The following is a 144,179-nucleotide window of genomic DNA, read 5'->3' on the forward strand; positions in this document are numbered from 1 at the left end:
CTAATTAAACTAAAGAGCTTCTGCACAGCAAAGGAAACTACCATCAGAGTGAACAGGCAACCTACAAAATGGGAGAAAATTTTCGCAACCTACTCATCTGACAAAGGGCTAATATCCAGAATCTACAATGAACTCCAACAAATTTACAAGAAAAAAACAAACAACCCCATCAAAAAGTGGGCAAAGGACATGAACAGACACTTCTCAAAAGAAGACATTTATGCAGCCAAAAAACACATGAAAAAATGCTCACCATCACTGGCCATCAGAGAAATGCAAATCAAAACCACAATGAGATACCATCTCACACCAGTTAGAATGGCAATCATTAAAAAGTCAGGAAACAACAGGTGCTGGAGAGGATGTGGAGAAATAGGAACACTTTTACACTGTTGGTGGGACTGTAAACTAGTTCAACCCTTGTGGAAGTCAGTGTGGCGATTCCTCAGGGATCTAGAACTAGAAATTCCATTTGACCCAGCCATCCCATTACTGGGTATATACCCAAAGGACTATAAATCATGCTGCTATAAAGACACATGCACACGTATGTTTATTGCGGCATTATTCACAATAGCAAAGACTTGGAACCAACCCAAATGTCCAACAATGATAGACTGGATTAAGAAAATGTGGCACATATACACCATGGAATACTATGCAGCCATAAAAAATGATGAGTTCACGTCCTTCGTAGGGACATGGATGAAATTGGAAATCATCATTCTCAGTAAACTATCGCAAGAACAAAAAACCAAACACCGCATATTCTCACTCATAGGTGAGAATTGAACAATGAGAACACATGGACACAGGAAGGGGAACATCACACTTCGGGGACTGTTGTGGGGTGGGGGGAGGGGGGAGGGATAGCATTGGGAGATATACCTAATGCTAGATGACGAGTTGGTGGGTGCAGCGCACCAGCATGGCACATGTATACATATGTAACTTACCTGCACGTTGCGCACATGTACCATAGAGCCTAAAGTATAATAATAATAATAATAATAATAATAAAAAAAAAAGAAAAAAAAAAAAAAAAAAAAAAAAAAGACTGTCACTAGGGTAAAAATGGAAGATATCTGCCAAATGGAATATGTTGAATGAATGGCCAGTGTCACCCAAGTGAAACCACAGCCAGAGTATGACGTGACAGAGCCAACCAGATTTTTAAAAGAGCTGGGTAGCACTGCGTATGACAAGACCCCCTCATCCCACATTCCTGTGGTGGAGAGCATGGAGGTGACTGAGCTGTTGGTGGCAAACTCATGCCTTCTGCAACTCAATCAGACCATCACCAAGGACATTATTATTCTCTAGCTTATGAATAACTATTTTTATGTCTTCACTATTTTTTATTAACTTATTGTTTGTGGAAATAAATTCCCTGGTCATAATGAAATATAGGAAAAAAGAAAAGAATACGACAGACTTTTTTTCAACCAGCGGAGCATATTTTCATTTTTTTTTCTTATGACACCATTTTTAAATTATTTTTTTAAATTACTCATCTCTTATTCATAACCATCCTGTTGATCAAGTGAGGGATAAGAGTAACCTGCCCAAGGTCCCCAGGTATTAGCTGATTAGGGCCTCTGGGCAGTTGTATCACTTTGGTTCCATCACAAGCTTTTCTTTCTACCCCTTCCCACATCCCATCTCCAGACACTCACCAGGTATGCCATCTCCAAGTGTTCTGGAGCTCCAAAATGACCCTGCCCTTTTCTTCAATAGTTAGTCCCTGTGATGGGTTCAGTCTCATGCAAAAATGACAAGTTTAAATGCATCTTTGTTGCATCACCCTATCTGCACCCTTCTGGTATCCTTCTCCTGTGACAGTCCATGAAGGGAGTTGTGGGCAGAGTCAGGTTGTACTGGGGTTGCAGAAACAGAGGAATCTTTATAGGATCATCTCTATGTTTAGGCATCAATCCACCCACCTCTTCAGATTCTACCAAGAACTTTCAATTGGCAGAAGTCAGATAGCTCCATGGAGCCAGAGAGTGGTCCATTACGTTAATGTTGCATTATTCAATTTGTGCTTGAAAATGAATTTATTGGTCTGCCGTTTTACCAGGTTGTGATTTGTCAATTAATATTTAATAATTTTTTTGAGACAAGGTCACACTTATCGCCCAGGCTGGAGTGCGGTGGCACAATCAGGGCTCACTGCAGCCTCAACCTCCTGGGCTCAAGTGATCCTCCCACCTCATCCTTCTGAGTACCTGGGACTACAGGTGTGTGCCACCACACTTGGCTAATTTTTTTGTGTTTTTTTTGTAGAGATAGGGTCTCGCCATGTTGCTCAGGCTGGTTTACTATGACTTTTAATTCCATTAGAGTATTTTGCATTTAATTGTACTTTAAAACAAAAATGTTTTATGATATCTTGTTCGCTGTTACCCACTCCCCAGTTTACCACACACTTAATCCTTCTAGTTTGGTAGGGTAACACCAAATGCTAGCCTAGATAACTATTAAAATGTCAGCGGTTTAGCACAATCTGTTGGTCAGCTTTTGCTAGGTTATTCTCCTGTGACAAGCAATCCCCATATCAACCGCAAAGGTTTATGTTTTGCTATGGAATATGTTGGCTACGTGTCAGTCGCCCCTCTGCTCCACTTGTCTTCTTTATCTGGGATCCAGCCTAAATGCCCCTTCTGTATATGGGATCCAGGCTAAATGCTGTTCTAGAACAGGAGAAAGGATCATGGTGGAGTCATGCAATAGCTCTTGAAGCTTCTGCTGGAATGCGGTCTACAGCACGTCTGCTCACATTCCACTAGCCAAAGCACGTCAGATGACCAAGCCCAACATCAGTGGACAGGAAGGATGCTCTTCCTCCAGAGAAGCTCACCACAGAAGACCCATGTAGCTCTACAGGTAGCAGATACAATTTACCTAAAACTAGAATTTTTTTTCTCATTCATGTAATACTTCAATGCAAGTGTGCCTGGTTTGTAGGCAGCTTTCCTCTGTGTGATTATTTTAAAAACCAGGCTATTTCCATCTTGTGGTTCTCCCCATCTGCATCCAGCCAGCAGATGGGGAAGAGAAAATGAAGATGCCCCCACTCGCTTCTTAAAAGTCTGGACCTAGAAAAAGAGACATGCACACCTTCTGTCACATTTTATCGATGACCACCTGGATGCAGGGAGTCAGGAAGGTAGGACATGCTAAAAAATGTAGCCTCCATCTTAGAAGCCACCTCCCAGCAATAACTCCACTATGAAAAGAGGAGGGTAAAGTTTTGATGAATCATTGGCCATCTCTGCCATACAAAACCTCAAACTCGATATCCAGGGTGTGCCTAGGCTTTATTTCTAGACCCATTTATACTGAAATGGAATGGCCAAAAATATTCCAGATCTTGTGATTTGGGTTTTTGTTGTCGTTGTATTTTTTCATTTTTAATGTAGACCCTACTGAGTCAAATAACAAGGCATAAGCGACTTAGAAAATCACCATGTCCTGGCCAGGCACAGTGACTCACGCCTGTAATCGCAGCACTTTGGGAGGCTGGGGCGGGCGGGTCACCTGAGGTCAGGAGTTCGAGACCAGCCTGACCAACATGGAGAAACCCCGTCTCTGCTAAAAATACAAAATTAGCTAGGCATGGTGGTGCATGCCTGTAATCCCAGCTACTTGGGAGGCTGAGGCAGGAGAATCGCTTGAACCCAGGAGGTGGAGGTTGCGGTGAGCTGAGATCACACCATTGCACTCCAGCCTGGGCAACAAAAGCAAAACTCCATCTCAAAAAAAGAGAAGAAAAGAAAATCACCATGTCTTTTGTCTAAGGAAACTTTCTACCCCATCTATCATGTTCCAAAAACCAAATAAATAATTTTATTTCTTGATAGTTCAGAAAGAAAACATTAGTAATGATTTTCACAGTTGTCTCTTAGTTTTTCCATTTCCCAGTTTGGGGTTACGCAACCACTAACACCGTTGTGTTTGCCTCCAAACCCCTGAATTTGCACATGCAAGCCTTTTGTTGCTTAACTGCCCAAGTGAAAAGAACAACTGGTCATTTACAAGCACAAATTTGTGAGTAGGAAGAGGGATTTCACCAAAACTAGGAATGCAAATACATAAACTAAAATTGAAAATTGACCTCAATGATGACAAATGACTACTTAGAAGTAGCTGCTTCTTCAGTCAATGGAAAACCTCTCTATCACCAAATCCCCCAACTACTTCCACCTGCTCCCTAGCATAGGCCCTTCACTTCTGCGTTCTCTAACATCTGATGGTGGCCCAAATGCACAGGATACTGGCTGAGAGCTCATTTGCAGCCATAGCCTCAGGCTTCCAGAGAACTTTGTTTTTAACTTTTTAATAGCACAGTCACATTCTGTCTTGTATCTTAGTAGTTTGTATATAGCTCTCTCTCTCTCTCCTAGATAATAATAAACCCCTTGAAATCAGAATCCATGTCATATTTGTCTTTCTATTTCCTACAACACTTACCTGGCACATAATCAAAGCTTACTATTTTTTTATTTTGAATTAGGTCAAGTTACAGCTTAATCTGGGCTCAAACCCTGCAACTGAGGCCACCTTCAGATGGTGCTTCCACTAAGTAAGCTGTGGGATGCCTATGTTGTATTCATTAGGTCAGGCACGTCAAGGTCGCTAATTCCTCTCTTGTAACCCCTCCACTTCTGTCTGCCTTTTCACCAAAGATGCTGATGTCATTGAATCTTGCTTTTAGAGTTTCACACGCTAGAAGAGGAACTCGAGAAGGAAAGGGAAATCTGTCCTGCCCTCACCCCTAGCTTCCTTTTTTCCTTACTTAGTTTTCATGTTGGTCATGTGGCAGCATAGGAAGATGTTTTGGGGTTCTCACTCTGAGGCTCTTGAAAACATAGGAAAGCTGTCCTAAACCTCTGGTCTCCTTTTTGGTCTCTCCTATCCCCACTCCAATTCATAAGCCAAAAAGGTCATCCTGCTTCTTTTAATTCTTCAGGAAATTGGAGCCTAAACCCAGACAGACCTTTCAGATTTTTCTATTGTAGATTTAACACATCTCAGTAATATCTGTGAAGAAACCATAATCCTGACTTTACCACAAAGGAAGAAGGAAATGGAGGAAGTGTCCTGGTGTGGTAGAAAGAACCATCCAGCAGCCTGGGCAATATAGCAAAATCCCATCTCTACAAAAAATAAAGAAAAAAATTAGCTGAGCATAAGTGGTGTGCGCATGTAGTCCCAGCTACTTGGGAGGCTGAGGTGGGAGGATCACTTGAGCCCAAGAGGGAGAGGTTGCAGAAGGCTGAGATCTCACCACTGCACTCCAGCCTGGACAACAGAGCAAGCAAGACCCTGTGAAAGAGAGAGAGAGAAAGAAAGAGCAAGAGAAAGGGAGAAAGAGAAAGAAAGAAAGAAAAAGAAAAAGAAAGAAAGGAAGGAAGAATCCATCCAGGTAGGAATCAGAAGACCTTAGTTTTGGGCTCTGGCTCTTTTCCGTTTCACCTGGCTGACCCTGGACAAACCATGTTATGCCCCTCTGGATCTCACTCCTCAGTATAGATGAGCAGGCTCGATCAGGATACCTTTAACATCTTTCCCAGGCCTGGAAGTAGGAGTCACTAAGATGGCAGGTTGACGCTATTGTAATAGAGCCACCGTTTCCGATCTGCTAGAGATATGATTTTCAGCCCAAGCATTCGCCATCTGCCTCCTTTGAGTCTTGGCTGGTAATCCATCAACTGTGCTAGATATAAGATCTTATCCAGTGAATTAAGTGATATTTCTTCCATTTTTCCATTTAGAAGAGGCACAAAAGTACATATACCATCCTAATAAAACAGACTTCCATTTTTAAAAAAATGTGACTAGCAGCACAATACTTTCCTAGCATACCACCTGCCATTATCTCTCCAGGTGTTTACTGTGGGCAGGTGGCTAACAAGGCCTAAGCTTCCTCTTCTACTTTAGAGCTCACTAAAGGAAATAATGACCCCAAGTGAAGAAAAAGCCCCAATTTCCAGCTCCAGTTCTAGTTGGGGTAGAGGGTTCTGTTGTTTGGCAAGATGTTCTAATGGGCTTCTCACAGCAGGAGTTAGGGTGTTATCTGGCAACAGGAGAAAGGGAAATGAAAGTGTTCTGCATAAAAAATGTAAAAGTCTATCTCCATTGTGGGCACAGGAATTTGGACAAATACTCCCAGTTGTATTTAGAAAAAAAAAAAAAAAAAGGTTTCTATTCGGTCTCTGAGAATTGTTGCTTTTTCTTTGTGCATGCTTGCATGTGTGTGTTTGTGGTGTCTGTGTGTGGGGAGGGAGGGGTGGGGAGGGAGAGGGAGGTGAAGGAGATGTTCTCATATTCACCCACCCAAAGCTTGCAGGGAGAATGAGAAACTTCTGCACATCTCAGCAGTGAAGAAACCCTGAGGGGACCTTTCCTGAAGGGTTGGAGCTTCCCATTGACTGTCCTGATAAAGTCCCCATGGGGCTATTCTTGACTGAATAACTCAGACCTTGGGCAATGCTGTTGTGGTATCATTAGACTACCTGGTCAGACAAAAGGAGGGAAGCATCTGGTACTGATTTTAATATAATTTCCCCCTTTGGCAGAGTTTCATCCCTGAAGTCAGTTGGTAAGGAACTAAGAAGGAAAACAGAGAGTTGTAGATCTCTTAGGTGGCTTTATTGTTCCTCTATCACTTTCTAGACCTGAGGGTAAAAGAATGGGATGGAGTTTTTCTAAAAACGAGAGCAGCAGAGAATCAGCACTAAGAAAATTGAAGAATAGGCCATTCTCAGACGGAGGAGACAAGAGAAGCCTTGATAACACTGGAGCGAGATTGAGAAGGGCAGTGTGCCTACAGAGGAACCCATGAACAGTTCCCATTGTTTACTGATTTTACCTTGCTTGACTAGAAAATGCATTTGTCAATAGGAATGTTATCATCTGCAAGGGGGCAAATATTGGTTCTCGGTGGATGAACAAAATCTTAGATATTATAATGGCTTGTGGCCCTCCAAATGGCCACAGTAAATAAGCAAATATACAGTGTATCTGTGGAGTTTAAATTTCATGAGTTGAGTAAAGGTTGGGGTGGAGTACAATTAGGAAAACAAAATGTCTAAAGGTCTCCTTTGGGGGAAGGGTGATAAGGAAAAAAAAAAAAAGGTTGAGGAACAGTGTTCCAGAGCAATTATATTTAGTTTCAGTTTCAAATTAGTCACTCCTGCTTGTAATTCCCTTTTGTTCTCTATCCTTTCATTTAAAAACATATATGTTATGTGCTTGAGGGGGTGTGGGGAATTAGGCCTCCTGCACCTTAGCTCCCAGCTGGGAGCTCCCAGAGAGTCCTGGGATCCACGTGGAGACAGGCAGTGAAGGAAGCAAGAGCCCAAGGCAGAGATGAAGGCTGTGGGTGGATCCATGGCTACGGGGGCAATTCAGAAACTGACAGGAGGCCAGTTCCGTCTGTGGGTCTTGAACTGTGGTGCCTGGACCAGCAGCAGCAGCAGCATCACTGGGAACTTGTCAGAAGTGCAAATTCTCAGGTCCCACCCCAGACCCGCTGAATCAGAAACTCTAGGGGTGGGGCCCAGCCTCCAGGTGAGTCTGATCCTCCCTCAAATTTGAGAGTCATTGGTTTAGAAGTGAAACAGGTGACCCAAGGAAATGAGGAGCCACACTTTGGGAGAAAGGAAAAAGAAAGCAGAGGTTCAGTAAACTAAAATTTCCTACTCTCTAGTTTTTTAATCATCTTTTAAATTTTTTTTTTAGACCTTAGCAATATAAATATTGCTTGTTTCCACCAGAGAGGAAAAAAACTCTGCTGTCAAATTTGCTGAGCACAAAATGAAAGGAAGTCTGCAATCCGTTGGCTAATTAAGACCCATGTAAGTAATCAAGGCAGACAAGTCAAGGACAATGAATCTCAGGCTTGTCTTGGCTGATTCTGCCAACTTCACCAATCACCTAAACCAAATAATCAGCAATCACTTTATTTTGTGTTGTGTAAACACAGTAGAAATGTTCACAAAGTATTCTAAATGTGTAACAGAAAGATTATTACTTACTCAGCTTCCTATGTAGGGAAGCTAACTTATCTATTCAGGATCACACTGTTACTGATGGCAAGATCCAAGCTCCCAGGTTCTGATCCTAAACTGTCAAATGATAGAGTTCAACTTCTTTTTCTTTTTAATTCTCTCCTTCCTTATGAACTACGGCAATTTGATTTGTAACTTTAATTTTTTTTTCTATTTATGAAGCATTAGCAATTATTTGCCCTGAAAACATTTTTAATAAGAAGAAAACTAAGGTTGAATGCAAACAATTTAGTAACAACCCACTTCAGTTTGGTCCTTCTGCGCCTTAGGCCACTGCCAGGTGTATGAACTTGCAAAACCCTGGATTAAAACCCAGGTTCTTCACAGCGCTTTTTGCAGAGTTAATTTCTGTCAGAGACATATTAATGATAGACTTTAGAAGAAACACCAAATAACAGTGACTTTCCAGTAACTTCAGTACTAGTCCTACCCCTAGGTTACCCTATGAAGCTAGACTCTAGTGAAAATATGCCAACGATTCTTTTCCTGACCAAAACCATAACTGAGTCTCTAGAAAAATTTGTTTGCTGTGATTTGTATTTTTGATATAATAATTATGCCTCCATGCTATTTCTGGTTTATATCGAAAATGACCTTGTACCAACTGTTTTGACTACTCTGGCAAGGAGATACCTAAGATTAACCCTAAACGGGTTAGCTATCTCATAAGGAAATAAGTCCTCACTCCCTTATGATTTAAATAATCCAAAATACATTTTTTAAACAGTATTGCCCTCCTTCTCTTACTGAACCAGTTAATGTATCACCTTTACAATAACTTTTGTCTGTGTTTCTCAAAAGCCTGTGCTGGCCTTGATCACATGTCAAATTTCAGGTCCTATGAGTTCTTGACCGTGTAGTTATTTGGAAGCTCATAGCATCTTTCTCCTTCTGGTGGGTTCTTAGATCATATCTCTTTGCAGATTTGTACAGAGAGGTCTGTTTCAAACTAACACCCTCCCAACTCCCAGATGCAGGCTGAACTAAGAGCTAATGAGAAAGCATTCCTGCAGAAGAAAGGAACTGCTCTCAAGATATGCACAGCCTCAGTGTTGTTTTTTTTTTCTTTTTGAAACTGAATGTTTTGTAAAGTTCTTTAATTGCCTTTTTATTTTTGAGCAAACCAGAGAGGGAGACCCTAAGTGTCCTATTATATTATCAAGTGAGAACATATGTAAGGAAAGCCTTTTCTTCTATTTTTTTTTTATTTGAAACACTGAATTAGACAAATAATTTACACTTAGTGGCAGGTGTAATCCTTCTTAAAGACATTTCTTAAGGATCTCCAAGCTTTCCCTGAACAAGCATACATTTTATTCAAACTATGAAGTAATACCCACTAGAGCCTCTCTGGGTATTCCAAAACACTCTCTGCATGTTCCAAAAGAGCCTTCTCTTAGTACAAACTGTAGGTAAACTAATGAAACCACATCATAAGAGCAAGCCTGAGCTACATGTACTAAAGGCTAATGTTTATTGAGCACTTACTATTTGCCAGGCACAGACCTGAATGTTTTACATGTATTCATTTGGACTTCACTAAAAATCTGATGACCTAGGTAGACTTATCATCCTCATTTTACAAATGAGGAAATTGAGGCCCAGAAAAGTTAAGTAACATGCCCAAGGTCACCCTGCTGGTGAGTGGTCAGGCCAGTAAACAAGAGCTCTCATATATGGCTTGGAAGATCTTCCCCACCCCCAACCCCCACTCTTTTATCCCACTGCTTTCCTCTCATCCTCCTTCCCACTTGCCTCTTTATGCATTTTATACTGTGGGGTTGGTTAAGCTGGAGCTCTGGTTGCCTTCAAATTCCTTTCTTTCCTTAAACCCTGTCTTAACCTACCCGCAGCCCTGCCCCTGACTGGAGTCACACAGAAAGCCTGAACATCTGACACTCATTGGTCATGCTTCCTCCCACTAGGGACTCATTTCATGCTGTGCTTAGAGATGCATGCAAAAGCATTATCTTCTGCTGCAAGCAGCAGCCCCTAGGATATACATGTGCTCTCTGCTCATGGCTAAATTTGGGGAAACTAAGGCACTCTAACACAGCAGGAGCAACTTAATTTCTCAACTGCTTATATTAAAGATGAGACCAAGGATGAACATAGTTGGACTTTTTCAACCTGATGTTTCATCTATCATGCTGCCCCTCCTCCCAAGACTTTCTCTTCCTGAGGACCTCTTGGTGAGAAGTTGCCCACCCCACACCCAAGCCAAAGTGGAATGGCAGAGCCCTGCCAGAAAACCAAGCAATGTTTCTATTAAAGGCAGGTGGCTACTGCTCCTTCCTCTTTCTCCTTATCTGAGATGATTAGAAGTCCAAGTACAGAGGACCTGACCCATGTGTCCTACCTTGAGGACCCTGCAGTATTAATTAGTTATCATTGTCTGCAGAATGAAAAAGAAAAGAGCCCATCCATGAATAGCAAACAACACCCTGTCCTCCTCCCCACCCCACCAAATACTTGTGTCAAGAGCAACTGGAGGCAGCAATTGTTCTATTCAACATTTGTCTAGTTGAGACCATTTTGGGGTCTGCTTTATCTCTGTCAGAGTTCAAATCCATGGGAAGTTTTAGGAGATGCAATAAGAATATTGGAGCAGGTTTATATTTGCTGCATACAACTTGGATCATATCAAGGTTATCATCCAAAACTTATTTGAAGAATGTTTCATATAACATCCAGGAATTTGAGAGCTTGTTAAGGGAAAGCTTTCAAATGTAAGAATAAACACAAAGTCAGACTCCTGGTATGGCTGAACTGTGGCAGAGATAATTTCTCTCTCATTTCACAGTCAACACAGGTTTATGGTGAAAGCCGGAGACAAAGATTCCTGTCCTCATGAGACTTTCCAATGGCTTATTTTGGGAGATTCTTGGATACCAGCTATTTACTTTCAAAAAGTTCAGTGGGAATTATTTTAATGTAAGAATTACTCATGACAGCCGGTTCGGGGGCAACTTTTCCAAACATGCTGTAGCAAAATTGGCACTTTTAGCTAAATCACACCCTGTTCTTCAGACATTTGACTCAGATTTTTCTTTACTACAGTAAATCTGTACTTGGATCATGGAAGCTTGTAGGGACTAGCCATGCCAGTCCCACCTTAAAGACAGAGTTCCAGGCTGGATTGCATTTTCTAGAACAAATCCTTTAAATATTTTCATTCAAAGAGAACAGTAATGACAGCTTCCAATAATCAACCTGAATATTTTAGTAGAAGCTTTTCTAGACATTTGTATTGGGATAACTAATGGAACTAATAGATTTAGGAAATGCCAGAACTCCTAATTAAGCCCTGGATACTGCCTCAGATTCTGAATGACTGAATATACTGGGCATTTTATGCCTCATCCTTCATGTAATCCAACAAACACCTATTCTATATTTATTCTAAAAAACTTTACTAAAAACTTTACTAATATTAAATTTTCTAAATACTTTCTAAAACTTTACTAATATTAAATTTTTTACTTAAGATCTTCAGAAAATTTTCCAAATTTTATAAATTGTATACATTTTTGATGCTGCTATTGCTATAGATGTCTTCTGGAAGTTGAGTTGTGCCTTTAAAATATTTTCCTACTACATCACTGGAATGAGTGTTACAAAAAAAGTCTCTGTACATGCTACATGCCTTGATTAAAGTATTAATTTTCTACCAGATCACTATTCCTATAAGTGTTTAAAATAAAAATGAATATGGTCTTCAAACATTCATTCTAATACTATTTACTCTCCCACTTTCAAAAGCTCCCAAATACTCAAAGTTGCATATTTCTCAGATTCTGTTATATATGATTGCAACATCAGTGAATGATTGAAAAACATTTTCCCTAGAGTTTTAAGTCCTTTTCTGTGCGAAGTTTCAACAACAAAAAAATTTTTTTTTAATAGAGACAGGGTCTTGCCATGTTGCCCAGGCTGGTCTCAAACTCCTGAGCTCAGGCAATCCACCCGCCTCAGCCTCCCAAGTGCTGGGATTACAGGTGTGAGAGCCACCATGCCGGCCAGTTTCAAAGAAATTATAATGAAAGAAAGTTAGGCAGCACAGTAGGAACAAAGAATTCCACTTCCATGTCATAAAAACTCGGGATCAAGTCTTCTAGTTAGAGCCCTAGCTCTAACTAGCTGTGTGACCTTGAGCAAGTTATTTAATTTTCTAGACCTTAGTTTCCTCATGAGCAAAATGAAAATATTAACACCATCCTCAAAGTTACTGTGAGGACTAATTAAAACAATACTTGTATCCTGCTTAATCCAGTGCCAGCACATAGTAAGCTCTGAATAAGTGGTTGTTAGAATTATTACCAACACATGGGAGGACCAACTTTACATGAGAGTCAGTGCTGGGAGGTCTCACATATGCTACCTCATTTAATCCTTCACAATCCTGAGAAGCAAGGAAAAATTCTTTCCATTTTTATGGATTAGGAAAGTAAGGATCAGAGAGGCTGAGTAACTTATTCAAGGTCATATAGCAAAGTGACAGGGCTGGAATCTGCAGCCAGGTCTGCCTGACTCTAAAGTTCATTTTTACATGGAAGTTCATCCTTTCCAAATTTCTTTTACTATTTCATGCAAAAATAGAGATTTCCATTTTCAAGTTTGTGTCCTTTAATACATAGCTACATGAAACTGCTTCTTTTATCTTATATTATCATAAATAACAAATATATCTTCTGCCATATTTAGTTCTTTCTTCATTCAATTCAAGATAAACATATTTTGTCTAAAGGTTTTATTGGCATTTGGAAGAAACTCAAAGTCTGTACTTAATTAAGATCTGTAAACAGACGCCAGATCAAATCACAGAATAAAGAGATTTCCAGTGCTGGGTATGGATCTATCTTGATCTAAATTTGGATTTCAAACATTGTAACCCATCTTTATACATTCCTTCCTTCATTCAATAAATATTTATTGAATGCTGTATGAGTTAGTCATAGAGCCTGCCTTCAAGGAGCTTAGGGTTCAATAGGAAAGAGAGATATACAAAAAGACCTATAATTCCAGGCAAGAAACAACTGTAGGTGCTAGAAGAAAAATAGGGAGAAAATGCTGGGGAGTCTCAAGGGTGGCCATTACTTCCTACTGGGGAGCAAAGGATCAAAGAAGGCTTTGGGGGAAAAGTGGCCTCCTCTATTAACTGCTCCATCCATGTGTAAACTATTCACAAATTTGTTTTAAAATGCAGCAGGTCCCCGGATAATGTCGTTTCGTTCAACATTGTTTTAACGTTGATGAGAAAAAAAAAATGAACTCTGCGCCAGGGCCCCTGTCTGTGGCGTCTGCATGTTCTCCCCATGTCTGCATGGGTTTTCTCTGGGTACTCCTACTCAACTTTCCTCCCACATCCCAACATGTGCACATCAGGTAAACGGGTGCATCTAAATGGTCCCCATGTGAATGAGTATTGGAGTGTGATGCACTCTGTGATGGGATGGTGTCCTGTCCAGGGCTGGTTTCCATCTCTGTGCTCTGAGGTACTGACATAGGCTCCAGTCACCTGTGACCCTGAACTGGAATATGCAGGTTGGAAAATGAATGAATGAATACAAGTTATTACACAATAAAAATCTGAAAAGTGTTCAATAATCATACAAATGCACAACAATAAATGATGCAGCACAAAAGCACTTAGCAAGGCTACCAGATTTGTCCTTGTTTGATTTTGAACCGTATTGGTGGGAGAAGATGCTCCTTATGATTTGTACTTTGCAAACATTTATTCTTTGATTTAACCCACTACCTCTATGACTAGCATCACTCAGTGACTCACCAAAATTGGGTAATTATCCTGTTTATATTAATCTTCCTTAAATGTAGGTATAACTCACGTTTATTTCAGTGTTTAATATTATAAGTGTTTAGGGTCTTTATTTATAAGTCTGGTGATGTTTCTGTGATCAGAAATATGCCATAGAAACTTAACTCTTTTTAAAAAATGTTATTGTTATACATTTAGGGGGTACACGTGCAGATTTCTTACATGTATATAGTGCATAGTGGTGAAGTCTGGGCTCTTAGTACATTTTCAACCCTCACCCCTCTCCCACCCTCCCACATTTTGGGGTCTCCAGTGTTTGTTATTCCACTCTGTATGTTCATGTGCACCCACTGTTTAGCTTCCACGTGCAAGTGAGAACAAGTGGTATATGACCTTCTGTTTCTGAGTTATTTCACTTAGGATAATGGCCTCCAGTTCCATCCATGTTGCTGCAAAAGACATGATTTCATTTTTCTTTATAACTTTATTCCATGGTGTATCTACACCTCATCTTTATCCAGTCCTCCACTGTTGATTCCCTATGTTTGCTATTGTGAATAGTGCTACAATAAACATGTGAATGCCGGTATCTTTTTGATGTAATGATTTATTCCCTTTGGGAATATACCCAGTAGTGGAATTGCTGACTGGAATGGTAGTTCCATTTTTAGGGATGTAACTCTTGTTTATGTATCAATTACCCTATGACAAAATTGGTTGTCTTACACGTTGTTTCTCAATTTCCAAGAACCTATAGATGAAGTTAAGTGAAGACTTGCTGTGTAATACAGAAAGTGGTGAATAGGTGGGGCTGTGAATGAAATAGGACTGGCCATGAGTTGATCATGTGAAAGCTGAGTGATGGCAGTACATAGAACTTCACTACACCAGTGTGTCTGCTTTAGGATATGTTTGAAATTTTGCATTATAAAAAGTTAAGGCCGGGCGCGGTGACTCACGCCTGTAATCCCAGTACTTCGGGAGGCCAAGGCCGGTGGATCACGAGGTCAGGAGATCGAGACCATCCTGGCTAACACGGTGAAACCCCGTCTCTACTAAAAATACAAAAAATTAGCCAGGCACAGTGGCGGGCACCTGTAGTCCCAGCTACTCGGGAGGCTGAGGCAGGAGAATGGCGTGGACCTGGGAAGCAGAGCTTGCAGTGAACTGAGATGGCACCACTGCACTCCAGCCCGGGCGACAGAGCGAGACTCCATCTCAAAAAAAAAAAAAAAAAGTTAAAATATTCTACCAGCTAACTTACCTGTAGGACTTCCACAAGTCATTTACATGTACACATGTAAGTGGCTACAGAGTGTATGATAATGGTTTGGGCCTGGAGGGACATTAGTGACCACCAGAGTGAAATGAACTGAATCTCCCTGCCTCCCGCTCCATACACACAAGCCTACTCAACAAGATCTCTTTAATGTAAAGCCACAAGTCAGAAAGGGTGAACACAGAGTAATAACCCAGGGACTTGCCTAGAGGCAATGCTTACCTCTGGGCAAGGACTGAGCACATATCCTAATGAAAACAATTCGTGTGTGTTTGAAAGAAAATTGAATTCAGTACAATCGATAATGTTCAGAGGCTTCAGGGGATCTGCAGATGTGGACTCATGGAGCAGCATCCTATCACTCCTATCACTCATGGAGATTTTACACATAGGCCCAGGGAACGACATGGTATCAGTTTGTCTCGTGTGGGTGAGACAAAAGCATTCAATACTGCGTCGACCCAAGAGTTCTCACTGGCTCTATGTAGCACATACCCCCAGAATATTCAGGTGTGTTATGTAGTGGTTTCTATTGAATGCAACATAATTTTGTTATAGTTGTTATGTATGTCACTTAATTCACATACTCTCAGGCAAACCAAGAAGGGAGAAGAAAGGGTAAAGGATAGAGTTCAGCCACCTGGCAGCATTCCATAAAAACTGGGCAGATTCATGAAATATTACAGTGGGGGAGGTGCTCAAAATAGTTTTTGCATGCTTTTGAAGATAAGAGAGTATATCTGTCTTAGATATTCTGCCTGGATATGTTACTAGCATCAGGATGTTTTGAGGAGGCAGGCAAAATTAGAGTGTCACGCGGCCAGGCGCGGTGGCTTATGCCTGTAATCCCAGCACTTTGGGAGGCCAAGGCGGGTGGATCAGGAGGTCAGGAGATCGAGACCATCCTGGCAAACACGGTGAAACCCCGTCTCTACTAAAAAATACAAAAAATTAGCCGGATGTAGTGGCGAGTGCCTCTAGTCCCAGCTACTTGGGAGGCTGAGACAGGAGAATGGTGTGAACCTGGGAGGCAGAGCTTGCAGTGAGCAGAGATTGCACCACTGCACTCCAGCTTGGGCGACAGATAAGACTCCATCTCAAAAAAAAAAAAAATTAGAGTGTCACATGCTACTTTAATTCTGTGTTGTGGTACTTCAGTGGCTTCTCATTCGAAAGTGCATAATTATTTTCAAATTATCATATATCATTTCATGGTTAAATTAGATTATCAGCTAGAACTTCCAGGGGGGTTGGAATTCTACATGCAAACTAGATTTCAATCCCTATTTATGATCATTCTGGACAACTTTGTTTCCTAAACCCTCAGATCAACTATTTCCCGGGATAACCCTAAGGCACTGGGAAATATCTGAATGGAAGAGATCAGCGCTGTGTTTTATGGCATGTTTGCAAGAGACATATTTTGTCTATGTCAGAAACCCAGCTATTCAGTAGGGATATATTTTTCCAAGAACATCTCAAAATATTTCTTTAAGAAAATGTAATTCATCTGACCACTTTCCTCTTAATTAAACCCAGCTGCGTGCGTGTGTGTGTGTGTGTGTGTGTGTGTGTGTGTGCATGTGTGCATGTGTGCGTATATGTGTTTTCTGTACCTTATTTCAATAACAGAGAAGGAAGCTCTTAAGGGCACCTCTGCCTTACACACTATGAGTCAAAATGAGTTGGAAACTCCCTGGCTGTACTGTGATCAGTTGTTCAAATTTCAGTTTTGACAGCTTTAATAATTCTAAGCCACCATGCTCCTGATATTCTTCTTTCTAAAGAGAAACAGTTGTTTTGTTTACATATGTAGTCAGTATGATAATTATCTAAATTTATTCCTACCAACCTTGTTTGATCTCTGTAGTGTCAACTGATAAAATCCATCCATTTTGTAGAGCCCAACATCTTTTAGATCTCAGGTCAGAGGTCATTTCCTGGGGGAAAATCAGAAGACTTTAAAGAGGTTGCAAAGCCTGGACTTCCTCACAGAAATCACCACACAGGATAATCTTACAACCTTCAGTTCTTCTAATTTCTACCAGCTGTGTGATTATTTGATTGGTATCCATCTATTCCATGAGACTATATAAATTCCATGAGAGTAGGGCCTTGGTCAGTTTTGCTCACCATTATGTTCTCAATGCCTGGAACAAAGAAGGCCGTCAATAAATATTTGTAGAATGAATAAATGAATGTAAAAATATATATAAATGTGTCCATGAATAAGTGAGTAAATTACAGAAATTTCACAAAGAGGTTTATCAATAACACTTTAGAACTGCACTGTTCAACACAGTAGCCACTAGCCATATGCGACTATTTAAATTTAACCTTAAATTAATTAAAATTAATAAAACTAAAATCCAGTTCCTCAGTTGCCCTAGCCACATTTCAAATGCTCAATAGTCACACATTGCTGTTCACTACTATATTTGACAGTGCACAATATACAGCATTTCCATCGTTGTAGAAAATTCTACTAGCACAACTCAAGCAATTCTAAAATTCTAGGCCAAAGACAGCATTATTTTTTCCAAAATGAGACAGATCATTATTATTGGTGCCATTGATAATATTAATTGTACAACTTAAACCTCTTTCCCCTAAAACTATTCCCCCTGGATGACTGAGCTTAAACCAAGTATTTCACCTCTTTTTCTTTCAAAATATATAACAAATAATTTGTCTACTTTGATTTGTAAGGGTCTATATATAGTTTTATATACTTTCCTGAGTACTCAAAAGAATCCTTGAAATTGGGAATATATACTTTTCTAAAAGTGCATTTTTTACACAGGCCAGGCCTCTATGCACTATACATTGGATAAAAATGGGAAAGATATAATGTGCTCTAGAAGCCATCATTAGTATATGAGGAATTGGGATTTGTATGAATTTCCCTAATGATGTTAAGTGCGTGATTGCACACATTCTGGAATTGTAATTATGTGTAAATTGATATAGTTTTCCAAATGAATAATATTCAATATGTTTGGTGAGATCCTTTAATTTCAACAATTAAGCTTTTTTTTTAAATCGAAGACTCTAGTTACAGTCATCTTATTCTGTAAACTATAAACAAGTATTTTGTTTGTGAAAGCAAAGATCAGAACGTTGCCAGAGTTAGGAAAACAAAATTATAACATTTATACTTAATTTAAAGCAATAATTTGATTTAAATACCCATACAAGCAAAAGCATCTTTGATTACATAAGTCTGAGAAAAAGCATAAGAGAATGGTGAAGATATAAAGGAATGGGGCAGATGCTCAGATTCAGGTACACATACTAGGAAACTGAGCACACCAGGAGAAATTTGCAAATGTAAATTCCTACAAGCCTTCTCTTATAAAGAGCAAGGTTTTATGTCTCCTTTTAGCAAGTTAGACTCTATAATCCCATTTATCTCCATATCTTCATAAAAAAGGAAGATTCTATTCAATAAATCTATGGATACCTTAACTACACCCAGGTGTTTTAAATTATGCCACAAATTTTTGTCAATCTTTACCATAAAATACCAAATCCAGCTTTTGCTTGTCAACATAGCTAAAACATTATCATTTATCATATTCTAGTACCTTCAAGTTTTCATACCACATGTGTTCCAAACTCTAGGAAATTAAATATTTCCCTAATACCACACTTTAAAACTTCAAGCCCTACAAATTGAGAAGTACACAATTAACCCGTTTTCAAGTGTATTTGCAGAGATTGCACCTGTGCCTACTTATGAACAAATCCTAAGTTTTCTGTTTCACTCTTTCGGTGCTTAGTCAGCCTTTATATCTCAGGATTTTTCATTTACAAAACGCATGTCACATTTGACAAAGGTGAAATTGTATGATTTCAACACTTGGTTTTTTGAACAATTCAGGTCTTGATTCTTAGAAGGTAAACCTAGCAGTTGTCAGAATGCCACACAAGTTTATCCATAAAGAACTTTCAGGAATGAGCTGAGAGGGAAGGGGTCAGATGAGTAGAAAATCAAATTGGGAAGGTTCATGCCCCTTGTCTCTGTTGACTTCCATGTGGAAATTCAGGACCAGCCAATCCCTTTGAAATCTGTCCTAGAAATCATGACTCTGCAGGAGTTGGAAGCTCACATGCCTTCTAGATTGAGGCATGTAGCATCAATAAGTGAAGGAAGGCTGGGAGACAGATAAGGAGAGATGATTAGAAACTGTGATAAGCCCCATCTGAAAACATTTAGATATGCTTTCTTATTCTTTTTTAAGTTTTAAAAGATTGCACAAGCCCACTCCATGCAATCTGTAGAGCTGCCAATTTGGAGTTTCTGCTTTAGGAGACAACTCGAGCTTAGGGCTAGGGTAAGAGAACTACTGGCTGTAATAATTTAAGGAACTTTTTGTTCCAGTAAAAGTCACAGACCATGCTTTAAAAGGGCCTAGGGGTCTATTTAGAGCAAGTTTTTCATGTTTTATGTTGTAAAACTGTATCTAATTATGAGCCAACTTTAACCTTTCTTCAACTTTTCTCCATCTCTCTTCCCAACTACTTCTACGTTTTGTTGGCTTGAGCAAGGCTACTTTGTCAAACACTGCCTCATACCAAGTTCTTTCTGACCACTGGTCTTATTGCAAACCATAGAGGAAAGATTTATAATTTGCCCAGATTTTGTGTGAAACTATAACAACAAAAAAGGAACTCTAAGATCTGCTGTAAGTTTTGAAGGTGCTGTATTTCTGAAGATAATCTTCCTACAGGAGGTATTCCTATTCTTAACAGAAACAGATTATTTGAAATCGTTGGGTTTACATTACTCCAGAGTAAACTGGCACTGTGTTTAATCCTGTGTAATTTGGGGGCAAGTAAATAATCTCTCTACTTCAATTTCCTCATGTTTTAATGTGAATGATGATGGTCACAAGATTGCTATAAGTATCATGTGTGCTAAAGCATTTAAAAGTACATTGTATGTTACCTACTAAGTACTCAATAAATATCTATTTTATTGTTACACATCCCACAATCACTCACTAATTATCATGAACATTGATGATACATACCATGGCAATGACACTGATAAATTTGGTAATAGTGCTTAGGTAGAAGAGTATCATGAGAGGAAATGGATTGAAAGCAAAGCATAAATGACAACATTTATTGGGTGCTTACTATGTGTCAGACTGTGAATAGTGCTTTCTTTGCATATATTAAATCTCATTTATTTTTCACAACATCCCCATGAGCTATGAACTCTGAATAACTACATTTTTAAAAACGATTCACGTGGTGATTTTTACTCCCTCAATTAGTTAAGCTAGACCTTCTCCAGAAGGTTCTCCAGAATCCTCTCCCCAATATGATTCTGAGGTTGATTTTGCCAAAAGTAGAATTTGCAGGAGATTTGGAAGACAGAAGTAAAGCAGCAGCCATTACTCTCTGAAGATCGTCATCTTTCGATACAGCAATGGACAGACATAAAGGTGCCAGTGGGCTCCAGCTGTCTGCTCTCCTCCACTCCACGTCCTGCCATTTTGGGGGGCCTCTGGCATCAATGATTAATTGCAGTGCCACCTTATACTTGAATGTGAACCTTCTGTGGCAACAGCCCCCCATAGATTGCTCCACCAGCTCCCTATTCACAGTCCTATTTCAGCAGCTGGGCGTGTCTGCCTTCTCAGGTGAACTGATGGGTGGCCCCTCTGATCTTCTAGCTCCCCCTTCAGACCCTCTCCTCCCCAGTGCCTCCCATAGTAGCGGCTCTGTTTCTCTGGTTGAACCCTGATTGATACACATGTTTAAGATGAAGTAGCTTACCCCAAGATCACTAAGTCTGAATGGCAGAACCAACATTAGAAGCCTTAAGTAGCTTCCAGAGCCCATGCTCTTCATAACCACAAGGCAGCATTGTCTGAAGGAGAGGGGAGGAAGAAGGAGATAAGGAAGAAAGAAAACAGAGAAAGCATGAAGACTATAGAGAAAGAGGAAGGAAGCAGAAAAAAAAGAAAAGGACGATAGAGAAGGCAGGAGGGAGGACTAGATGATAAGCAATGGGGAGTGGGAGAAAAGTGAAGAGGAATAAAAAATAAAGGGAGGTAGGATAGTACATTGTCAGCTCTACTTGCTCTGCCAATGCTTTAGCACAAAGTGGGTAATTTTAAGCATGGCTAATATATGCCACAGGACTGCAGAGTTCTAGCACTCAGGTGTTGAGGAAGCAAGTGCCCTTTTGGTTTTACTCTTTTATTACGAACTAAATCTAAATTTTCATAAAAGTTTGTTTTGTTTTGTTTTTTTAACAGAAGACCTAATAATTTCTCTAAGTATTCACTCTTTTTTTAGCCATTTTTAATCTGTTTTTTACAACCTTACATAAGCCAGTGATAAATAACGACTTGCAAAGCAGCGATCTTTACTATAGATTTTACCCGAGTTGAAAAATCAAATATTTTTATGCAACAGAACAATGGCTAATAATTTAATTATAGATCATCATGTTCAACTGGGGTAGTTATCAATTTAACTCTGTATTATTCAACAACAGAGATGTGGCAAATTTTGCACATAATTCCAAAATAGAGGTGTGAAATATCATTTTCCCATGTGACTATTTGGTTTAACCTAGATATTTACTATGTATAATATTACAGCTGCCAGGGAGACATAGAAATTAAAAACAAGATAAAATCTTGTTGAGTTTTATTTTCTACTCTGAAGCAGCTAATTTTTAAAATATCCTGCCCAGGGTACAGGAAGTGCTCCTCAGATGTCCTGATGTGCATGGAGGCAAGAGGACATTATGCCCGATTTAAGAACAGATCATCTCACCCACTGTCATCCTGCATGACTGCTCATGCACTGCTCCTGACTTGCATTTTAAGCACTGGTCAGTTTGCTTTTGGCAAGAGCGTGCTAGAGCAGGTTTTATAAGAGGACAGTGATAGAAGATGTGACAATCTTGTCCCAAAATGCCCCTTCTCTCCTTAAGGACTTGTCTCTCCTTGAAGCTCCAAGATGCCACAGTCCCTGATCAAGGGATCAAGCTATAGAGGGAGAAAGGGACACCAAACTTGCTCTTACAATGGGTTACCTTCTTGCTTTCCCAAGATGGGGTTGGGTAGGGCAGGCCTGGCTCAATATATTATTTAAAAGGCAGTTATTTTAAAAGACTGTCATCTAAATTTACTTCACTAAATGGCAGTGAGTTTTGCCCCTTAAGAGGCTATTCCGGGCTCAGAATGGTATCAGAAGGCAAAAATTGGATTTTTAAAATTTTTATTATAAATAATATAGTGACAAATTATGATTATTATATATGCAACACATATAACTAAATATATAGTTATAGATAATATATACTATTATCTGTAACTATAATAGTAATATATACTATTATCTATGACTATATATTTTGTAATATATAAATATATTTTTATAATGATATATGTAACATATATTATATAAATTATAACAAATAATTGTTAATTATTTATTATCACTGTGAATCAGAAGAGGCAATGTTAGTTCCCTGAGACATCTGGGTCTGGGCCTGGAGAATCACCCTCAAGCCCACTCCCTCAGCCATCACCACATGTAACTGTGCCCATGGAGCGCTAATACCCTCAGCCTTTGTCTTACTTCATAAACACCTTCCCACCCTCCTTTTCCTACCGGTTCTCAGTCCTCACAGATTCTGGCCTCCTGGTTTATTTTCTTCTCTGTCGCCTTGGACATGACTCAGGTTACTGCTGCTGGAGCCCAGGCCTTTCACTACCCTACCCTGCCAGAAGTTTCTCTCTGACTAGTGATGGCTGGGGGTGAGTTCTGTTAGGATTCTTATCCTTTATCCCAAAAAGAATGAAGGCTCCTCAAGCTTCAAACCAATTTCAGAACCACTTGGGGCAGAGATGACACATGACAGCCACTTGCTGCTGCTTTAGCACTGACTTCACACCATCCCCTGGCTATGAAAGGGAATCCAGATATGCAAATAACCTGTAATTATTATGTGGGTGGATTACCATAGCAATGGTTCTGGGTATTTTAGCTGCCTTAGATTATCCCCTAAGGAAGCATTTTACCCTTTGTTGCAACCAGCCTTCTCACTCTGGTTCCAGCCTTCTGCCATGAGCTGAAATTTTGGTTTCTGTGAGAAGCTGGGTTGAAGAGTGTGTGTGTCTTCAAGACAAGAAGTGGTTTGTCAAGGCAAGGCCTCAATCACAAATGGATATTATCTACACGTTTTCTTCTGAACCATCAACATATTTACTGAGGTCCTCTCCTTTACCTCCTCCTCAAGTCTCTGACAGCTTTGACCTCAGATTTGCCCCACACTGTGATTCTTCCATTTGCCCTACAGTAGTCAAGATTCTTGTATGCAGACAACTGAAATGGACTTTGTCTTAAGCAGATAAGGAATCTATTGGCAGACTAATAGGTAGCTCCTAGAATTGATGAGAAGCCTGAAGAACCAGCTGCAAGAAATGAGCCAGAACCAAGACAGATTAAGAGATCAGAACAGTCGGATCTACATGTCTGGTCAGGGTACACTGGACTGCTATTACTGACAACTTCTCCCCTACCTCCACAAGACATAGAAATGACCCTGGAAGCCCCATAGACACTGTTGTCACTAGACACTGGATGCTGCTGCCACTGTCACTTCTGCCAAAATGAGTTATTTCTAGACCTTGCTTCTCCAGTCTAGAGTTATTAGTGGTCTAGATCACATGGCATGCCCTTATTGCCACGAATATGGAAATTGAGTCACTGGCTTTGCACTTTAGTGATGGAAAGTGGGTCCTATAGCTACCAATTAAGAAAAGGGTCCGACATTGAACACTAAAGACAAAACTATTATATACCTTTACTCAGACACTCTATTTTGGCCCAATATTTAGCCCCAGAAGACTGCAGACTCTGATTTTGTGTTATGGACCAGGTTTGGGCATTCCACATTCCATGAAGCTCCAACCTGTGCCCATCCTGGTTTTCAGGGTTTACTACTCTAGCTAGACATTTATAGCTTGTAATGACTTTGTCCCAGTAGGCATCCCAAGTTAAGACTATTTTAGTTTCTGCTTAAAATGATCAGGTCAAATTCTGCCCCTAATATACGCTTAATTTATATTGAGGCATTTGAGTATTTTGTACAATTACCTAAGGGTTGAGAAATTATTTTCTTTTGTGTTATAGGGTTTGAATAATAATATTTATTAAAGGCCTATTATGTATAGACATATTATAATTGTTACTATAATCTTGTATTATCACTCGTTTTTACAAATGAGGAAACTGAGGCTCAGTGAGGTTAAGTGATTTGCCCACAAAACTAGTAAAGCCAAAATTTAGATTATATTCTGATTCCTCAGCCTGTATTTTCCCCACTGTACCATGCTGCCTCACCAGAAAAACTAAGAGTTCTATAGATACATTATTCCATATGCAGGTAGAGCTAAAATTATGCCTACAAATTTTGCTTCAGATTTTAGATGTGTGCTTACTGTTTCTTGCCTGACAATTTACTTTCTATACTTGCCTGACAGAGAAAGTAGCAGATGCACTGTGTGAGCAGAATAAAAACAAAATGTGTCCTCATGCCAAAGTCAAAATTAACTCTAACGAGAGGGAAAAGTTGAAGGCAATTTGCTTTGTGATAGGGTTTGCTTTAAATCGTCCATGTTTCTACAACATTTTACAAATCATAGATGCTATAGGGAATCTACCCTTAAAAAATTGTTTATTTAATGAAAACGTTTGCAAATTTTTTCAGAGTAATAATTAACACTTCTTACTTATTTGCTTACACTTTTTCTTTCCCTACTTGACTCTGTGATCCATGGATACCATATATCTTATTCATCTTTTTATCCCTAGTACCTGACAAAACGTAGGAACTGAAAATTTAATGATTTAGTGAAGGGAAGAAGGAATAACAAGCAAACTATTATCAAGGCAATAATAGTATAAAGGAGGTTGGGCAGTCAAGGCTAAGATCTTCTCTCTCCCAACCAGAGTTCTTTATAGTCCTCTGTCAATCTCCTTAATAGGACAGGAGTCTCTTTCCTGAAGTGTAAAAGGATACTTAAAAGGAGGTAGATTCAAATTCAGCTAACACCCACTGAGCACCTGCTGTGTGTCAAGAGCTTTTCATGTATGATATCTTATGCGAAACATCTAATAAGCTCATAGCTATTATTATCTCCACCTTTCGGATGAAAATGCTTGGGCTCAGAGAGGTTAAATGCTTTGCCCAAGGTTACACAGCTAATTAAGGGCAGGGTTGGAAGTCAAACCTGGTCTCAGTGAAAGCTCAGCCCTCATTCTACTCCCGCACTGCTCCGTCCCCACAGTGCATCAACCCATGTACAGTCATACGTTGTTTAGCAACCCGAATACCTTCTGAGAAATGCATCGTCAGGCAATTTTGTCATTGTGTGAACGTCATAGAGTGTGCTTACACAAAACTAGATGGTATAGCTTACTATGCACCTAGGCCATATGGGATAACCTGTTGCTCCTAGGCTACAAACCTGTACAGCATGCTACAGCCTACTGAATACTGTAGGCAATTGTAACACCATGGTAAGTATTTGTGTATCTAAACATAGAAATGATACAGTAAAAATATGATATTGTAATCTTATGGGACCACCATCATACATGCAGCCTGTTGTTGACCAAAATATTGTTATGTGGTGTATAACTGTATCATATTTCAGTAGAATTTTTGGCACGTCTTTTTCACAGCTTAGCAGCCCTGCAATAGAGATGAGTTTTATAAATAATAGTCTCTTAAATTATATGAAATACGGTCATGGTTTCCCAAAACATAGTAAGTCCACCATCCCTATTCTATACCATTACCTCTAACCAAGAGTTAGTGTTGGAGACCACCATTCTGTTTCTACTGTTAAATCAGGAATGACCTGTAATAATTTAAAGACTATTAGGAAGATATCTCTGATTTAAAAAAAAAAACTTTTTTTTTTTTTTCAGATAACTACCAAAACCTGTAGCTTAGTATATAGTCATTTAATTGGCTTATTTCCTGTAAACCCCCTAATGGAGATCACTTCAGAGGCAGCAACGGTTTTGATTGAGAGTTAGATGCAGATCAATTGGGGTACTGAAGCCATTTGAGAGGACAATGGAGTACTTTGGAAAATATAAAAGGTGCCCTAAAAGAAGATTAAACAAGAAAGGATTGGGTTGAGGAGTGGAATTTAAAATGGTAGTAAGCATTTTAAGAAGGTAAATAAATAAATATACACCAAACACAGACTAACTTAAATTTTAAAAAGTATTCATAAAGAGATGATAGCCACTAGGATGGTGACATTAAGAACAAAGGGAAGCTCTAATTTCACATTTATGAGTTAACCAAATGCCCAAGGTAAAGTGAAATAGTCCATAAATTATATTTTAACATCAAAACAATGTTAAGTCACTGATTATTACATTGTCCTAAGAAAAAACTATTGCCTTTTGTGCATATTATCAACCAAAAACATTCTCAAAGTTGACTATTTAGGTCATGACCAAGAAGTATCCAAAAGGCAAGAAATCTGCATTTGACCCTGGGTCATTGGGCCCAGTTCCTGTCTCATCTAGGAAGACTTCTCAGTTCAACAAAAATTTTGTCCCATCCCAGAAGCCACTGGCCAATTTCCAGGTCAATACCAAGATATTTGTATAACCAGTTCTAGGCCCAGCAGTTACAGTGACAGAATAATAGCCTCTCTGTCGCTGACCTGAAAAGTCTGTATCCCAGTTTACCGAACAGGCCAATATGGTGCCTACCATATTGACAGCTCCTGTCTAACAGGACTCCAACCCACAGCTCCTATTAGGAGGAAGAGGCCCCAAGCTTTCCTCAAGGATACATGGCCATGTTTTGTATTTCAGGACCCAACTCCACGGTTGTTGCTAATTGGACCAGGGGAAGGTAACTGAAGGAGCATTTTAGGTTCCCCAGTAGCCTACGAAGTACTCTGGTTCAAGAGAACTTTCTGATTCAGTATCCAAATTGTACTTACTGGGTTTTATCTGTCGGCAAGATATGTAAAATACAGCGATGCAGAAAAAGACAACTGGCAATTGGAAGTGGAAGCAAAAGTAGACACAGAAAGGAGCAGATCTAAAGGGAGAAGCTAAGTTACTTTAGTGGTGGAGCAATAAATCAACAATGATCCTAAATAACCTTCCAGCTCTATTTTCTAAGAGAGCTGGCTGTGTTTCCTGTTTTTCCTGAGATATATTATTTATTCAGATTTTCCTGAGTTCTTCTGAACCCAATGCATTAGTTAGAAGTGCCTAATTTTGTGGTGGTAATAAGTAACATGAATATTTCAGAGTTTAACACAACAAAAGGTTATTTCATTTTTGCAGAAAAATCTGCCCCAGGTCTGGGACAGTGTCTAGGGTTTACATCCTTCAATATCACAGACCGTTTCTAGCTGGGAACTGATCACTGGCTCTTAAATACTTCTTCCTACGTGTGATATATTACTTCTACTCCCAGCCAATTGGCTGGAGCTCATCATGTGGTTCACCCAATTGCAAGGGAACTAAGAAATGTGATTTTCCAAGTACTGAGAAGAAGAAAACTGGATATATGGGTGAATCAGTGGGATAACTTGCTACCATCCTTTTAACCCTTCATTGTGACCTTATGTTAATCATTTTAGCTCCTCCTACACATCAGTGAAACCCATCAGGTAGTATTACATTCATGTGATTTACTCACCTTTGATTCACTCTGAGACACACCTAGACACACACCTCTTGCCACTAGCAAATTTGATGCCTCATGATAAATAAAATTTATAGCAAGCAGGGACTTGCATTGTTGAGTAGATGATTTCGGCTGTGTGTTTTTTTCCTTCTAAAATCAGAATAGTAACAGAGAATGATGAATTTCTGCCATGTGGGGGAAAGAAAACATTATGAGAGCTATTGAGATCATCTCAGTAGGACCAAACTACTATAATTTATTTCTTTGCAAGTTATTATAGATGGGTAAATTCAATCTAAAAAGAAGAAAAAGAGGAAGGAAGCTAAAATTTACTGAGTATCTACTATATGCCATCACTTTACACAGATATTATCTCATTTTTTTACCACCAGGCAGTATCTGTGGGCTAGATAGTGCTGTTTTTCAGTTAATTAAACTGAGACATGAAGAAGTTTTATGATTTGGCCAAAATCACACAACTAATACATGGTGCTCCAAGAATTCAACCCAGGTTGCTAAATCCAGACCTCCAAATCCATGCTTCTCATAATTTCATGAAGCATGAAAAGCAGCAAACCTAAAATACACCCTAGGAGAGATGACCCAGATTTTCTGGGGCTATTCCAAAAAGAAATAATGTTCAGGAAGGGCTGAGCTGATTTTAGGAAAGCCCCCAAAGCTTTTGAAGATGGAAATCTCTCATGCATTCATTTATGCTTTCATTTATTCAAACAGATTTAATGAGTCAGGGCAAAAAGGAAATAAGGATAAAAAGACAAGATTGAAATCCCTGTTCTCTAGTTTCCTCACTATATTTAGGCATAGACCCATAAGTAAACAGACAGACAATTATGATATGGGTCGGCGGGTGTGGGACACGTAAGAGCTGTGATAGGAGTAGGCAAATGGTATTAAGGGTCCTGACCCAGTGCTGCTCTTCAGTTCCCTGGGAAACAGAGTCAGAGGGATATTTGTGTGCAGGAGGCTTGCTTTCAGAATTAGCACCTATAGGGTGAAGTGAAAACAGCTGAATTGGGCAAAAGGCAAAGTGGGATTATGATGTGGTTGCCACAAAGTCCTCAGCCTTTCTATGGGAGAATTATGGAGCTAGGATGGCCTATAGAGTTGTCCCCACTGGAGCAATGGGACCAGGCTTATAAAAGTATAAACTTCTGAATCAACTAATAATTGTAGTCATTCCTGGGCTGGCTCTAGGAAGGAATGCGTGATCTTAAGCTCTCTTCAACCAAGGGCAATCTCTAGAACAAAATGTTGCCAAGATCTATCTGTTACCAACACTCCCAGCAGTTAGTGAAATCTGTGCTTCAGTCCCAAGGACATAGAGAAATGCAAGCAGCACATCATAGCATCCACTACACCCACCTCCAAGGAAGATTTCCTGGAGAAGATGGCCTTGGAGCTGAGTCCTAAAGGACTAGTAGGAGTTGTTCAGGAGAATGCCACATACAAAAACATGGCGGGTCCAGGGAGGTTTATTACACCTGTGGAAGCACATAATGCATAAAGGAAAGTAGCTAGTGCTGAGGTTGAAGAGGTGAGCAGAGGCCAGGTCCTGCAGAACCATGGCATGTTCTGCTAAGAGGTTTGGATTTTTTCCTGATGGCGAAGGGAAGGCATTCAAAAACTATTCAGAAAGAGACATAATTGGATTTGCTTTGTAGAAAGATTATTCTGGCAGCAAGTGGGGATTATGTTCGATGGGGATAAAACTGAAAGAAGAGAAGCAGACTCATTAGGAGGCTGTGACAGTAATCCCAGAAAAAAAGAATAATACTTGAGCTGACAAGTAGCAGTAATGGTGAGAATGGATGGATAGAAAAGGACAGATTCCAGGGATATTAAGTGGGTAAAACCGAGAAAACTTAAGAAATCAACTGCATGTTATGGGTAGGAAAACTTAGACTTAGGAGTGACTCAGGTTGGTTCCAACCATTTATTGATACAAATCTCGAGGGAAAGATGGTAAGTTCAGTTTTGAACGCCTTGTCTGTGGAAACTTCATGTAAAGATCTCCAGCAACCCTTTCCTGAAGCTAAGGAGAGAAATAAGAGTTGGATAAAAAGTCAGAGTCAATACATAAGTGGTAGGTGGAAGCCACGGGAACGGATGAGATCACTGGAGGAACATATACTTTTGAGTGTACAGACACACAGGAGAAAAACAATGTTTAAGGTGGAGAGGAGTCCACAAAAAAGTACTAGAAGTGTACAAAAAAGTGTTAGAAATGTAGGTAGAAAATCAAAAGAGAGGAAAATTAGAAGTGAGAAGAAGAGAGAGTATCAAAAAGTACCAAGTGCAGTTAAATGCCACTAAAAGAAAAAGGAAGACAATTTTCCAGAATACTGAGGAAGTAGAGGGTCATGAGTGACCTTGGCAAGGAATGTTTCAATGACATGGAGAAGACACGTCATAATAAAGAGAATAAAGAAAACATAGACGAACCTTGAAGACATTCTGCTAAGTGAAACAATCCAGTCACTAAAGAACAAACTGCATGATTCCACTTTTAAGAGGCACTGAAACTTCTCAAACTCATAGAGACAGAAAGTAGAATGGTGGTTGCCAGAGGCTGAACAGAGGCAGGATAGAAAGTTATTGTTTAATGAGTAGAGGGTTTCCATTTGGGAAGATGAAAAAGTTCTGGAAATGGATTGTGGTGATGGTTGCAGAACAGTGTGAATGTACTTAATGCCACAGAACTGTACATTTAAAAATGGTTACAATGGAAAGTTTTATGTATATTTTAGTACAATAAAAAAAAGACACTAAACAAATGAAAGAGAGATAAGAAAATGGAAGGACTGAATGTAGCCCCCTCTCAAGAAACTTCAATGGGAAGAGAAGGAGAAACAGACTAATAGCTAGAGAAGGGGATAGGGTCAAGGAGTGCATTTTTGGGAGACAGCCAGTGGAGAGGGAGATATTAAATGTACAGCAAAGAGACATGAGATGCAGTACTGTGGGCTGAGCAAGACAAAATGATGTTGAAACAGGGCCTTGAGAGCTGCCTCTGAATCCCTTTCTAGTGAACACTGAGGGAGGTAGGATGACATAATGGAAGCATGATCATAAACAATGGCAAAAGGTCTTGCTCTGCCTAGCTGAACTTAAATTGGAAATATTTAAGAAACCACTAATGCTCTCTTTAAGTTTAAAAACAATATCCCGTTCATTGTGACTGTTTTAAACCCCGATAAGTCACCTACACAAGTCATTTAAAGATAAAATTGATCAATCACATAATGTAGTGCCTCATGTACAATGAATACAATGAACAATATTATCATTGTTTCCATTGCAATATGTAAGTTTTTATTTTCCAATTACATGTTAGATGATGTTTTATTCAAGAAAAGGAAAAAAATTTATGAATTTTGAAGCTCACTATCAAATTTCAAGAGAAGAGTGCTGTGTAAACGTGGCATTTTTTTTTTTTTTTTAATGGAGTCTCACTCTGTTGCCCAGGCGGGAGTGCAGTGGCACAATCTCGGCTCACTGCAACCTCCGCCTCCCGGGTTCAAGCTATTCTCCTGCCTCAGCTTCCTGAGTAGCTGGGACTACAGGCGCCTGCCACCACACCCGGCTGATTTTTGTATTTTTAGCATAGATGGGGTTTCTCTGTGTTGGCCAGGATGGTGTGGATCTCCTGACCTCATGACCCACCCTCCTTGGCCTCCCAAAGTGCTGGGATTACAGGCGTGAGCCACTGCACTCAGCCAAAACGTGGCATTCTTAATTAAATATTTTTCTAATTAAATTTGAATTTACTGCGTGTTATTTTTATGGTATATTATTTAAAATGCCTACAAGAAAAATATATACAAATCACGGAATCCTTTAAGTCAAAGAAAAAAAATATTTAAATAAAGGAGTAAATTATTTTTTCCAGAGTGAGAAAAGTGGGAAGGAGTTTCTTTAGAAGCACCACATCTAATTCACGTATTTTAGGTCTGTCTAAATGGTCCCTGCAAATTATCATCACACATATGAAAAATAATACTCAAATACTGCACTGTATTTTCTTCTGTCTAGACATAAAAGTTTAGGAATTACAAATATAGGAATCCTTAACATATCTATTCATGAACATGCACATACACTCAAAGTGCCTGTGGAAGATTTGGCTGTTGGTTATGGTTAAATGAATTTGCATAATTTCTTAGTTATATAAAGATACAAGGCCAGGAAATCAGATACAAACAGAAATGCTCTCAATTTCAGAGCCCTTACATGAATTGAGTGTTGGGCTTTCTCCAGCAACCTTTAGAATCCTGTTTCAGATACATGTATGATCTCCTCATTAAAAGAAACCTTCAGAGTCATACTATGAGTCTGAATAATGATACTAATATACACATAATCTGTGCAACTGTATACATTAATCCCAAAAAATAGGTAAATTTAAAAATCCTGATTTTATATATAAGAAGTATGTCACAACCGCCACAAAATATATGTAACCCAAGTATTACACAAAAGCAAGTATGTTTTAGGAGCCACCTATATTGTGCCAAAAGAATAGGCATTAGGATATTAAGGATATGCCACATTAAAAATGAAAGCTGGCATTGTCCTCTGAGGTCTAAAACATATGAACCAATTAAAAGTTGTAAGAAAAAAGGAAAGGAAATTAAAAGATTGGTCTTTTCTAAGAGGATGTCAAACAAGTGAAGATAAGGTCTCCTTTCAGCATTTTCTTTAATAAGCAAGAAACAGGGATGTCCTGTATTTACACCATTACTGCTAAAATGCTTCCTTTTCTTTAAAGGAGTAGAAAACAAAACATTTTGTTCTTTTAATGAGTCTACTATCTGAGCTTCATCAAGGTGTGCAAAGTACTATTCTAGGCCAATTACTTAATTGTTGCTTTGACAAGGCCTGTCATACCGATTCAATATTTAAATAATTATTTTCTTTTTCTTTTTCTTTTTTTTTCTTCTTTTGAGACAGGGCCTCATTCTGTCGCCCAGGCTGGTGTGCAGTGGCACGATCTCAACTCACTCCATCCTTCACCTCCTGGGCTCAAGCAGTCCTCCCACTGTAGCCGCCCAAGTAGCTGGGACTGCAAGCACATGTCACCACACCCAGCTCACTTTTGTTTTATTTATTTATTTACTTGTTGTAGAGACGGGGTTTTGCCAAGTTGCCCAGGCTGGTCTCGAACTCCTAGGTTCAAGCAATCTGCCCTCCTCAGCCTCCCAAAGTGCCGGGGTTACAGGTGTGAGCCACCATGCCTGGCCTAAATAATTTCTTAGAAAATATAATTATAGGCTGGGTGCGGTGACTCACACCTGTAATCTCAGCACTGTGGGAGGCCAAGGTGGGTGAATCACCTGAGGTCAGGAGTTCAAGATCAACCTTGCCAAAATGGTGAAATCCCATCTCTACTAAAAATACAAAAATTAGCTGGACGTGGTGGCGCATGCCTGTAATCCCAGCTACTCAGGAGGCTGAGGCTGGAGAATAGCTTGAACCCAGGAGGCGGAGGTTGCAGTGAGCCGAGATCGCACCACCACACTCCAGAAGAGGTGACAGAGTGAGACTGTCTCAAAAAAGAAAGAAAGAAAGAAAGAGAGAGAGAGAGAGGGAAGGAAGGAAGGAAGGAGGGAAAAAATAATTATAATAAATGTTTTTTAAAAGGAGAAATATATTCTACATTGTTGAAATACTGTCCTAGTAATAGATGATAAACTTTTTCTAACTTACATATTAATCAGTATATATGTGCTATATGAAGCCTTAAGTTGGAAGAAAGAGCTTTCAAAGTAGTTCTGGCACAATGAAGCTTCAAAAATAGGTCTCTCTATGGTTTTATAAACCCAGACCATATCTCATAAAATTTCTGAAGCCAATGAGAAGGCCTATCCAAAGTCAATTACTCTTTGTTACTCAAATATTCTAAATTTTTTGGAACCCACCTTTGGAAACTCTCTGATATTACATTTGGAATCAAAGTAAAAGTAAGATTTTCCTAAAATTGTCAGACTGTTACCCCCCATGGTGTCCAAACATTTTGAAACAAAAATGAAAGTGAATGGTTTAATATGGTTTCAAAACATAATATTAAAATTTGAACTGTCTTGAAAAATCTGGAAAAAGTAGTTGTAGCTATATAGCCTCCATCCATCCACCAGAAAAGTGCCTAGGAAGAAAATAATGTTTTTCTTTCTCTTGTACATTAAACTGCACTCACTTCTTTGATTTTTTTAAAACAACTTCCCACAATTAGCAAATAGGCTTGGTCAAAACTAAGCCTATTGCCTAATTACATTTTTGTAATCAACATAAAGTGCCACTTTCCAGTGCACATATATTCGGATCTAAATTAAGTAATTATCTCCAACACAAAGTTTTCTTGCAATACAATTAAAATGTTAGAACTATTCAGTATCAAATGGTATTTTGCTTGAATGTTGTCTGTCTATGATCATTTACCAATTGAAAAATTCTTACTATTTTTAAATTGTTAAAATTTTTTGGCTGTGCACAGTGGTTCATACCTGTAATCCCAACACTTTGGGATGCTGAGGCAGGCGGATCACCTGAGGTCAGGAAATCGGGACCAGCCTGGCCAATGTGGTGAAACCCCATCTCTACTAAAAATATAAAAATTAGCCAGGCGTGATGGTTCCCGTGATGACCATCCTGGCCAACATGGTGAAACCCCGTCTGTACTAAAAATACAAAAATTAGCTGGGTGTGGTGGCGCATACCTGTATCCCCAGCTACTGGAGAGGCTACTGGAGAGGCTGAGGTGAGAGATTGCTTGAACCACGGAGGCGGAGGTTGCAGTGAGCCGATATCAGGCCAATGCACTCCCGCCTGGGTGACAGAATGAGACCCCGTCTCAAAAAGAAAAAAAAAAAATTTTTTTCATTAAAAATATGTCAAACTCCTAAGCAGGACATAGGACTTTAAAGTCAATGGAAGTCAGTACAAGTAACTGTGCAATCAATGAAAACACGGTTTTCTTATATTTCTAGGAAAATTTTCCAAAAATTTTTTCACAAAAATTTTTAATCCCAGCAGTCTGGGAGGCCAAGGTGGGTGGATCACAAGGTCAGGAGATCGAGACCATCCTGGCTAACATGGTGAAATCCCGTCTCTACTAAAAATACAAAAAATTAGCCAGGCGTGGTGGCATGTGCCTGTAATCCCAGCTACTCGGGAGGCCGGCAGGAGAATCACTTGAACCTGGGAGGCAGAGGTTGCAGTGAGCCAAGATCGCACCACTGCACTCCAGCCTGGGTGACAGAGTGAGACTCCAACTCAAAAAAAAAAAAAAACTAAAGAATTAATAATTAATATTTGAGTTACCTGAAAGCTAGCGGATAAGCAATAATTGACTAATTTTTAAATATGGAAACCAAGGCTGAGCACAGTGGCTCACACTGGTAATCCCAGCACTTTAGGAGGCCGAGGCAGGCAGATTACAAGGTCAGGAGATCGAGACCATCCTGGCCAACATTGTGAAACCCCGTCTCTACTAAAAATACAAAAATTAGCTGGGTGTGATGGCACATACCTGTATGCCAGCTACTCGGGAGGCTGAGGCAGGAGAATCGTTTGAACCAGGGAGTCGGAAGTTGCAGTGAGCCGAGATGGCACCACTGCAATCGAGCCTGGTGACAGAGTGAGACTCCATCTCAAAAAAAAAAAAAAATATATATATATATATATATAGAAATCAAATATATTATTCTTCAATTGCAATGAATGTAGTTTATCTTTTTGTTCTTTTGTAGCTTAGAGGACAGAATGTATATCATGATTATCATTACGGGACCAATCATCAATACAGTAATATAGATGGGGAAAGTGTAGGAAATGGAGTTAAACATGCATTAAAGATGTAAAATACACATTGTTCTTTTAAGTAAATGATTTGCTTACTTGGCTGAATACCTGAATTTTAAGTTTGGAGGTTTTCTGAAGAACATCTCATGTCCTTTCTTTCTCACCAAAGTATACTGCAGGGGAAAATCCAATTATTTCACCTTTCTAATAGTTTGAATCCCTGATAAATTATAATTTCTTATAATTTGTAAAAACATTTAAAAATACTGTATGATTCATCATTAACACATAATCTAAGTTGGTATTAAAGGGCTGGGACTACTGTTGTTTTATTTTTTATTTTTTCTAGGAAAACATGAAACAAGGAGGGACTATTTTTTATTGGGCCCTTATTTATTTTATTAAATAAAGGTTATTTGGCCTTTATTTTTATTGGGCCCTTTATTTATTTTATTAAATAAAGGTTAACACAAAATAGCATAAACCTTTATTTAATACGTCTATTTGTACTGTTTCTCTATATTGAAAACTTTCTCTGGTATCATTAGAAAGTAGATATTCCACATAGAAGAATTTTCTAGGTACTTGAAACTCATCCCTTTAAATCCACAAATTAGTTTTATTTTAACCATATCTATTTTTAGACTTTAAAAATATACCATACATTACCCTGTTTTCTTAAACGGAGACTAACCAACAGAATGCAGTTGTTTCTCAATTATTAGAGTCTTAATTTTACACATTCATTATAGTGCCATTTTTATATTCAACCATTTATGCATTCAACAAAGCCCTCAATGACTAGCGTAGTATGTTCAGTACTGTTTCCTTCTACACAGAGTGGCCCAGACTGAAATGTTTTTTAAGCGCTCTTGTGTTTGTAGTTTTTTGTTACAGTAGTGAAGTATAGTGAGAAAAATTAAGCTTCGGTGTCAGACAGACCTGGATTCAAACTCCAGGTCCACTGTTTACTAATTGTGCAATTTGGGGAAATGTATTTGACTTTTTAAAGCCTTAATTTCTTCATCTAAACAATGATGATGGTAACTTGCAGAATGGTTGTAAAGAGTAAATGAGGTAATAACTGTAAAGAGTCCAGTGCTCCCCAATCTTCAGCTCCCATCCCTGTTGTTCTGCCCTTCATGGTTTTTGCTCCTGCCATTTCACGGCTCTCTCTCTTTTTTTTTTTTTGAGACGGTGTCTCACTCTGTCGCCCAGGCTGGAGTGCAGTGGCACGATTTCAGCTCACTGCCTAACAGGTTCAAGCAATTCTCCTGCCTCAGCCTCCTGAGTAGCTGGGACTACAGGCATCACCATGCTGGCCAGGCTGGTCTCGAACTCCTGACCTCTTGATCCACCTGCCTTGGCCTCCCAAAGTGCTATGATTACAGGTGTGAGCCACTGCGCCCCGCCATGGTTCTCTCACTGTTGCCTGTTGCTTCTCAACCGTGAAAACAGGAACCTCTGCTGCTCTGTTCATTGCTGTGTCCATAGACCCTGCTGTTTGCCAGTAGTACCTGAAAGTGTGGACACCAGTAGAAAACTTGTGTTTGAATCCTGATGCTACTACTTTCTACTGTGTGATCTTGGCCAAATTAATCAACCTCTCTCCACCTCAGTTTTCTCATTTGTAAAATGAGGGGAGTCATAATACTTACCTCAGAGGATAAAATCAGTTGCTTGTGGAATTATCCCTCACACGTAGTTAACACACAATAGATGTTAGAATCTATAATGAATGGAAAATTTTTGTTGTTTCTAATCTTCTATGGCCCGAGGAATGAAATTATCAGGTTTATTTTAATGAGTTTAAAACATAATAAATTTTTCTATTAATCAAGTTTCTGAGCTTCAGTATATAGCTTTTTAAACCTTTTCTTTTTTTTTTTAAAGCAGCTCAGAGGTTTTACTTTGACTTCTGGGTTAGTGAGTCCTATTTTGATTGCTGGATAAAGATCTCAAGGTAATTGGGATTTTTACCACATAGAACTGCGAGACAGCCTTTTTTTCTTTCTTTTCCTTTTTGTTCTGTTTTGTTTTGAGACAGTTTCCCTCTGCTGCCCAAGTGGGAGTGCAGTGGCATGATCAAGGCTCACTGTAGCCTTGACCTCCCTGGCTCCAGCAATCCCCTCACCTCAGCCACCCAACTAGCTGGAACTACGGGCATGTGCCACCACACCCAGTTAATTTTTTTTCTATTTTTTTAGAGGCAGAGTCTCACCACATTGCCCAGGCTGATCTGGAACTCCTAGGCTCAAACAATCCCACCTTGGCCTCCCAAAGTGCTGGGATTACAGGCGTGAGCCACCATGCCTGGCTCTTTTTCTTTTTTTCTTACTATATGATTGGACTCCATTTTTTTCTGTTCCACTTGTAAAGATAGATTTGCAGTTTTATGCTAAGCCAACCAGTTTGCCTGTGTTCCCATGTACAAATGTTTGCCTTTTATTCACGGATAGCCAACCGTATCAATAGCCAAGTCCACAGTTCACCATGTTATCAGTAAAGCTGTGATATTTATAAATCTTAACACCTAACTCATTTCATAATCTACTAAAACATCAAATATTTACATTATATATTCCATTTCCTTGTGTCAATTATCACCTATTTATCTTCAACTACTAGCCCAGTTTAATCCTCTAGCTGAATAATCTGTTGGAATTTGGAAATGGAGAGTAAAAGATGAGGGTAAATAGCTATTGTTGAGTAGTGAATAGCAACAACTTGTTTAGGATAGCAAAATTATCTCATAAACGTTACATATTCATGGTTCTAATTGAACAATGAAATCTAGTAATTGAATAAACAAATGTTTTAACTGAACCTCAAATTACGAAAGGGCTTATTTTCTTATTTTGTATCAGTTTCACTGCTCTATACCTATAGAACAAGGTTTCTATGGTTCCTTTTTATGCTTATTTATCAAGACATAATATGACTATTGATTCCAACATTAGTAGAATTCTAATGGCAATTTTTTCTCTCTGTTGTGTCAAAAGTCATACATAAACATATGTATCTATGCTGTCATTCTCTTCTGTTCCCTGGATATTTTTGGTTACCCAAGCAATCTAAGGCACTGCTTGAATTACACATTTGTTAGGGTTGGTTGGCCAGGATTTAGGTGTAGCACGCTAGAGACTAGAAATTCTGAAACTTTCCCACACAATGGAAGACAGCTTGGGGGTGAGGGAATTCTTGGCAGTATCAGACTTTCCCAGAAGGCATTTGGCATTCACTCAGTGATTGCAACATAGCAGACACTTTTCCAAGGGGAAAGGTGAGATGCAATAATGACTGCCAGCTAAACACCATTCCCAAATCTTGACATTACACACAATCACTAATCTGGCCCTTTGTTACCTCTCAAAGCTGTACAGGGGGACCTGTCTTCAGAGTAATTTGACATGTTCTGATTTTATTATAAAGTATCAACTAACAATGGTCTGCAACCCCTAGCCCAGTCTGATACTCCAGTTGAATAATCTATAGGAATTTGGAAATGGAGAGTAAAAGATGAGGGTAGATAGTTATGGTTGAGAAATAAATAGCAACAAATTGCTCAAGATAGTAAAATAATGTCACAAGTGGTAATATATGATTGTAATAGAAGAATGAAATTTAGAAATTGAATAAACAAAACTTCAAGCTGAACCTGAATTTATGACAGGGCTTAGTTTCTTATTTTATATCAATCCTAGTACTTCTATGAACAAAACAAGTTTTTCACTGAATTCTGTTTTATTCTTATCAATCAGTAAAACTACTTCTGAATGATGGGGCTTTCTTGTATGTCTAGTCTTCTAAGAGAAAAAAAATTACTTCTCACAAACTTCCTAAATATTAAGTCCGGTCAGTGAGACACTAAAATGTAGGTATATATCATAGTGATGACAATCTGATTAGCCAAGTTGCTTTCTTTAAAAATACATACTGGTGGACTTTTCAACACCTTTTCTCCCTCCATATGAAGGGACTTTTTAAACCGTCTTCGTATAGTCTTTGAAGTTCTTATATCCAGATAGAAACTGGTGAGTGCAAGCAAAATATCCAATAAACAAAGAATTGAGACCCAGACTGTGGCTTACGGCATGCTGTTATAGGTTCTCAATGTAAGAGCATCTTAGGAGTGGGGATCGTAGGAGAGCTTTATAGGAATTATGGTTTGAGGTTGGGAAGGAGACTGGAATCTGTCAGCATAGAGATGTAAGTATTGTGGTCAAGGATCCCAAGATAGTGGTAGGATAGCTCTATGACTTGACTCCAAGAAGTATCTTAGGTTGAGTATCTGAGCTAGAGGGAAATTTTAAGGGTGAGAGTGGAACAAAAGTCAGGTGACTTATTTTCTGTTGTCATCGTCAAAGAGAATAGTAGTAGAGGTTAGAGATTGGAAAAGGTAATTGTGATGCTAATATTTGGAGAATATGATCTTCATCTTATGCATTTCTTGTAGTATGCCTGATAATGTTCTTCAGTCCAGCTCTTGCTTAGTAAGTCAAATACAGAGCAAAAATATATGATTACAATTTATAAAGATCTTGGGGGGCATAAAATCTATTTTCAAATGTAAATCACAGATAATTAGTTTTTTTAATACAAATTTGATGTTGATAAATTAATTCTTCAAATTCTTAATAAATTGTTCTCTAAGGTACACAACCAGGTTGAGACAATTTCCTTTACCCATATTCTGGAATCACTTAGTCTGTTCTTACTAGGCCTTCCCATGCATATACCTTCAATTCCAGGTCAGGACTATTTTCCCTTTCATTGGTGAGGCAACGTCATTTCTGTTTGTGCCCCACCTCTACCTCTCAGCTCCCAGGTAAAACTGATTCTTGCAGTCACCTGACATCTGCATTAGGCATGTCTCTCATTTTCCATTCATTGAAATACCTTAGAACTGCATGCTTTATCTTTATTGAGTATACAACTATCAGTCTCCTCTTTTTTTCAAATCAGGTTTTTAGTTAAACACTTTTACATTTCTCTTTCTAGAACACATGTCATTCCTACCTCTATATATTTTTTTCTCACTTTGGCAGGAATCTTTGTTAGTAAAAATGTTAGCATATCTAAAACCCAATTTATTTATATTTTCTCCTCTCACAGTGAGTTATGGTTACCCTTACATCCACACATATTTTGGGGCAGGATACCCCATCAAGCCCAAGTCTTCTGGAATATAGTCCCATCAAGTTTACTGAAGGTAGGAAGCTTATTCTTCCTTTTAGTTTCCAAATTTCAAGGCAATAGAAATAGATGATAACCTTGTTTCATATCTGTACATATGTGCAGATGCTTCTTGACTTACAGTGGGGTTATGTTCTGATAAACCCATTGTAATTTGAAAATGTAAGTCAAAAATGCATTTAATACACCTAACATACTAAATATTATAGCTTAGCCTAGCCTACCTTAATTGTGCCCGGAACACTTACATTAGCCTACAGTGGGGCAAAATCATCTAACACAAAGCCTGTTTTGTAATAAAGTGTTGACTATCTCATGTGATTTATTGAATACTATACTGAAAGTAAAAAACAGAATGGTTGTATGAGTACTCACCATTAACACACATAACTGAAAGAACACTGGGCCTCAAGAATGTTTGAAGTATTGAACTAAAATTAATTGCTGGATGATGAGGATGCTACATCAACAGGGTCATCAATTTCTCTCTCTTCTTTTTTTTATTATTATTATACTTTAAGTTTTAGGGTACATGTGCACAATGTGCAGGTTAGTTACATATGTATACATGTGCCATGCTGGTGTGCTGCACTCATTAACTCGTCATTTAGCATTAGGTATATCTCCTAATGCTATCCCTCCCCCCTCCCCCCACCCCACAACAGTCTCCAGAGTGTGATGTTCCCCTTCCTGTGTTCATGTGTTCTCATTGTTCAATTCCCACCTATGAGTGAGAACATGCGGTGTTTGGTTTTTTGTCCTTGCGATAGTTTACTGAGAATGATGATTTCCAGTTTCATCCACGTCCCTACAAAGGACATGAACTCATCATTTTTTATGGCTGCATAGTATTCCATGGTGTATATGTGCCACATTTTCTTAATCCAGTCTATCATTGTTGGACATTTGGATTGGTTCCAAGTCTTTGCTATTGTGAATAGTGCCACAATAAACATACGTATGCATGTGTCTTTTTAGCAGCATGATTTATAATCCTTTGGGTATATACCCAGTAATGGGATGGCTGGGTCAAATGGTATTTCTAGTTCTAGGTCCCTGAGGAATCGCCACACTGTCTTCCACAATGGTTGAACTAGTTTACAGTCCCACCAACAGTGTAAAAGTGTTCCTATTTCTCCACATCCTCTCCAGCACCTTCTGTTGAGGCTGGAGAATCATTGGTAGAAGGCACTGGGGCAGAGACACTTGTTGATATTAAATTCAAAGTACGGTCTCTACTGAATGTGTATAGCTTTCACACCACCATAACGTTAAAAAATCATGTGTTAAGCCATCATAAGTCAAGAACCATCTGTACATATGCTGATACACATATGTACAGTTGCTACTCATCATTAATGAATTCAGTATTCGTGAATTTGCCTGATCGCTAAAAGGTATTCATAACCTCAAAATCAATACTGTTGTGGTCATTCATGGACACTCACAGAGTGGCCAAAAATTGAGTCACCTGATGCATATGTTCTCAGATGAGGTCGTGCTCTCTACCCACTTGTTTCAGCTCTCATACTGTAAATAAACATCTTTTTTTGCAGTCTATTTAGTACCATGTTTTTTGTTTTTTTTGGTGATTTCACTGTTTAAAATGACTCTCAAGCATAGTGATAAAGTGCTGCCTAGGGTCCCTAATCACAAAAAGGCTGCGATGTGCCTTATAGAGAAAATACATGTGTTAAATAAGCTCAACAAACTAATCCAACAACATGAATAAATCTCACAGATATTATAGTGAGAAGCAGCTGGATGTAAAAGAGTATAAAGTTGTGGAACAGTCACTAATCTAAGGCTAAACAGAATCAAAACACTGGTTGCCTCTGAAAGAGTAAGAGACACGAGACAATCTTCTGGAGAGATGAAAATGTCCTGTGTTCATGATAGCATTGTGGGTTACATTAGTATATCCATTTGTCAAAGTTGTGCAACTAATACACGTTACTTCAAAAAAACTGTTAAAAATAACAATTGAGTTGGGGAGTGGGTGAAGGTATAGACGATGTAAGAGTGATAGACAATTGATCATTGTTGAAGCTAGATATAGAGTACATACATTATTCTGTTTGCTTTGTATATGTTTGAAACTTTCCATAATGCAAAGGTTTTTTTAAAAAAGAGAGAGATAAGAGATACATCAACCAATGTCATGTATATTCTTTATTTGGATGTCAATTTTTAAAAACTGGATATTTGACAGTATTGAGAAAATATTTGGGGTTTTTACTTTTAGGTGTGATAGTGTTATTTTGCTTATGCTTTTAAAAAAAGATATCCCCCCTTTTAGAATCACATATGGATATACAAAATAAATTTTAGGGCATCTGGGATTTGTATCAAAATAAACCAGTGGGTGTGGTGGAGGTAAAGATAAAACAAGATTGACAAAGAATTGAAACTATGGAAGTTGGATGATGGGTACATGGGGTTCATTAGACTATTCTTTCTCCTTCTGTGTGTTTTGAAAGTTTCTATAACAAAAAGATTTTTAAATTGTGCATTAAAAAAAAAAATCTCCCATCAACTGAAAAACTCCAGGCTGGCTAAGTCTAGCCAAATGGATAGAACTGCACTTATGCTAATACTACATGATACTGATTTTATCTGAGAAGAGACAAGACGCAGGGCAGGAGCCTGAGCTGGTAACACTAGAAGGGGGCGTGGGGTGACTCAGGTCGGGAGGCTGGAGCCTGGGTGCTTTTTATGTTGACGCAGTGGGGTGGAGTTGTGAAGAAATATCCCTGAGAGGTAACTGTGGAGGCTGAAGGAGCAGGAGGAGACACAGGATGATTAAGGCAAAGCGTGAAACTGCTTGGGGGGATTATGTGAAAAATATTAAAAGCAGTACCATTCGGGAAAGCTAGTTCTGAGGAATCAGTCTCCAAAAGGCAGAACTCAAATAGGAAAGTTTAATTGGCAAAATCCAGGATTCCTGTACTCAGGTCTACGAAGAGATTTAAAACAAAAACTGAGGCGTTTAGGGCATAACTTGCTACTTTAGTTTCTAGAGTAACTTGGAGAACTAGAGGAAACTAACGAGAAAGGATTGGGTTATGTGGGCACCCGGCTGGAGGGACGAAATAGGGAGAATTAAACTGAGCTTTATGAGTTTATATTCTTTTAATTTACCAAATTTAAATATAGTTGTTACCCAAAGCCCTCTCCCAACCCTGTTCCAGATCTCCAGGATTCTCTAACAATGTAATAAGAGTTTCTACGTTACAAATCTGGAGATGGGGATGCCTAACAAACAGTATGTTTCTTTTCTACTTAAACACGAATAAAGTAGCCTTTTAGAAAGTCAGATGTGTTCTTACAAGTATCCCTGAAATACTTTTAGAAAAAGAGTAATGTAGGTAGTTATGGCAAAGTGTCTGAAATAATTTTCAAAAATGAATGGAAAATAGGTTCCTACATCATGGCAGACTGAGCTAATGGAAGCCACCTTTTCTGATACGAATATGTAGAAACGCTGGGTAAATATAACCACTAAAACAACAATGAAATACATAACTGAGCTTGAGAGAAAGAAAAATTCCTGTTATCAGAAAAAAAAAAAAAAGCTGGGGATGGTAGAGTAGGGGGTAGGGAGAGACTCAAAGCCAGAAGCCTGAATATATGCCCTGGCAGCTGGTAGCCAGGGTTTTAATGCCCACATAGGGACAAGACATGTGCTCTTGCATCTGCAGTGCAGGGGCTACAACTGGGATTTCTGCTAATTCCAGGACATAAAGTCCTATAAAAGCTACACGGTCAGCGAAAAGGAGCCAGAAAAGTTTAGTCTGTCACACTGGACAAGTACCAAGCAGTTTGTTGTCTGCCCTGAGCTCTAGAGAGAGATAAAGTATTCTCCTGGGAGAAATCTAAACCCAAAGTTGCATAGCTGGTAAGTGTAGGGTCTAAATTTCCATTGCCTTTATGGTAAGAGAATCCCAAGTTGAGAAACTTAGATAAAAGCTAGTCCAGGTAGGAGAAAATATTACATATACATATATATATATATACACACGCATACACAGATACATATTTGATGAATGACTGGTAACTAGAATATATAAAGAACACCTGTAAATCAATAAGAAAAAAAAGAAAGACTATATAATTTTTAAATGGGCAAAATTAAACAGCCTCTTTGAAGACAGGATTTCCAAATGGCCAACATTCTTATAAAAAGTTACTCAGTTGCACGCACAATCAAGGAAATGTAAATTAAAACTACAGTGTTGGGGATGCGCACAGTGGCTCATGCCGAGGTGCAAGGATCAGTTGAGCCCAGGAGTTTGAGACCAGGCTGGGCAACATAGAGAGACTCTGTCTCTACAAAAAATCAAAAAATCTTATCTGTATATAGTAGCACAAGCCTGTGGTCCCAGCTACTCAGGAGGCTGAAGTGAGAGGATTGCTTGAGCTTGGGAGGCCACTTCACTCCAGCCCGCGCACAGAGCAGGACCCTGTTTCCAAAAAATAAATAAATACATAAAACTACAATGAGACACTGCATACTTACTAAAATGAAACCAACAGAAAATAAAATGTTGGTAAGACTGTAAACACATGAATATAAATAAGCATTGACTGCAAAAAGCAATAAAAAGTTGCTTTTCCTCTATACTAATGAATAACTATAATATATAATGCCCAGCTACATGACCAGAAACCTCCAAATGATCCTTCCTTTCTCTTTCCTTCACCTCTTACATCCAATCAGCATATTAAGCCCTATTCATTTTATCTCTTGAAACATCACTGGTATCTGCCCCCTTCTTTTGATTCCCCTCACTTACTTGGTTTGTCCATCATCTCTCACCTGCATTACTGCATATTCTCTTAGCTAGTCACTCTGTCAAATACTAGTATGATTTTATAGCACTCCTCTGCTGAAAATCTTTCAACAGTTTCTCATTGCCAAACTCTTTGTCATGACATGGCATATACGACTTCTATGATCTGGTCTCAGAAACTTCCTGACCTGGCCCATGTCACACCCTATGATCTGGCCATACTGAACTGCTTGTAGTTCTTTAAACGGGCTGTTACTTCACTCTTCCCATGTCTTTTTTAACATCACAGGCTCTGCTGAAATGTCTTTGTTCAGCTTGTGAGCACCTACTCATTTTTTAGGATTCAGCTCAATTGCCACCTCCTCTTTGAAATGTTTTTCTGACTTTATTCTCATGTAAAATTGATTATTCCCTTCTCTGCATTTCCCCTTTCCTAAACATTAAAAAGCTTAGGACCAGCTGGGCGCAGTGGCTCACGCCTGTAATCCCAGCACTTTGGGAGGCTGAGGCGGGCAGATCACGAGGTCAGGAGTTCGAGACCAGACTGGCTAACATGGTGAAACCCCATCTCTACTAAAAATACAAAAATTAGCTGGGCGCGGTGGTGGGCACCTGTAATTCCAGCCACTCCGGAGACTGAGGCAGGAGAATTGCTTGAACCCGGGAGGCGGAGGTTGAAGTGAGTGAGATCGTGCCACTGCACTCCAGCCTGGGTGACAGAGCAAGACTCCATCTCCGGAGAAAAATTTAAAAAAAAAGCTTAGGACCAAGACTAATTAATCTTTGTATCCATAGTCTGGCACCATAGTATGTGCTCAGTAAGTATTCCATGAAAGAATACATGAAATTTGAGATACAAAAATTTAAGTAATTAGTCTATCAGCAAATACATCTATTTTAGGGATGAAAACACAATCTAAATGGTCTCTTCATGGGTTTTCCACTTCTCTCAATTCACAGTATTATTTAAAATTCCAAAATAACTGCTTGTGTGTATGTTGACTGCACTAATACTGAGAATTTATAGGCTGCATTCTTTGGTGTACAAGCAGACTCCTTTAAAACATTGAAATTTTAACTGGCTTGTCTTTGACATTTTCTAAATATATCTAAAATGTCAGAGCCAGCATTTGGGGCCTACAAATCTTTTGAGTGAAAGCCCAGGCCTTCAAATTATGTGCCATTCACAGGTTTAAAATAGGAACATGTTCTATGTTGACTATGAGCTATTTGGAGACTTTGAGGACATTAGGAGAGAATAATTTTATTTTTGGGAGAAATATTGGAGGTAAGAATTCTGAGACATAACCTACTTAAAATCTGAATATTAAACACATACACACATGCACACACACACACACAACTTTATCACTCTCAAATCCCAAGAATGTCAGTAAGAGTCCAATAGGCAGTCTAGGGTCAGTATAAACTATGAAAAATTTGGACTAAACATGGGAAGATATATTCATTTGAAGTGGATGAAATATTTGCAGTGAAAGGAGAAAAATAAGTTTGCAGCAGTTTCTTCAAGTTATAAGAAAAGATGTGTATCTAATTTCCTCTTCCTCATTTACTAGCAAATTATATTTATTTCATGTTGTTTTAGAAATGACATCAATATTGTGATTTTTCCTTATGTTCTTATCCCAAACACTGTTTTCATGTTTGTTTGAGGAAAGAGTAGAAACACAGTTTTAGTTGATTTTGATATAGTCAGATTGTACAGGAAACTTGAAGTTTACTGAGCAACATCCACAGATCAAAAACCTTTTAGAATTTAAGAGATCCAAAAAATTTTAGTTCCCCAGGATTCACTTTCTTACTGAAATGACTAGATGGCTGAATATACCAAATTGGAAACTGCAGATAAGCAACAAAAGGATAGCCCCTCTGGTGAAAGAAATGTAGGTATTTAACTAGATATGTAGACTGAGCATGTGGTAATTGGAGGTGCACTCATTTTCCACGACTGAACTGTCCTGAATTCAAAGGACTGTAGATTCTGAAGAACTGTACAGAACTGTATGGTGGAGGTAAAGTCACAATTTCACAAAGGAATCTACAGATTTTGATATATAAGTGAATGTCACCATGATTTTCTACACCTGACTTTGGAGAACAAACCCAAACATATGTCTAACCTGTGGGCCACCTACCTTATTATTGTGGTTTGGTTTCAAAGTACTACATATTGACTGAGCATTTGCTGCATTCCAAGGCTGGGCTAAGCACTTTACATGTATTTTCTCCTTCAAGAAAAACTAATTAAACTAATAGTAAATGATGCCCACACGAAAGATGCTGTATCCCTGGAATTTTAGTGACAAATATAGTAACCTCAGAACTATGTTGAAATGCTGGCAACACGTGGATCTACCTGATTCTGAGAAATATACTCTATTTCATGAAACTTCTATAGGCTTGTGAGTCTGATTAGGTTCAGCTACACGTAACACAGTGCAAAACAGCAATGTCTTTATACAACATAGAAGTTTGTTTCTTGGCTGGGTATGGTGGCTCACACCTGTAATCCCAGCACTTTGGGAGGCTGAGTAGGGAGGATTGCTTGGGCCCAGGAGTTCAAGACCAGCCTGGGCAATATAGCAAGACTCTGTCTCTATTTTTCTAATATAAAAGATTTTTAAAAATAAAAACAAAACAAGTTAGTTTCTCACTTAAAAGAAGTCAGGAGGTAGAGTCCAGAGCTGGTATGTCAGCTCCACAGTCATTAGGGACATAGATTTCTTCCATATTTCTGCTTCTCCATTCAAGCTTTTTATTTTTAAGATTTCATTTTATCTCCACTATTGACTTCTTAGCCATATCTGTTTTTTTCATTTTGACGACTGCTCTAAGGTTTAGCTTATGCATTTTTAACTCATCACAATTTACCTTCAAATAATAGTATAATACTTCGTGTGTAATATAAGACCTTTCTATATAATTCCACTTCTTCCTTCCATCCTTTGAGCTATTGTTATCAAACTTTACATGTTTGAAGACTTCAGCTAGAATTTTGTCCCTTATATATAAATGCTGACAGAAATCTTTAATTATGAACCTGATAATACAGTCTTGTCATTTTTATTTTAAAGTCAGTTATCTTTTTTAAAAAAACTTTAAGTCAGGGGGAGAAGTTTTTTATAATTACTCATATATTTATCATTTCTGGCACTCTTCATTCTTTAACATAAATCCAAGTTTCCAAGAAGTTGCTTTAGCATTTCTTGCGGTGCAGTTCTGCTGGTGACATCCTCACAGCTTTTGTTGTCTTAAACTTCATTTTTGAAAGATTATTTTCTCTAACTATAGGATTCTATGTGTCAGGGTGTTTTGTTTGTTTGTTTGTTTTGAGACAAGGTCTCGCTCTGTCACCTAGGCTGGAGTGCAATGGCGCGTTCACAGCTCACTGTAGCCTCGACCTTCTGGGCTCAAGCGATCCTCCCACTTCACCCTCCGGAGTAGCTGGGACTACTGGCGTATGCCACCACGCCCAGCTAATTTTTGTATTTTTTTGTAGAGACAGGGTTTTGCCATGTTGGCCAGGCTGGTCTCAAACTCCTGAGCTCAAGGGATTCACCCGCCTTGGCCTCCCAGAGTTCTAGGATTATAGGTGTGAGCCAGCATGCCAGGCAGGTTTTTTTTTCAGCACTTTGGAAATGCCTTTTCATGGTCTTCTGACTTGCACAGTTTCTGATTAGAAGTCTACTGATATTTGGCCGGGCGTGGTGGCTCATGTCCGTAACCTAGCACTTTGGGAGGCCGAGGTGGGCGGATCACGAGGTCAGGATATCGAGACCATCCTGGCTAACACGATGAAACCCCGTCTCTACTAAAAATACAAAAAATTAGCCAGGCATGGTGGCGGACGCCTGTAGTCCCAGCTGCTCTGGAGGCTGAGGCAGAAGAATGGCGTGAACCCAGGAGGCGGAGCTTGCAGTGAGCTGAGATGGCACCACTGCACTCCAGCGTGGGCGACGAAGCAAGACTCCATCTCAAAAAAAAAAAAAAAAAAGGTCTACTGATATTTTGTGTTTATTCCTCTATACGTAATTTGCCTTTTTCCTCTGGCTGCTTTTAATATTTTCTTATTATTGGTTTTCAACAATTTAATAGTGATGTATTTTGCAGTGGCTTTTGGGAGTGTGTGTTTACTCTGCTTAGGGGTCATTGAGCTTCTTGAATCTGTGGGTTTATAATTTTCATCAAACGTGAAAATATTTTCAGCTATATTACTTCAAATAATTTTTCTGTCACCCCTCTGACCCATCTCTCATCTGGAACTCCAATTACACAAATATTAGAGCACTTGGTATTATCCCATAGATCACTGAGACTCTGTTTTGGGGGGTATTTTTTCGTTTTTTTCTTTGTGTGCTTTCTTTTGGCTAGCTTCTACTGCTATGTCTTCAAGTACACTAATCTTTTCTTCTGAGTGTCTAATTTGCTCTGTGCCTAATCTGCCTCTGAGTGTTAATCCCGTCCAGTGAAATTATTTCAGAAATTGTCATTTTAATTTCTAGAAATTCCATTTTTTATATCTTTGATTTCTCTCTTTCAGCATACTGAGCATACTTATCATAATTGTTTCAACATTGTTGACTGCTAATTCTATCATCTCTGTCATTTGTGGCTTTATGTTGACTGACTCTCTTCCTGGTTGTAGATTACTTTCCTGCTTCTTTGTATGTCCTAGTTCTCTTGCTACTTCCCAGGCATTTTCACAATCTTCCTGCCTGCACCTTAAGTGCTGATGTTCTCTAAGGTGCTATTATTGACTCCTCTTTTTCTGCTGTGCATACTCTCCATGAGTGATCTTATCCATGGCCATAATTTCAACAGCCATTTATATGATGGTATATTCCAGTTATATCTTCTGCTGCCCAAATCTGTCTCCAGGGCACAAGTGTCATGTACATAACTGATTACTAGCTCATAAGCACACAATCCAAAAATCTGGGATCCATCGTTGGCTTCTTCCTTGCAGTAGACACTGTGGTCCACTTCTCAGACTCCATGCTTCTTTTTCTGAGTAATCAGCTCAATTTTCACTGGGATATTTGCACCTCCTCGTCACAGCTTTGGTAGAAGCTGACTTCTATGGCTCTAAGTGTACGCGCATGTCTTCATCCTAAGATAATTATCCTTGTGCCATCTCCTGGCAGTCATTTTTGGTTTATGTAGGGAGATGTGACTAAATCATTGAGGCTTCTGGGAAAGGAGTTTTCTTTCCTTTACAAAAGAGCTTCCAAAAGTGAATCTTTTTCTTATTTCTTCTTGGACCTAAATAGCAAAACTTAAAGCTACACAAGTTGTTGGCAACTGTCGTTTGACGATAAAGCTAATACTAAAGAAGAAGAAGCAATTAAAATGAGGGAAAAAAAGTGCCTTTAATGACATCTCTGATTTGTTGAATCAGTCATCCCTATAGACTGCCTTTTTCCTGAACTTTCTAGCTAGATGGTTCAATAAATCTCCTTTATTGGTTAAACCAGTTAGAGCTGGGTTTTCTGCTGCTTTCAACCACAAGCATCATAATTCATAACTTTACTTTTCCCTTCACCCCCAAATCTAGGCAATTAGTCACTATATTCTATATTCTATCCCCTGAATAGTGTCTGATTACCCTCAGTTTTCTCTTCTGCCACTGCCTTACCTTAGTTCAGTCTCTCATGGTTTTTTCCCCTGTAATACTGTAACAGGTCCCATACATGCCACACTCCATAGAGTGATCTTTTTAAAATGCCTATCTTATCAAAATTTCATCTGCTTACAATCCTTGTGTGGCTTCCCATTGTTTTCAGGAAAACGTCCATGTTCCTTAGCATATTGTGCAAGATTCTTCATTACCTAAGCTGTCTCCCTTACCTTTTTCAGTGTCTCCTCTTGCCACTCCCCCAACTCCATTCTACTGCCAGCAATGCAACTATTTGCTGAACCAAAATACGTTTGGGTCTCACATCTCTAGGTATTTGTACTTGATGCTCTCCCCAACACCACCCCCAATGCTCTCACCCACCTCTCTCTTCCTCCTCCCCTACCAAAATACACAAACATGCTAATTCCTAGTTATCTCAAGTGATCTTTGAAGCATTTCCTGATTTTGCCCACATCTGTGGGTAGCTGTGCATTTTCCTATTGTAGTACTTCTCAAATTAAGTCTATTTACCTGTCTCCTCCTTTGCATAGTAAGCACTCTGAAAATAAGAATGTTTCTTTTACATTTTTGTATCTCTATTTCTGGGGCTCAAAACAGTGCCTAGCACAAGTAGACACTCAACAAGCATTTTTTGAATGAGTGTATAATTATATAGTCTGTAGATATAAGGATTTCTGATCTTGAGACTCTCTGAAAGCCTTGCTCCAGAAGTGTGTCTGATTCCTAAGCATGAACCTTTTTCTTCCAGGGTGTGGGGTTCTAGGTAGGCGGAGAAGGAAAACAAAAGCGCTCAGGACGCGTTGCCTTTAGCTCTCTGGAGAGCCAGTAATGTGTCCTGCCTTTTTCCACCCTCCTCCCTACCACCTATCCACACCTGGGTGCCCAAGATGGGTGTAGACTTAGCTGACCAGCCTAACAACATACTCATACCTTGGTTCAGACTTCTCTTATTACCAAACTAAAGTTGGCCAATACACATAAACAATTTTCAACTTGTCTTTTGAACGTATACTTTACGAAATTTGTATGTCTTAAAAATTGTAGGCCTTAAAATGAACGAACCCGGATTCTTTTATAGTAATCAAGTAAAATATAGGGGTCTTAATCCTGTACTTTGCCTTTGCTAATCTTAAAGTTAGATGTGACTAACTGAGCAAAGTAATTAATTACGGGATTTTGATAGTGGTGATATTCCTAAGTTTTATAACCTAATTGTTCAATTACTGGAAACAACTACATTTCGACAAGTCTTAGGTAAAGAAAATTGAATTTAGACAGAGAGGATTCAATTGAGGGAAGTGAGGGACAGAGGTATTTGTGATTTAGGGTTTGTGGAAGATAAATTACCCAGCAGGGAAGACTGAAATATGGAGAGAAAGTCAGACCTCACTGGGTACTTATGACTGGTGAGGCTAGGAGTTCGGGGTGGAGAAAAGTAGGAATGACCGTCTAAGGGCTGGATCCCCAACAACACCATAATACAAGACCGCCCTTGTTCAGCCGACAGCAGCACTACACACGTTCGCTAAGTGTGTCGGTGACCATGGTAACGGTGGGAGGGGGCGGCCCAAACCTCGCCCTCGAGCATGCTCAGTGCAGAGCGAGCCTGGTCGGGTGCTGGACAACAATGCATCCCTTTTTTCTTCAACCGGAGAACTACAATTCCCAAGAGCCTTCTCGGCGCGGCGACACCGCCTTCCGCTGTGGCCCTGCCCCGTCCCCCTCCCTCAGGCCCCGCCCTCCGGCTAGACCCCTCCCCTCCCTGCGAGTGTGTGTCAGTGACCCAGAGGCGGTGTGAGGCGGAGGGACCGTCGGGGGGCGCCGCCGCCGCTTCCAGCAGCAGCAGCGGCAGCAGCAGCAGGAACGCCAGCCCCGCGGTGCGGTCGAATTGGTCCCCAGCCCTCCGGGAGCGCACCACAAAGCAGCCCCAACGCCTCTCCCTGCGTCCGCGGCTCCTCAGCGCTCGGCTCCGTGGTCAACTTCCCCTCGCTGGGCTCGGCTGGCTGGCGCGGAGGGCAGCGGCGGAACGGCGGGCTGTCTGCTCGCGCTCCCCGCGCACAACACTTCACCCTCTCGCCTCGGGTCTCTGGAGCCGCTCTGGGATCCCGGCCACCAGCAATTGTCCGGTAAGTGTGGCCGCGGGATGGATGGCGGCGGGGCCGCCGAGGGGCGCGGGGAGGGCGGGCGCGCAACTTCCTCGGCTGCTTCCCCGGCGGCCAGCCAGCCGGCTCTTCCCCGCCCGCCTGCGCTCCCCCGCGCCCCCGCGGCGGCGGGGAGCGGAGTTTGCGGCGCCTCCATCCCGCGCCCTGGCTGGAGGAAGCGCCTTTGTCAGGAACCGGCCCTACGCGGCCTCCCCCTCTGCCCGGGAGCGGGGCGCGCGGCGGCCAACTCCGAGTCCCGCGCCTGGTGGCCGCGCGCTGCGGCTGCGAGAGGGTAGCTCTGCGGGTGGCGGGGAGAAGAGGGAAATGGGAGAAACAAAAGGGGCTGTGGGTTTCCCTTTTGTTTGTGCGGATCTAATAACTTCTTTTCCTCCCTTACATAACGCAGACTTCAAGTTAGTCATTCTTTTTATTGTTATGATTGTTGTCATCATCTCTGCGCGTCTTTCACATTTCCTTTCATCTTTGGATCTCAGAGCATTTTAAACACGCTAATTAATTTCACCCCCGGGTCCCCTAGGAAACAAGTTAATACGCCCGTTTCCCTAAGTGGGTAAACTGAGGTCGTGAAAAGCTCTCTAATTGATGGATACGCTTGATCTTCTACTGCGCCTGGTGTCTGAGGATGTGAAAGCGTTTATGAGGAAGAACCCGTTCTCCAAAGCCCCGTGGAAAAGTTAAAGATGCTCATTTTACTTACAGGTTAACTGAAGTCCAAAAGATGTCTAGGTAATTGTTACGCAGTTCAAACCATAATTCTTCTTACATAGTGTTTGAATCTTAAAACCTCTAAAGACTTAGTGAAAAATGCCCCGAGTAGGGAAATTAATGTAAATCATAAACTCACGTCACCATCTACTTTTATTTTTGTACATGCAGGTCTGTTAGAGGCAAGAGAGCAAGAATGGGACAGAGGGCAGAGGTTTTTAAAAAAATATACATTTAACAGATTTTAATCACTACACAGAAGGAAATGTGCCTTGGTTTTAACAGCACCAACAATATTTCTGTCGTTTAGTCATCAAACAGTATATCAACAAATACTATTGAGAACTTTATTCATAAGGTGCTGGTTGTGCTAAAAACTGAAGCTTTGTATATAAGAAAAGGTCATCTGTTTCGGTTCACAGGCTCTTTACTTTTTCTTACTCTGCAAAATGTTACTTTGTTTTCATTGCACATGATCTTTTGTTTCAGAAATGGCATTGTCCTTTACTGTGTTGAATATGTATTACTCTTACACTTAAGGATAAATGAATTTATTATTCAGTTTGCATAATAGGGTGAATTTAAAATATTTTAATTGTGGTAAAGGTTCACTTTATTCAGTTCTGTTTCAGTTTACGATGCGTTTTCTTTATAGCCAACAAAATATTTTCTGAGTGATAAGATTTACATGTCTCAAAACATTGTTCTCATTGTACAAATACAGCATATGAATTCCTTATTTTTTTTATTTATACCAACAACCTCTTCTGGAGAAAAATCTTTAACTCTGAGGACCTTATTTATTTTGTGGGTTTTTATTTCTTCGGTACCAAACTGGAAAGTACCAAAAATTTAAATCAAGCATCACTTCTACTAGCTCTTTCCTCAGGTAAATAATAATCAGAACTGTAGTAATAGTGAATAGTTTCACTTACTCTAAATTCTCTTAAATATAATTTTGTATTGTATAGTTGTCCTTACATTTTAGATTTTGGTGGTTGCATCAGAAAATGAAAGTGAGATGTTCGTTATTTTCTTTTTTTTTCCCAAAGCCTTCTAACCTGTTCCCTTTCTATAGTATGTTAAAAGAAATCTTGAGTTTAAAATAAATAATTGGAAAGTAGAACAGTTATATGTATGGAAAGTTGGATGTAGTGAAGTGGTTATAGTGTCTCATGTAGTGCATGTACAGGTTTTAAAGAGGAAACTATCACCTAGCTTTTTATTAGCATGGTAGAAGTGCTGTAATGTAATAGTAGTAGTATTTATTTACTTCTAAAAAGTAAGCTGAAAATTTGCCTCAGTGGAATTTGTAGGGGGAGGGAATCCATCCTTTCCTTAAGATTGGCATTTAAATGTTCTTATAGTTGGTTATGTTGAACTTTTTCTGTGGTATTTTCAAGCCAGATTTACCAGGGACATTTGTACTTTAAGGAAGCTACTAACACTGTCTTGGCTCAGTCACTGGAATCCGCAGGCAGAAGTTAGTGTTCACTGGCAAAGTCTGGCTTTGCAGGTTTCATAATTTCTTTGAGACCCCTTAAAGGAAATGACTGAAAAGTACGGGGTAGGAAGTTAGTCTAGTACTGCCAAATCCCACTGAGGCAAGTTTCAAAGGGGAAGCCAAAGGATGTTTCCATTTGATTTAACTTCAGCCTCTTCTGGGTTGTCAGAATGTCACTTTTGTATTTTAAGAGTTCTATCATTTCAGAATATGATTTATTATGGTTTTCTAGTAGGTCAGGTGGTAAGGACTGTAGATAGTCATTATGCTTCGTGGACAACTAATGTTTTTAGGCAGAAGCTTCTATAGCTGATAAAGATTTTAAGCCAAAGACTTAGAATTGAAAACTAATATATACATACACATTTTACCATAATACATCAATGTAGACCTATCCTAGTATTTATTAGGTTAGAAAGGCTTTTTGGATTATTTTATTATACAGATATATTTAACTGTAAATATTAAAATTTTGTAATGACTAATATATGATGGCACTGAGGTGGCTTTAGGAGCTCCTTTGGGGGGAAAAAAAAAAAAACATGTTATTCCAAAAGTTACATTTATGTCTTTGAGGACAGTAAAGCAGATTTAAAAGCCAGTCAAAAAAGGAAGAAAATCAACAAAGTGAAGAAAACCTGATGAAGATGTTTTTAAATAATACAATATAAAGATTCCTGGCAGCATTTATATATAAGGGACAAAATTCTAGTTGAAGTCTATAAACAGTGAATTCCACTTAGCGCTTTCTGTTTATAGATTTCTAGCCATCTTTTCCAGATTCCCTCTGAATATATTACACGGGCAAAGTAAATAGAAGTCATTCTTTCAAGGGATTTGGGTTCTTGGAGATTTTTTTACACTTGTGGTAGTGGGGGAGGGGAAGTGCTTATTATATTTTCTTATTTTAAGTGTGACCTGTGCCATAGAATATTTCCCTAGACTAATGTGTGGGAACCTCAAGACAAGAATTATTGGTCATTGAAAGATCTGGATATGATTTCAAGTTCTGCCACTAGCTTTTTTTTTTTTTTTTTTTTTTTTTTGCATGTTGTCTTGAGTAGATCACTTCTATTTTTCCTTCAAAGGCTGAAAATAACTGCCTAACATATTATGTTTAGTAGGTCCTAAATACTTTTTGTTGTTTAATGAATTTACAGGTAATAAAGAGAAAGCACGGTGTTTCTTGAATGGATGTCAGGGAATTTCTAATTTTTTTCTTTTTTGATAGAAAAAAGTAATCAAAACAAACATCTGATTGGAGTCTTTCAATTAGCTTAGCTACCTTCAGAAATAAGCCTAGAGAAAGAGAGCTTCATCTGGTAGTTTAACAGAAATGAATTGTAAATGACTCTTAAGAAGAATTGACAATTTTTCAGAATGTTGTACCAGATGTTTTAGATTCTTTTTGCCACATAAACTCCACTTCAGAGAAATGGGGTTCTACATAGTACTCTTGTATCGCCCCTGTAATACCTTTACACCTCAAAATACCAGTTGCAGAAAAATAGAATGTGTTGCTGATGCCTATAAATGGGAAAATCCTGACATCTGTCTTCATCCTCCAGTTAATCTTCATGTAGTTTTTAAAAAAATTAATTCAACACACATGTAATTTACTTCCTTTTCAGAAAATTTGTTGCTAATTTTTATTTTATAATGAACCTCTTGGGATGTTGCTAATTCTAAAAATATGTAATACCCCTGGTTTCCCACCATCTTCTGCAGTTTCTTTTTCTATTATTTTTTTGGCTACAGTTTTCTTTTTCCCCTAAGCTGTCTAAAATAAGCTAAGAAATGTTTAAATGTAGTTGACAAGAAACAGAGTCAGTAATTTATCATGCTAAAATTTCAACATACAAGGTGCAATGAAATCTGTTTTAGGGATAGTACACTTTTGAAGGGGGCTAAAGCAGGGACAGCAAATAAATTTCATTTGGGGTACCAAATCTGATTGTTTAGTGGTGGCTGCCTAGAGTGCTGTGTTTAGAAAATTGGGAGTCCTTGTTCAAACTTAGCAGGAAAGAGTACTATGATTAGCAATTTCTGCTGTTGGTGAGCGGTGGACTTTTGGCATGGATGCCAAATACATTCAATATTTATTGGTGCCGTTTACATGTCACAGGTCTAGATGCTGATACCTCACAGACTAAAATCTCTGCGTTCATGGTGTTTACATTCTAATAATAAGACACAAACCATAAAATAAATAAAATACATTGCGTTTTAAGAAAAATGGCTGGGCGCAGTTGCTCACACCTGTAATCCTAGCACTTTGAGAGGCTGAGGTGGGAAGATCCCTCTTGTCCAGGAGTTCAAGACCAGCCTGGGCAACGTGGTGAGACCTTGTTTCTACAAAGAAGTTTTTTAAAAAATTAACTGGACACGGTCCCAACTACTCGGGAAGCTGAGGTGGGAAGATCACTTAAGCCTGGGAGATTGAGGCTGCAGTGAACCATGATTGCACCACTGCACTCCAGCCTGGGCAACAGAGCGAGACCCTGCCTCAAAACAATAAAAATTAAAAAATAAATAAAAGAAAAATGACCTGATTTATTCAAAAAATTAATAGCAAGAAATAGGGAGGGAGAACTATAAGATTAGAAGAGACTTAAGAGGCTTATCCACCAAATGCAATGTATGAACCTTAGTTATATCCTGCTTTGAGCAAACTAACTGTAAAAAGACATTTATTCAAAATTGGGGAAATTTAGACTCTGGATATTTAATGAAAAGGATTTGTCCATTTTTTCAGGTGTGAGAATGTACTTTTTAAGTGTTCTTTTAGAGATGTATAATAAAGTGTTTACAACTTAAAATGTGATGTGTGGGTTTTTAACTTCAAAATATTGAAAGGGAGAGGAACATTAGATGAAACAAGTTTGGCCATATATTGAAAATTGTTGAAGGTAGATGCTATGTGGATACATGAGGTTTCTTACTTCCTCTTTATTTTTGTGTATGTTTGAAATTTCCCCTAATAAACAGTTTTACACACAAACAGGAAAATAAAGCAGGGAAGGGGAAGGGAGAATAAATGGGATATGTGTATGAGGTTGGGAGGAGGATGCAGTTTTTTGCTTTTTGTTTCTTGTTTTTTATTTTTGAGATGGAGTTCTGCTCTCGTCACCCAGGCTGGAGTGCAGTGGGGCGATCTCAGCTCACTGCAAACTCCGCTTCCTGGGTTCAAGTGGTTCTCCTACTTCAGCCTCCTGAGTAGCTGGGATTACAGGCACACGCCACCACGCCCAGTAGAGTTTTGTATTTTTAGTAGAGACAGGGTTTCACCATGTTGGCCAGACTAGTCTGAAGCTTCTGACCTCAGGTGATCACCTACCTTGGCCTTCCAAAGTGCTGGGATTACAGGTGGGAGCCACCGCACCTGGCCAAGATGCAGTTTTAAAGGGTAGTGAGAAAAGACTTCATTGAGAAGATGATAAATAGTTGAGAAAGTGAGTAATGACCTGAAGGAGGTAGCACAGCAAGCCTTGCAGGTCTCCTTGGAGCAAGACATTATACACAGAGGGAATAGTAAGCGCAGTGGCCCTGAGATGGGAACGTGCCTACAACTGCAAGAAACTACAAGAAGACAAGGGTGTGAGCCAGGCATAGTGGCTTGCACCTGTAGTGCCAGCTACTCAAGAAGCTGAGGTGGGAGGATCACTTGAGCCCAGGAGTTCCAGACCAGTCTGAGCGACATAACCAGATCCTGTCTTAAAAACAAACAAACAAACAAACAAAAAAACTGACGTAACTAGATCAGGGTGAGCATGGGTACATAAAATCAGCATCAGCATGGGAAAGGAAGGTTAGAGAAGACTAAATTGTGTAGGGCTGGTTATCCATCTTTAAAGGAAAAATATTTTTTACACTTATCTAAAATAAGTCTTATACTTTAGAGTAGTCACCGTGGAAGCTATACACTTAACAATACTAGCATTACTCTATTTTTAGAAAAAAAAATTTTTTTTGTCGTCTAAGCCAGTTTAAGAGTCACACGTGAAAATAGCTCATTACTTTCTATTTGCTCCTTGTTTTTAAGGAAAAATGGGATGAGTGGCCACGTGATATTTCACGTTATTTATCAGATATGACTCACAGAGGATCTTGACAGAAAGAAAATGGGAAGTAACTTGAGGCTATTTCTAAAAATCAGATCCAGTCTGAGAAGGCAGTTATTGTTTGTAAAAGTCAGATCCACCCATAGACTAAAAAGGAATTTAATAGTGTTGTGGATAATTGTAGCATCATTTGGAATAAGGGTATATAACCTCTGAGAGTGACTAGTATGGAAGGCACCATACTAATTTGGATATTTTAAGGTCTCACAAAATGCGTGCACACACACACACACACACATACAAGATCATATACAATTCTTAATACTAAGTATTCAAAACAGTCATTCCAGGTAAATTTCATTTATATTCTGCATTCAAGACTAAAGGGATGGTATTTAAAACGCAGTGAAATTGTTTAACTCTTGTTGCTATGGCATACACTTGGGGAACTAAAAGACTAACACATGTTAGTGTTAAGAGATGAATCTGGCTCTTAAGTATTCTTATATTCATGCTTCATTTCTCAGATTAGTAGTTGTTTTGAGAACATTTCTGATTTACCATGAAGAACTGTTTTTAATCTTTATTAATAAAGGCATAGAAAAAATTGGATCTCATCTAAATGTTTAAATGCCCCCAAAAACCTCAATAAATATGGATTGTAAAAATCGACTCTCAGGACAATATACATATAGGATTACTAATTTTGAACAATTACTATACTAGTTCATTCTTTAGAGGTACAGTTTTTCCAACCTGAGAAACTAAACATTTCAATGATTTTTACTCTCCTGATAATATTGAGTAAAGAAAGCCATTCTTTCTCTTGTTATTTATGTCCAATGGTGGGGGAGCACAACGTTTTCATTTGTTTTGTTTTGTTTTTGAGACAGAGCCTTGCGCTGTCACCAGGCTGGAGTGCAATGGCGCAATCTCGGCTCACTGCAACCTCCACCTCCTGAGTTCAAGTGATTCCCCTGCCTCAGCCTCCCAAGTAGCTGGGATTATAGGCACGCACCAATACGCCCGGCTAAATGTTTGTATTTTAGTGGAGATGGGGTTTCACCATGTTGGCCAGGATGGGCTTGATCTCCTGACCTCGTGATCTACCGCCTCAGCCTTCCAGAGTGCTGGAATTACAGGCGTGAGCTGCCGCGCCCAGCCTCATTTGTGTTTTTAACCAATCATATTGAAAATGTAATGCCATGAAGTAGAACTTACGAACTTTTATTACGTAGTTAATTACATAGTGACTACTAAGAATATAAGTATATAACTGTGTAAGGAATACTTTAACAAAGCTTCCTATTTTAAACATTTTTCAGTGAATTGTTAGGAATCTAGTTCTTTAATTCACTCAGAGTTTTTGTCCCTTTAGTGTGTGTAGATGTATGTATGCATGTGTATGTATAGATAGATAGCCAGACTCTTACCATATACTGCACATACTATCAGGACTGAGCTGCTGGACTAGATTGTTTAACGTATTTTAAACACTAGTTTGTTAACATGGAACAACTGAGCCCATATTTAATTCCTGGGCTTTCCATTAACTCTGAAAGTCTTTTAAAACCTTTGATTCATCTAAAAAAAAAAAGTGGCAGTGGTTTTTCATAAAGATCTTTGAACTTCTATGATGATGACCATACTGAAGTGTGACTTATTTTAGAAATAGCTTTCATTCAGGCTGTTGATTTACTGGTAGGATCATGAATCTGTTTTTCATTTCCATTTTTGTGGAATAAATGAGTAACTTCTGACAGAAGAGAAAGAGAGGGAAGGCAGTAAGAGAGGGAAGGAAAGGAAAAAATTGAATCTCACAAAATAGTAAATATGAGTGTGGGTAATTCTCTTAACTTGGATGTGCTTAAGTGTCTATGACCTAATGAGCTAAGGCTCAGATGTGTAAATTAAATAGAGAATAGAAGTAATAATACAACTTTCATTTGAAGAGAAGTTGTTGCTTTGCAAAAGGCCATCTTACATTTCATGTTGACTTAAACCTTATGACCATGGTAAAATCTACACTTAATTTTGGAAATAATAATGAGTAACAATAATTGAGAGATTATTTGAAAATTCAATCTATTAAGCTTTGTAGATTTTTACAGTAACAGGTTCAAGGTTATTCTTCTTAGCTTGTGCATTGCAAGATACTTGTAATTTCCTGCCTGTCTCACTTTCATCTATTTGTTAGTCTGCCAATAGCTCTCTTTATCATCCTTTGCTAGCTTTAGTCATGCCTATTGCTCTTCAACAGCGTGTTCTATGTTTGTCTGCCATTTTTATACTTATAAAGTAGACTTGGAATGAATTAAGCTTATAAAGTAGTAACCTGTGGATGGCAAGTACAGTACTTTTCCTATTTGTGCCATACTCAAATCTTTTTAAACTTTCCTTGCCTATTTCTGGTGTGTGCCTTGGTGGAGATCTCTCATCAGACACTAAGAGATAACTACGTGACCTGTAGGATGCAATACTTTTTTAGCTCAATAATGTAGGAAACAGTAGGAAACAGTTTGAGTTTAAACTCAAACTCATTGAGTTAATCCTGCATCCATCCAGAACCTACATACCTAAACTAGCAAAGTTTGATAGTAAAATTAACAGCCTATTGGAATTTCAAAAACTATTTTCTGCTCTTGATGTTTGTTGTCTTTTCTAAAAATGTCAAACAATTGGGAACCGCATCATTACTGTAATACTAACCATATATGACCTTAGGGGAAAACTGTACTTCTGTTGAGCATCTCTTTGACAGTCAAGAGGAAAAGATAAAAAGATAAGTAATGTGGTAGAGAAGGTTATAACTTCTTCCTTCCACAAGAATGAATTATGAAGTGACTGGCCCTGATATTTTTCTAGTAACTCATTGTAGTGCTCAACATATCATTTGGCTTAATCTTTAGAAGGCACAGTTTAATTTTATTTTTTAACAATAAGTGAAAACAATTGAAAGAGCTTTGTTGGTTCTTCAAAACCTTAATGTTGAATTCCTGGTTCTTGGCAGATACTATCCGTAGTACTTCATGTTCCTCTGGGTTTATTTCAGATTTAATGAACTGCATGTACTGGAATCACTAAAAGCTGATTGGCTTTCATTTAGACTACAGTTAACATGATGGATTTTTCTTTGAATTGTTCTCACTGTCTTTCTTTAAATTTACCATCAAAGGATCAAAACATCCAAATTACAAAACTAATTAAGTTTATCATTCATGAGAAAATGTGTTAAATACGTATCTTTTTAAAGTAGCAGCTGCTTCTAATTAGAAACCGGTCCTATAGACATACCTTATGTATCAAAAAGCTTTTTAGATATACTTACTGCTTTACCGTTATTTTCATTTAAAATAGGATGATTCAGTTTCTGAACTAGCCCTGTCTGTTCCCCAAAGGAACTAGGATGAATTTTGAGGAGGGGCTCTTAAACTGTTGAACATTGAGCAGATCTGTAACTTCATTGAGAGCAGACATTTTTAAAAATTCATCACTGACATTTATTCCACAAAAAGAAGATCAGATTTTGCTAAAGCCTTTTGGTTGTGTCTCTTTTAGAAATAACATGTTGATTTAGTTGCATATAATTCAGCTCTTAAGGACCAGTCTTTTAAGGCTTTAGCCAGAATTTGTCTCCTAAAGCTGACTTTAAAATGGCTTCCAAAAGGATTTGCTGAGTTTCAGAACTGAGTAGGCTGCTAATGATTCAGTAGGCCCCCTCATTTTCCTCCTACTCCTTAAATTGAAGGCTCCTTCATACCATCTAGGTACCCTGAGTCATCATGGATAAACTCTAAAGAAGAATTGTCATATGGAAAAACTCTACATGAAGTGAGAATGTCAGAAAGCAGTCTGAGTCAGAGATCATTCATTGATCACAATGATACAATCTATAGGTTGTGGGCTTCATTTTAAATCTTTTAACGTAATTCCATGTATGTCCTTATTATAGGATTATAAATCCTATAATGCCCATAAAACCATCTGAGGTGTTTATTCCCAGTTAATTTCTAATTAGTTTGGTTTTTATTATCTATTACATGAAAAGGATTTTATATTTTTTATTGAACAAATAGAGAGGAGAGGCAATATGATACAGGATAAAAACCACTATATCAGAAGTTAGGGGACCTGGAGTTCTGGTTTATCTTCTCAATATGTGACCTTAAATATTTCATTTAACCTCTTTGAGCTTGAGTTTCCTTATCTTTACAAGGTCAGTAACTCCAGCACTCACACCGTCTTTGGAACCAACCCATGGCAGATACAGCTAGTAGCTGTATCTGTATCGGTATCTGTATCCCAAACCAGCTTCAGGTAACTTTTTTATACAGCACTGTCAGAAACTATATATATATTTGCCATTCTGATGAAATCTCTTTGTTATCTCAGCTATATCGGGTGTCTTCCAGCTCCAGGATTCCATGACTTTAAATAATTTGCCTATAGAAAGTCTCTCTCTTCTATCTATACTGTCTCTTCACATTGAGTGCTCAGGGTTGAAACTTACTGTATGAGCTTAAGAATTCTCTGTAGTCAGGGATAGCATGTTTATGTTTCGTTTAGTGATGTTAAATGATTGAAGAAAACTCATGGGGGTACTTAAAATTCCAAATGAAATGGTAACAAATAAAAATGTTTAGTGATAGTTTGATGGAAACTCATTTTAAGTTCTAAATGTTTATGGCACAGACCTCAGGTTAGTGAAATTCGAAGTGATCTATTTGTCTGGAGGGCACATAATGAAGACATAGGAATCCTAGACCTAGAAATAAAGAGGCCTGAGTTCTAGCTTTGCAACTGTTTTTTTAATCTGGTTAGTGTCTTCATCTACTGTAATGGTATCAGACCAGTGTTTTTCATTAATGTATTATACAAATTACCTAAGGATCATATTATAATGCATATGCTAATTCAGTAAGTATGGCTGGGGCTTGAGATTCTTCGTTTTTAGCAGGCTTCTGGGTGTGCTACTGCTATAGGCCATGGATCACACTTTACTTATAAAAGTACTAGGCCATTTCCAAGGCTCCTTCTGGTTTAAAGGGTCTTTAAATTATAACTCCACTTCTTTTTCTCCAGCTCTTTCGTATCACTATTAAACTTGTACTCTTTGAAGCCACATATTCCTAGACTCATTCCCTATTTTCTCAGTCTGAGAGCTCCATTAATTTTGTTGTTTTTCCCTTTCCAGAATGAACTTGACATAGGTGGTCATTCAAGTTAAAGCTAAGGTAGTATAATAGAAAGAGTCTTTAATAAGAAGAAAACTTATTCAGATGCCTCCCCCACTAATTGGTAGCTCTGTTGCCTTGGACAGTTGACTCAGTTTACTTAATCTCAAGGTTCTGAGAACAAGCCTCACCGGGACTTATTAAATCCCTTATCCAAAATGCTTGGGGCAAAAAGTATTTTGGATTTCAGATTTTTTCAGATCGTGGAATATTTGCATTATGCTTGGAAGAGCATTTCCTTTGAGAGTCGTGTTAGCACTTGAAAAGTTTCAGGTGTTGTAGCATTTTGGATTTCAGATTTTCAGATTAGGGATGCTCAACCTGTATCTTCCTGGTAAGGTTGTTGAAAGGAATAGAGATAATATATAAAGTTCTCAGCATGATGTCAAGCATAAAGTTAGGTACTCAAGAATTGGAAGCTATTTTTATTATTTCTGCTGGCATTCTGACTTGGTCTAGTAGAAAGAGAAAAAGGAATGGGAAAGATCTGTTGCCAATTCAGGACCTTTCTCTGTGAGCCAACTTAAATTTTCAACTGCTTATTAGACATTAACTAAAATTCTTCAAACTTACCATAGTGAAAAAGACCTCTGTTTTCTTTCCATATCTGTCTGCCTCCTTCAATACTGGTAGAGATTACTGTTTCTGGGTGGGCGCAGTGGCTCATGCCTGTAACACCAGCACTTTGGGAGGCCAAGGTGGGTGGATCATTTGAGGTCAGGAGTTCGAGACCAGCCTGGCCAACATGGTGAAACCCCGTCTCTACTAAAAATACAAACATTAGTTGGGCATGGTGGTGTGCGTCTGTAATCTGAGCTACTCCTGAGGCGAGGCAGGAGAATTGCTTGAACCCGGGAGGTGGAGGTTACAGTGAGCCGAGATGGCACCACTGCACTCTAGCCTGGGCAATGGAGTGAGACTCCGTCTCAATTTAAAAAAAAAAAAAAAGAGAGAGAGAGATTACTGTTTCACTCTCTACATGCCTGTTAGGATCCTGTCGTTTCTGCCTTTGTTTCTCAAGTACAGTTGGCCTTCTTTATCCATGGGATCTGCATCTGAGGATTGAACCAAACATGGATCAAAAATATTTGGAAAACAAATACAACATAAAATAACAATACAACAATAAATACAACTAAAAAGTACAGTATAACGACTATTTTCATAGCACTTACATTTTATTAGGTATTATAAGTCAGAGGTCCATACACCCAGGGCATTGACCTGAACCTGTCTATGGCCTATTAGGAACCAGGCCGCACAGCAGGAGGTGAGTGGTGGGTGAGCAAGCATTACTGTCTGAGCTCTACCTCCTGTCAGATCAGCAGGGCATTAGATCTAACAGGAGTGTGAACCCTGTTGGGAACTGCACATGCGAGGGATCTAGGTTGGGTGCTCCTTATGAGAATCTAACTAGTGCCTGATGATCTAAGGTGGAACAGTTTCATCCTGAAACCATTCCCCCACAACCACTCACCCTTAACCCCCATCTATGGAAAAATTGTCTTCCACGAAACTGGTCCCTGGTGCCATAAAGATTGGGACTGCTGATATAAGTAATCCAGAGATAACTTAAAGTATACCAGAGGATGTATGCAAATACTATGCCATTTTATATAAGGGATTTGAGCATCTGCAGATTTGGGTATTAGAGAGAAGTCCTGGAACCAGTCCCCTGCAGATACCAAGGGACAACTGTATATATTTGTTTCTAACTCACCCCATGGATGCCTCAAAAGTACCTCCCATTTCCATGCCCAGGGTCAAACCTATGGGAGCCTCTTCAAAGTGATTTATTACCCTTAATAGAAATTAATTTCCAGCATTGTCCCTTTTCCAAAAAAATTCTCTTTAGCAGAAAATAGTTTCTATACTGAAGTAATCATTTCTAAATAATTGATAATAGAAATATTCAGGTAATTCAGTAGGAATTTACTGTCAGGAAAACTCTAACAGGAAACCTTTATTGAGCTACTACTGTGTACTAGACATTTGTTTAATGTCCTGTAACAATACTTTGAGGTAGGTCATATTATATTAAAAGGTAATAGGGTATAATGATTGCAAGTATAGGGTTTCAATCCCAGATGTCAGCCCTTACTAGTTGTTTGACCACAGGCAATTTGCTGAACCGATCTGAGCCTCAGTTTCCTCCTATATGAAATAGAGATGATAATATCACTTATCTCCTAAGAACATTATTACGAGTTAAAGAATTTTTAAAAAGCTCTTTGAAAAATGCCTGGCATTTATTATAATAAGCACTGCATATGTGTTAGTTACTGTTATGTATTATATTAGTCTTACAGGTTAGGAAACTGAGACTCAGTGAAGTTGGTCCAAGTTTCACAGCTATTAAAAGATAGTGCCAGGAGTTGGACATAGACAGTCTGACTCCAGAACTCCCTTAACCATTCTATTTTACTTCATCTCAAGTAATAATAATTTATCTTATCTTCTTGCATACAGCCTCCATATTAATGGTCTCATCGTGATCATAGGAGTAATATAATTCATTCTAGCCGTCACATGTGGTACTTAAAATGTAGAATTTCTAAAATACGCAGGTAAAAGCTCACTTTAATATGATCTGAGAAACATAAGAATATATATTTAATTCTATTTTATTTCATGTTTGTTATTCTCTATTTCTTGTTAACAGTCACCAAAATCCCTAGAAAGTGGAAGTACTAGTTTTACATTACTATATAGTGACTTTAGTTGACGTAATTTACTTGCTCTGTTAAATCTTCTTTTGCTAAACATTTTCAGAATGACTGGAGCTCATTACCATGTTGTAACTACGTAGTGTGCTTAAAATCAAGAATTTTTATGAATATGATTAACTGGTACCTCTTTTGAAATTATGTAGTGATTTGCCTGTTTTTAGTTTTTCTGTGAATTTTAATTTTTATCAGCTGCTTTTTGAATAGAAACTTTGATTTTAGTATTTTGATGTCTTTGTATTAGATGCGTATATAGTTGAATCTGCTTAAATTTACAAGCTTTAGACTGTGACAATCATTTAGGCCTTTAGTAAAAATAAAAAGCACATCTGATTACTATTTAAAGTTTCTATAGATGATTTGCTGTCTCCCCCACCCTGTTCCCCATCACTTACTAATTTCTTTTTTCCGTTGTTAGTGTTTTATTCCTTTGTGGCAAAAGAATTTCCTTTGTATTAAGACAGTATAAAGACAAAAGATACAAAAACCTTATTGTGTTTGAGAAGAAGACAGATTTGAAAAACCAGAATTATCTATGAGGAAAAGTTTGTTTTTACCTTGGTTTTGAAACTGGATTCTGTGACCTAGTGTATTTACTTTTGGGGAAACAAACATACTTGAAATAGTTGTTATGTCAGTTAAGACACTCTATTGTGACAGAAACAACTCAAACAGGCTTAAAAGGGAAAAGGGAAATGTATTGATTTGTGTACATTGCTTCAGGATAGGTGGGGCTTAAAGAATGGCTTCACCCAAGGCTCTCATAATGTCATCAAGACTCAATTTCTGTACATTTCTTAGTGCTGCTTTCTTGGTGTTGGCTTTCTGATCCATCTGTACATGAGCATAAGATAGCTTCAATTCCCTTAGCACCTAAGCTTTAGTAATGAAATTTGTTGATAGCTAGTTTTTTAATGTCTTAAGCAGACTGTGCTTTTGGACCAAGAAATTCATAAAGAACCATGAAAATGAAGGTTCTCTCCTAGGTACTCAGGGCCTCAGGGAGAGAGAGGAGTAAAGGGTTATGAAGGGCAGTAACAGAGTCCTTACGTGTTGATTTCTAGAACTGATTTTAGTCTGAAAATGAAAACTCAGTTCTTACCAAAAAGGAAAATAAGTTACCCATTGTGTTTTACTCTTCCTTTTTAACACCCAAAGTATGAAATGAAATAAAAAATAATACATTATGGCCTCTAATATCATTTAGATAGTTTCTTCTATTTCCTGTGTTATATTACTGTGTATATGAATGAGCACATCTATTCCCAAAAGGCTTTAACATTCTATAGTCTCTAGGAAATTTTATTTTTTTCTTCTAAATTTCTTGAATAAATTTTATAGAAATATTTATGCCTTTTTTATGCACCAAATTAAAATGAAGACTTCGTAAGATCTAATTTAGCAAACTTTTTAATGTCTTTCCCTTATTTCTTCAATATTAAGTGCTGCAAAATGAGCAAGACAGTTTCTCCCTTGGAGGAGTGTTCAGCTTTAATAGAAGATAGCACAGGGTCATATGTAACTATAATATAAAACTGGATAAGGCCCATAAAAGAATTGCAGATAAACTATGGGAGCTCAAAAAAGATTATACCCAGTTTAGGGAATAAGGAAAAACTTTCAGACTGGGAAAAGAACATCAAATGGGCCTTGAAAATCTATATATATATAAATTATATATAGAGAGAGTTGAGAATCATTTCTAACAAAGATTACATTGTGTCTCTGGAGAGGTAATCAGTGATTTGCATGAAAATAGTACATGCATTGCCTTAAAAAGTGCTACTTTTAATCTTCTATCATTTAAGAAATTCCTGTGACTTTATGTGGATCATCAATACAAGCAATTGTAGACTATATTATACATATTCTAAAATCAGCAATGTATTTGTTTGGTGTTTACGTAAGTCTTAGTGTGTTTTATAAATAATAGGATGGTTTGTTTAAAGTGGGCTTTTGAAGATACAGTGTGACTTTAAATGAATGGTCTTAGAAAACTTATAAATAGCGTAAATATGTACTGAAGAACATTTCATAATCACAAAAAAGAAATAATATGTCTCATGAATTATTAAGAATTTGTCTTTAAATAAAGTCCTCTTTTTGAAAAGGTATTAAGAAGAGGAATTAGACAAAACTTGTTTGAATATGGTTGTAATTGCAGTTTACTGAGTTATATATAAAAGAGCCCAATTAGTTTAAACAAATACAGTATCTGGGTTTATGGTATTCTGAGCCTCGTATTTTTTCATTGAATGCCAGGGGTATATTAAAATGCCTCCCTTTATGTTTCTATACAAAAGATTGTTCTGACAGTAAGTTTAAGTGATTTTCACAACTTATTGCTGTCTGAAAATTTCCCTTGACTTCACATTTTGTTCTGAATATGTTGGTTTCTTTCCTCCACCCACACAATGTTGAAGGCAAGGGAAGCAAGAGTCGCAAAGTAATACAGTGAATTTGAGAACCCTGGCTTTTTTTCAAAACAAAATAAACCTTTATTATAAGATTGCTTTTTATTGATACCAAAAAAGGGTGGCACTTTGGCAAATGGTCAGTAAGTGTATGAATAGCCTAATTGATTTAGCTGGAATGAATAAGAAGCTTTGCTATTTGTCCTTGTAGATAGTTGGCTCAGTAAACATTGTGATGGTGATAGACCAAATTTTCCATGGTGAAAGGTAAAACAGAACAGCAACAAAAAACCCACCAAACTTACAGATCCAAATATCAGCAATTTTATGTCTATGTCAAGGTCTTCAAAAAAGGAGCAGTGTGTTAATTAGGATCTCGTTTGAATTTCTATTGTGAAAAAATAATCATGTTAACTTACATAAAACCCAAGAGTCTGACAAATGTTACTATGTGAAAATATTAATAGAGGAGATCCTTGCTGAAAATTTAAAGCTGCATGAAATTCATAGATGTGTGTAGAAATTTAAACTTATCATATACTGCGCAGTAAACGCCAGTAAAGGCAGGTGGCATAATTAGGACAAAGATAACAGTAGAAGCAAAATAAGAATTTTTTAAAAACCTTATGGATGTCACATTAGTCTGACTCAGTCTGTAACTCTAGTTAGAAATGTAAAATTTTAGGGATTTTTGGGGTACTATAAGAAATAGAAAAAGAGGGAATCCTCCCTAACTCATTTTATGAGGCCAGCATCATCCTGATACCAAAGCCTGGCAGAGACACAACAAAAAAAGAGAATTTTAGACCAATATCCTTGATGAACATTGATGCAAAAATCCTCAATAAAATACTGGCAAACAGAATCCAGCAGCACATCAAAAAGCTTATCCACCATGATCAAGTGGGCTTCATCCCTGGGATGCAAGGCTGGTTCAATATATGCAAATCAATAAATGTAATCCAGCATATAAACAGAACCAAAGACAAAAACCACATGATTATCTCAATAGATGCAGAAAAGGCCTTTGACAAAATTCAACAACCCTTCATGCTAAAAACTCTCAATAAATTAGGTATTGATGGGACGTATCTCAAAATAATAAGAGCTATTTATGACAAACCCACAGCCAATATCATACTGAATGGGCAAAAACTGGAAGCATTCCCTTTGAAAACTGGCACAAGACAGGGATGCCCTCTCTCACCACTTCTATTCAACATAGTGTTGGAAGTTCTGGCCAGGGCAATTAGGCAAGAGAAGGAAATCAAGGGTATTCAATTAGGAAAAGAGGAAGTCAAATTGTCCCTGTTTGCAGATGACATGATAGTATATCTAGAAAACCCCATTTTCTCAGCCCAAAATCTCCTTAAGCTGATAAGCAACTTCAGCAAAGTCTCAGGATACAAAATCAATGTACAATAATCACAAGCATTCTTATACATCAATAACAGACAAACAGAGAGCCAAATCATGAGTGAACTCCCATTCACAATGGCTTCAAAGAGAATAAAATACCTAGGAATCCAACTTACAAGGGATGTGAAGGAGCTCTTCAAGGAGAACTACAAACCACTGCTCAAGGAAATAAAAGAGGATACAAACAAATGGAAGAACATTCCATGCTCATGGGTAGGAAGAATCAATATCATGAAAATGGCCATCCTTCCCAAGGTAATTTACAGATTCAATGCCATCCCCATCAAGTTACCAATGACTTTCTTCACAGAATTGGAAAAAACTACTTTAAAGTTCATATGGAACCAAAAAAGAGCCCGCATTGCCAAGTCAATCCTAAGCCAAAAGAACAAAGCTGGAGGCATCACGCTACCTGACTTCAAACTATACTACAAGGCTACAGTAACCAAAACAGCATGGTACTGGTACCAAAACAGAGATATAGATCAATGGAACAGAACAGAGCCGTCAGAAATAATGCCACATATCTACAACTATCTGATCTTTGACAAACCTGAGAAAAACAAGAAATGGGGAAAGGATTCCCTATTTAATAAATGGTGCTGGGAAAACTGGCTAGCCATAAGTAGAAAGCTGAAACTGGATCCCTTCCTTACACCTTATACAAAAATCAATTCAAGATGGATTAAAGACTTAAATGTTAGACCTAAAACCATAAAAACCCTAGAAGAAAACCTAGGCATTACCATTCAGGACATAGGCATGGGCAAGGACTTCATGTCTAAAACACCAAAAGCAATGGCAACAAAAGCCAAAATTGACAAATGGGATCTAATTAAACTAAAGAGCTTCTGCACAGCAAAGGAAACTACCATCAGAGTGAACAGGCAACCTACAAAATGGGAGAAAATTTTTGCAACCTACTTAACTGACAAAGGGCTAATATCCAGAATCTAGAATGAACTCCAACAAATTTACAAGAAAAAAACAAACAACCCCATCAAAAAGTGGGCGAAGGACATGAACAGACACTTCTCAAAAGAAGACATTTATGCAGCCAAAAAACACATGAAAAAATGCTCACCATCACTGGCCATCAGAGAAATGCAAATCAAAACCACAATGAGATACCATCTCACACCAGTTAGAATGGCAATCATTAAAAAGTCAGGAAACAACAGGTGCTGGAGAGGATGTGGAGAAATAGGAACACTTTTACACTGTTGGTGGGACTGTAAACTAGTTCAACCCTTGTGGAAGTCAGTGTGGTGATTCCTCAGGGATCTAGAACTAGAAATTCCATTTGACCCAGCCATCCCATTACTGGGTATATACCCAAAGGACTATAAATCATGCTGCTATAAAGCCACATGCACACATATGTTTATTGCGGCATTATTCACAATAGCAAAGACTTGGAACCAACCCAAATGTCCAACAATGATAGACTGGATTAAGAAAATGTGGCACATATACACCATGGAATACTATGCAGCCATAAAAAATGATGAGTTCATGTCCTTTGTAGGGACATGGATGAAATTGGAAATCATCATTCTCAGTAAACTATCGCAAGAACAAAAAACCAAATACCGCATATTCTCACTCATAGGTGGGAATTGAACAATGAGAACACATGGACACAGGAAGGGGAACATCACACTTCGGGGACTGTTGTGGGGTGGGGGGAGGGGGGAGGGATAGCATTGGGAGATATACCTAATGCTAGATGACGAGTTGGTGGTTGCAGCGCACCAGCATGGCACATGTATACATATGTAACTTACCTGCACGTTGCACACATGTACCATAGAGCCTAAAGTATAATAATAATAATAATAATAATAAAAAAATAAAAAAAAAAGAATTTTTTAAAAACCTTATGGATGTCACATTAGTCTGACTCAGTCTGTAACTCTAGTTAGAAATGTAAAATTTTAGGGATTTTTGGGGTACTATAAGAAAAGAATCTGCTTTGGGGATGGGATGTGAGGAGAAAGAAATGTTTGTGGCAATTAAGATGTGTATAGTATATTTAAGAAGTACATTTGCAGTTCTAATCACTTAGTTCAAAAGGAGAAAATATATCATGTGTAACTTTATTTACTTTTAATACTATTATTATTATTACATGATTAAAAATAGAAAATTTTGAAAAATTCTAGAGGGTAAAAGTGTTATTTCTAATTCCATTAGCTCCTTTTAAGATAGGAACATTTCAATATTAGTCTCCTAGCACAGAATCTGAACCATAAATGTTTACTGAACTAACCTGAATTTTAGAAGTATCAGGGTGCAAAGCAGAATTATTTTTCTAGGTTTTAAAACTATACCACTGCTTCTTACCCCTATACACACCTTTGAATCTCAGTTTTGATACAAATAGGTTCTCAGTTTTGGGTGTGAAGAAAACTGGTTGATTTTTTTTTTTAATCTATTAAATGTTGGCCAGAGCTGAAATTGCCTGAAAGGGAACTTGATTTAGCAGAATTCCTTCTTTTCAGAAAGAAGGACTTAGACTAAATTATATGAACGGGAGGAGCCTGTTTTTATCTGAGATGGTTGATTGGAAAAAGAATAGATAAACTAAGGTGGAGAGCTGATTTGAAAAAAGGAAAAAAGATAGTCCTGTCTAGTGGTCAGTCCTAACAGTGTGGTTAAAGGGGAGCTAAATCTCAACTTTCAGGGGTCAGCTGAGACAACCACCTAGATTTTCCAAGTTAGTTCCAATTTCAAGTACAGTAATCCTTTGACAACAAAGAAAAGAATTATAGTTAGCAAAATTGCAGTTGTCACAGTCAAGGTCTTGTTGGTAATAGAGGGTTGGGGAAAAAGTTAAAACAGCATCAAATGAATATATTTTTAACATAACAAAAGTTCCCAGGAGACATCCACTTCAAATTCAACCCATGTTCATCAATGTTAAAAACCTTACTCTTCTCCCTGATAGTGTGAGGAAAAATAAAATAAAATAAAAAACAAGAAAACCTCACTCAACATTGTTTGAAAAACGTAACTGTGATGTTATGATCTACTAAAGCATGGTATCCCAACAAATTTCATACAGAATCATGCCTGTCTGAAACTTTAAATTTTTTGTAGAGACAAGGACTCACTCTGTTGCCCAGGCTGGCCTCAAACTCCTGTGATGAAGCAATCCTCCTGCCTAGGCCTCCCAAAGTGCTGGGATTACAAGTGTGAGCCACCTTGCTCGGCCTCAAATAAACTCTTAATGGCTTGGAATTTAACAGGTCTTGTGCTTTCATTCTCCTTTATTTTGTTGTTGTTGTTTAATAAATATCAGCACAAGTGTTACATAACAGCCTGGACTTTTGCAAATTAATATGCATTAAGGGAATCTTTTTTCTGGTCTTGGTAGTCTATCCATCTTTCTAAGAGTATAAAGAGATTTTTCTTTACTATAAAGATGCAAAGAGGAGTTAATAATTGTCATACTTTTTGTTTACACCAAACTGAATTTTTTCAAGTAAGGTTTTATATTTTGGTACACAGATATTAAAAATCATAATTGAATAATTTTGGGGGGTTTGTTCCAGTCCACCTTCTCCTACTCCCCCCATCTCTAAGTAAACTCATACTCGATCTAATTTGTCCTTGTTCTCAATATCTAAAAATAGGAAGACCATATCTAACATCTACAGAGATTCCTTCTGATTAATTTTGTCCAGGCTAGTTTTACATAGTTTAATAAGCATCCTCCAGCTTTATATACAGTTTCTTACTTCTTTAACATAATTGCATTCCAGACATTTTCGTGCAACCCATTTTACTTGAGGAAAGAGCCACATTACTGATCTGTTCTTGACCCATTTACCCAGAGAAAAAGGAAGGGTGCAAACTCATCTTTGGTGATTCCAAGGATCCTGCCTTCCTTAGGGAAAGAGCCTTTCTCCTGGGAGAAATTAAGCCGTAATATGTGCAAATACTGAGGGAGCCCACATGAGCCTCCTGTATTCATCAACATAGATTTTCACAAATAAACAATAAAAAATTACCAAGACAAATGAGAATCAGTAACTAGAAAGACAACCAGTCTGTGTGTGCCTTTTGTGGCTTTCAATTTATAGCTTTCTTCATCTGTCTTGTCTTAATATATATGGCCCATCTTTCTCTCTCCACCTTTAGATTGACCTCTCATCTATCAGTTAATCTGTTCTGAAAGGTAACTCTATTTGAGATGACTTCCCAAGAGTTGGAAAAGTGAATTTTATGTGTGCTATACAGCCTATGTTTTGGGTCAGACTATTTCAATATTCCGCTCAAATTTGTCAAAAAAAGTAAGTTACCATAATGTAATAATAAACAGACTAAAAATTTAAAGTTGATATAGTACATTATTTTTGTCCTAAACATTGTTTCCAGACATCTGGCACTGGTTGGTTTATTTATTTATTCATGCAGTATGGAATGGTAGAAAGAACGCATGCTTAAATTTAGATCCCAGCTCTAGTCACTTAGTTTCTAAATGACCTTGAACAAATTATTTAGTCTAATTTCCTCATTTGTCATAGGACAATTGTAAAGATTAACATATGAAAGTTCCCAGTACCTACTATATACATGGGTGTTTTCTTCCCCTTTCTGAAACCTAAGTTTAAAGGGTTTTCATTAACTCTAGGATAAAGTTCAGTCTCTGTCCTGATTCTTAAGGCCCACTATTACAGGCGCTTCTTTACCTTTCCAGATGCATCTCACTCAGCTATTAAACGTTGATTCAGCACTTCCTGACAGTTACTGAGCTTACAAAGCCATGGTTCATGATTTCCACAAACTTACTTTTTATTTATCTCCTAACCAAACTCCAGGGAACCTACTGACTTACCCTTTCCTGAGAACACAATATACTTTTTACCGCTTGTCTTTTTTATCTTCATGCGATTGTTTCTTCCACCTAAACTGGTTTTTTTTTTCACTTATCAAAGTCCGGTCTGTCTCTCAAGGTCCAAATCGAATACCTCTCCTTCTATGAAGCTTCCTCTTGTTCCTCTTCCTCCTAAGTAGTAACACTTTTCTTTGAAGTCTTACAGTATTTATGGTCTTTTGCGTTAATATGATATCTGTTCTGTACTGATTTAATTTATATCCTTTTTTAGTAAACATAAGTACACAAATGTTTGGTATAGGGACGCATACCTTTTGCATTAGTTTGAATACTCCCATAACTTCTGACCTTATAGTGAATGCTCAGTAATATTTGTTGGGTTAGTAATTGTATTGTTGGTGACTCTAGATGCACTAAATTAAAAGTAGGGAGACCCGCTGGTCACGGTGGCTCATGCCTGTAATCCCAGCACTTTGGTAGGCCAAGGCAGGCAGATCACGAGGTCAAGAGATCGTGACCATCCTGGCCAACATGATGAAACCCCGTCTCTACTAAAAATACAAAAATTAGCTGGACATGGTGGCACATGCCTGTAGTCCCAGCTACTTGGGAGGCTGAGGCAGGAGAATCGGTTGAACCCGGGAGGCAGAGGTTGCAGTGATCCGAGATCACGCGACTGCACTCCAGCCTGGCAACAGAGTGAGACTCCGTCTCAAAAACAAATAGGGAGACCACAGCCCTTGGTTTAAGAACTGCTCCAACATCAAAGCAAATTAAACTGCAAAGAAAGCTCACAATGGTTATTAATAGAAGAAATCATTAATTAGCATTTTATGGAGAGTATAGGTTGAATATCCCTTAACCAGATCCTTGGGACCAGAAGTGTTTTGGATTTTGGAATATTTGCATATATATTATGAGATGTCTTGGGGATGGGACCCATAAAATTCATTTATGTTTCATATACACCTTATACAAATAGCTTGAAGACAATTTTATACAATATTTTTATTAATTTTGTGCATGAAAGTTTGTGTTAAGTACTTACATGTGGAATTTTCCACTTATGATGTCGTGTTGCTCAAAAATTTCAGATTTTGGAGCATTTTGCAGTTTCAGGTTAGGGTTGTTCAACCTGTACTAATCTAGATATTTCTATGGTGAAGGGATATCATCATCTGGTAATCTAGATATATTAGTTATTAGAAGATTTTGACTTCTAGCTATTTAACCAAATAGGACTATTAGCTAGCTAGAGGGACAGGCTAGGTAATTAATTAAAACATTAGGTATTTATATTAAATACCAGGCATTGGATTAAATACCAAAAATCTGTTGGTTTGGTAATGTCTTTGTCCTCAGAGGAATCAAATGAAACTTATTGGTCATGGGATTATATTGAGCTATGTATTTGAATATTCAGCTTACTTTGATGCTGTTGCTGTGGTATAATACAAAAATCTACTTGGTCTTTCTACCACGCTGTCTTCTGGCACAGAGTTCCTATAATGCTTAGAATTTTTTTGAGTAATAGGATGTCTTTTATTATTTATAACAACCCCCTTTCTGATCATAGTAGAAAGGTAACTTAGGGTGGGGCCCTGAGATGGCCTCAGGATGGGGCTGGTCACCAGAAGGACCAAAAAATTAAGACGGTTGGGACTTTTGTCTCACTCAGTGACCTCTGGGAAAGGGACAGAGGCCTGGAGATTGAGTTTTTGGATTGGTGAACACATCAAGTTGCTGGGAGGGTGGCATTCCTGGACAGGACATGGAAGCTCCACTGCCCTACCCTACCCGCGCCCCCATCCCCCCCACATACCTTGCCCTGTGCATCTCTTCCATTTGGCTGTTCCTGGGTTGCATTCTTTTTAATAAACCAGTAAACATAACAGAAGTGTTTTCTTGTTCTTCTGTGAGCTGTACCAGTAAATTATGGAACCTGAGGAGGGGGCTGTGGGAACCCCCAATTTATAGCTAGTTGGTCAGAGGTCAGGTGGTTTGGGACTTTGACTGGCATCTGAACTTAGGGGAGTCTTGTGGCATGAGCCCTTTAACTTGTGAGATCTGACACTAACTCCAGGTAGATAATAGTGTCAGAATTGAATTGATTTGTTAGATGCCCAATTGGTGTCAGAATTGGAGAGTTGGTGGTTGATGTCAGAGAGAACACTCATTGAACATGATGCAAGATTATCAGCAAAAACATAAACAAAAAAGCACATGTTTATGATTAAAGCTAGTCTGAAACAGATTATGAGATTTAAAATTCCAAACCTAAGTGTCAATTTCATAATTTCTGGTACAAAAAGCACTTCATTTGGGAAAGCTTTCAGTTTTGCTTGTGAAAATTTATCTTGTAGAATGTTCAAATGATTAGTTTCCCTCAGTTTCTCTGGCCAAGAAGTAGGAGTTAACAGTATCTAGAATTTTTAAAATTTATGTAGGTTATAAAGTTGCATAAGATCAGTAATATATTTGAATTCCAGAGGTATGTGCCAGCTTCCAGTGAACCTTGAGTCTATAGCAGGCTTTTGTTTTTAATGTGCTAGAGCTTTATTTGCTTGCTTGCTTCGCTTTATTGAGGTATAATTTTTATACCATTTATGTAAACACTTAAAGGGTACACTTCAGTGGTTTTTAGTATAGTCTCAGAGCTGTGCAGCACAGTCAATTTTAGAACATTTTCACCCAAAAAACAAATCTCATGTGATAGCCTTTAGCTATCATTCCCCAATTTCCTATTCTCTCCTCTTTCTTTCCCCTCCCAGGCAACCACTAATCTACTTTCTTTCTGTGGATTTGTTTTTTCTGGACATTTCATATAAATGGAATCATACAATATGTGATCCTTTGTGACTGACTTCTTTCACTTAGCAGAATGTTTTCCAGGTTCATCCATGTTGTAGTATGTATCAGTAATTCATTCCTTTTTATTGCAAAATAATATTCCATTGTATGGATATACCACATTTTGTTTATCTGACTGTTGATGGACATTTGGGTTGTTTCTACTTTGGGGCTATTATGAATATTGCTGCTGTGAACATTAGTGCACAGTCTGTGTGTGGACATAGGTCTTCATTTCTCCTGGGTATATAACTAGGAATTGAATTCCTGAGTCACATGAGAACTTAATGTTTAATCTGGAGGAACTGCCAGACTGTTTTCCAAAGTAACTACACCATTTTACTTTCCCACTAGCCATGATTGAGGACTCCAGCTTTTCCACATCCTTACCAATATTTGTCATTATCTGACTTTTTGATAATAGCCATGGGTTTGAAGTGGTCATTGTGGGTTGGATTTGTATTTCCCTAATGGCTAATGAGCATCTTTTTATGTACATATTGGTTATTTGTGTATCTTCTTTGGAGAAATAAATGGATCTTTTACCGAATTTTAATTTCATTTATATTTTATTGAGTTATGAGACCTCTTTAGGTATTCTAGATATAAGTCCTTTATCAGATATATGATTTGCAAATAATTTTTCCCATTATGTGGGTTACCTATGGCAGTACTTTTGATACCTAACTTTCTTTTGTTTGTTTAAAGAGACTGCCAGGTAAACACAGCCCACAAAGTGGGAGTATGAACAGCCAATTTAGGGAGGCAGTGCTCTATCTGGTGAGCAAAAAGAAACAAATCTCCATGGTATGCCTTTCATTAAATTTTTGTCTAATTTTCAGCTTTTTCTTTGTGGTATAAAATTATAACAACATATAGAAAAGAGTGGAGCTAAAGTTTAAAACTTGGCCATCTCCTGTAATAATACACAGTACAAGGTAGGAGGAGTTACTTATTGGCTGACTGCTTTGTTCTTTAGTGCTTGTGGTATTGCCTCCAAAATTAATGAAACAGACTCCGACATAGGAGTCCCAAGATCAGTTAGCTAGCTGCACTACTTAGCCCTATGACTGTCATCAAATAACTTACCCTCTCTGAATACAGATTTTTCTCATCTATTATAAAATGAAATTGGAAGGAAAATTGAACAAATTGCACAGTATATTCTTTAAGGTTCTTTCCAGCTTTAAAATGTAATTATATAATACAGTAACACAGTGATTATTTTTCTTCTTAAACCTTGTTGAAAAATCTTAGGCCTAATGTACATTTTCTCAAAAGGATTGGAGTTAGATGGATTTGACAAGTAAAAAACTGGGCATGTGTCGATATTCAATACAAATGTACTGTAGAATAGCAAATGCCATCTGCGTGAATTTGCATTGTGGGATGGAGGAACGTGACCTAAGAGTCACCAGTGGAGTGGAACTAAAGGAAGAAATAATTTATGCACCTGCTGAGGGTGTGGCTAGAGGTAAAGGGACTGTGAGGAATGAGTCCTTGATTGCCTTCTTGGAAGTATTCAGAGATCATTAAAGAGGAAGGACGTTCTCAGAGGTCAGTGTGTCCAAGGGTGAAACAAAAACCTAATAAGAAAAATAGGTCCGTAAGAAAAGAAACATCTGAAAAGGCTTAGAAATTGTGAGGTAAGTACACTTTGTTTTGTTCGGTTTTTTTTCTGTAGTTATTTTTTTTTAAGTTTCAGAGTACTGAAAGTTTATCATTTTCCCTGAGCTCAACTGAGGTAATTGCTAGAGGTTCAGACATCGTAGAGGAAAATAAGAAAGTTTTAAGACTTTTGTAAGCCAAGCAGGATATGGAAGAGTAGGGGAAAGGTCATTGAGATTCAGGTTCATTTGCCAAAGTTTGGTAACTTTGATTCCCACCAAGAACACTACTTCAGGTTTTGGTTATGTTTTGTTTTTGTATTTGACTGGCCTCCATGATGTTATTAATTAAACACCATTGTAAATAAAGCATATATGAGAAGCAAAAAGAAAGTTGTCTTTTTTAAATATGTAGTTTTGAAAAGAAAAGCTTAGAAATTTTATTCTAACCCTTTTTTCTTTATGAATATGATTATTTGTCCCATTATAAAAATAGGTCATTATAACAACGGAGTTTTGCTCTTGTTGTCCAGGCTGGAGTGCCATGGTGCCATCTCGGCTCACCGCAACCTCTGCCTCCCGGGTTCAAGCTATTCTCCTGCCTCAGCCTCCCAAGTAGCTGGGATTACAGGCATGTGCCACCATACCTGGCTAATTTTATATTTTTAGTAGAGACAGGGTTTCTCCATGTTGGCCAGGCTGGTCTGGAACTCTTGACCTTAGGTGATCCACCTGCCTTGGCCTTCCAAAGTGCTGGGATTACAGGCATGGGCCACGGCACCTGGCCAGCTCATTATAATACTTAGAAAATATGGAGATTTTATCTTTAATGTCTTCTTAGAACTTTCTAAGAAAAAAATATTTTCTCAAGAGATTATTTGATATAAACACAGATCTTTAAAGACATAAGGAATTTTTATACTCTCAGTGCTCTGTTTTTAATCATTAAGATGGTAATGATGATATAAGAACTATTGATATCTTGGTTTCCCTAGGGTTAAGCAGGAAATATACTTCCAAAGTTAAGAGAGTTGGTACGTTGGTCCAAAGAATGGCAGGACCTCAGGTTTTGTTATGGAATCAAGTATAAGGCATTGAGAGTCAGCTACAACTACATTCTATTTAGTATGAGTATTAAGTTTGTCATGTCCGGCTTCTTGAGCAATCTCATCAGCCTGGAATCACATGACAAGGCAGGATCATCAAATAGCAAACCCTAGAATATGCCCCGATCATTTTTGCAGGTATGTTTCCTGGACTGAACAGGTATCAACATTGGATATAAGCAGCCTACCTGCGCAGATTTATTTTGCTGTAACCTAAGTGGGCCTGCTGCCAGCACAAGGAGCAAAAGAAACATTAAACAGATTTACAGAACTGCTTCAGGGGATGTGACAGTTACAGAACGCTGGGAAGCAACAGAAGTAAACTTGTAGCTGTGTGATAGAGGGTGGTTCATTTTGTGCCAAGGCATTAAGTTACTAGGTACTATTATAGTGATGTTCTCTTAAAAATGATAGCCCTACTGTGAACCAGAACTATTGTCCTGTGGACACATTTTAAGAAGGCTTTGCAGATAAACTTAGCGCCACCAAAAGTATTTTTATACTACTTTTTTAAAAAAAGATACAATGTATTTATAGGTAGGACTTTGATTCCAATTAAGATCACCAAGGTCACTTACTGACTCTCCAGTCAGGTTTTATTAGCAATGTATTATTCAGTATAGTGTAATTGAATTAAGGCTGAAATTGTCTGGATAGCCATTTACTTAGGTGGCTGTGAACTATGGATATCAATACTAATTTTAGGGCTCTGCTGTAATAACTAGTAACTTTTTACAAAAGGGTTGAACACTTGAGGGCTACTAAATAACTTTAATAAAAGAATATCAAGCATCTAGACTCAAGTTGAACTTTAATGGGTGGAGATTATCGATGATTTACATGGGCAAATTATTGAACAAGTATAAACAGCATTTACTTGTGACTTAATTTTAGTATTCTTTTAAATAATCTTAAATGTAATTAATCAGGTTCGCCTTTGGCTGTTTGGAGGATTAGACTAGCTCTATGTGTAACCATTCACCATAAGAAAACACAGTTCTTTTCCTGAGACAGCATATGGGGAAATTTGGAGTAGCAGGCAGTACTTTCTAGAATGGAATTTACAAGTGGGATAATCTGAGAACAGCACATGTCAGTATGTAGGTGCTTTCCATAGCTATTTGATTGAGCTTGTCCAATCCCAGCTTACCTCTGGCTACTGCTGTAGTTTCTCCGTATTCATGAGCATCAAATGTATCTAATTTATTTTAAAGTTGTAAAGAATAAAGCTGGAAATAAACAAGTGTGATCAATTGAAAATGTGATTGAATGTTCACCTATTTTTATGCCTGGGATAATATAGTATTTTATAACCAGACCACAAAAATCAGTTTCACTTAATAGTGCTAAAGGGGCTTCTTTCTTTACATATGAATTGTATTGATTTTTGTGTTTTTTTTAAATGGAGTGTTGCTTAACAGATTGAGTACTATACTAAATCTGTAAAATAGGTTTACTAATATGAAAAGGTGCTTCAGTATCATAGTTGTACTTCTGACATTTATAGAATATTTATGTAGTTAATTCAGCCTGCTTTTTAAGAAATGGAATATCATTCTCTTTCTGGAAGTACCTTACTCTATAACTTGATATTAAGCCTGTGTTAAAAATTGCTCTGTGCTTCCTCTTACTTCCGTTTCTTCCCTTTTGGGCCACAGACTTCCTTAGGGAGGAGGTGAGGGAGAAGTGAATTCTCACTTCAGTCAGTGGAATCTAGAATTATGTAGTGTTTACCTATTTTGCATAACATAGGCCCACCCACACACATTATGAGGTGCTTAAGTGAAAGAACAGACAGCCAGCTATTCAGTGTGTGGTTCCAACTGTAACTGGCAGATGCTTTAATACGATATGGATTTTATTTTTCCGTGAGAAGGTTTTCTGTATAGCTTGTGGTGGTAACGATGAAATAGAGAGGTATGTGTTCTGTGGCTTCATTTTAAGTGTCACATTGTCAATGCTTCAGGTTAAAGTAAGCTTGCAAAAGGAATAATTTGAAGCATAATTCATCAGATCTTTTCTATTTAACTTTTCACGTTTACTTTTTCATATTCAGTTTTAGGAAGTATGTTGTATGGATTAAATTTCCTTCTATCTTAGGGAAGGAGTTAAATAAATCTCGAGCTCCAAGGCTTTTGTGTTCTTAGAGAATATTTACACTATGAATCTCATCTCTCATCAGCCTTAAAGCCTAAGAAATATCACTACAGGTGTCTATTGCCTGTTGATCACTGGTCAACAGAGAACTGAAAGCTGTTCATTTTTAATATTTTTGCAATCCAATCTACAGTACTTCGGGCTTTAAAAAAAAAACAAAAACATGTTTTAGAACTTATTGTTGTTCATTGCTTACTTTTCCGTTACAAATTTGAGAATTATGTGTTGTTTCATAGCCAGAATGGTGATGCTGTCATTGTACTTTAGTTAGCTGTAGACGGCTTATTCAGAAGCATAGTTTTTCAGCCATAAATCTTTTCCCAAGATCTTCTCAAGAAAGAGATCTGGACCTTTGAGACAGCTACAATTTAATATTTAAATATTATCATAAGGTGGGAAAAATTATGAAGAATTTGTTAAAAATATTGACAGTCATGCTTTATAGAGATTTTAAGTAATGTTTCTACCTGAATATTCTGTTTGTTCTTCCTCTGATATGGTTGGGAGAGATTTAATAATTTTAGGTCTGATCATTGATTAGGGGGACTCTTCCTGCTAAAAAATGTATACTTGTTAGTTTCCTAGCAGTGTTCTTTTTTGAAACATTTTATTTTCACAAGAAGAAAAAGTATAATTGAACTTTTTTTTCTTTCTATAGGAAATTCATGAAAAGCTTAATCTGATTTCTAGAATACAGACATGCTGCTCAGTAATAATATATGATTGTTTTGGATCCAGTTTTCTAATGTATTTGTGAGAAGGCAGTATTCATTCTCTTGTGTGGGTATAAAATGGATGTTAAGTTAGTGACAAGAAAAGTTGTAATTTTGGGGAGAAAGTTGATCACAATAATTTACCTAATTGGGGTATTTTTAATGTGCTAACATAACAATAATCAAGAGTGGATAAAGAGGGAATTCATAGAAATATCCCAGCTGTATGTATTTATTGTTTTCTTAATGAAAAGGGTTAAATAAGAATATCATACTGAGTGATTTAAAATATTCACTCTGTTTAAACAAACAAAAGGGCCAGGCGCGGTGGCTCACACCTGTAATCCCAGCACTTTGGGAGGCCAAGTTGGGCAGATCACGAGGTCAGGAGATCGAGACCATTCTGGCTAACATGGTGAAACCCCGTCTCTACTAAAAATACAAAAAATTAGCCGGGCATGGTGGCATGCGCCTGTAGTCCCAGCTACTCAGGAGGCTGAGGCAGGAGAATCGCTTGAACCTGGGAGGCAGAGGTTGCAGTGAGCTGAGATCGCTCCACTCCACTCCAGCCTGGGCAACAGAGCGACACTCTGTCTCAAAAAAAAAAAATTACTGGGAAAACATTATGATTTGGTTAAAGAAAGATTAGATGCTACTTTTGAAAACTTTTCGTGACCCAAAGAGAAAATTAGAACTCTCATAATATGAAACCTTTCTTCATTAGAGTAGTAATAATTGTCATCTTTTAATAGTGATTTCTATTAGTAGTTGACTTTACTACAATATTGGAGACTTATTTGTAATTTGAATTTTCAACTACGTTTTTCTGTTTTCATCCCTTTTGAATGGAGCTTATAATGGAATTTTGAAACTAAAAGGCTTAAAGTTAGCTTCTCTAAAAGAGCAGAGAATATATGCTCTATTTAGATATTTGATTTAGATGTAGTTTCCCCCCCACCCCATGGAGAATCAAACATTTATATAGCATTGTACCTTGAAACTAAGTGCAATGTTTTTTGAGGTCTTTGATTGTATTTCCAGGTCTATTATATATTAAAAGTGGTAAAAAAAAAAAAATAGAACTTTCTTCATGGTATCAAAAGTTATCTACAAAGAACAGATTATAAACATTTCTTAAGATACTGAGAAATATGAATCTCTGAGAAAATAATTAAATATTAAGTGATGGAGCAGCATCACCATAAATCAACCAAGTATTTATTAAGACCAACTTTGTATGCCTGACTAAATACATAGTAGGTATTTAATAAATGCTTGATTTTTTTTTTTTTTTAATAATTTTAAGATACCCAAAAGTCTTTGACTTGTAGTCATTTGAAATTTTGCTGAGGCACAAGTTGAGTCCTGTGCTATGAGGTTGGTTTATTTAAAAAAAACAAAAAAAAAAGGTGTATTTAGTGAGTGAACCAAACTAAATTTCATTCAGTCCTCACAACAAATCCTATGAGGTGTGGGAAGCATTGCCATCATTTTATAGGACGAGAAAACCATGTGCTACAGAGCTGGTTTGTAAATCTGAGAATTTGTGAAGGACCCTCCTGACTATCAAGAGCCCAAGTTCTCAGCTGGCCCTAAGTACAATCATGGCTTAGTCCTTCATGAGTGTCTCTTCTAGTTTAAAGAAAACACAATAATAATGAAATAATTAGTGATAATTCAATAAAATGTCTGACTTTCTGGCTTTTCAAGATTTATATTTTTCTTAAAGCTTTTTAAATGAAATGTGTCAGAATTACCCAGGGCTGCTTCTTGTTCTTTATTCTTCCTCCTCCCAGCCCTCATTCCTCTTCCATTTCATAAACTCTTAAGAGTACGATTGGCCGGGCGCAGTGGCTCATGCCTGTAATCCCAGCACTTTGGGAGGCCGAGTTGGGCAGATCACGAGGTCAGGAGATTGAGACTATCCTGGCTAACACGGTGAAACCCCGTCTCTACTAAAAATACAAAAAATTAGCCAGGCGTGGTGGGCACCTGTAGTCCCAGCTACTTGGGAGGCTGAGGCAGGAGAATGGTGTGAACCCAGGAGGCGGAACTTGCAGTGAGCCGAAATCACACCACTGCACTCCAGCCTGGGCGACAGAGCGAGACTGTGTCTCAAAAAAAAAAAAAAAAAAGAGTACGATTGATGTGGGTAGGTGGCAGAACTGAAATAAGTTCAAATACTCTTAAAGATTTTGGCATATAGTATTAACTCAGAAGCTATAATATAATTGCCTATATAAAGTGTTTTCTGATAAACCACGAAGAGCATTCAATAGTAAAATTGCCCCTTATATGTCACAAGTGTTTTTTGTTTTTATTTTTAAGAAAACACCATGAAGTATGGTTCTGCCAAATTCTTGCCAGTGTGTGGCTAGGTCACTTTGGTTAGGTATCACTCAGTCCAGTGAGTGGTCACACTTGTGTAGACCAATTGTCCCTGACAGTTTCACATCAGAGAAAGGACATGAGACCTGGCAAGCACTATGACTTGGCAGGGCCAGTACAACATGGAACTCTCACACCTTTAAGTTGGGAGAAGGCTGACTGCACTCCAGCCTGGGCGACAGAGGGAGATTCTTTCTCAGGGGGAAAAAAAAAAAAAAAGCATACCTTAATAAAAAATAATTGATTGCTAAAAAAAAAAATTGCTAACAATCATCTGAGCTTTCAGCAAATTGTAATCTTTGCTGGTTGCCAACTGATCAGGGTGGTGGTTGCCAAAGGTTGGGATGCCCGTGGCAGTTTCTTAAAATAAGACAACAATGAAGTTTCCCACATTGATTTCTTCCTTTCACAAAAGATTCTCTGTAGCGTGCAATGCTGTTTCATACAATTTTACCCACAGTAGAACTTCTTTCAAAATTGGAGTCAATCCTCCCAAACCCTGCTACTGCTTTTATCAACTAAGTTTATGTAATATTCTAAATCCTTTGTTGTCATTTCAAAATTGTTCACAGCATCTTCATCAGGAGTAGATTCCATATAAGGAAACATTAATCTCCTTGTACATTTCCATTAGAGCTTTTGGGTGACTAGGTGCATTGTCAATGAGCAGTAATATTTTAAAAGGAATCTTTTCCTGAGTAGTAGTTCTCAACAGTGGGCTTAAAATATTTAGTAAACCATGTTGTAAACAGATATGCTGTCATGCAGGTTTTGTTGTTTCCTTTACAGAGGACAGACAGAGTAGATTTAGCATCATTCTTTAGGGACCTAGGACTTTCAGAATGGTAAATAAGCATTGGCATCAACTTAAAGTCACCAGCTACATTAGCTCCTAACAAGAGAGTCAGCCCGTCCTTTGGAAGTTTGAAACCAGGAATGGATTTCTCTCTAGCTATGAAATGCCATCCTAGATGGCATCTTCTTCAATAGAAGGAAGGCTGTTTTGTCAACATTGAAAATATCTTATTTAGTGTAGCTGTCTTCATCAATGATCTTAGCTAGTAGATCTTCTGGATAATTTGCTTCAGCTTCTCCATCAGCACTTGCTCCTTTACCTTGCACTTTTGTGTTGTGGAGAGGTGACTTCTTTACTTAAACTACATGAACCAACCTTTGCTAGCTTCAGTCTCTTCTTCTGCAGCTTTCTCACCTCTCTCAGCCTTCATAGAATTGAAGAGAGTTAGGGCCTTTCTCTGGATTAAGCTTTGGCTTAAGGGAATGTTGTGGCTGGTTTGATCTTCTATCCAGACCACTATAACTTTCCCTATATCGGTTATAAGGCTGTTTCATTTTCTTATTGTTAATGTGTTCACTGGAGTAGCACTTTTAATTTCCTTCAAGAACTTTTCCTTTGCATTCACAGCTTGGCTAACTGGCAGAAGAGGCCTAGCTTTCAGCCTGTCTGAACTTTCAATGTGCCTTCCTCAGTAAGCTTAAGCATTTCTAGCTTTTGATTTAAAGGGAGAGACTTGCAACTCTTCCTTTCCCTTAAACAGTTAGAGGCCACTGTAGGAGTATTAATTGGCATAATTTCAATATTGTGTCCCAGGAAATAAGGAGGCTTAAGGAGAGTGAGCGAGATGGGAGAAACAGTAGAGCAGTCAAAACCCACTCAGCATTTATCAATTAAGTGTACCACCTTATATGGACACAATTCAGGGCACCCCCAAACAGTTACAACAGTAACATCAAAGATCACTGATCACAGACCACCATAACAGATACAATAATAATAATAATAATGAAAAAAGTTTGAAATACTGTGAGAATTACCAGAATGTGACACAGACATGAAGTGAACACATGTTGTCAGAAACTTGGCACCAATAGACTTGCCCACGCAGGGTTGCCACAAACTTGGAATTTGTAAAAAACACAGTATCTGCGAAGCACAGTAAAATAAAGCAAAGTGCAATAAAACCAGATGTGCCTGTACTTTAAAACTGAATTGTTTCAGCAATTCAGAGTGCTGATTTGTAACCTTAGTTTTATTATCTGTAAAATGTGGGTTATAATAGTTCCTATCTCATAAGGTTGTCCCAGAGATTAAATCACTTAATACATGTAAAGTGCTTAGAACAGTGCTTGGCACAGAGACCGAATTCAGTGTTAGCCATTATGAAAAGGGATGACCAGTGCGGGATGCTGACTTTAGAAAATGATAGGATTTCCCATAAATATCCTTTTATCTCATGTTTTTGTTCCAAATAACTGCCAAATCCCACGAATTTGCTGTTTTATGCAGAATTTTATTTGGGACTTTAATGGTTAAACCTAGAGGACTTTCTAGTCTTGCTTTGTGAGGAGCATTTTGTCATTTTAGGAACTTTGGTAATCTAAAATTGTTGAATACAAGCTAAGAATGGGCAGAGACAATAAAACTGTTCGGGTTCTTAGTTGTGTGTTTAAAAATATATTTTCTAGGTATGGGGAATTAAGTGATTATTTGTGGGTAAGGTTGCAAGACTATATAAACAGCTCTCCTTCCACAGTCAGGGAGCACGTGACCCTGTCTGTTCCTAAACTGTCTGGACTCACTTCTAATGTGTATGTTTTTCTTCCTGGTAGTACCAGGAATTTACCTTTGTGAAATACCCTGATTTTCCACCCTTAGGTTCCTTTCTGTCCTCATTTTTAAAATAAGCACACAGAGTCCACTTTATTTATTGAAATATTTGTCGTTGGTCACTACCAGGAAATGGTTGACAAATACAATGAACATTGAGGAAGTGACAAAGGTTCAAATAATCTCAGAAAGCACTAGTCATAGTTGAATAGTTGTTACTAATCTATGCTGAAGTATAACTTTTTTAGGGTTTATTTTACATGTGAATACGTTCTAGTCTTCTAAATGGTCCTATAATAGGGTCTTTTAGTCTGTTTAGGAATTAGCCCCATTCTGCCTTGTCTGGGGTGTGGAGTAATGACATCAGAAAATCTGGACCACTTTACCTCTGGTAGCTTCAGTTTCTCCATTTATAAAATGGGGACAAATGATTGTACTTTATAGTTGTAACAGAAATTAAATAGGGTAATGTATGTTGAGTTAACATGTGGATCTCAGTCCTAGCTCTGCCAGAGTTCTTTGGCCTTCAGTCACTGGGCTTTTCTGACCTACTCAGTTCCCTTATCTGGAAAATAGAGTTCAGACTTTCCTACCCAATTCACGGGGCTATTATGGGGGTCAAATAAAATAATCTTACGTGAAAGCATTTGGCTAATTACCATTCTATGCAAGTTCAAGATAGACCTTACCCCAAGGTTGATTCAAGTTGACACCCTCTGTTGACCTAAAAGAATTCTCCCATGCTTGCTAAAACCTGCTTTTAATTTTTCTAAATATGGGCCCCTTAGTCCAGAAGATAGTTATCTAGCCTCCAAAGATTTGCCTTTCTCTAAACAGCAGGCTACCCAGCACTAGCCTTATAGCTACTTCCGTGGCCACTCCAGCTCTAGTCGCTTTCCTTCAACCATTTGAGAGAGGTAGCCACAATATTGAAATATTTTAAATGCACAGAAACGTTAATAATTAATTGCCATCAAGGCAAGATTCTCATTCTCACTCTCAGCCCCTCTTATCAATTCTAGTAAAATACTGAAACTACACCCACCTCAAAGCCACGGCCTTTACTAACACAAGTCTTAGTATAAATAACCTTTTATTATCAGTATCAGTATAATGTTAGTAAGTAAACATTAAGTACCTTACTGTGTGCCAAGAAGTACGCCAAAAAAAGGGGAAATTTCCATCCTAAGAACAAAGTATGTTGTCTTCAAGATTAGAGCAGTGGTTCTCACAAGGTAGGGGAGTGAGTAGTGGGGAGATAGGAAGTTGAGGCATTTTTAAAGTCACAGCTAGAATGTTCTACCGGCATCTAGGTAGAACAGAAAGGCCAGAGATACTGCTGAACCCCCTACAATGCACAGGCCAGTACCCCACAATATCAAAATGTCAGTAATGCCCAAGTTGAGAAGCCCCAGTTTAAAAGAACAAATACTGTCCCTAGGAAAGATGTTAACTCCTTTTCCATCAGGATGAAATAAGTTATCCCTGTAGGTGATAGACTATCAGCATGCTATTTGGCTTCTCTAAGAGAGGAGGGTGGGAATTCACACAGGTGATGTCCTGTGTCTTGGGAAGGGGAACATAGACTTCACTTCCTCCACTGCTTGTTGAGAAGCTAAAAGACACTAGCAGAAAGTAGTAACCTCCAACTACTACTGGACACCATTATTTCTCCTTTTATGTAAAAATGCTATGTGTTACTCCTGCTGGTTGCAAAAGAATGAAGAAGGTGATTAAATTTTCACTCTTATCAAGAAACTGCTATGAATTAAACTCCAGTCATCAGCTGAATTCGTTTCATAAAATGGTTCCACCGCAAACATACTAAAGCAGTTCTTTCTGTTTGAGTCATCCTTTTGAAATCAGCCACAAGGAAACTCTAGTATAGATGGAAATCTGTTTTATCTGAGATAATATATGCAGTCCACATTGTTTTTCATCATAAAGAAATGTTATAACATTTTCATGTTTTAAAACATTTTCCTTTTTTTCTCAGTACCCCATTATGCCCACCCACTTGCCCACTGAAATAGAAGTGCTCAGAAGAGTATGTAAACAATCTGCATAAGATTTGTTTTGTCCCTTGCTTAGTATTTGTTTTGCTTTTTTTTTTAGGGCAGGAATTTTGTACTTGTGTTTAGTAGGTAGTAAGCAAAAAGCTGTGTGTGATGTAAATAATGAAAGAAAACAGTTGTTATGTTGAGAGACAAAGATTGATTTCTCAGTTTTTCTTCTTTAGGTGAAACTGACATATTATAGAAAGTCTTTCCTTTGGGAAGACTTGATATGAAAATAATTGTATTTCACTGGCCCTTAAAAAAGAAATGATTAGAATGTTTAACAGTCAAATTAATAATACTATTCCTAATAAATATATATTTTATGAGTAACTTTTCGTGTTCTCCCAGCCCACAAAGAAAATAACACTATTCCAGAATATGTTTATTTAAAAAAATTTTTTTAACTCTGGAAGTTTAGTTCCTGCTAATGAGAGCAACATGCTTTCGAGTATCAAGCAAAGTTTCAAAGTAATAGATAAAATAGAAGAGAGTTTTATTAGGAAGATTTTCTCTAGCATTTCTTCTAGTCTTGAGTAGAATTAATGGTGCTATTTCATGTTCTTGGTGCTAGATAACATTGGGATAGGGCTGAATACATGAGGTCAAACTAACTTAATTGAAGACCAACAAATGGAGCCAGTAATTGAGACATTCGGATGTTTTTTATGTACATACTCCTTTAAAGTTCTCAAGTACATGACTTCAGGAGTTTTTTGTTGTTTTTTTTTTTTTGAGACAGAGTTTCTCTCCGTCACCCAGGCTGGAGGATCAGAGCTCACTGCAGCCTCAAACTCCTGGGCACAAGTGATCCTCCCACCTCAGCTTTTTGAGTAGCTGGGGCTATAGGTGCATGCCATGACATTTGGCTAATGTTTTCTGTTTTTACTTTTTTTTTTTTTTTAATCTTCTGTAGAGACAGGAGTCTTACTGTGTTGTGCAGGCTGGTCTCAAACTCCTGGCCTCAAGTGATCCTCTCACCTTGGCCTCCCAAAGTGCTGGGATTACGGGCATGAGCCACCATGCCCAGCCTAGGAATTCATTTTGAAGAATTCTTTTACTCAGGTTTTAAAATATAGAGAGAATATATAAACAGGGTGAATACGAAAGCACTGTCTAGGTACTGGTCTTTGTTAAAGAGTATAAACCTTTGGGAAGATCATGAGTCTTTCTTCAGAGAACACATAAAAAAAAAGTTCCAGGAAGAATAGCTGTCATAGCACATTTTATTTGCAGTTTAATAAGGCCGATTGTATATTGATTGATTATATGCCATTTTTAAATTTTAAAAACTTTATCTTGGGTCATTTATGTATATAAATAACTAGTACTACAAAAGTGTTTCATTTTGGGTTTTAGATGATCAAATACAGAAGTAGAAGCCAAGATTGAATGTGTTCCTGTGATTGAAACTTTGATGTCACTGATAAAATATTCCCCAGATAAGACCTTCTAAGGGATCTAAGCAGAGTAAGAATATGTCTGATTGGAAATATATTGTTTTTCTTGGCTAATTTGACCAAGGGCTCTAGAAAGTATATGGAGGGGATATGCCAGCCGTACTCTTGTTTTTTAGTTTCTTGTCTAAGCAAAAAAATTGTTCTTTTGCTATAGAGGTAATAGAACTAAATCTATAGTGTTATGCACGTTACTTGTAAATTCTTATGTCAGGACCAGATGGTCGCTTGTATTTTTTCCAGCTCCCAAATTCCCTTTATTCTACTTCAGTCCCTTCATTTTCAGAGATGAGGAAACAGATTGCTTTGTTCAAAGACAGCTAGAACTAGAACACAGGCTAATACTTGCTAGCCATGTGATATACTAATGTCAGCCAAATACGGGCATTTACACTTTCAGATGTTTGCCATATCTGTGCACTTACTAATTCTATTTAATGCAATTTAAATTTACTCCTTTAAAAAAACTTATTTTAAAGGAAATTTTTTGCTACTATAAATAGAAAACCATTATATCCTTTAAATAGTAACTCTAAATAGGAATTCAAAACAAAGCAACGTTATTAAAATTTAATTTAATTTAAAATTAATTTAAATTTAATTGTTATTAAACTTTTAATTATTGCTATTCTTGGTCAGAAATGTGTCAAAGCATTGTTTTCATGTTTGATGTCAGTTCCTTAATTGTCTAAACAGAAAAAGCACAGCTAATGCCTCTAGTTAAGCTTCTGTATAACTTTTTAAAATGAAATGCTTCTTAGAGGGGAAATGAGAGGGCATGAATACATGTTTATATAGTAAAGTATGATTTCATGTATATCAGAAGATCTTATTATATGGAACCAAAATTATTCTTTGGTTGATTTAATTGTTCTTGAAACTTCAGTTTTTACCTTGATGGTTTTAGTTAGCTTAGCATAAGTTTATTTTTCTAAATAAGGAATCTGATTGCCTCACAACTCAGATGTATCACAGTTATGGTGAAATAGCAATATATTGGTTTCTGTAACCTTTTAAATACTGTAATGAATTAAAATCTCTTCAGCAAAAGCAAATATATCTAGGGTGACGAGAGGTGATTTTAGTGTATTTGAATGATGGAAATGTTTTTCTTAAAATATTTCTGAAGCTTTTTAAAAATAATTTTTAGAATTTATTGATGATAGTAGTTGTGTGTTAGTGTGAATGACTGGTCTAAATGTGTATGTCACTTCCAAGGGATTAGTAGGGGTCAGAATGATTTGTTTTATTCATTGACTTTTCCTTTGACATGTTCTTATTCGTTGGGCTACATACATTCCCTGTTGCCTTCTCACCAAAAGTGCCACTACACAGGCTGTATTTCATTGTACTGTAGAAAAAGACAAGTAGACCTTTTTCATTCATGAGATTCCTATGAAACCTGTTGGTGGAGGTATAAAATGAGGAGACTTTTATAGGCTAGCTAGTAGGAGTTTTGCTGTGAAACCTTTGTAACAGGTCTATCAGGAACTAGGGAGAGAAATAAATGCAGGAAATACTTGATCCCATTAAACTGAGGATGAAAAAGACATGATAATATTTTGGGATTATTTATTGTAGTGATTTTCCAGCTGATCAGAAGTGTTTAATTTTTGGTTATACTTGTGTCAAATATATATATATATTTTGAGATGGAATCTTGCTCTGTCACCCAGGCTGGAGTGCAGTGGTGCGATCTGGGCTCACTGCAACCTCTGCCTCCAGGTTCAAGTGATCCTCCTGTCTCAGCCTCCCAAGTAGCTGGGACTACAGGCACGTGCCACCACGCCCTGCTAATTTTTGTATTCTTAGTGGAGATGGGGTTTCACCATGTTGGCCGGGCTGGTCTTGAACTCCTGACTTCAAGTGATCTTCCCACCTTGGCCTTTCTGAACTATTTCCTTTACACACATTTAGAACTACATCTAACTGTATTATAGTTTTCACTTTCACCATCAGACAAAATTTAGAAAATTCAGGAGAAGGAAAGTTGATTGTATTTACTGATATTTTTGCTACCGTGTTTTTACATCTCTGATATTTTAATGTTCTTTTATTTATTTATTTTCTGTTTAGTTAATTTCCTCTAGCCATTCTTTATTTATAGTGGGTCTGCTGGTAACAAATTCTCTCAATTTTTCCTCATCTGAGAATGTCTTGACTTCTCTTCCATTTTTGTCAGCACCTGAAAAATACTATGCCACTATCTTCTGGGTTCTATGGTTTCTGTTGAGAACTCCACTGTCAGTCTAATTGTCCTATAAATGCAGTGTTCTCTCTGTCTCTCTCTCTCTCTCTCTCTCTCTCTCTCTCTCTCTCCTTCCTTCCAGGATATTTTCTTTTCTTTTTTTTTTTTTTTTTCTTGAGACGGAGTCTCACTCTGTCGCCCAGGCTGGAGTGCAGTGGCGCAATTTTGGCTCACTGCAACCTCCACCTCCCGGGTTCAAGCGATTACTCTCGCTTTAGCCTCCCACGTAGCTAGGACTACAAGGCACACCACCATGCCTGGCTAATTTTTGTATTTTTAGTAGAGACAGGGTTTCATCATGTTGCCCAGGCTGGTCTCGAACTCCTGACCTCAAGTGATCTGCCCGCCTCCGCCTCCCAAAGTGCTGGAATTACAGGCATGAGCCACTGCGCCCAGCCTCTTTGAGTACTTTTTCAGCTTTACTCTTTCTTCTGTCTTTTTGACATGTGTGTCCAGTGACACACGTTAGATTTTGCTATAGTCTCATGCACGGGTCCATAAGGCTCTGTTTTTTGTTTCATTTTGTTTTTCCTATTTTCTCTCTGTTGTTCAGATCGAGTAATTTCCACTGTTCAGTTTTATCATAGCTGCTTTTAAATCTTTGTCAGGTAATTCTGTCATCTAAGTTTTGGCACCTATTGATTATCTTTTGTATTGTTTTTGTTTTTGTTTTGAGATGGAGTCTTGCTCTGTTGCCCAGGTTGGAGTGCAGTGGCACTGATCTCGGCTCACTGCAACCTCCTCCTCCCAGGTTCAAGGGGTTCTCCTGCCTCAGCCTCCTGAGTAGCTGGGATTACAGGCATGTGCCACCACGCCCGGCTAATTTTGTATTTTTAGTAGAGACGAGGTTTCTCCATGTTGGTCAGGCTGGTCTCAAACTCCCAACCTCAAGTGATCCGCCTGCCTCGACCTCCCAAAGTGCTGGGATTACAGGTGTGAACCACTGCACCCAGGCTATCTTTTGCATTGTTTAAATCTTGTTCTTGCTAGGATGAGTGATTTTCTGTTAAAACTAGATATTTTCATATTATGTTCCTAGGCTCTGGATATTATCTAAACCTTCTGTTTCCACTGCCTTTTATTGACACTGCTTTGGCAAGGTCATAGGGGGTGCCTCATTACTGCCAGGTGGACATAGAAGTCAAGGGTCCCTACTCAGCCTCTACTGATGCCTCAGGAAGAGGATCCTTCTTGTTATTGCTGGGGGTGGGTGGAAGTCTAGCTGACACCACTGAGGTAGGTGTTGGGGCATGCCCGGCCATTAGAGTGAAAGTCCTGGCTCCCTAGTTGGCCTACTTTGACACTGCCCCAATAGGGCATTGGAGCTCCTCACTATGGTTTATGAGCTGGAAGTCAAGGCTCCTCACTTAGCTTTTGTTGGTGTGGGTGGTGGTGGGGCAAAACTGTTTTCTGGGTTTGGCTGGAGTGGAGCAGTTACTGTCAAAAGTTTTCTGTCTTGCCAGGCTGTCCCTTTCTTGTTTCTTTGGCTAGAGAGAGCAAGCTTTTGTTGTGGCTCTTTTTGTCTGTGCCAGTTGGCATTTCCAGGTTGCTGCCTTCTTTAGCTCCAAGTCTGGGATATATTAGGCAAAAGAAAACCCAGAGAATTTACACCACCGTGTCATTCCATGGGTCCTGAGGTCCCTTACTTAGTCTGCCTTCTCTCCACTTTTCACAGTCTTCTCATGTTTTGTATATAATGTCCAGGGTCTTTAGTTATACTTAGCAGAAATAAAAGGGAAAAGTATATCTGCTCTATGCTTCTATAAGTGGAAGTCTTCAAATTTGCATTTTTGACTCCTTTAAACAGTTTTGTAAAATATATAATCATTATTGGGCAAAATGTCCCATAAAATGTATATACCTTGTGATGTTTTGCATAATATTGTGTTCAAGAGGACTGCTGGAAAATAACATTTTCATTTAAACTGAAACGAATTGTTCACATTATTAATGAAAACTTTTCCCCTCTAGGAAATAATGCAAAAGGTGTCCCAAGGCTCCTGACCAGTGAACAGAGATTTGAGAAAGACAGCCAAGCTCATGTTTTCTCCTGATCAAGAAAATCATCCATCTAAAGCACCAGTAAAATATGGTGAACTCATTGTCTTAGGGTAAGGTTTCTCCATTTGATGACACACACAGTTTAATAATACATGCTAACTTTGGCATCTAGGCTAAAAGTACTTTTTTTTTGGAATTTATATCTTACCTGCTTCCAAAAAGAATTTAAAGCTACAGGTAATGTTACCAAATCAAGAAACTCTTTTAATTCTCATATTCCTGCCATCTTTTAAAAGCACTCAAATATGACATAAGCTTTGTCTCACCCTTACCCACAGAAAGGGCAAAGTTTCTTAAAGATGAAGTGGAAAGTCCCGGCGTGGTGGCTCACGCCTGTAATCCCAGCACTTTGGGAGGCCAAGGCAGGCAGATTACCTGAGGCCAGGAATTCGAGACCAGCCTGGCCAACATGGTGAAACCCCATCTCTGCTAAAAACAAAAATTAGCCGGGCGTGGTGGTGCATGCCTGTAATCCCAGTTACTTGGGAGATTGAGGCAGGAAAATTGCTTGAACCCTGGAGGCAGAGGTTGCAGTGAGCTGAGATCACGCCGCTGCACTCCAGCCTGGGCAACAGAGTGAGACTCTGTTTCAAAAAAGAAAATGAAATGAAATGAAAAATGTATTTTGTCCACTGTCACAGTCATTCCATTTGTCTTCCCTATCCCATGTTTTGCCTCAGCTGACTTTACCAAAAATTCCCTTTCCCTTCCCTGCTTTAAGTCATTTCATGTAGGTTAGTCTTCATTTATTCTTTTGCCCCTCTACAGTAGTTATTGCTTTGTGCTGTACATTTGGGTTAAAGGAGTTGTATATGTGTATGGTGACAGCATAATGCCTCTGAAGCCCAGGACCTAGCTACTTCTTAGCTCCTATATAATTTCATCCATGTAACTCACAGAAATAGAATCTGAAGATTGAGGAATAGAGGATTCTGTTATTCCAAATTATTTCAATTTATTCCACTTAAACTTGCCATAACTATCAAAATGGAGACACAGTATTAGCCTTTCTTAACTAGAGATCTCAGAAACTAGAAAATTGCTCATTTTAGGCCAGGTGCAGTGGCTTATACCTGTAATCCCAGCACTTTGGGAGGCCTAGGTGGGCGGATCACCTGAGCTCAGGAGTTCGAGACCAGCCTGGCCAACATGGTGAAACCCCATCTTCACTAAAAATACAAAAATTGCCTGGGCGTGGTAGTGCATGTCTGTAATCCTAGCTACTTGGGAGGCTGAGGCAGGAGAATCACTTGAACCCAGGAGGAGGAGGTTGCAGTGAGCTGAGATCAGCGCCACTGCACTCCAACCTGGGCAACAGAGCAAGACTCCGTCTCGAAAAAAATAAGAAAAAAGAAAATTGCTAATTTTATTTTCCCCCTGCTGTTTCTGTCCTTTTGCCTAAAAAGCAACTCTAGATATTGCGGTATGTTTGAGAGTCAGGTTGTTAAAGTGAGAATGCGTTGTTTCAGATGAGAGAGTAAGAGAAACTGGGGAAATCTTATGGAGTTACTGAGCTTGACTGGATGTTAGGAATCCTAGAATCCAGTGCTTGTTCAGCACTGCTAGCTGTGTGACCTTGGGCAAGTCACTGAACCATCCTGGGCCTTAGTTTTCTTGTCTGTAAAAATGACAGACAAGATCATCTAAGGCCCTTTGAGACTTAAAATTCTTTTCTCAGAAACAAAACTTTAAAAGATCATAAATTTAGCATAGTAACTACAGTATTAGAACTTCAAATCACATAGATTTTAATGGTATCAATGACAAACAGCTCTTAACTACCAAAAACTTTTCCAGATTAAATTCTTCTAGCAGGAAATTTGAGAGTCATTTGAAGAATAGTTTCAAATTTAGCTTAGGGTTTTAAACTGCCAGTCTTAGCCTATAGGTTCCTCAGTTAATCATTAGCAACAGTAATTGTCTCTGTGTCTGGTACTTGGTTTCTTAAAATGCAGATAATTTTTCTTCTCAACCCTCTAGAAGTGAAGCTGGACAAGGTTTCATGCTGTTGCTACTTAGAAAAGAGCTTTGAACTACAGGAATGCAATGTGGGACTAAAGAGCGAGATCCAGAAGTGGGATGAGTCATGCAACTCAGAGGACAGTAGTGAAGGGGCAGTGAGGAGTCGACAAAGGGTCTGGGGGCAACACAAAGTCTAGAATAGCTAAAATAATTATTAGCTAAGGGGCTGTACTTTGGACTTACAGCAAGGCTAGCAACATTACCAAGGGCTTTCTCCAATACAAAGTGTTTTATTTTTTATAAAGGGTCAATGTAGTTTCTATATATGGCAGTCATTGAGTAAACTCTCTTCTCAGCTTTAAAACATTCTTCCTTGCCAGCCACAATTACAGGCCATTTTATAATCACTTCCTCCTCCAGCCTCAAAACTGTTCCTGTTCCCTGCTTCCTTTCCCCCTAGATTGACCAACTACATATGGTGGATCATCAAACCCAAGATTTGTCAGGGGGCTGGGGCAGGGGAGGTGGACAGTGAATGAGGAAAGATTATTATTAAGCTACTGCTCATGCCTCAATGAAGCAGTAAAGAATGACATAACCACATGACAAACATACTTAAATTCAAATTCTGGCTTTACCAGTGTCACTTCAGAATATAATTCTTCTGAGTCTGTTTCCTAATGTATAAAAATGGGGACAGTGATTTCAATCTGGTAGAATTTTTGCAAGGGTAGATTTAGTGAGGTGATGTGTATGGGATAGCATTCAATAGTGACTGGTACATAGTAAACACCCAAATATTTTTATTTTGTTTTTAACTTTTTTCCATTGGTTTAGTACTTGCTTACCTTTAGGATGTATGTGTGTGTGTGTGTGTGTGTGTGTGTGTATGTGTACATGTTATGGAGAAATGGTCGTAAGATCTGAACAACAAAAGTATGTTTACTACTTAGCAAACATGTCTGTTGGACAGGTTCTGCTAACATAATGAGAGTGCATTTGTACATTCAGGTAGCTAAGACTTAACAAATCTAAAAATTCCTTACTTCAAAAGTTCAGCTATTTAAAGTGTTTGGTTCACAATTAAAGGAGATTGTGTTTTAAACAATACATACTGTACTTTTTAAAGGTTGTATTAGCACATGCAAACAATTCGCCTTAAAAAAACAGAATGAGTCATAAGGAGTCAGACATGCCATTAATCAGCTCTTAATTATCTTCCATAAACGAGGGAAGGAATAAAAGAGAGATAACTCGAATCTGTGTGTAATCCAAAAGGTTCTCTGTGACTTGGAATGAAGCCAGAAAAAGAATCTCATTTTGTTTCACACACTGGCACCTGGTATGGAGATCAACAGTTGGCTCAAAGGAATTTTAAATAATTATAATGTGTTAATAGATAATTAATTGGGAATTGATTCTGCAAGGCAAAGTCAAACATTTGTTTTATAATTGTGCAGTTCTTGCAAGAGATCACCTATACTTTTTTTTCCCCCATCAGGTATAATGGGTCTCTCCCAAATGGCGATAGAGGAAGGAGGAAAAGTAGGTTTGCTTTGTTTAAAAGACCTAAGGCAAATGGGGTGAAGCCCAGCACTGTCCATATTGCTTGTACTCCTCAGGCTGCAAAGGTAAAAAAAAAAAAAAAAAAAAAAAAAGCTACATAAATTAACTTGGAGAAATTGAAAGACTTTTATGTGTTGTTTATATTCTCTAGCATTCCCCTCACATTTCTATTTCAGAAATTGCCTTTTGTTTGGATTGGAGAAGAGACTTTGGAGACATGGTATTTGAAGAGCTGCCATATGGAAGGGGAATTGGACTTTTAAAAAAAAAATGACAAACCAGGATCAGTGGGTGGAAATTAGAAGGAAACACTCTCTTTCCTTATTAAAAGAGGTGGGATGGGGGACAGGGTTTTATCTAGTACTTAGAATTATGCAGCTGTCTGCCCTGAGAAGTGGGAAGTTCCCACTCTGTTACTAGAGGGGCCTCTCTGGGCTGGATGAAGAATGTGATGTATAATATGTGTATTCAGGTATTAGAAGCATGTTTGGATGAGGTAATTTTTAAACTAAGGGTCTTTACTTAAGATTCTGTGTATTGGTTGTATTCATTTTTGGTTTATAACTTCATATATTTTAGCATAGTACCTTGCACAAAGTAGACCTCAATAATTATTAAGTTGAATCAAAGCTATGAAGGCAATATCCAACTGCATCTACAATATAACTTCTCAACCCCCTAGCCTATTTCATGCTTCTAGCCCCCTTTTATTCTCCTAACAAAATTTCCAGAAGCTGGACCACCATTTCAGGATACTTGGGCTTTTCCTAGAGTGACAGACGGGGGGGGAATTTCACATCTTTATATTTTCTGTGAATTCGTCTGCCTCCAATTTTATAACACTGACTTTGTGTTACAAATAATTTGATATTGTAATGAGCAAATAAGAAAAATTAGAAAGAGTTATTTGACTCCTGGAAGTACCTGTATCTTTAGCTAAGTAGCCCTAGGATGTACATTAATATTACACCATCTGAAGCATATCCTTGTAAGTTAAATAAACAAGAGACAGAAAAATTGGCATATGATGTGGTTTTAGGTTGCAGCTTCAATGTCTGAAGGTAATTGGCTTTTCAGCTTTGTTTTATATCCAGTTTGATTTGTGAAAGAATCCTTAGGCCTTGACTAGGACTCCTCCATTACTATTTGGGAGCCAGTTGGTGCAGAAAAGGGACAGTTTGTTTTTGCTCCTTTGGCGGAAGGAATATACTAAGCAGGTGGTGGAAGTAAACCTCAGATTGATTGAATCTGAGGAGCTTCTTACAGTATCTCCCCCCAGAGTGCTCTTGACATTTTGGGTGTGCCACTTTTTCATTGTTCAGGACTTTCCCACATACTACAGGACATTTATGGGTCCTTCACCCACAAAATGCCATTTGAGCCTGCAAATCCTCGTAACAGCCAAAAAATGCACAAAATATTTTCAGATGCCCCTTAGACTGCTAATACTACCTCTGGTTGAAAACCACTATCAGGGAAAATATTTCTAATCCCTGCCGCTGTAATACCATATTCTGTACTTTTCTTCCTATTTTACTCTGCCATGCCGTCATGTTTTCATTGTTATCTCTTTTTCATCTTTCATCTTTACTAGGCAATAAGAATCTTAGGGATCACAGATTGACTCTTGGCTGGGTGCGGTAGCTCACACCTATAATCCCAGCACTTGAGAGGCCAAGGTGGGCGGATCACTGGAGCTCAGGAGTTCGAGACCAGCCTGGGCAACATGGTGAAACTCCATCTCCACCAAAAATACAAAAAATTAGCCAAGCGTGGTGGCATGCCCCGAGGTCCCAGCTACTTGGCAGGCTGAAGTGGGAGGATCACTTGAGCCCGGGAGGCAGAGGCTGCAGTGAGCTGAGATCATGTCACTGTATGGCAGCCTGAGTGACAGAGTGAGACCCTGTCTCAATTTAAAAAAAAAAAAAAAAAAAAAAAAATTGACTCTTCCTCTTTAAATTGTGGAGGAATGTATTTGTGAGGTCATGATGAAAATTAAGCATTTAGTCTGGCAGTCATCTGGGATGAGTAGTTAAAACCCTGCGTTGTAGTCCAGTGAGACTCAAACGTAACTTGACATAGTTTTTATTCTCAGCCTTAGAGTAGGTTTAATAACTAACAAAGATTACAATTTCAAAGCACATAAAAACCAATGTTTTAAAATCTCCTTAGCCGCTAAGAATTAATTTTCAAAATACTGAGTAATTGTTTCATTGAAAAGTCAGCTGTTTAACGGGGCACAGTGGCACATGCCTGTTAGTCCCAGCTCCTTGGGAGGCAGAGGCAGGAAGATCACTTGAGCACAGGAGTTTAAAGCTGTAGTGTGCCATTTTCCTGCCTGCAAATAGCCACTGCACTTCAGCCTCTGCAACACAGCAAAACCTCGTCTTTTAAAACATATATGTGTGTGTGTGTGTGTGTGTGTATATGTAGATATATGTTTAAAACCTGTAAAACAATTATATAGTATTTATGAATACCTAAATGTGTAGAAAGAAATATGTAAAACATGCATGTAAATGATCTACACTGCATTCTTGAGGTTGGATACCTCTGTGGAGAAAAGGGAACTGGGAGAGACATGTAGGCAGCCTCAATTGTATCTGTAGTTTAATTCCTTAAAAAAATCAGAGGCAGCCCAGGCACAATGGCTCACGCCTGTAATCCCAGCACTTTGGGAGTCCGAGGTGGGCGGATCACGAGGTCAGGAGTTCGAGACCAGCCTGGCCAACATGGCAAAACCCCGTCTCTACTAAAAATACAAAAATTAGCCGGGCATGGTGGCATGCACCTGTAATTCCAGCTACTCAGGAGGCTGAGGCAGGAGAATCACTTGAACCTGGGAGGCGGAGGTTACAGTGAGCTGAGATAGCGCCACTGCACTGCAACCTAGGCGACAGAGCGAGACTCTGTCTCAAAAAAAAAAAAAAAAAATCAGAAGCAAAAGTGGCAATATTAAGCTTTGATAAAGCTGAGTCGTTAGTATAGTCTCTTCTATATTTGGAAATAGGGTATTTCTGTATTCTCTTTGTATATTTGGAAATTTGACAGTCTTAAAGCTGTTGTTTTAAGGCTTTATCTATTACAGATTAGTTGCAAATTGAAACCAAGTAAAAGCTTATGATGCCAAACTTCTAATTAAGAAGGAATTTTTCATTTAGCTTCTTTGCTGTATATAATTATTGTCTTTTGTCTTTGTGTCTGTTTTCTTTTTATGCAGCCCATTTGTACTTCCTTTGTGTGATGACTAGATTTTTCCCCTCCTTTGATATTATCTTCAACTCATATACATAGAAAACACTTGAAAACAAAACTGAAAAGTTCTTTTTAGCAATGTTTTTAGTTTGAGGTAAATCAGAAGTACAGTCATAAGCATTACATCCCTTTCCTTTGGTAATATTTAATCATTCTATGAATGTGTTTTTTTAATTATTTTCTTTTATCTGCTGGGACCAAATCCCAAATGCATTTTCCTGTATCTCACCCAGCATATGGCAAACATTTGTCATCTGTAGAGTCACAAAATGGTTAGAAAACCAGTTAACTTGGCTTATGAGTGAACTTTATAGCTCTCTGAATGACTTCAAAAATAAGATTCCTCTTATTTTGCAAGATTTTGCATTTTCTTCTTATCAGAGCAGTACTATTGTTTTCTGTTTTTATGTGGGATTTGGTTTTGATTATTTTATAATTTAAAATACTTAATAAGGGAGTCTAGTGGTTTGATAAAAGAAAATTATGGGCCGGGCGCGGTGGCTCACGCCTATAATCCTAGCACTTTGGGAGGCTGAGGTGGGCGGATTGCCTTAGCTCAGGAGTTTAAGACCAGCCTGGGCAACATGGTGAAATGCCATCTCTACTAAAAATACAAAAAAAATTAGCCAGGCGTGGCAGCGTGCACCTGTAGTCCCAGCTGCTTGGGAGGCTGAGGCAGGAGAATCACTTGAACCTGGGAGGCGGAGGTTGCAGTGAACCGAGATTGCACCACTGCACTCCAGCCTAGGCGACAGAGCAAGACTCTGTCTTTAAAAAAAAAAAGAAAGAAAATTATGTTTTTACTCTGTAACTGCTTCTAAATATTCTTCGGTACCCCATTCAACCCGAGAAACTACTGTCACAGCTGACAGGAGTTATTAACCTCTCTAAATTTCAGGGGAAAAATGTATAAATATGTCATGTATTTGATAAATAGTTTTCCCTTTTTTTAATGAAAAGCTTATCTGATTGGATTGACCTGCCTACTAATTTTTGCTATTAACTTTTTCATTCTTAGGCAATAAGCAACAAGGACCAGCATAGCATATCATATACTTTATCTCGGGCCCAGACTGTGGTGGTTGAATATACTCATGACAGCAACACCGATATGTTTCAGGTATTATAACATCTAAAATTTTTTTTCTTAAAAAACAAAAAAGTTAAAAATCTATTGTTGGTGACTTTTGCTGAGGTCAAATAAAGGATGATCAGATTTTTATACTGTGTTTTATTAAAATATAGATTGATTGCTAACCCTTATAAATAGAAGTCAGTCTAGCATGGTTGAGATGGGCTCCAGAATAAGAATTACTGGTAAATATTACATAACCATTATATGCCTCAATTTCCTCCTCTGTAAAGTGCAGATAATAGACTCTCCCCTATGACTGTTAAGAGGCTTAAATGATCTAGTACATGTAGAGTACTCAGCGCTGTGCCAGGCACTTAGTAAAAACACTTAGTGAATAGTAGCTATTATCCAAAAAAGAAAACAGTAAATATTCTGCACACATTTATGACTTTTTCTACCACTACCTCCCACCTTCCTCTCTAGGTAATAAACAATCCAGGCACTTGCTAACTATTTGTATTATCTATGTGAAATCAAACCTTTTTCTCAGCACGTATTTGGTCAATGCTACTCATGCAATAAAAGTATTTTTCTCTTACTTTTTGTACCAATCCAGTGCTGATATTTTTATAAACTGATAGATTTTAGGACAGTCAATTCCAAAGATGTAAATAGAATCCTTGATCTTCTCCCTTAATATTGAGCTCTCCGAAGCTTAGGCTTTTTAAAAACAAACTTAAGTAGAATATACATTGCCTGATAATGTTGCTTTTATAATTATTGTCACATTGACTTTTCCATTTTTCTTTATTTTACAAGGCAAATAAAAGTGAAAAGACCTGGAAATATATTTAATTTCAGTCAATAGTGAAATATTTCTTTGAAGCCACTCCCTCTGCCCAACCCTTTTAATGAAATGAGATACTGAATTTCTTTTCTCTAGTTAATATTAGAATGTGGGCATTTATTATGTTTTCCTCACTTTTACCAAAAATAAATAACATCTTTAATGAAGATTAATGTTTAGATCCAAGAAAAACCTAACACAGAGCTTTAGGATGATTTTTCACATTTTGTTTCACTGACAAGCAGTGAAAATGAATGAGCTTAGCTTTTTTTAAAATCAAGATGCTACTAGGCCTGTAGTCTCAGTTACTCAGGGGGCTGAGGTGGGAGGATAGCTTGAGGCCAGCCTGGGCAACACAGTGAGACTTCGTCTCTTTAATAAAATATAGATAAATATATATATGTGTGTGTGTGTGTGTGTGTGTGTGTGTATCTCCAAGATATTTGGTCACAGGCTAGAATTTTAGCTTCAGAAAGTACCTTATATTTCTTTGTTTACCGCTTATCTTTTGTGGATGAAGTTAACTGAAATCTTGTGAGTTAAAGATGATAGAGTTACTTGGGGGCAAAACTGAAATTAAACCAAGCATCGTGAATTCTGAAACAATGTCTTCACCATCTCATGAAGGCCCTTAAATAAGTTTTAACAGTTTGGGTTTTGTCTTTTTCATAAAGTAGAGAATTTTTCCCAGTATCATAAACTGATTATGCCCTTTCTACAGGTATTATACCTTTGGAAAATCCAAACATTTCTGCATCAAAAAGACTGTGATATATCAGAAACTACCTTGATAAACTAGCCAGTCTTTGAGGAATTGTATTGGAAACATTCTAGGATTGTCTACCCTGTAAACTGAACAAGAACATTTATTGTTCAAGTCATCAGATATTCCAACTCCAACTCTATGCATTGTTTGTCACTATGAAGTACATAAGGGAGACATTACAAGCAGATTACATGCCTAGGTGCTGTACTGACCCTCTAAATCTTAAGCACATTGTGTTGAAGAAGGATGGAGAGAAGACTTTACACTGGTGCCTTTTCATGTAGATCTTTTTATCCGGTTAAGTAGGATTTTGACCAGCAACCAGTAGAAAAGCATTCTAGCAAAAGAGATGGCGAAGAAGTAGTACACAGTGTGGTAAAAGATTGTGTTGTAGCTAGTATACACAAATAGCAGGAAATTCGGCTGGATTGGTAGATGGGAGGCAAATCTTGAGTCAGTTTCTAACTATTATCAGAAATAATAAACTACAAATTTTGGATAAGCCATAAGGAACCATTGAGTTTTCTCATGAGGGTAAGGGGGAGTAACAAAAGAACTGTATTTTTAATGCTAATAATAGCAGGGGAAGAATTATTAACAATCATATTTTGGCATCTGCACATTCATGGTGGTTTTTTTCTCTTTATAGATACTTGTTTCTTCTCATTGTCATTACAAATATTGCTTCAGTGTCTTAAATATTCTCTTCCAAGACCCAGTTGAAATGTCAGCTCTCTGGAACAGTCTCTTTACAAATAAGTGCTACTTCTGTTGATTCTGAATATTAGTTCAATCCTTAGCCTATATCTTTTAGCTTTTAAAGAGCCTTTTTATTTGGGGAAATATTTTTAGTTTCAAAGATCTGAGGCCATTTAAGATATCTTTATTTTTAAGAATAAAGAAAAGGAACATCCAATCTTATATTTGTTAACTAGTTTCCCTCTAAAACTATCCAATCTAAATAAAAAGACTTTATACTTGACAGTTGGACAAAAACACTAAAGAGGTTTATCTGAAAGTGTGCTGATATGAGGAACTTGAGGCTAAAATATGTAAAGAATGACTTTTAAGAGTCTTTATCTTTGTAGAGGTTCAGTATTTTTTCTCAGTACCCACATTCTTCAATTTTATGGTACTACTTTATAACAAATACATTCATGAACTGATAATTTCCAAATGTTTGCTTTAAAGCCCTGTAACACTTGTCACTTTTGTCATCTCCCCATTGATTTCCTTTTTTCTTTTCAACTTTCAAAATGAAATTAACTTATTTACTAGCTAGTACCTCTGAAGATATTTTTAAATCTCTGACACCTCACCCATCCAGAACTCTTATCTGGGAACCTTGACTCTCTGAAATATCCCTAAGAACCAGGAAGGGTATCTATATAAAATAAATGCCACAAAGTTGATGCAGTGAAATTCCTTTTCTATTCTCCCTAGAGAATCCCTTAGGCTCTCACCAGAACCTTTTGAAATACTTTTCTCTGAAATAGGTTATTTGATTTCTCAACCCATAATAGAGTAAGAGTAGCCAGTTAAAAAAGGGGCTTGTTGTTGGAAACAAGCGTGACCAAAAACAAGGAGCGATAGCTGACAACCTGACAGAAAAGAAACAAGAAAATATGTGAAGTGTACATAAGACCTCAAAGCAAGGCTATGTAAGCCCTTGACATAAGGACCAGCAGTCTTGTATACCTCTTATAGCACCTGAAGACATCACTGCATTTCAGCTTAATGTAAGTGGTATTTATAGTGTAATGTTCTGCAGTCATCCTAAAAGATTTACTTATATATGTTCACTATATTCTGTTAAATAAGGTAGAATATCTCTTTAAATATCTCTAAAGAGAAAAAAACCTACATGATACACATATTTCCATCCAAAAAAGGTTAAAATTAAAATCTGCAGCCATCCAGAAATCTCAGCCATTCTTGAATTCTTCATTCCCTAAGGGTTTCGTATATTGTTGTAAGTTCTCATTTAATTCCATGCTCTATGTGATTACTTCATCAGAGACAGTCTGACTGATTAGTTTTCAAGAGTATAGATGCCCCCAACATTAAGTATGGTAAACTTCAACTTTAGAAATTTCAGAGGCCTAATATTTTCTCCTTATTGTGCGCTTCTTGAATGGATTTTCCACTGTGTTCTTTGAATGGGTTTATAGATATTTTTTTTTCCCTCAGATTGGCCGGTCGACTGAAAGCCCCATTGATTTTGTAGTAACTGACACGGTTCCTGGAAGTCAAAGTAATTCTGATACACAGTCAGTACAAAGCACTATATCAAGATTTGCCTGCAGAATCATATGTGAACGGAATCCTCCCTTTACAGCACGGATTTATGCCGCAGGATTTGACTCATCAAAAAACATCTTTCTTGGGGTAAAAAGCTTTTTTTCCTAAATGATGCTTTCTTTTATACTAGCTTTCATTCCAAGTTACAAGTAATTGGAAGCTCACTGCTATTATTTCTACTAGGAGAAGGCTGCCAAATGGAAGACATCAGATGGGCAGATGGATGGCTTGACCACTAATGGTGTTCTTGTGATGCATCCACGCAATGGGTTCACAGAAGACTCCAAGCCTGGAATATGGAGAGAAATATCGGTGTGTGGAAATGTATTTAGCCTGCGTGAAACCAGATCAGCTCAGCAGAGAGGAAAAATGGTAAATACTGAATGATGTTTTCTTAATTAGCTACAGTAAACACATAGGATGAGTAGAACTGAATGCATTACATACATTCCAGAAAACTCTTAAATCTATTGCCAACACAGAATACTAAGTCTATCAAACACTGACTACCAAATTCTGTACTAGAGGACAGTCTCTTAATATTTCATTTAGTAGCCGGGCGTGGTGGCTCACACCTGTAATCCCGGCATTTTGGGAGGACGAGGCAGATGGATCACCTGAGGTCAGGAGTTCGAGACCAGCCTGACCCACGTGGAGAAACCCTGTCTCTACTAAAAATACAAAATAAGCCAGGCATGGTGGTGCATGCCTGTAATCCCAGCTACTCGGGAGGCTGAGGCAGGAGAATAGCTTGAACCTGGGAGGCAGAGGTTGCAGTGAGCCGAGATCGTGCCATTGCACTCTAGCCTGGGCAACAAGAACATTTTAGTAAACTCTGGAAGTTCATTCTTCTGTCATATCATGTTAATATATTTTAAAACCTAAGCTTTCTTAAACTAAACAGCACTCTCTCTGATCTTTTCTGTTGCCATCTGTATATCTTTGACCATATTTACCTCATTAAAAATATTAGACTTATTGATTAGCCAGATGTTTTAATCATAAGTTGTCTTTACCATAAGGCTAAAAAGAAATATGTTAATGTTTGATATTTTAGCCTTGATTTTCAAACTTAACGTTTTTCATAACTGCTGTCAGTTTCTTGAATATTTAGTGAAAATCCTAGGAAATCTCATTTCTTGAGTAAGGAGTACTTAAAACCAAAACGCTTACGTAAAAATCCAAAAGAGTGGTGAATATGTTTTTCAACTCTTGTCTCCTCTAGGTGGAAATTGAAACCAATCAGTTACAGGATGGCTCGTTAATTGACCTCTGTGGTGCAACATTGCTATGGCGTACTGCAGAAGGCCTTTCCCACACTCCTACCGTGAAGCATTTAGAAGCTTTAAGACAGGAAATCAATGCAGCACGACCTCAGTGCCCTGTAGGGTTCAACACACTAGCATTTCCTAGTATGAAGAGGAAAGATGTTGTAGATGAAAAACAACCATGGGTATATCTAAACTGCGGCCATGTACATGGCTATCATAACTGGGGAAACAAAGAAGAACGTGATGGAAAAGATCGTGAATGTCCTATGTGTAGGTCTGTCGGTCCCTATGTTCCTCTGTGGCTTGGATGTGAAGCTGGATTTTATGTGGACGCCGGCCCTCCAACCCATGCGTTTAGCCCATGTGGGCATGTGTGTTCAGAAAAGACAACTGCCTATTGGTCCCAGATCCCGCTTCCTCATGGTACTCATACTTTTCATGCAGCCTGTCCCTTTTGTGCACATCAGTTGGCTGGTGAACAAGGCTACATCAGACTTATTTTTCAAGGACCTCTAGACTAACAGACCATTGTCCTGCAGGACTACATTATAAATTTATAAGCTAAGTGAGTTGGGTTTTCGAACCTGTTGTCCACGTCACAGTTTTTCTGCTCTGGTCATTTGCATTAAGATGAAGAATTTTTTTAAAACATTTATAATAAATAGTAGCAATTTCTGAGCAAAAATCTGGGAAACTCAAGCAAAGGAATTTCTGAAAGTATGTCTTCTGAATTCTGAGTTTTGAAAATATATTTTGAGGAGAAAAAGACATAGTCTAATTTGATGCCTTCCTTTTAGTGTTTTTGAATCACCTATCCTCAGTGCTGAAATTGTTTTGTATAACTGAGGGTACTGTTGGTTCAAACTATGTTAGTTTACAGTTTGTTGCAAACATTGTAAAATACAGCGACATGTATATTAACTTTTTTCTATTTATCTTTATTATAGAAAATACCTTAGAATGTTCTTGATAGAGTAGCATGGTAACGATGGTGTCACACCCTTGGTGTGAATGGTAGCTTAGTGAGCAACCTAGCTCAAGGATTTGCAAAGTTAGGAAGAAGGACAAGAGAGCCTCTCTCCCGACCCCAATCTAAATATGGAATTTGGTAAATTAGAATACTTTGTAATTTGTAAGACCAAATTCATATTAATTACGTGTGTGAAAGGTGTTTGTTTTTAACCACATTGAAGATAATCAGGAAAGATTTTTTCTTAATGTTTCTCTCGAGCGTAGTACTATAACAAAACCTTAATGCTAAGAAACATTTTATATGCTCCTTTGAATATGCAATTTAATCTAGATTATCTATTTTTCTCCCATGATAACTAATCTGTTTTTAGTATCAGCAGCATTTGGCAAGTTTATTTTTTGGATATAAACTGTGGTTCATCTGTTCACTGTTTCTAGAAAAAAATCATTCCCATAAGAAAAAATATAAATTAGCAAGAAAGGAGAGTGACTTGATTTGCTTTTGGAAAAAGAAATGCTTAATTAATTATTTTGTATTTGGCCTTATTCAGGCATTAGGAAATCTAGAGATCTAAAGGGTTGAATGACAGTAGTGCCCCGTTTTTAGCAGACCAGCCTTAACTCTGGGTTTGAATCCTAAGGAGATTGCCACAGTGAGACTTAAGCAAATGTTTGGTTGGCAGATGAGCACCAATGACTGCAGCGTGGAGTGACGCACTGCATGGTCTGTTTATTCTCTAATTCCAATATGTCTTTTGCTTCCAGAAGCAAGAAAAGTTTCTTCTCTCCCCTCCTTCCCACCCTTTTTTCAAAGGCACCACAAGTATAGACAGTTGCACTACATCAAATCTTTTTTTGACACTTGTAGAAACCAGTACACTTTTAGATTAGACAGTATCTTCTTTTAATATTTTGATTTGTTTTCCTTTAGTTTGAAAAGTTGTATAATACTTAATTGACTGTAGCAAAGTTTATATGTGGTAGCATAGCTTTAATTTATCCTATTACAAAACTGTTCTGAATTTTCTTTTGGTTTTTAAAAAACAAAACTTGTTGCTTAGAAGCCATGAACTATTTTATTTTACTTCAACTGTCGAAACTTCCTTGTTTTAAAAAATGATCATTTGGGTTCACTCAGGAAATGCATGTCAGGAAACTTGTATTATAAGTTTATTAGTTGTGACGTATCAGTAACTGCTGTTACCCCTTTTTCAAAGAAACATAGTTGATTTTGAAGTTTTCTAGATTGTCACATGCTTTGTGACTAATGCAAGATAGCAAGTCCTGTGTTGTATTTGTTCTAGTCATTTCTATTCAGGCTATATATTGTAGCTTAATTTTTATTTGCAATTAATTTATTTAAGTAAATACTTTTCAAAATAGATAATTGAATTCGTCTCTGTGAGTTCATTTTTGCATAATTGAGAAAGAGAAACCAGAAGTGAAAACTGTGAACAACTCTATTCCACACTCCAAAAATACTCATTTGAAATAGATGAAGAGTTTGCATTTAACGTAACACTTTAAAGTCTCTGGTTCTTTTTGAAAAGCATCTCTCTTAATAAAGGAACTTTGTTAGTGGTTGAATAATTGAGGCCTTTTCTAAGTTAAGCCTTGCTAGGGAGTTGGCACCTGTAAGTTGCATGTTAGACTATTTAAATAGTGGCTTCGTAACCATAAAAGTTTCACGCCCTTCCCAAAGCCTGCATTTTCTTCTAACAGGTAAAAACAATTTCTTCTAGCAGGGAAAAACCTGGCACATTTTCTATCAAATTCAAGTTTTAAAAATTCAGGCAATTTAAATGATCAGTTGGGTATTTGCTGTTCAAGCAGAACTGTTATTTTGTCATGGCCTAATAGAACACTTTTACTTACTCAGTTGTATTAAGGGAATGTCAGTATTCTGGCCAAGGAGGAGAAAAAGTTGTATTTAGGTCTCCTAAATGCATTCTCAAGAAAGATAATCTTTATGGCTTAACTCTTTTATCAAAGTAATCTTTATATTTAAATGCTACTTAATTTGTTCAAGGAATTAAATTTCCCTTTATCTCAAATGTTAGGGTAATGAAGCAAGACAAGAAGGGAAGCCATTCAGACATCAGAGTTTTTTTTACTAGGTTATCCTCTTGCAACCTTCTTTGCTTACTTCCCTCATGTAAAAGTATTCCAGTACATGTAAAGCAGGGTAGGAATAATTAATAATATAAGTATGTAATTACTTTTTTTTTTTTTTTTTTTTGAGACGGAGTCTCACTCTGTCGCCAGGCTGGAGTGCAGTGACGTGATCTCGGCTCACTGCAAGCTCCACCTTCGGGTTCACGCCATTCTCCTGCCTCAGCCCCCCAAGTAGCTGGGATTACAAGTGCCCGCCACCATGCCCAGCTAATTTTTGTATTTTTAGTAGAGACAGGGTTTCACCATGTTGGTCGGGATGCTCTCGATCTCCTGACCTCGTGATCCGCCCACTTTGGCCTCCCAAAGTGCTAGGATTAATTACTTCTAACATTTGAGTGTCCCACTTCACTCTTCCCGTCTGACCCAGACTGAGGGCACTGGTGAAAGTCCACTTATTAAGTCTTTAAGGCTATAAGCTCAACATAACTCTAACACTTTGGCCCTTCGTTGCAATGGATCATCTTGTGCTACCACTTTTTTTTTTGTTTAAGACAGGGTCTTGCTCTGTTGCCCAGGCTGGACTGCAGTGGTGCAATCACAGCTCACCACAGCCTCAACCTCCCAGGCTCAAGCAATTCTTCCACCTCTACCTCCTGAGTAGCTGGGACTACAGATACACACCACCATTCCTGGCTAACTTTTTTCATTTTCAGTAGAGACTCCGTCTCACTAGATTTCCCAGGCTGGTCTCAAACTCCTGCTCTTAAGCAGTCCTCCTGCCTCAGCCTCCCAAAGTGCTCGGATTACAGGTGTTGAGCTGCCACACCCTGCTGTGCTACCACACTTTAGAGACCACTGGTTAATAAACCTATGTTCCATTCCCTTCTCTGTTTTCTCTAAGCATTGCCCTATAGCAAATCAGAAGAGCAAAACTCTGCATCACTGAACTCTGTTATTCTGTCACCCCCACTTTCAGAATTACTCTTATATAAGTATTCTTTAATGTTTTGTCCTCAAATTTTATCTACTTTTTTTTTTTTTTGAGACGGAATTTCATTCTGTCGCTCAGGCTGGAGTGCAGTGGTGTGATCTCGGCTCACTGCAACCTCTGCCTCCCGGCTTCAAGCAATTCTGCCTGCCTCAGCCTCCCCAAGTAGCTACGATTACAGGTGCCCGCCACCACACCTGGCTAATTTTTGTATTTTTAGTAGAGATGGGGTTTTGCCATGTTGGCTAGGCTGGTCTTAAACTCCTGGACCCAAGTGATCCACCCACCTCGGCCTCCTAAAGTGCTGGATTTATAAGCATGAGCCACCACGCCCGGCCTCTGCTTTCTTAAAACAGATTTTTGTATACCCACTGTGCACCAAGCCCTGTCCTAAACTGGGTGATATAGCAGGAAAAAAAAAAAAAAAGATCCCTGCCTTCATCATGTTTGTATTCTAGTGGACAAGATAGAAATGAGCAAGAAAAAGTAAATATATGTATATATACAATATGATAGATAGTGAACTGTGCTGAGGGGGCAAATAAAGTAGAAAGAGGAGATGCAGATGCAAAATGTCATATGCTGGGGCAGGAGGAGAAGTGTTTGCAATATCAAACAGGAAGTCCAGGGAAAGCCCCACTGGGAAGGTGGTATTTGAATAAAGCTCTAAAAGAGCTGAAGAGAGAAGGGAGTGGCCACTTAGAGGGGCATTTAGGCAGAGAGCTCTACAAGGCCCTTGCAAGGGCCCCGAAATAGAAGCATGTCTGGGATATTTCTACAATAGCAAAGAGGCGTGTGATGCCAAGTGGTATGAATCAAGGAAGAGTAGCAGGTAAGGTCAAAGAAGTAAAATGACAGAATTTAAGTGAGAGATAGGGATGACAATAGATTATGGAGAGCCCCCTGGGATTTATGGCTTTAATTCTGAATGAGATTGGGACATTGGAGGGTTTTGAGCAGGTGAGTGACTTGATGTGACATATTTTAATAGGATCTGAATACACTGAAGGTGGGATCAGGGAGAACATTGCAGTAATCCTGGAGATAAATCATGGTTTGGATAAGGTGGTGGCAGTGGAGGTGGTTTGAAAAGTGATCAGATTCTGAATGTGTTTTAAAGGCAGACCTGACAGCATTTGCTAGCAGATCAGCTACAGGGTTTGAAAGACAGAAGAGGGATCAAGGATGACTCCACTCAATCAGCCTCAGCAACTAGAAGGATGGAACTGCCATTTGTTGAAGTAGAGATTATAGGAAGAACTGTTTAGGGGATGAGGCTCACTGGTGGAGGAATCAGTAACTCAGTCCTGAGTATTAGACTGAGGCACCTGTTAGACGACATTTGCCAAAGGAAGGACATCTCCACTTTTAACTACTACCAAAGTTCTCAACCATTATGATCAGTGTTCTCTGTATACCCCACGCTAGCTTAGAAACAAACAAAAAAGTATCCCTCCTGATGAATGGTGAATTTCCTTTCATTGAAATAGAGAGTTGGGACACCTCTCATGTTTCTCTCTTTGCTTTGGCTTCCCTCTAAGGAAATAAGGTTTGTTTTCAACTATAATTGCTTCATTTAGCCAAAGTATTCTGATAAAGTTTTTCTTCCTCCTTGCCATATACACCTTTTTCCTGGCTCTTGCCTTTTTAAAAAAAAACAAAAAAAACTGTCTTCAGTTTTCTTGAATCTTAATATTTTGCTGCTTCAAATCCTTTTTGGCAGTGGCAGAGCACAAGTTGTGCTTTGCTTTTAAAGTTTTTGAAAAAATATTTGAGTGCTTATGGAAAACAGAATTCTTAAACCTATAAGTTCAGATTTTAATGTCCAGTTTCCCTGAAGGAAATAGACCTGTATTTGATAATTATCAACAAAAAACAGTAATAAGATCAAGTTTTCCTAATAATCGCCATAAAATACCATGTCCATGCATTGTGTTAGATGATGGAACAGGAATGTTGGGTTATTTAGGTTGACATTAAATTGTCAACTCAGCTATGTGTGTGAATATTAAGCCACAGCATACAAGCATTCCTCACAGCTAACGTGTGCGTGTTTGCTATGTGTCAAGCACTATTCTAAATGTACCCTACTAGGAATATTACTGATATTATTTTAAAAATCAAAGCATCCCTGTGAGGAAACAACTGTTACATCCATTTTACAATGGAAACCAGCCATAGCAATGTAACTTGCCCAAGATTCACGTGTCTTTTAACTTGGGGACTTGGAATTTGAACTTTGGAAGTCTCACCCAATTTGTGTGTACATAATCGCCACATTTTGTTGCTTCCCCATTTTAATGATGGAACACATTGAAGGAATTCTTTTGCGAGCTGGTAAATAAGTATGATTTCTGGCACATGATAGATGTTCGAAAACTATTTCTTGGGTGATTGAAGAAAACTGAGAACTCTGGACCTTTAAGCTACTTAATACTGAGTAGAAGCATTAACAAAAATAGAAGAATAAAGGTTACATACAAGCTATTTATTTGATCAGAAAATATGCTTTCATTGGCTGAAAAATAGGAGGGAAAAGGTGAAGATACAACAAAAAGTGGCACTAACTGGAAAGTTGACAAGGCAACAAGAAGAAAATCGATGGTGCCAGAATAGAACAAAAGGATTACCCTGGAAGAAAGAGAAGAAATATCAATGATAGCCAAAAAGGATGTCATCCAGACATTCAAAGTTTTAAGAACCTATTTTAATGAGGAAAGTCACAACAAGCAGCCAGTATTTAAAGGGAAAATTAAGATTTCCTGAAGTTATATCGTATTACTGTATAACTATTAATAAAATATAAACAAGAGAGGATCTTGGACATCAAGTTACAGATGAGGAAATGAAGGCCAAGATGAACTGATTACTGATTGACAGATTGGTATTAGAACTTCCATGCCTATGTCTATCTTCCAAGACTCAGTTATATTTCCATGTTTTGTTTGTTGAAGCAAAGGTAAGAACATTGCATTTTAAGTTTTTGTTTTTAAATTATAAGTGTCTGCAGAGTAAAACTATCAACTCTTGTTGTCATGTAAACAATGATTCCCAAATGTAAGGAATGATATGCTTCAGATTTCATTTAACTAAAAGGCTGCCTAGTTTGGAAATGAAAGACAAATGCAGGGAAAGAGAATCAAGAGTTGTCCAGTAGACTCGCTTACAGTCCTTTGGTATGCTATATAAATCATTATAAATCATTCAGCTAATATATGAGTGCTCATTCAATGACAGGGCTCTTATTTTACTCTACTATTTGTTATGGAGTTAAGACAGTTATTTTGCATACCATACCCCTGCAAGAATGCAATGCATTCAGATACTGTTCACTTTCAGTTGGCTTCTTTGTCAAGTGACCTTTGGGAAATTAGTTATTTGAAATGGAGATGGTAATGTCTTATTAAAATGTTAAAATCACTATACTATCAAGCAATTCAAAAAATCTTTCTCAATTCACAAAGTAGTTGAACAATAGTAACCTGAACCATAGTGACCATAAAGTTTTCTAAATTTGGGGCCTGGTGCAGTGCCTCATGCCTGTAATCCTAGCACTTTGGGAGGCCGAGACGGGGGGGGTCACCTGAGGTCAGGAGTTCAAGACCAGCCTGGCCAACATGGTGAAACCCTGTCTCAACTTAAAAAAATATGAAAATTAGTGAGGCATGGTGGCAGGCGCCTGTAATTCCAGCTACTTGGGAGGCTGAGTTAGGAGAATCACTTGAACCTGCATGGTGGAGGTTGCAGTGAGCCGAGATCACACCACTGCACTCCAGCCTGGGCGACAGAGCAAGACTCTGTCTCAAAACAAAAAACAAAGTTGTCAAAATCTGGAATCGTGAGGGGCAGGAGTTGAATTGGACCAGGTGTATAGGGACAAGAGAATGAACGGTTCACACAGACTGTCTGCTATCTACAGCCAGGAGCTCCCAAAGTAGTATGGGCTCAGGTGGCAGCTGCGGAGGGGTAGTGGGAGGGATCCCCCACTGTGAGTCTTCCCAAGTTGTTTTGCACAGGGGTTGGGGAAGAGAGAAAAAGCAGTTTTTTGGAGATTGGTCTCTCTCCCCAACCCCCATCTCCCTCTTTTTCTCTGTCTCCCTCTCCTCTCTCATAAACACACCCACAAAAGAAATCCTCCAAATTTTGGAATAAGTATAGCTTCTCAAGGTGACTAGATTGAAAGAAAGTGTTCACTTGAGTGTGTGAATTCTAACATGTTTCTTAGTGTCATTTCTATATTAGTCATACTGCATGAATGCAAATGTTGATTCTATTTTTCATTGATTTTATTCAAAGAACTCAACTGTAACAGGAATCCCTGAATCAAGTATACTATGCAAAGTTGGTATCTTGTTGCAAAGGTAATACAACTGTGAAGTGATACTTGTTATGATGAAATTAAAGTCAAAGATATGACTCTTGGGATGTAACCTTTTGCAGAGAAGCATTAAAAGAATGTTATTCTGCTTTGGTATATGCTATAGGACTTTTAAAATTTGAGAGTTAACAATCGAGTTTCTTTGCAGCTGCTTTTATGGTTTCATTATTGCTACTGACTTCAAATATAGCCATATTTATTTACCCAAGTGTTTTAATTCCTCTTTAAATACAAAAGGACCATTGAAAATGTTGTCTGGGTGGAATTTCACAAATACAAGGAATTCTTCAGACAAGGCATGGGTCCAAGCCTTAATCCAGTCTGGCATCAGATACCAGTCCTTAAATGTTCCTTTATCAAAGTAGGTAACAATGGGCAGTTATTCACTGTAAATAAACTAGGGACTGAGTGAGGGGAGTTAGAAAATATCAAGATAAGCAGTTTGCCCTTCGGAGAGGATTCAGTTGTACTGAAGCCAGCATTTCCTATTATTTTGTAACATACTTTTATTTTTAACTCCTTGGCTCTGTGGTCATGAATCTCATTACCTGCCATTCTATGGGAACAAAGTAATTCAACCCTTTGGCATCAATCAATTAATACTTCTTCTACCCTATTTTAGTTCCTTGGGTCTTTGGTGGTGGCCCTATGTATGGAATTAGACTTGCAACAGCAGATGGTCTCAGACTAACAAATTTACAGCCTCTTTATTTTGGGAGCTCAGTGGGCTCTTTGAAATAAAACAAAATCGGAGCTTTTTTTTTTTTTGAGATGAAGTTTTGCTCTGGTTGCCTGGGCTGGAGTGCAGTGGCGCAATCTCAGCTCACCACAATCTCTGCCTCCCGGGTTCAAACAATTCTCCTGTCTCAGCCCCCCAAGTAGCTGGGATTACAGGCATGTGCACCATGCCAGGCTAATTTTGTATTTTTAGTAGAGACAGGGTTTCTCCATGTTGGTCAGGCTGGTCTCAAACTCCTGACCTCAGGTGATCCACCCACCTCGGCCTCCCAAAGTGCTGGGATTACAGGCGTGAGCCACTGTACCCAGCTGGAGCATCTTAAATGTATTTTAAAGTTATCCTCAGTCTAAGGAGCTTTTTAATCATTCAATGGCTAATGGAAAGGATAATCCAAATTATCTGTAGCTGAAACACTTTTGAAAGGATATGTAGTTTGGAGGACAGAGTACAGAGCAATGACCCAACATATCAAATTCTCTAACAACAAATTCCAAGGAATTTGTTCCTATTAGCTTGTATTGGAATGTAATTCTGTGTTGATCTGTGACACTAGTTCAAACATCTTTTTGATCTGCAAAGATGTTTTGTCATAATGGGAATTAAAATAGAAAGTTGATCTTCACCTTTTCATTCATTCCTTCATTATGATGAGTTAAGCCTGCTGACCAATGAAATGTCCTACAAAATGGGAGGAACATGAGCAAAATAATTGACATAACAAGGAGAAATACACACTTTTACTCTGAGAATATTACATTAATTTGACCTTTGTCATTATTGTTGTTTATTATGACTGACATTTTGGACTACTGATTAACCTGGATTTCCAGATATCCCTGGCCTGATTTGTAAGTATATCTGTAACCACAGGACCCAGCATCTACTAGAGAGGGTTTGCAACAAGAAGCTCATACCTCATTGAGTGAAAATATTTCAAAAACATCTGTTTTGTTACTTTGTTTCTTTAAAGTTTCCCTTTATGTGGAAAGGTGATAAAACGCTTTATTTAGAGAACTAGGTATAATTAAACAAAAGGGAATCTTATGTAGTGACACTATTTTCCTGGCTGGAAAAAACACATTGACTCTTAAGGTTCTTTATGTGCTTCTGTTTGCATGGTTCATTTCCAGCTAACACAGCATTTCTGAAATGCCAACATTTGCTTTTTGTTTTCTGGTGTTGTGTCTAAGCAAACTAATATGGGTGCCAAGAAGATAATGCTGTGTTTTTAATGGAATGCCAGATCATCAGCTCTTTTTGAAGTGGGGTTTGAGGTAGTTATTATGTTAATAAATCTAAAATTTGATCCCTTTTGTTGACCAATTATTTTCTCCTGAAGAAAAACTATCCTATGACCAGCAATCTTGCAAACATATATTGGGGCTAATATATACTGGAATGAATGGATAAAAGAGTGTGAATAATGCAATACATCACAATCAATCTGATTAGAAAAACAGCTCAGAGCAAAATTATCTGATAATTTAAGATACTAAAATTCTTTTTTTTTTTTGGTATTTGTATTGGAATTTAATTATATGTTGACCCATGACACCTTTCCATTAGCCATTACCAAAATCTCTTTTTTGGTATTTTAAATTAGTAGCGTGATTGGTACCTGTATGATTGGGAGTTAAACTATCAGATGTTATTCTGCTTCTTAAAGGCTAGGGGGGCTTTGTCAATAGAGTAAGGGTCTCCCTCTCTTAAACAGAGGTCTGTCCAAGAGAATAAAATACGTACAGGAGACCTGAGGAGATTATGAGAAATAAGATGTCTTGCATACAGTCAGCCTGCAGTTAAATATTCATTGAATATTTGAGCAGATTAGAACTGGAGCCTTCATCCTTCATGTGTTGAAGAACTATTTTTAATTTTCTAGCAACCTTAAGATCACTGGATAGGAGAGGAACTCCACTCTTGAGTGGAGAAGTAAAGTAGGAAGGGTCTGGACTGACAGTTGTGATAAGCCTTTTTCTCCATCCTTGTCCTGTGGGACTCCTGGGGAAACCTCAGACACGGAGGCCTGTTGACAACTTAAATTGGAAAGCAAGAGCTAATTTTAATTTGATCTTTTTTTTTCTGCTTGAGTATCACAATTTACAATGCTCTGGTAAAATTAGTGATTTTTTAAAAAATCATTAAAGATGTCTAGAGGGGAATTCTTTCTTTTCACTCACCATGAGAGTGGTTGTTATACAGAATATCTCTTAATTGCCTGACTACACAGACATGTTTATCCACTAGGAAAGTGAAGCATGTATTAAAAACTGAATACCTACTTTGGGTGCATTTATTCAGTAAAAATGTATTGAGCTGAGATGCTCTGGAAATACAAAGATGAATAAAGTAGACATGGTCCCTACCCTTACAATGAATGCTGCAGTCTTGCAGAAGGTAAATAAGCAATTACAATATGGTGTAAGCGCTATAGCAGAAGGAAAGATCTTTGGAAAACAATTTGGAAGTTCCTCAAAAAACTAAAAATAGAACAACCAGACGATCCAGTAATCCCACTGCTGGGTATATACCCAAAATAAAGGAAGTCAGTATATTGAAGGGACATCTGTACTCCCATGTTTATTGCAGCACTGTTCACGATATCCAAGATTTGGAAACAACCTACATGTCCACCAACAGATTAATGGATAAAGAAAATGTGGTCCCCATACACAATGGAGTACTAATCTGCCATAAAAAAAGAATGAGCTCCTTTCATTTGCAACAACATGGATGGAACTGGAGGTCATTATGTTAAGTGAAATAAGCCAGGCACAGAAAGACAAAGTTTGCATGTTCTCACTTATTTGTGGGAGCTAAAAATTAAAACAGCTGAACTCATGGAAATAGTAGAAGCATGGTTACCAGAGGCTGGGAAGGGTAGTGGGGATATGGGGGAGAAGTGAGGATGGTTAATGCGTACAAAAAATAGAAAGAATGAATAAGACCTAGTATTTGCTAGCACAACCTGGTGACTATAGTAAAAAATAATTGTACATTTAAAAATAACTAAAATAGCAAAATTGGATTGTCTGTAACACAAAGAATAAATGCTTGAGGTGATGGATACTCCATTTACCCTGATACAATTATTACATATTAACATGCCTGTATCAAAGTATCTCATGTACCCCATAAATCCATACACCTATCATGTACCCACAAAAATTAAAAATTAATTTCAAAAAAGAGGAAGAAGACCTTTGGGAGCACATAGAAGGGGCACTGAACCAGACTCTGGAAATCAGAGAAGATGCTGTAGAAGGAAATGATAGGAATCAGGGACTTGAAGGAAAAGGGAGATAGCTAAAGATGGGGGCAGAGTGGCAGGTGGGGACAGTGGGAAGAGGATTCCCAGCAGAAGGAATGTCTTAGTTTTTGCAGTGACTCAGCACCAATAGAGAGTAGTGCATACTTGAGAAAATGGAATTGAATGTGGGTAAATGGAGAGTAAAAGGAGGTGAGTGGCAAGAAAAGAGGCCAAAGACACAGGCAGAAGACACATGGACAGGCTTTTGTAAGCCAAGTCTAGATGTTGAGCTTTATCCTATGGGCCATAAGGAATCAGAGAATGGTGTGATTAAATCTCAATGCTTCAGGCCAGGCACAGTGGCTCACACCCGTAATCCCAGCACACTGGGAGGCCGAGGCGGGTGGATCACCTAAGGTCAGGAGTTCAAGACCAGCCTAGCCAAGATGGTGAAACCGTGTCTCTACTAAAAATACAAAAATTATGCAGGTGTGGTGGCAGACACCTGTAATGCCAGCTACTCAGGAGTCTGAGATAGGAGAATCACTTGAACCTGGGAGGCGGAAGTTGCAGTGAGTAAAGATCACATCACTGCACTCCAGCCTGGGTGGCAAAAGCGAAACTCTGTCTCAAATAAACAAATTACCACGTTTGAAAGATCACTGTGGCTGTACTGTGGAGAATGGGTGTGGAAGACTGGAGGCAGAGAGAGAGAAAGTTATAGAATAGCCCAAGTGAGAGATGATGGGGAACTGGAATAAGGGAAGTAACAGTAGGAATGGAGAGAGATGAATGGGTCTGAAACATATAACATATGTAAAAGTAAACTTGGCAGGGCTTTATGATTGTTTAGATGAAAGTGTATCTGTGACAGGCTTGGGCAATTAGATGGATGGTAGTTTTGATATAGGAGTTAAAAAGAAATTATTTAGGCAGATAGTGACAGTAAGAAAGTCCTAGATAAGGTTTTCCTTTTAATGAAAAGCAGCCCCCAAATCATTTTCTTTTCTAACAGGGTGCAGCCTGTAAAATAAAGCGGCAGACATACAAAGGCAAGCTGGAAGCTTGCACGGGTGAATACCAGCAGCTGTGCCAATAGGGAAAGGCTACCTGTGGGTTGGCATGTTCAACATGGCGGCTCCATCTTCCGTTTTTCTTGCCGACCACATGTACAGTAAGGAGCAGACAACATGGCGCCAGCCAAGTAGATAATTCGTTTGCACAATAGGAGGATTAGGGTGGGGTGATTAGGATTAGACTGAGATTAACATTTAAGGGGTAGGATGAAAGAAAAGAAACCCATAACAAAGACCAAGGGGAAGAGCTGTCAGAAAGAAAAAGAGATAGAAAACCAGAAGAGATCAATGGCACACAAGCCAAGAGACAAGAATCATTTAAGGAGAGATGGTTTGCGATGTCACATTACTGAGGAGCAAAGTAAGCTGAGGACTGAGAAATGTCCAGTAGATTTAGCTACAAGGGAAGTTGGCAACCTTGACAGCATTTTCATGGAGTGGCAGAAGCTGAAGCCGTACTTCAGAGGTTTTGAGAAGATCCTTAAGGATGAAGAATTGGACTCAGAAAAGTCAAGTAGTTTGACTATGGTTGGGAAGAAAAGGAGAGGGAGAGGGCTCACTGAAGCTTCCACCTCTTGGGTTCAAGTGATTTTCCTGCCTCAGCCTCCCGAGTAGCTGGGACTACAGGCACCTGCCACCACACCCGGCTAATTTTTTGTATTTTTTAGTAGAGACGGGGTTTCACCATGTTAGCCAGGATGGTCTTGATCTCCTGACCTCGTGATCCACCTGCCTCAGCCTCCCAAAATGCTAAGATTACAGGTGTGAGCCATTGCGCCCGGCCTGAAGGGGTAAATTCTTATCTAATGGTTTCTTATATGTTCCCTCTGAAATAAGCAGAGGTCAACTGCTGAGAAGTGGGAGAAGGAGGAGTGAAAAGTTTGAGGAGCATAAATGCCTGAAGTGGCTACCAGAGAGAATTGGAGAGATTGCTATGCAGCACTGAGGGCCCAGTTGAGGTTGGTGAACATACCTGATATCGAAACTGATCTGCTTAGTCATGTAATTTTGATCATCAGCATTTAGAACTCCCCATATTGGGGTGTGAGACAGTTAGATTGGCCCAATATTATCATATTAGTTGTGTTTGGCTACAAATGACAGAAAAGCCCAAGTAAGAATTGCTTAAACAGGAAAGAGGTTAATTGCTCTCTTACATAAAAATCCAGGTAGATGAATAAGGCTAGAATGGAGGTCTACGATGTCAGGAATCCAGATTATCTGTAACTCCTTGCTTTGCCATCCTTGGTGTTTGGCTTCTATGTCATAGTTCAACACAATTTCTCCAGCTCCATTCATTTTGTTTGCATTCAGCCAACAGGAGGAAGGATCAGAAGAGGGGCATATATGAAACTGCCTCTGCAAAAATTATAACAGTGAGAAAATATGACAGTGAAAGAGATCTGACCTAACCCGACTCCATCTTGCCTTTAACCTCCAAGCTGCCTGTCAGGCCTCTAAGCCCAAGCTGAGCCATCCCCTGTGACCTGCACGTACACATCCAGATGGCCGGTTCCTGCCTTAACTGATGACATTCCACCACAAAAGAAGTGAAAATGGCCTGTTCCTGCCTCAACTGATGACATTGTCTTGTGAAATTCCTTCTCCTGGCTCATCCTGGCTCAAAAGCTCCCCTACTGAGCACCTTGTGACCCCACTCTGCCCGCCAGAGAACAACCCCCCTTTGACTGTAATTTTCCTTTATCTACCCAAATCCTATAAAACAGCCCCACCCTTCTCTCCCTTCTCTGACTCTCTTTTTGGACTCAGCCTGCCTGCACCCGGGTGATTAAAAGCTTTATTGTTCATGCAAAGCCTATTTGGTGGTCTCTTCACATGGATGCGCATGAAATTTGGTGCCGTGACTCAAATCGGTGGACCTCCCTTGGGAGATCAATCCCCTGTCCTCCTGTTCTTTGCTCCATGAGAAGGATCCACCTATGACCTCAGGTCCTCAGACTGAGTCCAAGAAACATCTCACCAATTTCAAATCCAGTAAGCGGCCTCTTTTTACTCTCTTCCCCAACCTCCCTCACTATCCCTCAACCTCCTTCTCCTTTCAATCTTGGCGCCACACTTCAATCTCTCCCTTCTCTTAATTTCAATTCCTTTCATTTTCTGGTAGAGACAAAGGAGACATGTTTTATCCGTGGACCCAAAACTCTGCTGCCGGCCACGGACTGGGAAGGCAGGCTTCCCTTGGTGTTTAATCATTGCAGGGATGCCTCTCTGATTATTCACCCACGTTTCAGAGGTGTCAGACCATGCAGGGACGCCTGCCTTGGTCCTTCACCCTTAGCGGCAAGTCCAGCTTTTCTGGGGGAGGGGCAAGTACCCCAACCCCTTCTGTGTCTCTACCTCTTCTCTGCTTTTCTGGGGGAGGGGCAAGAACCCCTCAACCCCTTCTCCTTCACCCTAAGCAGCAAGTCCCGCTTTTCTAGGGGGCAAGAATCCCCAATCCCTTATTTCTGCACCCTGACCTTTTATGTCTGCGCCCCATCCCTTATTTCCACGCCCCAACCTCTTATCTCTGTGCCCTGATCCCTTATTTCTGTGCCCTGACCTCTTATCTCTGTGCCTCAACCCCTTATTTCCGTGCCTTGACCCCTTTCCCACTTTTCTGGTGGGTAAGAACCCCCGAACCCCTTCCCTCCGTGTCTCTACTCTCTTTTCTCTGGGCTTGCCTTCTTCACTATAGGCAAACTTCCACCCTCCATTCCTCCGTCTCCCTTAGCCTGTGCTCTCAAGAACTTAAAACCTCTTCAACTCACACCTGACCTAAAACCTAAATGCCTTATTTTCTTCTGCAATGCTGCTTGACCCCAATACAAACTCGACAGTGGTTGCAAATAGCCAGAAAATGGCACTTCCAATTTTTCCATCCTGCAAGATCTAAATAATTCTTGTCGCAAAATGGGCAAATGGTCTGAGGTGCCTGACGTCCAGGCATTCTTTTACACATCAGTCCCTCCCTAGTCTCTGTGCCCAGTGCAACTCATCCCAAATCTTCCTTCTTTCCCTCCCACCTGTCCCCTCAGTCCCAACCCCAAGCGTCGCTGAGTCTTTCTAATCTTCCTTTTCTACAGACCCATCTAACCTCTCCCCTCCTCCCCAGGCTGCTCCTCACCAGGCTGAGCTAGGTCCCAATTCTTCCTTAGCCTCCACTCCTCCACCCTATAATCTTTTCATCACCTACCTTCCTCACACCCTGTCCGGTTTACAGTTTCATTCCGTAAGTTGCCCTCCCCCACCTGCCCAGCAATTTCCTCTTAAAAAGGTGGCTGAAGCTAAAGGCATAGTCAAGGTTAATGCTCCTTTTTCTTTAACAGACCTCTCCCAAATCAGTGAGCATTTAGGCTCTTTGATCAAATAGGAAAAACCCAGACCAGTTCATGGCTCATTTGGCAGCAACCCTGAGACGCTTTACAGCCCTAGACCCTAAAAGGTCAAAAAGGCCATCTTATTCTCAATATACATTTTATTACCCAATCTGCTCCTGACATTATATAAAACTACAAAAATTAAATTCTGGCCCTCAAACCCCACAACAGGACTTAATTAACCTCACCTTCAAGGTGTACAATAATAGAGTAGAGGCAGCCAAGTAGCAACATATTTCTGAGTTGCAATTCTTTGCCTCCACTATGAGACAAACCCCAGCCACATCTCCAGCACACAAGAACTCCAAATGCCTGAACCGCAGCTGCCAGGGGTTCCTCCAGAACCTCCTCCCCCAGGAGCTTGCCACAAGTGCCAGAAATCTGGCCACTGGGCCAAGGAATGCCCACAGCCCAGGATTCCTCCTAAGCCATGTCCCATCTGTGCAGGACCTCACTGAAAATTGGACTATTCAACTCACCTGGCAGCCACTTCCAGAGCCCCTGGAACTCTGGCCCAAGGCTCTCTGACTGACTCCTTTCCAGATCTTCTCGGCTTAGCAGCTGAAGATTGACACTGCCCCATTGCCTCAGAAGCCTACAGGACCATCACAGACACTCTGGGTAACTCTCACAGTGGAGGGTAAGTCCGTCCCCTTCTTAATCAATATGGAGGCTACTCACTCCACATTACCTTATTTTCAAGGGCCTGTTTCCCTTGCTTCCGTAACTGTTGTGCGTATTGACGGCCAGGCTTCTAAACCTCTTTAAACTCCCCAACTCTTGTGCCAACTTAGACAATACTCTTTTAAGCACTCCTTTTTATTTATCCCCACCTGCCCATTCCCTTATTAGGCCGAGACACTTTAACTAAATTATCTGCTTCCCTGACTATTCCTGGGCTACAGCCACACCTCATTGCCGCCTTTTCCCCCAGCTCAAAGCCTCCTTCACATCCTCCCCTTGTATCTCCCCACCTTAACCCACAAGTATAAGACATCTCTACTCCCTCCTTAGCGACCGATCATGCACCCCTTACCATCCCATTAAAACCTAATCATGCTTACCTCGCTCAATGCCAATATCCCATCCCACAGCACACTTTAAAAAGATTAAAGCCTGTTATCACTCGCCTGTTACAGCATGGCCTTTTAAAGCCCATAAACTCCCATTTTACCATTCCCCCATTTTACCTGTCCTAAAACCAGACAAGGCTTACAGGTTAGTTCAGGATCTGCGCCTTATCAACCAAATTGTTCTGCCTATCCACCCCATGGTGCCAAACCCATATACTCTCCTGTCCTCAGTACCCCCCTCTACAACCCATTATTCTGTTCTAGATCTCAAACATGCTTTCTTTACTATTCCTTTGCACCCTTCATCCCCACCTCTCTTTGCTTTCACTCAAACTGACCCTGACACCCATTAGGCTCAGCAAATTACCTGGGCCGTACTGCTGCAAGCCTTCACAGACAGCCCCCATTACTTCAGTCAAGCCCATATTTCATCCTCATCTGTTACCTATCTCGGCATAATTCTCACAAAAACACAGGTGCACTCCCTGCTGATCGTGTCCGATTAATCTCCCAAACCTCAATCCCTTACAAAACAACAACTCCTTTCCTTCCTAGGCATGGTTAGTGCAGTCAGAATTCTTACACAAGAGCCAGGACTGCACTCTGTAGCCTTTCTGTCCAAACAACTTGACCTTACTGTTTTAGCCTAGCCCTCATGTCTGCCTGCAGCGGCTGCCACTGCTTTAATACTTTTAGAGGCCCTAAAAATCACAAACTATGCTCAACTCACTGTCTACATTTCTCATAACTTCCAAAATGTATTTTCTTCCTCATACCTGACGCATATACTTTCTGCTCCCCGGCTCCTTCAGCTGTACTCACTCTTTAAGTCCTACAATTACCATTGTTCCTGGCCCAGACTTCAATCCAGCCTCCCACATTATTCCTGATACCACACCTGACCCCCATGACTGTATCTCTCTGATCCACCTAACATCCACCCCATTTCCCCATATTTCCTTCTTTCCTGTTCCTCACCCTGATCACGCTTGATTTATTGATGGCAGTTCCACCAAGCCTAATCGCCACACACCAGCAAAGGCAGGCTATGCTATAGTACAAGCCACTAGCCCGCCTCTTAGAACCTCTCATTTCCTTTCCATCGTGGAAATCTATCCTCAAGGAAATAACTCCTCAGGGATTATTCAGGCCCCCTCCCTTCCCTACACATCAAGCTCGAGGATTTGCCCCCACCCAAGACTGGCAAATTAGCTTTACTCAACATGCCCCGAGTCAGATAACTAAAATACCTCTTAGTTTAGGTAGACACTTTCACTGGATAGGTAGAGGCCTTTCCCACAGGGTCTGAGAAGGCCACCGCAGTCATTTCTTCCCTTCTGTCAGACATAATTCCTCACTTTAGCCTTCCCACCTCTATACAGTCTGATAACAGATCAGCCTTTATTAGTCAAATCAGCCAAGCAGTTTTTCAGGCTCTTAGTATTCATTGAAACCTTTATATCCCTTACAGTCCTCCATCTTCAAGAAAAGTAGAACAGACTAAAGGTCTTTTAAAAACACACCTCACCAAGCTCAGCCACCAACTTAAAAAGGACTGGACAATACTTTTATCACTTTCCCTTCTCAGAAGTCAGACCTGTCCTCAGAATGCTACAAGGTACAGCCCATTTGAGCTCCTATATAGACGCTCCTTTTTATTAGGCCCCAGTCTCATTCCAGACACCAGACCAACTTAGACTGTGCCCCAAAAATACTTGTCATCCCTACTATCTTCTGTCTAGTCATACTCCTTTTCATGCGCGTCCGTGTGAAGAGACCACCAAACAGGCTTTGTGTGAGCAATAAAACTTTTAATCACCTGGGTGCAGGCGGGCTGAGTCCGAAAAGAGAGTCAGCAGAGGGTGGTGGATTATCATTAGTTCTTATAGGTTTTGGGATAGGCGCTGAAGTTAAGAGCAATGTTTTGCGGGCAGGCGTGGATCTCACAAAGTACATTCTCGAGGGTGGGGAGAATTACAAAGAAACTTCTTAAGGGTGGGGGAGATTACAAAGTACATTGATCAGTTAGGGTGGGGCAGGAACAAATCACAATGGTGGAATGTCATCAGTTAAGGCTGTTTTTACTTCTTTTGTGGATCTTCAGTTACTTCAGGCCATCTGGATGTATACGTGCAAATCACAGGGGATGCGATGGCTTGGCTTGGGCTCAGAGGCCTGACACTCCTATTCACCCTTCTCAACTACTCACACATGCCCTGCTCTTGTTTACACTGCTGGTTTACACTGTTTCTCCAAGCCATCACAGCTGATATCTCCTGGTGCTATCCCCAAACTGCCACTCTAAACTCTTGAAGTAAATAAATAATCTTTGCTGGCAGGACTATGCTGAATCTCCTTAGGCACTCTCTAATCGGATGTCCTGGGTCCTCCCAATTCTTAGAACTTTTATACCTGTTTTTCTCCTTCTCTTATACCATTTAGTTTTTCAATTCATACAAAACCGTATCCAGGCCATCACCAATAATTCTACATGACAAATGTTTCCTCTAACAACCCCACAATATCACCCCTTACCACAAAATCTTCCTTCAGTTTAATCTCTCCCACTCTAGGTTCCCACGCCGCCCCTAATCCTGCTGGAAGCAGCCCTGAGAAATATCGCCCATTATCTCTCCATACCACCCCGCAAAATTTTCACCGTCCCAACACTTTACCACTATTTCGTTTTATTTTTCTTATTAATATAAGAAGACAGGAATGTCAGGCCTCTGAGCCCAAGCTAAGCCATCATATCCCTTGTGACCTGCACGTACACATCCAGATGGCTGGTTCCTGCCTTAACTGATGACATTCCACCACAAAAGAAGTGAAAATGGCCTGTTCCTGCCTCAACTGATGACATTGTCTTGTGAAATTCCTTCTCCTGGCTCATCCTGGCTCAAAAGCTCCCCCACTGAGCACCTTGTGACCCCCACTCTGCCCGCCAGAGAACAACCCCCCTTTGACTAATTTTCCTTTATCTACCCAAATCCTATAAAATGGCCCCACCCTTATCTCCCTTCGCTGACTCTCTTTTCGGACTCAGCCCACCTGCACCCAGGTGATTAAAAGCTTTATTGCTCACACAAAGCCTGTTTGGTGGTCTCTTCACAGGGACGCGCATGAAACTGCCCTTGTTCATTCCTGGGCACAGGCCAAACTAACTTTGGGAGACATTTAGTTTATAGTTTAACTTTGAAATAAAGATGATAATGAAACCATCTTTGCAAAAACTTTAACAGTGAGAAAATTAATGACAGTAAAAGAGATCTAATTGGTCAGGCGCAGTGGCTCACGCCTATAATCCCAGCACATTGGGAGGCCGAGGCGGGCAGATCACGAGGTCAGGAGATCGAGACCATCCTGGCTAACACGGTGAAACCCCATCTCTACTAAAAATACAAAAAAAATTAGCTGGGCGTGGTGGCAGGTGCCTGTAGTCCCAGCTACTCGGGAGGCTGAGGCAGGAGAATGGTGTGAACCTGGGAGGCAGAGCTTGCAGTGAGTCAAGATCACACCACTGTACTCCAGCCTGGGCTACACACCAAGACTCTGTCTCAAAAAAAAAAAAAAAAAAAGAGATCTAATCTAACCAATCCCCATCTTTCCTTTAATCTCCAAACTACCCTTAATCATTCCTGGGCTTGGGCCAACCTAACTTTAGGAAACATTTAGTTTATAACTTAAATGATAATAGCCCCTCCCCAAATCTAAACTGTCTTTGTAAAGCTAATAAAAGACCACCAGGTTAGGAGGATAACAGGAGCATGAATTCTGCTAAGGTGTCTATGTAAACGATTACCAGCCATTATTCCAGAGGTCACAAAATTCACAACTTCCTCAATTACTCCTGCAGATAACGTCACTATTGTAGAACCCAAGATTGGCCTTTTGAGATGTCTTTTCAGGTTTGCATTTCTGACCACAATGGCTCCACGCAGACCCATCAAGCAGTCTTGTGGCCTCACCTGAAAGCAAACTATTTTCCACATCCCTATGATTGCACCCCCAACTAATCAGCAGCACCCATTCCCTGGCCCTCCAAAGTATCCTTGAAAAACTCTAGCCTTGGAATTTTCAGGGAGGCTGATTTGAATAATAATAAAACTCTGGTCTCCTGTTCAGCCAGCACTGTGAATTAAACTCTTTCTCTATTGCAATTCCCCTGTCTTACAATTGGCTCTATCTGGACAGTGAGCAAGATGAATCTATCAGGTGGTTACATATGCCACTTCTACTTAAATCCATTGACCATAGCTTAGTCCCATGGCACATCTAGCCACAAGAGAAGCTGGTAAATATAGTCTTTATTGTGGATGACCATGTGCCCAGTTAAATTTCTGAGGTCCTATTTTTCAAGGGCAAGAGAAGGGGAGCCCCTGGGAGATACTAAGAGTCTGTCAACCTAAAGAAAGAAACTGAGGCAAAATTAATATAGGCTGAGAGTTTGTTTGGCCCAAGGTTGAGGACTGCAGCCTGGGAAACACTAGGAAGTGCTCCAGACGAAAAGGAGAAGCTCAAGGTCTTAAAGAAAAAAGGATGAACCAGGAGAGGGGGCAATTTACAAAAGTTTTTGGTCAGGAATTCTCACTGGTTTACAGAAATAACATTGATATGTGATTGGCTATACATTGTTGTACAATAGGGTATGAGTTATGGTGTCCAGCATATGGCATTACTAGATTAATTTATAGCTATTGCTGGAAATACTCCATCTAGAGTCCGTACAGCAGGCAACTATGAAATGATACTAAACTCAAGGGCACAGTGGAGGGGGGAGATGGGATGTGACTGTCATCATATTTCAATGCCTCTCTGTTCCTGATCATTTAAAGGAGGCTTGCATTCCTCAGATTAAGTTTCTTTTCTTTCTTATTTCCCCCTTTGATCAAAAATCTTTCTTCTTGAAAGCACTGATGATCAAAGTCTGAGTGTCAAAGTGTTCCTTGTCACTGGGAAGACTCATTCCCATATAGTCCTGTCTTACATCAGAGATAAGGAGGACACATCTTAGGGAAGAAAACTTAAGAGCGCCCAAAAGCTGAATTGTGATAGAATCACAGACTGGCAAGAGACCTCAGTCAAATCATTGATTTATATAGCTATTATCACTTGTTGAATCATCTTTAGTCTTTGGAATACCATGATTTTAATTTTCTCAGAAATAAAACAATGAGAGATATATAGCATTAATAATTTGAATACTAGAAATATAATGTGCAGAAGGATTATAATCAAAAAGAATTCAGATGACAGAACAATAACGAAAAGAAACTATTCCATTAGGGAGCCAACTAAAAACATCAAGAAGAAAATTAAATCCAGGGTGTTTTGTAAGAGTCTTGTTGTAGCCAGAAAATAATTCCAAATTCAATCCAAATTTTAGGTAAACAATAAAAAGTCAAAAACAATGGTCAGGGCTAAAATCTAACAGTAGGCATACTATTAAAATACAATTTTTCTCTTCCAGTTCCCCCATTTTATCAAAGATAAATCATAGTAAGACCAATTTACTTGTAAAATAAGTTTTAGTCTTACTATACTTTGCCTGATTATTTACATAAAGTTCAACAAGAATACTGATTGGCCATAGTCTCCTTTTAAATTGGCTTTGCTGGAATATTTGCATAAAGAATTAGACTTGTAAAAGCCTCTTGAGGCTACAAAGCCAAGCCAAGAATTCACCATCAGACTATGCCTGTAATACCTGTACAAATCAGGTGAGTTCCTCTCTTCTCAAGGTCTCGAAATATCTTGAAGTTCCTGGGCCTGTCAGAAAGTGACATTCTTTACTTACCACAAGGTCAGGAATCTTGTAAGAAAACTGTGTAGACAAGGTACCAGGTCAGTCTTTTTCTAAGTCTATTGGCTTTCTAAAGTCAATTTCGATCCCTCAAAGACTGGTGATATCTAAAATATATTATTCCAGTCAACGCCTTGGTAAAATTACCAGTGTCTCCAACTGTGTCCTGTTACAAAAAAAACCCAAATTCTTATTGAACTTATGCAAATTACTATATTGCTAGAAAACAAGGATATTCATGAATAGTTTCTGAATTCCAGAGAAAACAGGTAAAGAGAAAGGTAAATGTCTCAATTTCTTCACAAAAGTATACTTTACCTGGCCAGGCATGGCGGCTGACACCTATAATCCCAGCACTTTGGGAGGCCAAGGCCAGTGGACCACCTGAGGTCAGGAGTTCGAGAGCAGCTGGAACACATGCTGAAACCTCATTTCTACTAAAAATCCAAATATAAGCCAGGTGTTGTGGTGGGCTAATCCCAGCTACTCGGGAGGCTAAGGCAGGAGAATCGCTTGAACCCGGGAGGCAGAGGTTGCAGTGAGCCAAGATTGTGCCACTGCACTCCAGCCTGGGTGACAGAGCAAGACTCCAACTCAAAAAAAAAAAAAAAAAAAAAAAGGTATACTTTACCCAATTGCTGTTGGCCATAAATAACTCAAAAGCTAATATATCTTGACTCTGGAAAACAAAACATAAAAAGAATCAGCAATTTTTTTTTTTTTTTTTTTTTTTTTTTTTTTTTTTTTTTTTGAGATGGAGTCTTGCTCTCTCTCCCAGGCTGGAGTGCAGTGGCGTGATCTTGGCTCACTGCAACCTCCGCCTCCTGGGTTCAAGCGATTCTCCTGCCTCAGGCTTCCAAGTAGCTGAGATTACTGGAGCGTGCCACCACGCTCGTCTAATTTGTTGTATTTGTAGTAGAGACGGAGTTTCACCATGTTAGCCAGGATGGTCTCAATCTCCTGGCCTTGTGATTCACCCACCTCGGCCTCCCAAAGTACTGGAATTACAGGTATGAATGAGCCACCTTGCCTGGACATTTTTTTTTTTTTTTTTTTTTGAGATGGAGTTTTGTTCTCGTCGCCCAGACTGGAGTGCAGTGGCTCGATCTCGGCTCACTGCAACCTCTGCCTCCCGGGTTCAAGCAATTCTCCTTGCCTTAGCCTCCCAAGTAGCTGGGATTTCAGCGCCCACCACCATGCCCGGTTAATTTTTGTATTTTTAGTGGAGACAGAGTTTCGCCATGTTGACCAGGCTGGTTTCAAACTCCTGACCTCAGGTGATCAACCCGCCTTGGCCTCCCAAAGTGCTGGGATTACAGGCTTGAGCCACTGTGTCCAGACATAATCAGCAATGTTTTAAACAAAAGGACACGAAAATAATTTCACTACTCCATCAATTCAGTCTCATGAAATTGAGTCTTGTTCTGCTTAATGTTGGGTTAGCAATCTTCGTGAACCTGTCAGGTTTATATTAGAGTTCTGGAAGTTTTTTTGTTTTTTGTTTCTTGAGATGAAGTCTCGCTATTAATGCCCAGGCTGGAGTGCAATGGCGTGATCTCGGCTCACTGCAACCTCTGCCTCCCGGGTTCAAGTGATTCTCCTGCCTCAGCTTACCAAGTAGCTGGGATCACAGGTGCCCGCCACCACGCCCGGCCTGCCTCGGCCTCCCAAAGTGTTGGGATCACAGGCATGAGCCACCGTGCCCAGCCTCATGTCTTTCTTATAACCTTCCTTATTAAAAACACATCTTACTTTCCTGCTATATTCTGTATGTAGAATTGTTTTCCTTCTTTAGTTTTAGTTACCATATGCTAGAATTTTAACTCTTTGTAACCTTAATTTATGGTGAAAATCTAAAAAGTAAGCAATTTTTAACTCTCAGTCAAGTATCAACTTGAATTTATGAATCTTTGGAGATGGAGTCTCGCTGTGTCACCCAGGCTTGGAGTACAGTGGCGCAATTTTGGCTCACTGCAACCTCCGCCTCCCGGGTTCAAGCAATTCTGCCTCAGCCTCATGAGTAGCTGGGACTGCAGGTGCATGCTGCCATGCCCGGCTAATTTTTTGTATTTTAGTAGAGACGAGGTTTCACTGTGTTGCCCAGGATGGTCTCGAACTCCTGAGCTCAGGCAATCCACCCGCATCGGCCTCCCAAAGTGCTAGGATTACAGGCGTGAGCCATCCCACCTGGCCTGAGACATAGGCTTTTCTAATCGAACAATTTTTTAATGTGGAACAGAACATTTTTAGTATATCTAAATACCTTTTGTTTTCTGAAGTTAAAAGCATGTAAGCTTAAACTCATGATTAGTAATTAATGTCTTAGCATTATATCTTATTTGCAGATGATTTAGATTATCATCTGCAATGAATATCATTTAGTTTAGTAAAATTCTAAGGCTATAGCTCAAAAAGATTTGAAAACCCTTTTTAAGTAAACATTTTATAAAACATAATAATTATTAAAAGTTCATTTATAAATTTCTACCTCATTTACATCTATTTTATTTATTTATTTATTTATTTGTTTTGCGATGAAGGCTCGCTCTTGTCCCCCATGCTGGAGTGCAATGGTGCAATCTTGGCTCACTGCAATCTCCGCCTCCTGGGTTCAAGCGATTCTCCTGCCTCAGCCTCCCGAGTAGCTGGGATTACAGGCGCCTGTCACCACACCTGGCTAATTTTTGTATTTTTAGTAGAGACGGGGTTTCACCATGTTGGCCAGGCTGGTCTGGAACTTCTGACCTCAGGTGATCTGCCCGCCTCGGCCTCCCAAAGTGCTGGGATTACAGGCATGAGCCACTGTGCCCGGCCTATTTATTTATTTTTAACAATCATGTTTGGAAAATTTTACAATTGGACAAATCTATCCATCTCAAGTTAAATTTTCTATTCACCATTTTTATGGTTGGGCAAGAATCTTAAAGTTAAATACATATATATTTTGTTGATAACTCAGAAGACAGTTGTTTTTATTAAACCAACAATATTAAACTAGCCTTATTTACCAAAAGAGTTACTCAAGTCAATGTGAACTTTGGAAAGCATTTATTTGGGCTTATTAATTTCTGAGTGCTCATTTATGTGTAAGTGCATTTGGTATCGTGTAGACAATATACAAACACATGGATGTGCACAGGTGTACATGAAATACAGACAAAGGGCCAGGTGCGGTGGCTCACATCTGTAGTCCCAGAACTTTGGGAGGCCAAGGTGAGAGGACCGCTTGAGCCCAGGAGGCGAAGGTTGCGGTGAGCTGAGATCTCACCACTGCACTTTAACCTGGGTGACAGAGAAGGACTCTGCGTAAAAAATTTTAAAAGGCCAGGCGCAGTGGCTCACGGCTGTAATCCTAGCACTTTGGGAGGCCGAGGCAGGTGGATCACAAGTTCAGGAGATCAAGAGCATCCTGGCTAACACGGTGAAACCCCCGTCTCTACTAAAAATACAAAAAATTAGCCAGGCGTGGTGGCGGGCGCTTGTCATCCCAGCTAGCCGGGAGGCTGAAGCAGGAGAATGACGTGAACCTGGGAGGCGGAGCTTGCAGTGAGCTGAGATCACTCCACTGCACTCCAGCCTGGGCAACAGAGCGAGACTCCATCTCAAAAAATATATATATATATTTTTAAAAAATTATATAGATTTGATTTTTTTTTTTTTTGACAGAGTCTCGCTCTGTCACCAGGCTGGAGTGCAGTGGCATGATCTCGGCACACTGCAAGCTCTGCCTCCCGGGTTCAAGCAGTTCTCCTGCCTCAGCCTCCCCAGTAGCTGGGACTACAGGCGCATACCACAAAACCTGGCTAATTTTTGTATTTTTAGTAGAGATGGGGTTTCACCATGTTGGCCAGGATGCTCTTGATCTCCTGACCTTGTGATCCACCTACCTTGGCCTCCCAAAGTGCAGGCATGAGCCACCACACTGGCTTTTTCTTTTTGAGACGGAGTCTCACTCTTGTCACCCAGGCTGGAGTGCAGTGGTGTGATCTCTGCTCACTGCAACCTCCGCCTCCCGGGTTCAAGCGATTCTCCTGCCTCAGCCTCCTGAGTAGCTGGGATTACAGGCGCCCACCATGACACCCAGCTAATTTTTGTACTTTTATTAGAGACAGGCTTTCACCATGTTGACCAGGCTGGTCTCGAACTCCTGACCTCAGGTGATCTGCCCCACCTCGACCTCTCAAAGTATTGGGATTATAGGCATGATCCACCATGCCTGGCCTATAGCTTTGATTTTTAAAAGGTTCAAAAGTGTCTTTCTCAAGTCAGTGTCACTGTAGGATTTATCTGGGTAGGTACAGCAGAATGGGGCTAGGAAGTAAATGACATTGTCAAGAGGTTAGTTAAAAGTAATACATAATAGGCTGAGCAGGGATCTAAGTAAAGATAGAAGGGAGTCAATAAAGATTAGGAAGGAGCCTGAGTAGTCTAGTCATTTTTGTTCAGGTGTCCATCCTGCCCCAGTATGGCTTATGTACCTAAGGGAAAACAACCTCCTGTTTCAGAAGTGTGCCCTGATGGTTTAAGTCAGTGTTTCTTCATAGGGGCACTATTGGCATTTTGGGCAGGCCAAAATTCCACACGACTGTCCTGTGTCTCCCCTCCCCCTATCCCTCTTCCAGTAAAAGCCAGTGGTACTCCCAGTCAGAGCAACATTTCCAAATACTCTGAAGGAGTCAGTGCTGCTCCCAGTTGAGAACCTCTGATCTAAATCAATCATCATAATCTCAACTCCCTTGTCACTGTAATTGGCTCAAAAATGGATAACTTAGTTCAAAGCTAAGCAAATTAGCACATGGCATTCCCCTAGTCACCAAGATTGGTTCAGGTTGTTCTAATTAATGAAAGGCCAGGATTTTTGTTTGATGGTTAAAGACTCACTCCTCAGTTCCTCTGGACTTAATGCAGAAGCATGCAGGCTCAGTTGCTGCTGACCTCCAGCCTGTATAACCATGAGGGGAGCCAATCCCAGAATGAAGCTCACGTTGAGGGTGGGAGAGTAGAGAAACAGAAGAAACAAGGCCCTTCGTATGTCTGTCTGGCAGCTAACCCAAGGCCTTTGCCACTGCTGAATTTTCAGTTACTTGAGTCAGTAAATGCCCTTAATGTTTAAACCAGTTAGACTTGAGTTTCCTGTAGCCTGCAAATGAAAACATACTACTTAAAAGAGGGAAGCAGAGGGAGGTTGAGTCAAGGGAGTGAAATACGGGGAAGGATATAAATGAGAGTAAGGTATACAACAGATGAATGAAGAGGCTTATGTCTTGGGTAGAAACTGAGGAATACAGGGACAATAGGTATGCTGAGTTTGGCTGGATGCAAGATTTTACAAAAATTAGTCTGGTCTCTTAGACTGGGGGTTGGGGTAATCAGAACAGTTCTAGCATTGTGTTGTGATAACCCAGTGAGGTTTGTATTACTCCAATGTATAGAAGAAGAAACTTGAGACCCACCCAAGTACCTAAAGCTAGTAGCTGGCAGAGGTAAGCCCCAGCAAATTTGATTCCGGCACCTAAGTTCTTTCCACTGCTTCCCCATTGTTATGTGATGCCAATGGGGTGGAAATAACCAGGGTGAGAACAAAAAACCCTTATTAATCCTTCCCACACCTCAATCCAGGATGAAGGGCAAGACCAAATGGGTCAGTGGGATTGTTTTCCCCTGTAAAAGGGGTGGGCCACCTGTAGGGTCGGTGGTACAGTGTTTGGAGTACCACGCACAAACGGGTCATGGGCTCGCTGGAAAGGCAAGACAGACAGCTTACCCAACACCTACACAAATGAAGGGAATAACCACAAGGTACACTGAGGAGAAGTGGCTCAAAGATTCTGGTGAGATGAAAACTATTTAAGGTTAATTGCCAAGCACTGAATATCACATTCTGTGCATCTGCATTTTTCTCATTTCAGAAACTTATTTTTCCCCTTTTAATTTATTTTTGAATAGTTAATGCATGCATATGGAAAAAATGCAAAAGGTACAGAAAACTTTCCATGAGAAACAGGTTTTTCTTCCTTCTCTGTCCCTCAGTTATCTTCCCTGGAGGTAACTACTGTTGACAGACTCAATCTTTCCCCTCCCTCTCCTTCCTCCCTCTCTCTCCATTAGAGGCAGGGGTATGTCAAGCTGAGTTCTCTTTATTTGGTAGCAATACAGACCTTCCTAATGTAGCAGGGTTTAAATGTACCCAATAAAAACTAGATTTACAAAAAAAAGTAACTTCATTGTCGATAATGATTTCTTGCTGGAAAGCCCCCATTCCTAACGTAGGTGGAAACACTTGATCTTGCCAATTAAAGGTAACACAGTCTCTTTAGGTTTAAAACAGTTTTCCTTGGAAACTCACTCAATCTTTCAAGGTTTCTCCCTGATCCAACGGTTCTCCTCTCCCACTTCTCTTTCTTAAGATGTCATTCAGGTCTTGAAAAACTGGCAGAGCAAGTCTGTCTGCCATCCTCCAGGCTCTCCCAGCCTCCCTTAATGAGGAAATTATCTCTGGCTTTTGGGCCTAGAACCATTTCCACTACTGACAGCCACGGCCCCTGCCATGGCTCCCAGTGGCAAGGACCATAAGCCTCACACCTTCTTGGCCCAAGGGCCAGGCCTCTTCCAGCCCATTCATCCCATTAGCCTTTGTCATTCTACCACTGAATCTCCTAAAGACCATGCATGACCCCAAAGAACAGAAATCACTATCTCAAGCCTGTTGTGCCTAATCATAGCATTTCTACTTCTCTGTAGTTACCCCGGTTCCAAACAGAAAGCAGGATACATGCCTCCTCTCCTTTAGTGCACCTTCCACTCATCTGGGGCAACCCTGTGCTGGTACTCTCTGAATGTCCCAACCTCCTGCCTGCTGCTTTTTTTTTTTTTTTTTTGGGACAGAGTCTCGCTCTGTTGCCCAGGCTGGAGTGCAGTGATGTGATCTCAGCTCATTGCAACCTCTGCCACCCAGATTCAAGTGATTCACCTGCCTTAGCTCCCCGAGTAGCTGGTATTACAGGTGCCCACCACCACGCCCAGCTAATTTTTTGTATTTTTAGTACAGATGGGGTTTCACCATGTTAGCCAGGATGGTCTTGATCTCCTGACCTCATGATCCACCCGCCTTGGCCTCCGCAAGTGCTGGGATTACAGGCGTGAGCTGCTGCACCCGGCCTCTGCCTGCTGCTTTTATCTTCCCTTCCAGTCGTGAGAAAGTGGCTCTGACATCATATCCTGTGTTCTTCTCGGCTGTATCTGTGATCTGTTCAGGGGCACTTTTCCAAGTTCTGCCTCACTAGCGTATACAAATACATTTTTTTCTTTCAACAAAGGCTGGTTTTTGCCACTCAAAAGCCCTTGATTTCAAACTATTGTCTTGCTATGAATTAATCCTATTTTGAAATTCTAAGCTAAGGGATGACTTATCCGATCTTGGCTGGTTTTTTTTTTTTCTCCCTGTGACTCAATGCATGCCATTGACTCAAGGGGGAAGCCATGGAGACAAAGACTTACTGGGCAGGCAAATACACTGATTTAATGTCTCACAAAGGTTATCTCCATTACATCAGTATAAGGTTCCCAGAGCCAGCTGAAAGGAAACCAACGTCAGGGTGGCAAATGCTACTGAGTTTTCACATTGTAACGCGGTGCACCCGCTGCATGGGGAAATTGCACGGTCCTGAAAGTGAACATGATCAAAATTGAACTACTGATTCCATAACTCTCCAGCCAATTATTGAGGTGAAAACTTGAGTTATTCTGGATTCCTCGCTTTTCTTCACACCTCACGTTTAATCCATCTGCAATCAGGGCATCTAATGGGAAAGAGGAGCCTTTTTCTAATTTTCACAAAGGCACCGTATGAGCCAGTAGTGTCCTGTTGCTGAAACCCTAGGCCAAGCTGCCAGTGTCTGTCACCCGGACTTCTGCCATAGGCTCCTCCCAGATCTCCCCACTTCTGTGTTTGACCTCCTATAATGCATTCTCCACAAAGTAGCCAGATTAAATACAGATGAGATCACATCACTTCCCAGCTTCCTTGCTTTAACTCCTCCGCCAGCTTGTTATCACTCTGATCCGGCTGTGCTTCTTTCATCCTGGCTCCTGTTCAGCCTTATCTCCTTCCAAGCTTTCCCTCTAACTACTTGCCTCTAACCACACTGCCCATCTTGTTGCCTTCAAGTACACAGTACACAAGGCTCGTTTCTATCCCAGGTCCTTTGCACTTACTGTTTCTTTGCTAGCAGAGCTCCTCCCCAGATTCTCACACTGCTGCCTCCTTCGCAGCCTTCAGGTCTCAACTCAGATGTCACTGAGCAGCCACACCACACCCCAGGTACCATCTACCATAGTACTCCGCTTTATTTTCTTCATAGTCCTTAGTTCCTGAAATTGTATTATTTATTTGTTTGTTTACATGTTTATTGCATATCCCCCTTCCCTTAGAATGCAACTGCCTTAAACAGGGACTTGTTTTGTCTTTTTCAGCACTGTGTTTCTAGCATTAAACAGTTGCCTGGCACATTGTAAACACTCAGTAAATATTTGTGGACTGAAACCAACTAATGTCAACCAGAGGAGGGAAGGAGGAAGACAGTATTTTTTAACTCCACAAGCACCAGTGGATACCATTTTATTTCTTTGCTAGGGAATATTAATTTCTATGTCAGGAAATCATTAAGGTTAATGTGGCTTTCTTGTGAGATACCTAGCTGCAAGACAGAACTAACATCTATATTTATGTCACAGAAAAGCAGTTTTTTCAAATAATCAAGTCAGTCAAAATATAAATTGTTAGCCTTATTTGCCAGGTACAAAATTTGACTGATTTGCATGTATGTTGGTGTGTGCTTAACCTACTGCAGATCACCTGCTATTTTAGGGTTCTCTGATTGCTAAAAGTTGTTTACTTGATTTCTTTCATTTGAAGTGTGGCTGAGGAGGCAGGCCTGATCAGAGGGAAGTGGTAAAAAGAGAGACAATGTGAAAGATTTTTTTGGGTGTGCTATAAAATAACCACCAACAATCTTTAAGTATTTCTTGGACTTTCGAGACTGAAAACTAAGCTCTCTTTGATAGGTGCTTTAAAATTTTGAATAACTGATACACTGGAAAGTCCTGAACAGCTGTACAAACACTGAAGCAAGGACTTTAAAATTCTGCCCTTGGTGCTGGGCATGGTGGCTCACATCTGTAACCCAGCACTTTTGCAGGCCAAGACAAGAAGATTGCTTAAGCCCAGGAGTTCAAGGCCTGGGCAACATGGCAAAACCCCATCTCTACAAAAAATTAGCTAGGTGTGGTGGCACACATTTGTAGTCCCAGCTCTCTGGGAGGCTGAGGTGGGAGGATTGCTTGAGCCCAGGAAGTTGAGGCTGCAGTGAACTGTGATCATCCCATCACTGCATTCCAGCTTGGGTGACAGAGTGAGGCCCTATCTCAAAAAAAAAAAAAAAAAAAATCTGCTCTGAGTTACATGTTTTGAATAAAGGTGCAGAAAAATTAAGCCTCATCTTGATCAGAATAAACAAGATCAAACATCCTTCTCCATCCCTGGTTCATAGTGTCCACAATTTCTACCATTAGAACTCTATATTTTTATCCTGGAGTCCTTTTTTAAAATGTGTCTATTCCTGGCAATATAGTAGACCAATTCATGAAGACGCTGAAACCACTTAGATCCATGTTCCTCCCTATGAGCCCTGAAAGACTAAGAAAGAGATGCATCAGGG

General features: G+C 39.0%; 1 protein-coding gene and 1 long non-coding RNA gene across 3 annotated transcripts in view; both read left to right on the forward strand.

Moving 5' to 3' along the window:
* LOC129030097 (uncharacterized) overlaps positions 1-11,798 on the forward strand; it is a 22,202-nt gene extending 10,404 nt beyond the window's left edge. Inside the window, exons 4-6 of the long non-coding RNA XR_008500557.1 lie at positions 4,517-4,619; positions 7,747-7,862; positions 11,136-11,798. This is a non-coding gene — a long non-coding RNA (uncharacterized LOC129030097). The remainder of the gene's footprint in view (positions 1-4,516; positions 4,620-7,746; positions 7,863-11,135) is intronic.
* A 41,271-nt stretch (positions 11,799-53,069) lies between these two features.
* PELI1 (pellino E3 ubiquitin protein ligase 1) lies at positions 53,070-113,043 on the forward strand. 2 transcript variants are annotated; one of them, XM_054474988.2, is made up of 7 exons: positions 53,989-54,196; positions 97,557-97,696; positions 101,110-101,239; positions 105,448-105,549; positions 109,308-109,505; positions 109,602-109,790; positions 110,644-113,043. In XM_054474988.2, the coding sequence occupies exons 2-7, from the start codon at positions 97,626-97,628 to the stop codon at positions 111,208-111,210; spliced, it is 1,257 nt and encodes a 418-aa protein (XP_054330963.1). In that variant the 5' UTR covers positions 53,989-54,196; positions 97,557-97,625; the 3' UTR covers positions 111,211-113,043. The 2 variants fall into 2 exon arrangements, with proteins under 2 accessions (XP_054330964.1, XP_054330963.1); XM_054474989.2 differs by lacking the exons at positions 53,989-54,196; positions 97,557-97,696; positions 101,110-101,239 and adding an exon at positions 53,070-53,434.
* Positions 113,044-144,179: the final 31,136 nt, after the last annotated feature.

This window comes from Pongo pygmaeus, chromosome 12, assembly GCF_028885625.2.
Source record: "Pongo pygmaeus isolate AG05252 chromosome 12, NHGRI_mPonPyg2-v2.0_pri, whole genome shotgun sequence".
Lineage (NCBI taxonomy): Eukaryota > Metazoa > Chordata > Mammalia > Primates > Hominidae > Pongo > Pongo pygmaeus.

Coding starts and splice junctions, on each gene's coding strand:
- PELI1 (XM_054474988.2), top strand. CDS start 97,626: ATGTTTTCTCCTGATCAAGAAAATCATCCATCTAAAGCACCAGTAAAA. Junction 97,697..101,109: donor GGTGAACTCATTGTCTTAGG/GTAAGGTTTCTC, acceptor TTCCCCCATCAG/GTATAATGGGTCTCTCCCAA. Junction 101,240..105,447: donor GTACTCCTCAGGCTGCAAAG/GTAAAAAAAAAA, acceptor TTTCATTCTTAG/GCAATAAGCAACAAGGACCA.